This window comes from Phaethon aethereus (assembly GCF_964289735.1).
Source record: "Phaethon aethereus genome assembly, chromosome: 1".
NCBI classification, from domain to species: domain Eukaryota; kingdom Metazoa; phylum Chordata; class Aves; order Phaethontiformes; family Phaethontidae; genus Phaethon; species Phaethon aethereus.
Window position 1 is genome coordinate 48,300,808 of NC_138575.1, and position 144,179 is coordinate 48,444,986.

The 144,179-nt window shown below is 37.4% G+C and overlaps 3 protein-coding genes across 3 annotated transcripts; 1 reads left to right on the forward strand and 2 right to left on the reverse strand.

Annotated features, from left to right (window-relative positions):
• Positions 1–28,933: 28,933 nt before the first annotated feature.
• Positions 28,934–54,535, reverse strand: RASSF9 (Ras association domain family member 9; the record flags this gene model as incomplete). Its single annotated transcript, XM_082000384.1, has 2 exons — positions 28,934–30,209; positions 54,489–54,535. The coding sequence occupies 2 exons, from the start codon at positions 54,533–54,535 to the stop codon at positions 28,934–28,936; spliced, it is 1,323 nt and encodes a 440-aa protein (XP_081856510.1).
• Positions 54,536–72,776: 18,241 nt separating this feature from the next.
• On the forward strand, positions 72,777–87,047 carry NTS (neurotensin; the record flags this gene model as incomplete). Its single annotated transcript, XM_082003883.1, has 4 exons — positions 72,777–72,934; positions 77,048–77,109; positions 83,276–83,500; positions 86,901–87,047. Exons 1-4 carry the CDS (start codon positions 72,874–72,876, stop codon positions 87,045–87,047), a joined length of 495 nt encoding a protein of 164 aa, XP_081860009.1. The 5' UTR covers positions 72,777–72,873.
• A 33,622-nt stretch (positions 87,048–120,669) lies between these two features.
• Positions 120,670–128,463, reverse strand: MGAT4C (MGAT4 family member C; the record flags this gene model as incomplete). The annotated part of the gene is given in 4 exon segments (XM_082014339.1): positions 120,670–121,826; positions 123,694–123,841; positions 128,321–128,446; positions 128,449–128,463. Coding segments are annotated over 4 exon segments (1,446 nt in total).
• Between the last annotated feature and the right edge of the window lie 15,716 nt (positions 128,464–144,179).

The following is a 144,179-nucleotide window of genomic DNA, read 5'->3' on the forward strand; positions in this document are numbered from 1 at the left end:
TAAAATTGTTGCTATATGTGGAATAAAACTCATTTTCCCACTTTAGATGGCTGAATAGTAGTCGGAATAGCACAACGTTGCAGATACTGGTCAGTGCCACACCCTCGAGGACCTAGCTTATGTTCCTTTGTGGTTTTGGCTATCTCAGATGACTACATAGCACTGGATGAACTTAAGTAATTAATTTTGAAAAACATTTTTCATATGGTATGCTTCACTTCACCAACTGAAGTAAAGCCAGCCATTATTTTCTCTCCTGTGTACAATGCCACAGGAATGCTCTCCTGCCTAGCTAAACGGTTGCATTTGTATAACTGCAGTTTGTAAATGGGGACTCTTGAGATTTTGACAACAGGAATATGATCTAAAAGTAGATATCACACTTTTTAAGCAAAACCGTATTTTGGGTAATAATTTCATATAGGTTAATTTATTCTAATAATTGGCACTTAGGTTAAAGTCATTTATTTGATACTTCTTTTTTACTTTCTTATATTTCAACATGCATAAAAACAACACTAGGCAGCTCAATCAAATCTTCTATGAAAAGGATACTATCTGAAATGTTGCTTTGGTCTGAGATGATCTTCTGCTCTTTGTAAATTAAATACAAATTTGTAATTACTTTTACCACATCCCAGGGAGGCAATTGAACTGCTATTAACTAATCGCCTTTTAGAAAAAAGTCTTTATTTTCACTGAAACTGACAAAAGAAATTTTAAGAATTCAAGAATTATTTAAGAATTTTAGATCATCTTTGCTTTAGGAATGATGTACTGATAATGAAAAACACGTTATATTAGATCATAAAATATAATAGAAATGAATGAGTCAAGAAACATAAAGTAATGAATATACTCTTTCAAAAGTTTGTAAAGAAGTACTGCTTTCTGCTGGATTTTCTTTGCTAGAATTTGGTTACTTCCACAATGCTTTATTTTAACTGCAAGAGTAAAATGCAACATTTCTCAGGGGAAATTCTAGTCTTATCGAGGAAATGGTCAGAAGACTGTTTTTTTTTTTTAATATTATTATTAGTGCATACATAGATCAGTAAAGCTTCAGGATCAGGTTGCTTTTAACTTCATCCAGGCTACTGCAGTCACCCAGAGAACAAAAAGCTCAGCAAGAGACCACAGGCTCAGTAAGTGGAACTTCTTCTACCTTGCATACAGCTGGTAGCATTTTTTCCAGTCAGAATTTTCATCAAACAGTAAAATTCTGTATCTACTATGTCCATGTACTAGACCTAAACACAGTCCAAATTTCTAGCAAAAACTGTGAGCATGAATGTGCTGTTAATAATGCCACCATTATTTTTGTGACTTTCTATATCCCATACATACATACATGAGTTAACACCCTTTCCATCGAGATACTCTTGATTTCCTAAAGCATTTTTGGAAACATATCTATTTTCACTTATACAGCAACTTCCTCATGCCTTACAATGTGGAAGAAGGGATTCATAATCAGAGTTAGAAGGATGGTTACTTAGAAACACCACCACCCTTTTTCAGATGAGACTATGTAATTTTCTCTGTATGATTGTAGAAAATTATTTCAGTTAGCTGAAAGTTTCCATTCTCCTCACTGAAGAAAAGAACCAAAGTGATTTTCAGGGCACACATTTACTACTGCATTCATTGTGCAGGAGATAGAAGTCTTAGGTTAGCTAGTCACTTCCACTAGCAGCATTGTAGAGTTGTATTTGTCCCTTAGCACAGACATGCTAATCCACTGTGGTGTACAAGGCTTCATAGATTTGACTTAGTCTTCTGGGAGAATACCTCAAAACTTTTAATGCTTCACTTTCAAGCATTCTGTGAGCTGGTGTACAAAGACACTGAGAGATAGCAGGTCTGTTCTTCCCAGACTCATAAATGGTTTTGGATCATTGCTGCCTATATCTCAGGCACTTCCAGGCCTGCATATGTAGAGAAAAAGCTTGGATCCTCTGGAGAATTGCTCTTTGAGTCTGATTTGTATATGGAACAGGTGTATTAATTCTTTAAAGGCTAATCTCCATGGAAACTGAGAGCTAGAGGAACATGGACAGGCAGAAGGACCACAGAAGTATCACCCTGAACTGGAGATTTGTTCAGTGATGCCAAATGGGGTTTAGCAACAGCAGATAGAAGTAATTATGTCTGAAACAGAAGTCAGCTTGTGGAGAAAGGGTTTGCCAGCCTGAAGGAAAGTCACCAGCAGCACAGCAGCTACCTGTGGCCTTCTGTTTGCCCACCTAAAACTAGAAAGTGAATGTTAATTTCAAAGGATATTTTCAATCATTTTGCATGAAAGACAGGTTTTGCAAATTTGCAAAATTTGCAGCAGAGGGTTGCATAAAACCAGCCTGACAAAAAGAACTTTTTTGTAACTGTTCAGCAAGAGAGGACTTTAACATAAATTTACCAATGTAGTTTTTGAGACACAACCAATCTCATGCCTCAGCAGATGAAACTAAACCATGATCTTTAAACATCTGACAGGCTCCTGTTGCCTTAACAATCATAAAACAGTGCTGATGTACTTTTCATATGTGAAGGAAAACTATTTAGAAGTTTTGAACAAAAGCGAGGTGTATAAACCTGACTTACCATGCCCTACACAGCTAAATACAGTCATTTTGTACAGTCTGATATCAAGAAACTGCTGACTGCAAACCTAATCTGCATGATCAGAAAGTGCTGGAATAAAAGCAGACATATCATGGAGAGGAGAGTTGTTTTCTGAGTCCATAACTACCTTGCAAGGTAAATTAATTTGAAAAAATGGGAGATTTTTTAATTGAAAAACTATTAATAAAAACAGAAGTATGAGAAGCAGAAAACAGTAACCAACTCACTGAAGACTGATCATTATACAATGCTTAGAAACAATACAAGCAAGCTAAAGACTTTCTTCCGTTATGGTTCATCCATAATGGAACAGGCTGCCCAGGGAGGTGGCGGAGTCACAATCACTGGAAGTGTTCAAAAAATGTGTAGATGTGGCTCTTTAGGACATGGTTTAGTGGGCGTGGTGGTGTTGAGTTGACAGTTGGACTTGATCATCTTAAAGGTCTTTTCCAACCTTAGTGATTCTGTGATTCTGCGATTCCCTTGAAAGACAGAGATGATACAACTACGGTATATGCTTTACATATTATTATAGAAAAAAAGACTGTAATTCATCTCATGTTCTGCTACAAGATTAAGGCCACAGTTTAATACATTGATTAATCTTGTATAATACTCTTCTGTGTATCATTTTCCAATAAAATTCTCTAGTAAAATATATCCAGATCAAAAAGGAGTGTTTCACAAGACAGTTTTCACAGAAATACAGTTACAATAAAAACACCTACAAATATTGTTAGGCATTGTTTCAATATTATTTTAGTCAAAGCAAGTCCTGAAGTAGTAATCTACCTGCAGTGTGAGAAAAGGAATTTTTTCATTTTCCAGGGCATGAAGAAGATGCATCAGGTAGGGTGAAAAGCTGGTTAGATTAGAACTAAAGGAAGATGAATCATGTCAAGAGAGGATGTCTTCTGTGTTGCCTCACAGTGACTTGGCTGAGGAACAAGGGCATGTCAGGCTGGGAAAGGGAAATGTAACATGTTCAGTTGTGGCATACATGTCTTTCAATGGCAGCAACCATTGGGAGTTTCCTTCGCTGAGGAACCTTCTGAGCAATCACACTGCCCTGTCCTGGGAATGGCTCCTGCTGCTAGGAGTGACCAGTGTCTAGAACATGGTGGTTCTGGACCAGTGGAAATCACACTGAAGAACTTTCTGGAAAGAAGCATAGGTAGCCACACTTTCACTGCCTCTACAGACTCTGTGCATGATTAAGGTTGGAGCTCATAATTCAGGACTGTTCTTTATGCCTTGAAATCCCAAAGTGAGAATGTTGTGTTAGGTACAATTCATGCCTAGCTGTCCATTTGAGTCTGGTGTACCAATAGGGATGGAGTACAGCCAATATACACAGCAAATCTGTAAGAACAAGATCTTGCAGTGTTCCCTTCTGATACTCTTTTTTTAGACTTAGGTCTGACGTGTCCTTACAGCAGGTACCCTAGATGCCAAAGAAAGGGAACGGACCTTAAAAAAATAAAGAAAATGAAAAAAAAAAAATTGTGAATTGTGGTTAAAATCTCAGCTCCTCAGGAGTTCCCAAATTAGACTGTCTCTAAAGTCAAGGCTAGCTCATAGTTTTCTGTTTCACTTTCACACTGAGAAAGCTCCTTGTTTTCACTGTGTTCTGGAGAGGACTAATGCCCTTTCTAAGGTAGACCTCCTTCTACAAGGATTAAAAGCAAAGGTTTTGTCCTAAAACCAGTGATGCAAGGTTGAAGTCTAGTATGGCTTGCAAACAAAAACCCAAGGGGGTTTTAAAATGTATTTTTAGAGGAAACATATGCTAATCAAGTTATGCCCCACATAGTTGAAACAGCATGATTCACAAGGGAACTTCATTAGCCCCAGAGCTGAGTAATGTTACAGCTCCTGGGAGATCCAATAAAACAGGTGATGTTTTTTTTTTAAATTACATTCTCCTAGTTAATCCCCATGGGCTTCTAGGAATTTTTTTGGTTCTGTTCTTTTCCATTATGACTTTGCTGTCACACAGAAGATAGATTGCCATCTAGGAAAAGAGCAGCAGTACTCTCCATTCTGCCTAGAATGGACAGGCAGATCATTAATGCTATACAACAGCAGACAGAATATGTCCTGTCTTCAGCAAAACAGACAGGCAGGCAACTTACCATCCAAAGGGAACTAGACAGGTAGAGTCATAAAATCCATCTAAACCATAAACCCCGCAGATTTACTGGAATAAAATTAGTCATTAGTTTGTAGGTAATTTTATCATGCCTTAATAAAATAATGCTTGCCATCTCTGAACCATGATAAATAACAGAGAAAAAAAGAATTAAAATGTATAATATTAAGATTCATTTTGTTCAGATTCCATTTTTAAAATAGCAGTGATTGATAATTTATGTAATGCAACAGCTATTGTATTCCTGTTGACACATGATAACAGTTATGACTGACATTTTAAAACATAATTTTTGCATGCTTTTTTTCTATATGAGGGTATTTTTAGAAAATAGAAATGCAATAGAAGGAAACAACAGCCAGAAATTTTAGCATTGTGCCAGACTTTGTACAGCCTGTGAGTTTGGTCTTGAACAGAGAAGCCAAGAGGCAAGGGAGTTGCTGTCAACTTGTAGGCTTCATTTAAATCCTAAATCAGCCTCCATGACAGGAACAAATTCTGAGATACCAGAGCAAATTCACTCCTGGCAAAGTTTCAGCGAACAGCCTTGGGGCACCAGCGATGATTCATTCCTGCACCTGAACTGTGAGTAAGGACACATGAAAGCTATTCAGGAATGGCTGGGCGTAGGACGAAGTCACTGTGTCTTCACTGTCAGGTCTGAAGTCAAACTGACTGACTGTCCATAATCCATTTACCTTCCAGAGTTCACTAAGGCCAAGCTGGAGAATATTTACAAATCCTAACTTTCTCAGGCACACCCCTGTGCCATAGCAGAGAGGATTTGATCTGAAGGCTCTTGTTGGGGTGAGAGGCCAGTGGAGCTGGTCCCTGGCTGTTTGCTGGGCTTTGGGCAAGAATCACCCAGCAAACGAATGTTACAGCTGAAGCCGGTCTGACTTCTGGCAGCAAGGAACTATCATGTGTCCATGTCTCATTAATCCAATTCTCCTTAGCACTAACTGAAGAATTCCTCTAGTCTTAGATGGTAAGGTAGCGTTTCTGTGTGTCTCTTAGGGAATTAGCAAGGCCTTTCCCTTTAAAATAATTAGTAAGACCTACCCAAAGTATTTTAAGTTTCCACATGGCTGCATCTTCAAATGTATGTGGGCATTTTTCCATTAAAATAGTATGTAGCTGGAACCCAAACTGAAACCTATTTGCTAATGCCAAGGACTTTTTTTCTGTGGTGGTTCTCCAGATGCTCTGTGATTCGTATCTTTCAATCTAAATCCAATTTAGATTATAACTTGAATTTAGAGGTGGAGAGCCAAGCTACTTTTTTTTTCTTTTTTTTTTTTAAATCAAAAGATTGCAGAATTAATCTTCTCTTGTTCATTTTGCTTACTGTGTAGAAAATGATAGTTTACGCTTTCCATCGCTGTTCATCTGAGAGTTATATTGCACTGTTACACATATGTTTTCTTGTTCAGTGACTCCAAACAATTTCTCAGTAACATCTATATTGAATAGTATTCCATTTCATCAGGCTTTGATATGTCTACTTCCTACTAGTTTTCATTTTTGACTGTGTTGTCAGCTCCTCTGTGCCATTTCTTAGTGGTGTGGACTTCAGAAAGAGTGCTTCAGTAGTAACTATTAAAAATAAATATTACACATTAGACCCAAAAGTAAAAAGACTTTGCAGTAGTAAAATAGTACAAATATACTAAATGTTCTCTACCCTTTATCGTGGTTATTTCACTTGGAGATCTTCTTGATACAGCACATTACTAATAAAATATCTCTTGAAAGTATTTTTCATTACGTTTTCCCATTCAAAAATCATTTTAGGTTACATTGAAAACAAAGGAGAACGACAAAATCATTCCAATTCACACTTACTAAAATGTAGGACCAAGAAAGGATGCTTTCTATTTCATATTGCATTGAAACTTGAAAAAGAACTTGTAAGGAGAACAATAAAATTTGTTGGTAAAATGCAACCGCATTGTAATTTGGTAGAGCTCTGTGGTTTGGAGAACCTTACCCAAGAATATGGCTGTATAGAAGAGCTAGAGTTTGTAATAGGAAAAGATCTTAAAACTCAAATACTTCTCAAAATGAAATTAATAAACACAAGCTCATCCACAGAGTATAACTTCTAACCATTTTTGTTAGTAGAGGTTGAAATATTTGTAAAACAGGGCAGAAATCACCAACTTCGTTGATTTCTTTTTGTTAAACATTAAATTTTTCTAACAGTACTATTTTCCTTCTTATTGCTGTGTGATTGAAGGTTGGTTTGGAAGATTTTTGATTAAAATACTGTTGAAAACTTAGGCCCATGAGCTACAAAGAACAGCAACTGCTGCTCTGTTTACACGTACATTGAAATAAAGGATGGGGTTTCCTGTTGTAGATTACGTAAAGTCCAGCCATTGTTAATCAAAGGAAGCTTCTTTCCCTGCTATCTCGGTTGAGATCTGATCAAAATATTTCAGAGAGTCACTAACGTTGGACACAGTTTTACAGTGGACAGTCATTTTGGCAGATTTCCTCAGGGTTCCTGGGAAAGTTAGTCTTCAAGGAGTAGCATCTGCAAAGGCTGAGAGCTCAGGGCTCACTCAGAACCTTGCAGCTCCCTGGCTCTGTGTAGCTTCCCTGAGCTGCATCAGCTTAGAGCTCACACAGGTGGAAACCGGAGAGCACCAAGGTGCCTGCACCTGGGCCATTCTTTCCTGTGAAAATGGCCACATAGCTCCTCATAAAAAAAAAAAGAAAAAAAAGAAAAAAAAAAGAAAAAAAAAAGATATATATTTATATGCTATATTTATACTACCTTCTCTCGAACATAAAGTATTGATTGTTTTTCCATATTTGTACAGACAATTGACATCTTGCAACTCAGCATTAGGAAACTGCATGTGCTACTTCTCACTCTTTTATACAAGAATATCACAGGAAGGGCAAAACCCTGCCACAGTGATCTGAATATAATCTACTGACTTTCCAGGAATTCTTCCGTTTAACATAGTTCTGTTTTTTAGAATTGTGCTTTACAATTCTAAAAAAGGATTTTTTTCTTTCAGTTTTAGTTACTTCAACCAGAACTTAAATCTGTGATAACTAAAAAAAATAAAAATCACATGGCACTGGTTTTAAGTTGACACTGTATATTTTAGGGTACTACAAAACTTCTATGACTCTCAAATAAGAAATACTGTATACAAACAGTATAATTATTATATCAAACCCAACTGTTAGGCAATGACATTTAACATCACTTTAACTCTACTGTTAAATAATGAACTGTAAGGGAAATTTTAAGATATATATCAAGAAAAATAAATGTTAGACTGTGGATTAATTTGGTCAATGATTGTTAAAGCTCAGATAACTGATGGAAACAGTTTGGGGTTTGGAATTTTGGTTTTGTCCTGTGGTGTTTTTTTTTCCCCATCAGAAAGCTTCTCTAATAAGGAAAGTGCTCAAATAAATGTTAAGATTGAAATGTGTATCAACTTCCTACAGAGAAAAAAGCAAAATTATGCAGATATTTCTGTTTTTACTAGAATGACAATTACTTTAATTTCAGCACCCATCTTTGCATACACCAGTGCTACCCTACTAAAATTACGAGCTTCCAAAGGATGTGATCTCTCTTAGCCTGCTTTTCCTAGGTCTGCCTATCTGACAAGTCTGCATGTACCTTATTATATATAGAGGGCTCTCAATTAGAAAACTGCTTGGAAATGTAGGAGATCTGTTTTTCAAACCTGTAGGCCTGACCTCTTAGAGGTACTTGCACATGTATTGAAACTGAAGGCAGTTGGGTATGGAAACACCTAGTAGTTAGCCTGAACAGTATTTCAGGATCTAATTTCCATCAGTTTAAGTCTCTAAATATCTTTCAGGATCTGGGCTGTGAACACCAGAATTTTTTTTGTTTCATTACTGTCTTAAAAGACTCAGTTGCATGACTTTACTGTGAGATCAAGTTTCCCGTCCTTTCAAGCAATAAATACTCTGTATTTTTAATAGGTTTTATTGTGTGTATTAATTTACTAGAGGTTTTATATTAGTTTCTACCTTTAAAAAATTCTAATATTAATAAATTCTAAATAAATAAACAAACAAACAAATAAATAAAAATTCTAAGTAAATAAATTCTAATACCTCCGAGCTATCTATATGTGCCATGCTGGGCCTGCTTTGCTTCTGGAGAAGTGAATTTCAGAACCCTGCCTGACTTCATTAGATGCTAGAGCAGTCCTATAGTAATCTTTATGTATAGCAGGCCAAAGGGAAGATGTCTCTGCAGTATCTATGACAGATCATGTATTCACTGCCTAATGGCACTGCAATAAGTGTCCTGCAAATTAGCAGGAAAGTAGCATGTGAGATATATTCCTGTATGTTTGCACGCATTTAAGTTACTGTGTTTTGATATTAGTGATGTTTCCTCATTGCTGTGGTGTGTAATTTTATAATATTGTATAATATGATATAATTAAGGATGTCCCATTTACAATTGCCATGAGAATTAATTGTTCAGCTTTATCTGTTACTTGGACAGACTTTCCATAAAAGATGTAAGAAGCATTTATGTTTCCCCTATATTCTATACTCCAGTGGAGAGCAGTATCTGTTTCCATTATGAATCACTTAATCAGAAGGCAATGTTAGCATAAGAAAGGCAGTCCTCTTCCTATGCAGAAAAAGATACATGCAGAATCATGGCAAGACGATAAGATCATGATGGCTGGGAAAAAGCTTCAGGGCAAAACAAATGGGTGGAGAGAGGAGGGAGGATCAGCTTATAGAAATGAACTGGCATAGCTCTAGGTTTTTTTTGAACCACCCCATTTAATTCTATCACAGAAGCAAATGATGACTGAAAAATCTTCCCAAAAAAGCTCCTGCTGTCTAAACAGTGGTAGCACTGTTAGGAACAATGTTGAAAGTGAGCACTTTTGAATTTCAATAGGGCCTTTCCAAAGAGGAGAAAAACAGCCCTGTACATTGTGTAATTTTGGACCAGACACCTTATGAGGGGAGCTACTACACAGCTAGGAAAACAATATGAAGCCTATTATAGAACAAGAGAGCAACTGTTTGTGGGAATATGAAAGTACTGGCAATGAAAAACAGAACAGAGAAAACAGTCCTTTAAAAAAACAAGAAAATTTACATATATTAAAAAAATATGTGCAAATGTCAGAAATCAGCTGGTCAGTTTATAGAAGGTAGGTAGTAATTCAGTTTGTACCTTGATATCTGAGCAACTGGAACGAGAAAATTAATTAACAATTTGTCCAGTATAATTAGGTCAACGTAACCTGGAAACAATTTAATTTGGCAGAAAGAAATGAACCAATTGAGGAGAGCTCTGGAGAGGATTGTGTTCTGATTAATGAGAAACTGAGACATTGTAACAAGCAGGAAAGGCTTTGGACCCATTTCTGATTTTAATTACACCAATATGAATAAGACTTACCTTGCTAATGAGTTTTCCAGTGCAAAAATCAGATCACAAATAAATCATTCAAACTTCAAGACCTACCTGGGGAGGTCATCAGTGAGTAGTAAAACAAATTACTTATTCTTATAAATTATGACACTCAGAAGAGTGACTATGGAATTTGGAAAAAAAAATAAAGGCACATTGTTATTCCTAAAGGACATCACAGAAACTGAATTTCCTATCAGGGGAAAAAAAAAAGTTATTAGAAACTATTTATGCTGTTTCCAAATTTATTTCTGACCTTAATTATGGCACGTTAACTTACATATATCAAAAAATTATAGCTGAGACAAATGTGATAAAAACAAAATTAAGATTTTGGGGTTTTTTTTAAATTAGAAAGTTCCAGAACAGCCTAAAGTGATGTGGCTTACAGGATGATTTTCTAGGTAATACAGCACAAACTCCATAGATAACACAGCTGGAGATTTCATCACTGTACTAAAAAGGGGGAAATTTTGACTGTTGTTGTCTGTGGCCTCTGAGTTACAGAGAAATAGGATGTGTACAAAGGATTGTAGTGTTTGAGGGGATTCTCCTCAAAAGGAGACTCTGGATCTACATAATCCATGAGATGCACACAGCTCTGCCTTTGTTTTTTTGAACTCTGAACAGCCTGTGTGTCACAACCTTATAACATGTTGTCACTGCCTTTTTTTTCCCAGCCTCATCAATTTTTTTCTTCACATTTGTTTTTTTCTGTGAGGTCTTGTATCCTGCCCATATTGCCAAAGGCTACTAGACTGTAACCTGCCCTGTATGAGAATTTCAAAAGCATTGTACTCCATAGGAAACACAAGAAAGAGTCCTTCATGTTCTTTGGAATAACAAATGAAAACAAAGCCAAAAGATCATGTTCCTCTTTCCCATGCTACTTTGAACAGATGCTCAAAATGCTTACAAACTGAAATGCTGCTACCCAATACAGCCACAACAAAGAACAGCAGTTTTTAAAGTGTAGTGGAAAGTCATTTAGAGTGTTATATGCAGAAACATCAGTTCATCAATTTTCTTCATTTTCCAAGCGTTTTGGAAGTCCAGCATGTGTGACTACACTATTCAATGAAAAATTTCAAAGACAAAATTCACAGATTTCATTGGATACATTCATAAAACGGAAGTGAAAGTAGTAAATGCAAGTAATATATTCATGTTCATAGTAACTAGAGGTAGATTCTCATTTTTAATTGCTGTCCAATCCACAAAAGCACTTTAAGCATGTACTTACTTGCTTACCGTATTACAAAGTTTTAACATTAATGGTCTCATTTTGGCTTTTACCATTGACTTCAAAGGGAACCAGATTAAGATTTATACAGATTTAGCTAGTAGCAGTGCTTATTATTAAAAACCTTCTTTTATGTTGCATAAAACTTTGCCAGACTTTAACCATTTAGGCTGAAATTCCATATGCTTCATAGCTGCCTCAGGCTGAATTCTTCTGCAAAACTCCAAACAAAACAATTCATCTCTTTTCAAGAGGTAGGACTGACTAGGAAAGAAGACAGGGACAGGGAAACCAGAGAATGTGAGTGGGACTGGGAATGTCTGGAAAAGGAAACTTGGACTGGCAGTGGATGAAGTAATCTAGGACTACAAGGAAAACATAAGAAATAGAATCAAGACATATATGTTAGAAAAGGACAAGCCTGAGAAACTAGGAATAAAATATTTTGGATAGGACAGTATGACTACTACAAGAAAATGTGAGTGGGAAAGGTGCAGAACTGGGAAACAGGCATTAGGTTAGAGAAGCTGGAACATGAGGATGGGCTATAAAGCTGGAACAGCCTGTGTTGTTGCAGCACCACCTTCTCTGGAGCTTGGAGCAGAGCCCTGAGCTCCATAATCTCACTGTTCATTCCTCCTGTGGGCAAATAGCCATAAAAGCCACTAGCAAAATTGCTCATTCTCTTCTATGGCTTGTCCATGCAGAGGATGAAAATTTGTTAATTATTCTTTTGACTTCATTAGCTTTGATAAGCTTAAATCCTGTCTTATTCCATTGGCTTAAATGAGGGATATAAGTATTCCAACTTTAATGACCCATACAGGTGTTAATAAAAAACCACACCACAGAACTTCATTTTTCCCTATTTTTTCTTCAAAAAATTTTCACCTGCCTCCTGACTTCCCTGATACAAGAACATTATTTTACCTGTGAAATATCAGATTTAGGGTCAGATGTAGGAAATTGTCCCCTTGTGACCATGTGATTCCTGCTGCTGGCTAAACTTTTTCTGCTGAGGAGTAGGAATTATATAGTAACGAGCAAACAACGATAAAACAAATGAAAAAGACGGCTTGTGAACCAAACAGGAAACCTCAGAAAAGAATAGAGAACTGAAATTTTGGATTGTAACCCAGATTATTCCTAGAAGTTCCTACATGAATGTGAAGAAAAGTGTGTTCCTGCTTTATTTGCTTCCAACTTGCATGTTGCTTTCTCTATCACAGAGTGAGAGGGTCAGGTCAAATCCTCAGGAAGATAAGAGGTTGCTTCTTAGATCATGGACAAGGAGAAAAGTTTCCCAGAGACCACAGAGAAGAGCAGAACAAGGAAGAAGGGGAATGACAGCAAGAAACTGGGAGCATGAACCACTGTGAAGATCAGGGAATGGATAGACATGCCTCTAAGACAATAGAAAGAAGACCAAGGGACCAGCAGGAACTGTGTCATTTGTTGCACAATTGACTGACAGCAAGCCAAGAGCTGTCTTCAGGGGCACAGTGGAGAAAGCAAGTTTGGCTTTTTTATTTCTATTCTGTTTCTTTTTCTATTTTATTTTTTTTTAATATGCATTGTAATATCTATCCTAAAAAAAATAGAAATTTGATGGGGTTGCTTTCAGTTTTTGATTTAGTTTTTTGGGGTTTTTTTTTTTTACTTTTTTTACTTTTAAAAACCTTGGGGAGCTCACTATAAGAAAAAGGTCTAAGCAGTAGTCTGAAAGATTGGCAAATCTAGGGTTCTGACATGATGATGCAATAGACGTTTCAGGGACTACTGATTTTTCATTCCTTAACTCCTAAACAGACAGAGATTCCATAGGAAGAAGACTGATAGGTCTACTCTCTCCCTGACAAACAGTACCATCCCACATAGTCCCCAGTCCCTGTGCTATGCACCACATGTGGTTGCAGTGCTGTAGCTGCATTGCTCTTCTCCCACTCCAGCTGGACCACTTTTTCCTCTGAGAACCCAATGTCTAATTGAGGGGCATCCTGAAGATTCAATTAAATGTAAATGAAATCATTGGAAGACAGGACTTTGAACTCGTACTCCTCATTGAAGGCTGTACTTCAATGTTATGAGTCAAGTGCCAAAGAGCTCTTGTTAAACATGCAATACTAGTGGAAATGTTTGACCTTAAGCTCTCTCTGCTTCAGCTTCCTCTCTTCCGAGCGTGGCTTATAACAAGAAATTTTTAAGTCTTTGTGAACCTTTTATGTCTTTGATTCCATAGATGCTTCCAACAGTGAAATCCAGAAGGAAATTAATAAGTTTTCTTAAAGTACGAATAGTGCGCAATGCACAGAGCAGAAGGCCACACAGGGAACAGGAGAGAATAATACTCGAAACAATGGTCCATTATGTGATAAGAACTTTTCCTGCACTGCATAAAGGAGGGTCCTGTTGAAAAATAGCATATGTTAATGTGATTGGTGCCTGCATATTATAATGTACGAAGTCAAAGGAAGTGAATTCATTTCATGAAAGGAAACTAACCCTGACATTTGTGTGCTTAATATTGTAGTTAAATTATATGTATTCAAAGTATTCTTGGATAGTATATTTTAAAATAAAAGCTATGCCTCTCTAATCTCCATGCTGAAATAACACAAGTACAAAAAAAAAAAAAAAGGAAACTCTTTAAATACCCCAAATGTTAATGACTGAAGAACTATTTCCATTATACAAAGGGAAATTTCACTTTAAAAGCTACAAATCTTTTTCCATATACAGTATCCACACATCAACAGAGGGAAAAGGCAACACTGTATTTATCTTGTTTTTCATATAAATGCTATAAATTATAATGCAACATAAGTTTGTTGCTAAAAATGCACAAAATAATTTTACTTTTTTAAAAAATAAACATTTATGTTTGAAATCCTAGGTTTCTTTACAGACAAGTATTCATTATTTTATATAATTCTGGAAATCCCCCAAAAGCTATTGTTATTCTATTTGCTATTAACTGTGTCTCTGGATTAGAAGGGAAAAAATCTTCCACAAAGATGGCAGAGTCAAAAACCTCTGGCCCCAGCAATAGCTATTACTGTGGATCTTTTCACCTAAATGGGAACTGGTAGAAAATAATGGACAGAGGACTATTCTAGGACTTGGCGATCTCATTTAAAATCCCAACTCTATCACTGACTGACTGGCTAAGTGATCTTGGCCAACTCAGTTGTCTTCTTCTGCCTTGCTTTACCTTGGAAATAGCAATACTAATATGTTTTATAAGGTGTTGTGAGATCTCAAGATGAAAAGCATTAGAAGAGCTATGCTTTCCTAAAAGCTGTTACTGAAATGGTCATACGTAATTGCTGCTGCATGCTATATTAAAATTCAGGCATTCTAATTTTTACCTTTTTTTTCCTCATTCCTTCTCCCCAATGTACACCTACACATAATTTTTGCATGTCTAAAACCATGCTTATGAACCTATCCCCACACTCCTGTGGGTCAAATGGCCTCCCCGGTGTGTATCTATAAAAGAATTCAGTACTCTTAACAGGCACTTGAACAATGTGGCTTTTCTGTTCAGCTACTATATAAGAAGGAAAGTTTTCAAAACATATCCCCTACAGACACTTCTTAATCGGCCCAAGTTACAGCCACAAGTCGCAATGACCCTAACACTAGTAGTTTTGTCTCCTGCTTTTGCTTTGAAAATGTTTCAAGACGTGATCCTATGGTGATAATAAAAGCCATGAAATCCTCTTATCTTTGGTAGCAATGGCAGATCCTATGTAATTTGTTGCCACAGCAGGAAACTCTCAACCATGCCCCAGATGATGCATCATAAGACAGAACATTCAAAGTGAATCCTACATGCTATTCCTAACTCATACACACAGCACATCCTTTGCAGTCCAAAACTAAGCAGTTCCACAAATATAATAAACAGGCTGTTGCATAACTTCTGTGCACTTGGCAAAAACCCTGCTATTGTTTTTGGAAAATGACTGTTGGTAAACACTGAAAATTTTTGTGCAACAGCACCTTCGGCATGAGGAAGCAATGATCTACTGTAAATCTGATGGTTGTTTTATTCCATACTTAATCGATGCTCAGTGCACAGCTTTCCTGGGGCCCATAATCAGCTGTGGTGCAGGTACTAGACTCCACACATGAAGAAATGCCAGCCTGAGCTCTAGAAGGAAATTAGACTCTTCTTCTTCTGAACCAGGGGCACTGTCAGCCACATTACACAGAAGCCTCACTCACAGTTTCCCAGCCTCTTGTGAGCTGAGGGAGCTCATTCTTAAAGGAATAAATCCATGTGCAACATATTTATTCTCCCTTCCTCTCTCACATCCTAGTGCTAGCAGGAGAGCATGGAGGGAATATTACTTCTGGTGCATCTTCCCTCATCTCTCATTCCCATTTCTTCTTTGTGGTTCAAAATCCACTCTCAACCAAAGAGTCCAACAAAGGCCTGCTCTGCTGGATGTCTGGATTAAAACTGATCCAGACTTTGTAACATAAACCTTTGCACAGTACCTTGTTATTAAAAAATTTCATTTTACAAGTTGAGATGAGTATGTCTAAAGTGACATTCTAACTGAAGAGGCTAGGCAGACTTCAAGAGTGAGTATTTTTCCGTGTTTTACCATTTTTACTTCTCTCCCTTGTGAATCTTTTTTTTCTTAGAAACCTGCACTACCATAACTAGTTTTGAATAGTTATTCCAGGATCAGTTTTCTCTCTAGCACTTCCTCCCTGTGATGTATTTATAAAATACCTTATGCTCCTTAATTCTTTTGCCTGGCAGCAATAGTTTGCTATGAATGACTTCACTGTCAATGTTCCTGCAAAATTTTACACTTCTAAGTCACATGCAAATTTTCTGACATTTATTAAAAAAACCAACAGTCTATGCAAATACAAGGAGCTCATTACTAAAAAGAAAAACTAAAAAGAAAGAAGTTACAAGTGTTTTCCATTTGTAGCAAAAGGTCCATAGCATAGGCCTGCAAATGTCACAATTTCATAAATTACTTGTTCTGGACTACTGACATCCTAAACTAGGAGAGCATTATGTTACATCCTGCAAAAACACATGATGCTTTCACACAGAATAACAGAGAAATTACTTCTTGATGCTTGTAGCATCATATAGCATTCATCATGACTGTATTTACTGTATCAGCCCTGAAATTGCTTTAAGATGTAGCAAAATCTTTGCTGAAGGTTCAGCCCTGCCTATTTGAGAACTACATGTACCAAGTTCCTTGCCAGTTATGTGAAGTCAGATCACTATTTCCACCTTCCCAACCCTAGAGCAATTCCTATTCTTCAATGCCTCATGGCTTTTGCAGGCTTCATGGTACAGTTGAATTTCCAACTACATCTAGTCTTTGAGAGGCTATCAAAGCAGGAATTCCAGTTCTTCTTTTGGTCTCTACTTGTCTGTCCTCAAAAATATTGTATCATTTGCCAAGTTAGGTGAGGAAGTGTGTATTTAACTTACTAGTGAAGGAAGTCATGCAACTCCATGTGAACTGGCTATTCATCTAAGGAATAAATTGAGCCTAAATTGCAGATGTTCTTATGCTTTCACATGTAATTTTCTGCTCAGCACGGGTGTGTATATTCAGAGATCCACAGTTTTGCAAAGAAGCAAGCTGTTTTCAAATATCTTTATTTAATAAAAAGCTATCCGAAAAATTACTTTCCAGAGGCTACTATGAAAAAAGCACATTTGCACCAATAGTCAATTCACTTTGTTATATAGTAAATTATCCAATTCCCATTACAACAGATGGAGTGCAGCAATTAGATGATGTCTCATCTGAATTTTATTAGCTGATGCCTTTGCTGAAACTAAAGATGAAGAATGCACAGGAGCATTTCTATTTAGTGTGATCTCACACCTTAAATGAGATCCTTCATCTTACTTTTGTCAATCAGGGTAAATGAAATTATACTGCAAAGTTCTTATATTGAACTGCCATTGTATTGAATACTTCATTTGTTAGACCCTGAACAATACATGATGAATTGTGGTGCAGTGCATAGGCATAAACACAAGTTGCACATCAGGAAGTGTTTACTAAAACCTGCTATGCCATTGAAGTTCTGCTGATAATTTAAAGATGGGTAGACTCTGCTAACAACTGTTTCTCGAGTGATACTTAGATGGAAAAGCTTTTGGTTTGTTTTGTTTCACTTTACCTGTAGCTAAAACTAAAGGCTTTTTACTTTCAATACAGATATTAGAAGTGTCAGTAGAGAAGACCAAGTAAGCAACATCAGGTATTGATACTAACCGAGTTTCAATTAAACTACTGGTGAAATAATTTTCATATAATGCTTTGCAAGCCGTAAGTGAGGAATACCATGCAAGACAGAATGTTTTTGTTAAAAATGTTGAAAGAGAGATTGATCCTTTTCAATCCGTTCCTTTTACTGACTAAGTTGCATTGCCCACAGTCCCATCAGGTATCTTAAAGTATGATTTTGGGGTGTTCAAATTTCATGCTTTTGTGAAGAGAAGTTATCAAATACCCCATATTTCTCATCCTTTATCACTTTTTCAAGTTTTTGACCATGTAAGGCAGATATCTTATCATTTAAGTGTTCTGATCTGCCACTTTTCTTATCAGGGATCAGTTTTCAGATGCTATTCTTCTGAAACACACTTTAAATGCCTTTTCAGCCACGACCAGCTTGTTATGTAGAGATAGCTAGAAGGAAAGGGAGAAGGGATGGAAGAACATTTTTCCCACAGCTTTCTGGGGTGGGGTCATTTGTGGGTCCATTGTGTATAAACTCCTGGAAACATTCTGAAAAAGATGAAAAACTCTTTTTCACTTGCTGGCACAAGGTTTCTTTTTTCTGTGTGAGCTCAAGAGAGCAGATCAATAGTTTGTGAATTAAAAAGGTATATGTCAATACCAAGCCCTATGACACTGTGTTCTCATGTTTTTGACATTTGTTCCAAGTACATGTAATGTTCCTCTTATTCCTCAATCTTACAAACAACTTCTGAGAATTTATTAAGCTATGTAACTGGCAGTGCAAGCCTAACATAATTACAGCACTCCTGTTTGTGTGCTTCATGATTTACAGTGAATATATAAAGAAAAAAAATGCAGAAATCATCTTTGCAGCTACAGTTTTATAGCAAGAGATTAAAGCGACTCAGCTGTGATTACATGGCAGAAAGTTTAAATAGCCTAAACAAGCTCAGATTTTAACCCTAATAAAATAAGACCAAGATAAATTTTTAGAATTTTGCTTCGTACCCTCACATGCAGCAGAACTGTCCCAAGCCTAGACTGAAACAGTGAATGGAAAATTAAGCAATAAAGTGGAATTAGTTTGGAAATTTACAAGGCTGTGGCATACAGCTAAAAGCTAAAGCAGAGGGCAGAATCCATACCTTTGGGCTATGGTATTTCCCTTCTCTGTCTCTGCACTGGTGAAGAAAAGTCAGAAATTGCTTCCCCTCTTTTATTTTATATGGAAAATTATTTTCCCTTTGAATTCATCCATTTTCCTCATTTTCCTTTCACTTGTTGTCAGGAGTTGCACACAGAGTACTCCCACCCTTTGAGTCGTGTGTAGTATTACAGTTTCAGCAGGAAGAAGTAGGAAAGATTTACTGTGTGCCAGGGTTTTGTCAGTCCAGTTCCTTAGGACCTTTCTGCTTCTCTTTCTCTGGTAAAGTGCTCCATGATGTGAGACAGAATGGCAGAAACTAGATAGGAGGAAAAGTCTTAGCATTAGTAGCATGATAGATCCACGGCTAATTATTTATTCTCTCTGACAGAAAGCTCTGACAGAAACTTCACAACTTTCAGTGGCTCAGTCATTCTGAGCTGAGCTTCTCACATGTAAGAAGATGCTATTTCTTTGTCTACTTAGACAGTCATTGCACAGGTAGATAAATCTCTACAGGGCTTGACATAAGAGACGCACACTGTGGAGGTGTAGGCAATACTTCTTTCAACTGCCAGAAAGGGAAAGAGTAGAGAACTCGCAGATTGCTCTTTTTTTGGGTACAAAATTTTCACTTAGGCTGTAACCACAAACAACTCCGGGGACATAATAATTCCAGAACAAGCAGATTTGCCCATTCTGGAAACAGTGGTGTTTCATTACAAAGAAAACATTTTAGATCAGTGTTTCAGACCTGCTTTTTCCCTTCATCATTTTCTGACAAGGTTTTGTTTCTGAGCAGCTGTAAATTTTAAGGGCAAATTTTAACACATAAGGATCATCTGGTTTGATCTTTGCCTAACACAGGCCATAAAATTTCACCAATAATTCTTGTAGTGGAACATATCATCTTCTCCTAAAATGTAAGTGGATACTGTCAAGCCCAATAACTTGCGGTTTACTAGAGCACAAAAACATCCTGTCTCAATTTAAGGAATCCTGGAGATGATGAATTTCCTTCTTCCTTGGCAATGGATGATTACTGTCACAGCAGAACTGTTGTTTCTAATTTTCATTCTGAACGAGAAACAAATACGGGGCTGCCATATGATACGGGTGGGTATGGCCTGAGAGTTTGTGACACCCACAACAACAGACAAAATATTTTACTTTATATCTGCACATATGTCCTTGCTCTGCTGGCCTTTTTTACAACTGTATTTTAAGAGTTTTACTTTATGGTTGGCTCCAGTTCAACCCTTACTTTACTTTTATCCTATTTCATGTGAAACCCCACTTAAATTCATTCCTCTCTCAAGCCTCAAAAAACCTGTCCCAGGCCACAGAAAAGAGAAGGCAGGTACGTCATGGAATGTAACAGACAGTGGATTGTGTGATGATGGTTTTTTACTCATATAAGATCACGTGTTAGAAGAAAAACTATGGTAGCACAATTCAGTTGTGAGACTCAAAATTACCTACCTTGTAAGCCAAGCATCTGCCAAGCACAAACTTCCCAACACCTGCATAAATCACGCTGGGACCTCAGGTACCAGATGCAACTGGTGATACCTAATTCTGCCTGACTGCATCAGGCACATGGGATCATAGAGCATCAGCATGGTGAATGCCAAAAATAGTAGTGCTGTAATAGGGAAACTTGAAATTGGAGGAAGATACATACAAATGCATAAGTCATAGCAAGTCCATTCCCAGCATATTTCTATATTCTTTTGACTTAAAAAAAAAAAAAGGAACAAACCCCTCAACCGCTCCCACAATGAAATCCTACAGATAGTTTCATTATGTTCTTTATGTGTCAGTGATTTTCCATTCTCAGTGTCAATCTATTCTGTACTTGGTAAAATCACGTATTTGCCTTATAAATGCATTTTTAAAAGTATTGATAAAAATTTTATCTTGATAGTCTAGTAGTTGCACTAACATACTGAAGTGTCTAAAGCTGTATGCACTGATTATGGGTCAAAATGCTATTTGAGGAGAGTCATGGTCTGAAAAGAAGGAATAACAAATGTCAGTTAACAAAGTAGAGATACAAACAAACTGTAAGATTATTACTTAGCAACATAAAAGATTAGTTAATCCAGTGGCGTATTACAAGAAAAAGGTTTAAAAAAAAAAACGAGGTCATGTAGAGAACGTTAATAAAACAGTGGAAAATTAACTGGGAATCATAACAAACTGTCATGCTCTTATGCAGAAATATAAGGTTATTAATCTACATTTAGAAAACAGATTATTCTTTTCTTGTTTTATTCCACTGAATTTACTTATAGCATAAACTTGAGCTACTGTATCACTCATTCAATATAAAAAGGAATGTAACATATTTTTGAGGAAAATCCTATAGTTTTTGTGTCAAACTTAGGGGAGAGTCCAATGATGGAATGAAAGCAATTTCTCAGATGCAGGTTTTCAGGATGCTATTTTGATGAATGCTTTTCTTACATACTACTCTGAAGTTCTGTTGTGGTTCAGTAAATTCAGGTGCGCATAATTTTTTGAAACAAATCTGTGATTTAAAACTGCAGTTTTACCAACCCAAGAATTAAAATACATTATCAAGACCTCCTGACCATGAATTTAGCTTAAAGATCATAAAAATCTGTTGGTTTTGAACTAACTTCCTGTGTTTGAGGAAAAATTACATGCGGATGACTTTTCAGGCAGTCTTATGCAAAGCTAGAACAGGAAGTTTATTCATCATCCCTCTCCTAGTGAAGGCAGAGTCACACATAATCACAGAATTCAAGAAATTAGTTTATCAGGAAATAAGAGTTCATAAAGCATTCTCTTGCCATCTTCACCAAGATGCAGTTGTAGAACACTTGTGTTACAGCAGATGGATGTGAGATGGCTCTGCTTCCGCTCCATAGTCATATATAAAAAATTTCTCTTTCCTGCGTCTCATGGAATTTTACAGCAATGAAACAGTTACACAAGCACAGGACTTGGCCTTTCTCTAAATGCCTATGTTGCATAGCTCAAATATTGACTTAAGTACAAACACTCTCAGCCTGTAATTTTAGACATCAAAACCAAATATATGAAATATGTCTTGGAAAAGAACACTGAAAGCAGCAATAGTACGCAAGTGACTAATCTGTTCAGAAAGAATAGCACAATTTTTTTTTTCCAAACATTTGAGCTAAAATTTGTTTATATCATTCCACATTTGCAAAAAAGAGAAATGAAAAACAACAAAAGATCTGCTTGTTCATACAGAGTCCTTCCCAAAGAAAGGAGGGGTTCAAATTCACAGAACAAAAGTGTTTGCACAGTAAAATAATCATCCAGATGGCAAAAATAAGCAACCCTGAAAATGGTAAATGTTAAAAGGAAGACCCTTCTTGGGGTCATCATCACTAACAGTTTCATAACAACTATTTTAAGCTCTCAGTTTTAAGCATACTGGAACAGTTTAGTGAACATTAGCTAATCCCTGTATTGCTAATCTGTTATTCTAGAAATGTGTGACTGTGCAAGACAGTCCTGGGTTTATGATTGACCTGGCCTTGTTTGACATGAAAATTCCAGAAAAGAAATACCAGTTCATAGTTTTTTTCATATAATTCCTCCGCTGTCAGAATTCAATGCAACTATAAATAATGTAAGAAATATTTTTATCAAGACATTCCTATGTTACATAAAAGCATATTCTGGTTACTTTTTTCATATATGAAGAAGATCAAAAGTAAGGGCAATTTACTATATGAAACTATTAAAAGGCTAATCAACCTGGTGAACTGAGATTTAAACAGTAACCTCCTTCCCCAAGAAAGTATGTATATCTATTTTATTAATACCTAAGCAAAACAAAATACGAATCAGTAGTTACTTAATCTGCAGTTTAAAACAAATACATGCACTCAGAAATAAGAACTTGAGATACAGCTGATCTGAAGCAAAATAGGGATGAACATAAAAAAAAAGAGCCTGATATTTGATGTTGGAAGAAATTCTAAATAAAATCTGATCTAACCACTGAATAACTAAAAAAAGTGCAGATATGAACACAATGAAGTTGCATGGACCTGCAAATAAATAAGACTAATTATTTAGTATGTAAATTTATGGTAATTATTTAGGTAAGGTATGGAGATCAGTCAAATCAGAATTGGGGAAAATGGTCAAATAAACTTTACATCCACACAGTCTGTGGCAACGTACAAAAGAATTAAAATTACCATGAACACTGTATATTTTTCTGTTGCTATAGTCTAATACAAAAGGAGTTCACGCTACTTCTAGGTCATGAACAACAAAAGCTCTCTAAATCAAAAGGTCCCTTTCTGTGCCTAGCAAAACCTCTGAATGCATTTAACAGCTACTTCCTCATGCAAATAACTTTCTCTTTCCCCTTATAAATCTGTAACAGAGTTGCTGACGTAGTATTCTCATGAATGCACCGGTAAAGTGCTCAGATACTTCTGTATCTTGTATACTCCTCTAACACTTTGCATTGTGGAACAACACACATTTTTTATCATAGCAAGTAACCGCATGACTTTCTCCATAGTTAATATTATATGACCTATCCAACCTCGATACTTCATAGGATTAAATTGAACTTCTAGCTGACAGTGAACTTCTCCTACCAGCTGGGCTTTTTACTTTACCTTAACTGGATCCTAGCAAGATGACCCTGTATTGTTCTTAACAAAATCATTCCTCTCTCACCAGAAAGAATTATTTCCTGAAAAATCGATGCCAGTAAATGCATTGAACATCACAATGTAAGTTTTCAAATATTCAGGTGAATTAAAATCTCAATGAACAGGCTAGTCAAGCAAAATATGTATATAGTTATTGCATAAGCAAAAACCTGCATTTACATGCACAAAGACTACGTTTTCCCACCCTTATGTGGGATTCAGCTGACAAAGCTAGCACGGTCAACATTTCTTACTGTAAATATTTTTGAAAATGTAATGATCTTTTGGTTTTTAAATGACTCATTGATGCAAAACCCCTCAAATTCCAGATGAATGAGATAGATAGAAAACTGGCATGAACTCTAGTCAGATTTGAAGTTTTGGATTTTCCTTCTTTTTTTTTTTTTTTAAACTCCTGAAAAATGAATGTAGCATAAAATGTAAGCACTTCATCCATAATTCAGGAAAAGTGAAATACTGCCCAAAGTAACTACAGTTTCTTATTTGGGAATATTTCCTGAATTAAATCTGAAGGCTTGTAAAACATTACGAACAGCTCCCATTGAAATTAATGACTGGATTCCAGTTGGACCTGATCTGTTGGAGATGCAAGGCAGCCACAAATTTGATTCCAGAAAATCAGTCTGTAATCATCTGTCTGACAAGCTATGTTTGATGTAAAGCATATTAACTAAATATTAAAATCTGTTAAGTATTACAAAGAAAATCTTGATGTCTGTATTTTATATACCAGCAGTCCTCTTTTGGGAAGATAGTAATTTCAGTCATGGACAATTTTGTTTGAGAAAGGACTATGAGATTTTCACACAATATAATATATTCTGAGGTGCTTGTTAAATTAAAAAAACAGCAACAAATTTTAGAATGAGACTATTACATTTTACAAAGCACTATATCACAAAAAATATTTTATAATATTAAACCCCCCTATACTCATTTAAACACATTTCAGGAAAAAAATAACAGTTCTAATATATGGAAAAAATTATTATATTATGGATGCTGGAAATGTAGTCATATTTATTTTGAAGTATGTTTATGTTGTTAGATTGACCCCTGAGAAAGTCAACAAGTAGCAATTTACTTTCCGAGGTTATAAAATGCCAAATAACCTAGTTGTCTCTTAAATGCTCTAGTAAAATACCCAGAAGGATAAACACCACAGCTCTAGGGAAAGAAAAATATTATGTGTGCAGTAATTATGAACATGTTAGTGTTGGAAGAAAACAGTCATTTATGTTCAAGCTAACTAAACTGGCGAGACAGGAAGAGATGGTCTAAAGTAAGTTTAGAAAAAAGCTCTTTGGATTAGAGACTTCTGTTCTTAAGTGCATGTTCCACTTTCACTGTTAATGAAAATGTTTGTCATTACCAGAGATATTTTATTACAAAACCAGTGTTCCATGAGATGAAAATAGAAAATAATAAATGTTTGTTGTTTTTTTTTAACAGACTGAACAGTCACAAGAATACTAAAAATTTAGCAAGGAATGCTCACATATTATTAATGAAAATATATATCACACACCAAGCCATTCAAATTACTATTTGCTTCAAGTTAGAAATCTCAGTGCTTTGCTGAATTAGGTACATGGATCTGAATCTTCATCCAAAGCAATGAATACAATTAGGCAATCAAAAATAGAAAAGATATGATTTTGTAATAATGATTTGTTACATTACATCTATGTCTTTACACAGTTGGAAATATGCATAAACTAACAAGTGATGATTCTGGACATGTAGAGAAATGTAAAGCCTATTAATCTTAGCAGCCTAAATCTGCAAGTTGAAGCTCTCATTTCCGTGAATTTCAATCTGTCAGTATCATACGGTTGAAGACCTGTGTTAGCAAGATGTATGTATGTAAGGAGCCCAAGACAGCCAGTAGAACAATCCCTGAATGCACAATCTGAGGACAAATACATAATCTATAAGCTTGAAGTTCTTGGGGATTGCCCAGTTTTGCAGAGGAAAAAAAAAAAGGTAATAATTATGTAATTACACTGTAATTTTTAAGAACATAAATGGATGGTAAATACTGTAAGTTTATATATAACCAAATTATAATTATGTTTTATGTTTGAAGGAGTCATCAAGGAACTGAAGCAGGTAATTAAATTGACTCATCTGCTTTCATCAAATTTGTAAAAGTATGTAATAAATTCAGGCAGAAACATGAGACTGGGGTATACACTGTGTTCCTTGGAAATTGTTGGAGTTGTATTGGTTATAAATACATATATGAAACTATTTAAGTGTGTAGGATACAAAGAACTTTGTATTAGGCAAGTCCATTCATTCTGGTACTATTAGCCATCCAGTTGCTGACGATCTCCAGATTCATACCAGGGGCTGAGCTATCCCACCCCAAAACAGGCATGACACAGGCTGATTCTGGCACCTACTCACCATGATACTCCTCTCACTCTGAATAAATAACTGTCTTTCTATCAAAAACCCCTTGTACAGATGAGTGTAATGGACTGGATTTCCTTTCATTTCATGTTGACATTTCACATTTCCACTCCGAGGGTAGAATTATTCTCTCCTCTTATGCAGGACTTTTTGATTTTCCTCTTTGTCAGTAAGTATAACATAGTCCATGGAAAATTTTATAAAATAAAACAAAACTGAGAAGATGGAAAGGGAACTGGCTTAAAAGAATGACAGGAAATTAGCTAAAGTGTCTGATTGTGCATTTTCTTATGGGAATTAAAAAAACCAAAAAACCCATAGATAGTTGAGACAAAGAAAGAATGGTTAAATAAGGAGCATAAAGGTTCATAAAAGTATACTTTTAGCATCCAAAAACCAGGTTGAACAAGTTTATGAAAAGTGTAGAGGCACATAAACAGCCAAGAGTGCACAGTTTTTAATCATCTTGTACATTCATCTGAATTCTGAAAGGAACAAGTTTGAGATATCAAAGTATAAGCTTCAAATATAAGCTTCAAAACACTGGATTTTTTAATATTATTTTATTTTTAAGAAATATTCTCTCCCAACCTATTTTTCCTATTTTCTTCTTAAAACACAGTAATACTCTTAAGATCTACAAATTGCAGGGGATGTACAATCAAGCACGCGGTGTGGATAAAGATCAGTTCTGAGATCCAGTACAAGTTCCTATGAGTGAAATAAATCTGATAGAATATGAGTGGAAATTAGTTCCCCCATGGGTCTTGCACTAGCCTGCACAGCTGAGAATATTATTCTGTTTGAATTCTTTATCCCCTAAGTATTTATATTAAAAAAGACTCATTAGAAATAGCTGTCAGCTAAATTCACAAGAACTCGAAGAATACATTAGCCTACTCTCAACATTCAGATCTCTGTGCTTACTACTTGTCAGAGTGATACCACAGAGTTCAAAAGATGCTGAGTTGCGTTAATAAATTACAAAGATAAGGTAATATATTTGATACATACTTGTGTTTCCATCACGAGCTGATGAGTCTAAATACAACATATTATTATTGAAGTATTCAAATAACACTGTATGATAAAAACACAACACAAAATATATTAAGGCAACTAGCACATTTTCCTGGAACAGAAACTATTTATAATATCCAGGATTAAAAAACCTGTAAAAAAAACAAAACAAAACCAAAAATTGCCTTTTTAGAAAAAGCTTTTTTTTTCCTTTCCTTTTTTTTTTTTTTTTTGCGTCAAATATGTGCTAATCAGCAGTCCTAGCACTTTGGTCATTTTAGAAAATAGGCAGTTGGTAGACATTTAAGAGAACAAAATACAGAAAGGGAAAACAGTGTATCTGAAAGTATTTTACATTTATACCTTCTAGGTATAAATATATATATTGATTTATCTTTTATATAGATATATAAATTTACACTTCTATGTACTGTCCATTTATTTACTTTGTAGGCTTTTAATTCCAGGATCTGTTTGAGTTTTGCTACAGCTAAACTTTATTTAGAAACACCATAACTATTTCTCCATTCAATTCATTTAATCCAAAGCATTAAACAGATTGATCTGCAAAATATAACCATGGCATCCCAGAAATTACTCATGTATTCTCTGTTAGCAGAGTCTCCAGCTCAGAGTTAGAGAACAATTCAAGAACACCTCAATTATACACCTTCGCTTTGGGGAGAACGTGGGGAGAAGGATTTAGGGTTTTCACTACATCCAAAGTGAAATCGTTTGACTTAACTACATAGTTGTAAAATTCTCATGTTTTGCATTTCTTCTTTTTTTTCCTGGGGCCAAATATTTAATGAGCTATATAAAGTGGATCAGCTTTAGCTGTATTCCAAAGTCCTCACCAAGGAAATAGGTTTTACAGGTCCACATCCCTTCTCCAAAATAGCGTGAGATGGGATTTGATAACCTACCTGCTCTGTGAAAACGGTAACTACCTGGCTATTGGGAAACAATGTCTAGCCAGAGCCAAAAATGTCTGGTTCCTACCTGTCCCTTCTGTTATGTTTTATTTGGTAGTCATGATCTGAGGAGGCCTAAGACACTGGATCTGGCTGGTGATATAGGCAGGAGAAAGCCTTGCTGAAAATGCCCCTGGGGTTAGGTGTGAGCTTGGGATTTAAGCGTCTCGCACAAGCAGGACGCAGGCAGTTCTGACATGCCCGCTGGCAGGAACTATGTGGACTTAAGCATCACTGGGGCAACTACAGGGTAACAGCAGATAAGGAGGGGTTTTAAGGATCTTCGAAGCAGTTAAATACTGCTGAAAGAGAATGAAAATTAAAAACCTACGTGTGTAAGGTAATTTTAAAATGAGACCTAGATGTTTTTGAAAATATCATCCTGACAATTCAAAACTAAATTTAAATACACAGCATAAATGCTATTGCATTTTTTTTGTCCTGCAATATCATAAAAACTATTTTTTAACAGATCACATGCTCAATTATATAATCCTTTACAGCAGCTTCATGGCAGGGAAACTCCAGCTGAATAAAGCTAATGTAACAGAGCAGAAAATCAAGCTCTCTGTCTAGTTTGGTTTAATCTCTAATTCACATTCCTAAAATGTTAGAGGGGTGGAGAAGTGGACCCAAAGATTAGGGAGTATCAAATCTCCAGACTTTTGGTCCAAGCCAGTCAGAATGCTCCTGCTTCACCAAGTATCAATATTACAAGGTCTAAACAATCTGTCCTGATTTAGCAAAGCCAACAACCTTGCACCTATTAGCAGTTAACCCATGAGACTGCCCGTGCATTTAAGCACAAGTATACTACTAAGCACATAAATGACACTGTTTACTTTGCTAAAGTGGTGCCACAGTTTTAACATCTTGAAGGGCTGAACTCTCAAGACAACAAGGTTTACCAATTCTTATAAATATCCTCCAAAATACGACTTTTCATAAATGCGTGACTGTTTTCAACTATGTTGACAACAGTACCATGTCCCCTGAAGTTATTTCAGAGTCCTGACTGTGTGTAGAGCTGATTCCAGTGTCAGAGTCTGTATCATTTATGTCCAGATTAGTCACTCTATGAACAAAGTCAGGAATAGCAGCGCTGTTGCTGGAGATGCTGCTGCCCTTGGATGGCTCTTCATTTGATGGAAGCCTAGTTTCAATGTTGTCTTTAACATGTAGTAAATTAAATTCTTCTGTAAGAAGTTCGTATTCTTTTTCCTTCTTTTGAAGCAGTGAGTCCCTGTATGTAAGTTCTTTCTGAATGCAGCTCAGGTATGAGTTGATTCTCAGGCCATCTTTCATACTTTTTTCCAGCTCATATTTTACATTTTCCAAATTTGAGTTTTCTAGTTCAGCATTAGAAGCTCCTTCTGTGTGAACATCATCTCCATTTTTTTCTGTGCATATACCGTGTACCTCTCTCTCAATTTCAGCACACAGCTTCTCTATTAATTGTTTGTGATGTTTCAGTCTCTCTTCGACCTGTAAAATTCCCTCACTTTTGCTCAAATAGTCATGCATCTCTCTTTGATCATCTGGCCTGCTCCCTTGCTGCTCAGCCTCACTTGGATTGATCATTAAATAGGAGTCCTGAACATAATTTTCTCCGTCATTGGCCACACGATCTAGATGGAATTTCGCTTCACATTTTTCAATTTCCATATCTAGTTCCTTCATTCTAAGGACTTGTTGATGAATGGTATGATCTTGAGAAATGATCAGATGAATCAGTGTCTCCATATTATCTCTCTCTTGCTGAACGCTGTCCTGTTTAAGCTTGGCCAATTTCCGGAAAGTTTTCCTGACAATTTTCTTTTGCTTGTCTATTGGCAACATCTTCATGTAATTTGCTGGACTGAGCTCCCACTGTTTTTCTACATTTTGTACTACCTTAGCTTCAGCTGTCTTCCACAATGGAAATGAGAGGAACGCATCTGACTTTACCAACACAAAGTGCAAATTAGACTGCTCTTCCCCCCAGGCCTTCCAAAGTCTCAGAATCTTTGTCAAGGGAGGAAGCACTCGCTCTGAGCCTCTCCATTTTTCTACAATGCAGTAATCACTAGGTTTTCCAAAAAGGACCTTTTTCTCTCCAAATGTTGCTTGATGTTCCTCAAGCAGTGCTTGAATCACTTCTGAGCAAGTTGTGCGCTTTGTCAGGCCACATACAATTTTCTCTTCCTGGCAAACCCAAACCACAATCTCTCTTTCATTTGAAGCCATGTCCTTGTTGGGAGACCTGGAAAACAAGAAGAGACCCAATATAAATTACATATCAATGGCAGAGACTGTATGAATAATAGCTGTAACTCGGATACAACTATCACATTGAAAAATTTCCTTATTATTGTACAAGGCAATATTCTTGTTTAAATTACATGAAGAAATACCTTTGGACTAAGTAACAGAAAAACACACCCATTTCAGCTGCTGCTTTAATATTATTACTAGTTCAACTGAATGTGAATCTCACACAAAATGTCTTTTATAAAATTAAGGTTTTGTACACATAATGTGTGCATTAACAGTAAGTTATAAAGCTTGGCAATCTGCATTACATTTCCAGACTCTCCTAGGATAACATAACTTTCAGATCTGCATATCTGTTCTCATAACACAGACTTTGCACAAACATTTGTAAGCTCTTAATATCACCACAGCTTTTGAAGGGAAGAATCATGCCTCCAAATATACACTGAACATAGATGACTGAGAAAAGATGTTTGAACGCTAAGTTAAAAAAAATCGATGATAGGATAAATCTATAGCTCTTTTGCCACACCTGCACCCACACAATTGTAAACACCATTATTTTCCACTGTGATTTTTCACTAACAAGTCTCAAGAAACTTGTTGCTTTTCCTGAAGTACCAAATAGCCTGAATTCTAGCGAGCTGTGAGAACACTGAGACAGAATACATATATAGGTCTGTATTTTATAACCTTTGTAATGATAAAGAAATGCCAGAAAATGTAAAAAGTTGACTTTTTAAAAAAATTTATTTATGAATTCCAATGAATGTAGTATTAACCTGACATTAGCAGCTGGTACCTCCTTATACATTGAGATACCTAACTTCAGGTGTCTAAGATCCCATTATGGTTACTATAGCTGTCTAATCAATACAATCAGTGGAGCCTAGAGCGTGATTCAGCTGTCCAAATGGAGAAGCTCACTTTACAGTTAACTCTTAAGTTTGTCCCCACCTGAGTAGCCCTGGACTGCCATGGACCTACATTGACAGAGTGGCCTTGTGGAACCTGTTCAGGATACTCCTGTCCTCTAGCCTCCATATGCATAATTTGCTGCTTGCCCAGACCTGGTAATTTGACCTCTTGCCTAAAATGATAAAACAATTAATTCCCTGAGGAAAAATGCATTTCCTTGGATTTTCTGGTATCACTTCCAGTTCATTTGAATGAATGAGATTTAACCCAGTCTGACAGAGAAAGCTTGAAAATGATAACGACAATTTGGACAATATTCTAAGGGTTCAATACCACATTTATTTCTATCTGTGACTACTTATTCGCAGTACTTTTCAACTCTTTTGAGATGTAGTAGTAATGGAGTTTTACTTGGCTTAATTAGGGTTATACCCTATGATTATTAAAGGAATCCCACTTGTTTCTTTTTCTTAATTACTACACAACATGAGAGACAAACTACAACCCAATAAATTGAACTATGGGTGACACAGCTCTAGGTGCCACTCTGACCAAGAGGCAATAAACCAGGAGACTGCAAATGAATATTAATAAAACATACAAGAATGAGTTTATTAGTGTCATCGCAAGGGAGAGCTCTGTCCAACTACATTGCTCGAGGTCTTGGAACATTCCTCTGTAAAGTTTGTATTTTGGTAGATTACTCTGAGTAATGACATCATTTTCCCACTTCAATAGCTCTCTCTTACAGGCCAGCATTTTACAGTAATTACTTTTTAAAACTGGTGTTCAGAAGATTAATAATGTTTTTATAGACTGCTTCTCAAAATAGGAAAGCTTATGTCACAGACATAGAAAATCGAAAATGGCATGAAGAAACAGAAATATTCAAGTTTAAATGAAAGACAATATCATATTAAATGGCATTACTGTTAAGTATGTCACATGCTAAGAAGTCAGTATCTGCAAGTTTTTTCAGGTTTACAGAATACAGGATGCTGTAGAAAGATTTTTGTCTGTTGACAGATTGATAGTTAAATGAAACTTACATAAATAGACAATTGCAGCATAAGTCAGCTGTGACAGTCAAGTAACGCAGTATTTGCTTTATACTACAGATATAAAAAGAAAAAAGGGATAAACTACAGAGTTACAGAATATGTTAAACATAAAATTATGCAAAACGAATTACCAAAATAGAGTACCTCAAACAATGTTCACTACTGATACATAAATAATTGACCTAGAAATAAAAGTATATTACCAGTCACCGAATTACAACTTATAAAAGTACCGATAGAAAAATAAAAATTAAACAGGCATAAAAACACAAGAAATATGGATTTGGATTTTGAGGAAGTACATTCAGACGGTGTATTTCCTGTTGTTTTTTGTAATCAATAAATACATTTCAGGGAATACACATTATCTCAGCCTTCTAGCATTCTTCTGAGAGTCTTATGCAATTTGTTTGCACATTTAAGCTCTTCCTATTTTTTTTTCTCTTTCTTGTTTTTGGTTGATTGCCATATTGTCTCCTAGGCAATATTTTTCATGTGTAACAGATTATGTGAGTTAAGCAAAAGCTTACTGTCTCTTTTCCTCCTGCCTCCTTTAAAGCTTTCCTATGAAGACGGTTTCTCTCTGTGTTATTAGTAAATCTTCAGATGAATTTGAAAACTCCATAGATACCCCATAGTATTAGTGTACTGATAAATACTTCTGCTATTCCCATTTTTCACATGGACTTCCCACTGACTTCAGCAGGACTTAAGCAAGCTTCTGATGGAAATACATTGCTTATTGCAAAGCAATCTCTACAGGAACTCTGCAAACTATATGGATATAAAATGACTTTTTTAAATTACTCTTTTCAATAATTTTCTAGTTCTTTATCACCCCCTGTTATTTTTTCAGTTACAATGCACCTGTCTACCCAGACTTTACATCGAACTTTTTTACATCGATTTTTCTTTACCCTTTCTATAGCGTATTTAACATACTGAAGTCCGAAACTAATAGTAGCACTGGAGGAATGGATAATGTATGCACATGCAGGTACACAAAGAACTCAAGTAGCTTACACATGAAAATATATACACATATATATATATTTGTATAGCATATGTAACACACACCTTGTAATTATATTGTCACCTTTTACAGAACAGGAGAGAAAAAAAAAAGAAATTCTGAACATCGCTGTAATTCGCTGGATCAAAACAGAACTGTAAAGTGCAAATTCTTTCATTATTTTTTCCATATGTTTGTCACAACATATATTATCTTCATTTTTATTCAGCAGCCTCTTTAAATTTTTGATCTTTCTTTTTAATCAAAAGGAGCTAGCAAGTCATTTATAATCTTACAGTGTCATGGATTTCTAATATCATCTAAAAAATCAAAAGTGTTCTTTATTATCCTCCACTATAAAATGGTAAACTGACGTGGCCTACCATGGACCTTTTAAGTAAAATTTATTGTATAATTCTTTAATCGTAGTTAATTCAGGTAGTGCCAAACAAAAATGAAGCTTCAGTGTGCCGATCACAGCATAACAATTATTAAAGACTTGCTTTCAGGATGCAAAAAGATGATAATACTCAGAACCAACTGTCATTAAGCTGTGCTTTCCTCATAGGAAGTGGAGAGCAGATTCCCCACTTCCACATACGAAGTGGAATTCATCTCACTTAGGCATTTGGAAGTTATGACTTCAGTATAAATTCACCATCGAAGTTCCTACTTGTCATGGGAAGAGAGTGGCAAGGAGAAAGTCACCACAGCCTAAGCTATCTATGTCATTGGGATGAATTCTCAAACAAAGCTATTTCTCTCTTTCATTAACGACAAGAGACCTATATTGCCATCTTCAATTAAATAGCTCACTTTCAGGTAGCTATAGGTGAGAATAATCCAGTCAGATTCTGGTTTATTGTCTGAGAGATATGTAACAAGAATGGTTGAGACAGCAGTAGATTTAATAAAGATAACTAAATATGGGACCTACGTATTATGACTTCATAGCTTAGTTTAGATGCTGACAATTCCATTTGCTGTTCAATTTATTACTATCATTTATAAGGAAATCTATGAAGTCATTTCAGTATTAAAGAAGATATAATCCAATTTATAACTCCACATCTTGAATAAATATTGGTTATTGACTGATTTTTTTTTTCTTGAGATGTAATACTAAAAATCACAATATTCAACAACAAGTCTGCTTTTAGACGGTCATTTTAATGAAGAGGGAAGCTTTTTATATTTACTGATTCCTTGGCCTTGTCATCTTGCTGTTTTTTAGAGAAAGCAAAAGAATTGTCATTTTTAATAACCTATCAATTAATGAGTATCTAATAGCTAGGGTGTTTATCCAGTTTAAATATATGACTTTCTTGAAATCCAATTCCAGTAGCAACTTATACAAAACTAGCTAGGCAACTTCTTCGTTTTTCCAAAAGTTTATTACTGTTGCTGTAAGCAAGCTTTAAAGCTTTCAGTTCTGGCTTGAATTCTGTTTCTTTGAACTGATCACTGAAATGTTCTATTCATGTATCTATGATTTTAAAGCCTTGATGATAATGAGAACATGCAGATCTATCTTTTTTTGCAAAGTCACTTGTTGCTCAGGAACAGATGAGAATTTAAGCTTAAAAATGATCAAAAGTACATTTCCAATCTCTTGTTTGTTTTGATTGCTAGTTTTATGCTTTCCACTCTTTGCTTCTCTTCATGATGACCCAAAAAAACATTCTAATCACGTTATAGACCTCACACAGAGTCTTGATTCTGTCAGCGCAAGCTGATTGTTGTGTGTCAGATATACATTTCATTAATTTAATATTCAGGCCCAGGGGGAGAAATGTAATACATTCCATCAACGTATAGACAAAACAAAAACATATATTTATGTTGGACAAAGTCAAAATATAAGATAACTAAAATACTGCAAATGGCATTTTCGATATTCACTAACTTTAAGGAATGTCTGGTACAAAAACATACATATCCAACACATAATTCTTTGCCTTCCTGAAAATTTTAACTTTCTTCTTAAATATGGAACACAGTTTTACAACCAATCATGCCGATCAAATAAAGGGATCCCCCCTACTTTTTAGAATTTATTCTACATGTCTACAAGATGCTAATTTTTCCTTCTAATTTCAGCAAATATTCTGGGACTAGATCACTTACATATCATATTGTTAGCAGATTAACATAGTGTTTCTGAAATATCACTGGCATTTGAAAAATATTTTGTCTCTGTTGAGAAAAAAACCACAAATAAAACTCTTCTCTCTCTTCATTGTAATAAATTCATTGTAGATGTTCACAGAAAAATAAAATGGAATTCCATTCTCAACATTCCTTTATTTCTTGATGTACGATCCCAAAGGAACTAATCAGACTGAGTAACTCAAAAATACCTAGATATTTGCTAGAAATTTCACAGCCCAGACATTTTTGTGAACCCCTTGCTAATACTACTGTTTAATGCTTTACCGATTTTAAATCAACATGACCATGAAAGTTTTTTGTGTTAGGAAAGGGATTAAAAATTTGAGATTATGTTAATGATCAACAATTTTATTAATTATCTCCTCCCAGTCATTGAAATCATTTATACAGAATAAAAAAATCAGCAGGTGAAAATAAATGGCACACAAAGCAGAACATCACTCCTTTGCTTGAAAATGTATACAACTTAATAATTTATAAATATGACATCAAAGAGTTTATGCTGGCAATCCATTTGTGTGAAATAGTCTAGTCATTTTTTCACCAATTTATTGGGGAAATAATGTTTTATAATTTTAATTTTTAGAGTTGGAAGAGCTTTTACTTATTATGTATGAATTAAATTACTGTTAATCAGATGTCATGAAGCCGTATCTGTTAGAGAGTACAATTGTTTGTGGGTTGGAATATTCTTGTAATTCTTGGTAAAATAATACCACCTTTTTTCTTTCATCATTGCATCCGCAAATGGCACATAATCAGTAATCTTTATGTCAGAAGGATTGCTTCTAGTATTATGCTAGCAGATTATGTAACTAATTTATCCAATTTTAGTGTTGAAAATTAATCAAATTTTGTACTTTTGAGAACTTCACTTCATCTTTTTTTTAATTTTTGATGCTGTGCTTGCATAAATACATTTCAGCATACATAAGACCCAGAAAGCAACACAACTGTCATCTGCAGTGCAAAAAAAGCAACAGAGCAGTAATTTATAAACAGCCTCCTATTGATGGCATAAACCCTCTCAATAGCACATTTGAACATACTGTCTAATCTGCAGCAGATCAGATGATAATTGTGGTTTATGCTTGACCGGCTGCCATGTTGAGGTCTTCAGTTGACCAGAGCTCTCAGGTACGTGCGATACTGTCATGAGCTCCCCAGAGTAAGACAAAAGTGCTTCTAAATGTCTAAGAAACAAACACCTACATTATATCAAAATACCACCCAGAACAACTCACTTCTTCAATGGAGAAACCAAATGTGACTAAGTGATAGAACAGGAAAAAAAAAAAAGCTTTAGGAGACAACCCTCATGCTGCCTACTTCATCCTCACAGTGAACTGCTTTCCTAGAGCTTTGGTGTCTGCCATGTCAGAGCTCTCCTGGAATCCACTAAGAAACATGAAACTGTCAGGAAGACCCTGGCTCCCCACACCTCTTGGCAGGTTCTCTCTTTCTCAAGCTCTGCACTCCCAGCTCCTCACCAAGACCTTGTGTGCCTCATCTGCTACCTACCATGCTGCACAGTGGGGAACAATCTCCAAGCCAAGCATGCTCAGTTGCTGAGCCACTTGCTCTCTTGAAAACAGTGTGACACAAAAGCATAAAACATCCTGGGAAAACAAGGGACATCTGCCACAAAAACATTTAGTAATCCAGTGTTTTCAAGGGGATGGTCTTTAAGCATGCTGCTGGGGCATGCAAATCTGCCCATTTGGATTCTGGCTAGTATGTATTTGTGCTATGGTCTTCTCTTTGTTCTGCACTCATAAACGTTTCCTTCATGTGCAAGGGCCAGAGAGCACGCAGCTTTTTTAAGCACTTGATAATAACCTTGTTATCTCTGTGCCTCAGATCCAAGTCGTAACTAACTATCAAAGAAATCTGATGGCTTTTAATTATATTTGCTTGCTGGAAGTAAGGAGAGGCCAATATTACAGACATACCTACTTGATACAAACAACCTGCATTTGTACCATAGGACACATGCTCCATGTCATTTGAGAGCTTCTTATACCAGTGATATTTACATGTCAGTGTATATAAGGGCTAATTAGTTTATCAGTCATATTCCATTTAGAAATGATAATACGATATCACTTTTATTATTTATTTCTCAAAATCTCAGCATGTTACCATATATATAAATAAGAGCATATATGAGACAGTGGAAGATCATTTTGAAAGAAAAGATCAAAACATTTTTTGGCTCAGTGGGATTTTTATCTGTGAAATTTGAAAAAAAATAAAGCTACTGGTGCCATGTGTTGCAGCCCTTGCTTGGAAGAAACTCCAACTTAATTTGATCCAAATGGATTTTTGACAGTGAGTTTAAACATTAAAGCTATAAAGAATACGCAGCCCATATGAAAGCTGAGGTAAGAAGTATTTCAACCTTTCAGGCACAAACAGATCATATTAGAAGTTCACACTAAGTTTATTCAGACTATCCACATTTAACCCACCTTTTTTCTCAACTTTCTGTCACCTTCTGTAAAGTTACACAGAAAGCAATAAAGGCCAAATCTTATATTCAGTATGCCTCCTGCCTAAGTAGATTACATGGTTCTGAATTTCCTAAGGGCAGCAACGAGGAAGTATCTACTCTCTCACCACCCAATGAAGCTGGAATTACTCCAAAGCCTTAGGGATTCAAGACAGCCTATTAAGTAACTGCATTCCCATTCCCCTTCACCTATCCCTAAAAAACAATATTGATGGAGGCACAGTTAATGTCCATATCATGTAGGAGATAGAAATTCCATACTGATGTGTCAGAAACTTGGTCCTTCTTCCCTTCTGAATCACAAGAAAGTCAGGGCAATGTCTAGCTAAAAAGTACCATGGCAAGGCAGGGCTGTTACTTTAACTACAATAATAACAACAATAATACCCTTCCATACAGATAATCAGAGTAGTCCCAATACTGCAGGAAGCCTTGTGAAGAACACCATAGAACTTGTGAAAACAAAATAATTTTTTCAAAAGAAGTAACTTAAATACCTCTCTACCATCTGTTTCTGTATTCATGTAATGTTGTTCCATGATAAAGCTTCCCCCTTTACAGAAATGTACACAGGCATTTATTAAAAATAAAAGAAAATTAGGCATCTAGGTATTCATGTGACATTTTTCAAACATATACACAGTAGTTTGGATGTTCTAAGTGAAATATTTCACATATTTGAAACAAGAAAACAATTTAAACAAAGGCTATTTTAACTAGCTGTGTACAACACATTTCTCCTGGCGTAAGTTTATGTTCATTTTGTAATCCCTTTTTAAATGCATACATTTTTAATGCAGCAAGATTCTCATACTGTCAGGAAGCAGGAAGCTTCATGAAACATTTTAATTAGCAACAGCTGTTGAAAATTATGTCCTGTATCAATTATAATTCATGCACTTAAAACTATAACCAGTTCCTTAATCTTTTCTGCAGAGGAATGCCATCACTTCAGTTAGCTAGTGTACAAAACTGCATACATTATAATTCATCAATGATGTATGGTGAAAATTTCTGTTTATCCAATCATTTTACACTATATTAGTGCTCTATGACAAATTTCAGTTAAGTAATTTTGAATTGGAATGGGATAATATTATTCTGCCATAGAATGACTAACATGAAAAGTATGAAGGTTTTAAAAAAATGTTCTGTAAAGATAATTATTTTCTTGCAAATAAGTCTTTCACACCAGAGTTCATGGTGACATCAAATGTCAGATTTCAGTAAAAATCCAATGGGAAATTGTGTGCTTCATTCTAATAACTGTACTTCTTGGACACAGGTGCCTAAACAAGGACCAATATTTAAGAAAAATAAAAAGGGAAAAAAAACCCTGACATTACTTAAAATAGATGTAAAAGAATAAAAGCAGACAACAAGAAGAACCAACAAGGACTGAAAGTAATAATTCTATCATCTGATAAGTAGATAGATGGCAGAGTTTATACTAAGTAGAAAATAAGCCAAGAAATTGCACTAACTCAGAATGTTGCACTAATAGAAAAAAGAAATTTAAAGACATTGTAAGAGGAATTATACACCTTGCTCACTAGATAAGAGTGGTAGTTATGGTGGATTATCCTGAACACCCTCCTGTCCCTCCATTTAATAATGACGTAAGTCTGTGCCATTGCTCCAGTGGCCAGTATTGTTTTACAAAATCTCATTTGCAAAGTCCAAATGCAGATTTTCAGCAAAGGTGACCAAAAGGTTGCTAAGTCCTCCCCTTTCCTTATTAATTCTGCTCTATACTGTGTTTACGCTCCCAATTGTTTAACCTATAGGCAAGTGCAAAGCCTGCAGCCTCCATTCGGATGAAGACTGCATCTGTCCCTGCCCTTTTCTCCTGTCTCACCTCTGAAATTATACCTCTCTCCCTAAAGGTATACATTCTCTATAAATTACATCTATGCCTTAAATCTGCCTTCCTGTCGGACAAATCATCATTTATCCATTGTATATTCAAAGTCATAAGGTTGTTAAGTGGATATTAGTAAAAAAATGTTTGGAATTGCAATGAATAGCATCAGCAAGTGTGCTGTGTACACAAAATGCCATGACAGGTAACATGTTATCATATCAGGCCTGTATTTGTGATGGCTTGACACAGTGGAGGTTTGAGAACAGAGGATAGCTAGCTGTCCATCAAAATATTTTCCAAGATGACCAACAATAACATTAACAATTTGCTTTACTGGGAAAACATGCTTTGATGTGTATATTGCAACTGCTACTGAGGAAGCAGCTGTGATACAGGAATGGAAGATCCAGGAAAAACTCCAGAGCCAAAACAAACACTGACATATTCAGTGTTAGTAACTCTTTAGACCATGATGGGGGGAATAGGAAGATGGGCATTTTCAAATTCCTCAGTGTTAGTAAGCAACATGCAAAGTTTAAGAATATCAATATAGCAAATGCTACATCTTGATTTTGGGCAGTGGGTAGTTCTCACTAGTTGACAAATGAAGTTGCCACTGGTACTTTTATCTACCACCACCAAAATTTTGCTACATTGCAAAAATACAATTCTGTATATTGTTCCTGTGTCTACTTAAGTGCCTATGCATATTTAAGCACTGGTTACACTATATAAGGTTTATGGGTCTGTTATTAATAATAACGTACAGAATGTGTCTAAAATGCCATGACTCTCAATAATACAGAGGAAGCAGAATCATTTATAGCTCATTTAGAACATAGGCTTCTAAATGGTAAAGTTAGTGCTGCTATTACAGCCAACAGAAATTTGGTTTATCAAACTTCTCCCATTAGAATTTTTATAACTGCCTTTTAAAGCACCCTGGTTGTTTATGAGCTTTTGACATCAAAGAAGTCGGGGGAATTCCAAGGGTTGAAAGAATGATTTTCGTTGTTGTTGTTCCATGAAATTCAGTTCAGCTTTTGTTGAAAGGCAAACGTACACTATTTCCCTCCCCTGGGTTTGTCAGCGTCTTGCTCAGTGAAGAAATAAACACAAAGCATTCTGAGGTTGGGCCTGGACTGCCAAAACATGAACAAAGCGTGCTATATGTAGACCAGTGATAAAAAGGTATGTTGAATAAAAGAACAAGATACAGACAAGGAAATAGTAAGATTTCATGCCACCTTTCCAATACTCCCTGGGCTAAAGGACGCTGGGATGGTTACCTTCTCATGAGCACTTATGCACAGTATATGGCTCAAACAGTTCAGTGTACCTCTTCTCTATTTCTGGTGGCACCATGAGAGGCAGATCCTAACCTCATTCACAATGAAAGGGAAGAATGTCCAGATGGACTTGGTTTCTTTTCACCAATCCTCAAATGGAACTCAGACTCAGCAAAGCATCTCTTCTTTTGCTTATAGTCTTTTCCTGATAGCAACCTACTGTAACTACTTCTGTAGTGCTCTAGCAGAAGCTTATGGCAAATATCAGAGTTTGGACATTGTACTTCGTGATTTTGAAAATGAACATTGTAGGAATCAGTATTTTTATCTTCTGTTTTTTAAACACCCCAACACTTCCCAGACCCATCCCCAAAATATACAAAATTTTTTGCAAGATAACTACCTTACGAAAGTGATTATCCTAAATACTATTTTTCCTGCTAAATCTAGTCTTATAGGTTAGCAATTGTATGGCTTAAAATATTATGAAGTAATTTAGGCAATCTGATGTCTACCTGACATTCCCATCTCCTTGCTTGTGCTGGCTTTGCTAGTTTAACCGAAGGGTTTCCAGCCTGATAAACTGGCAGCAAGCTAACACAGAAAAAATAAAAAAAATATAAAAAGAAAGGAAAAAAAAAGGGGGGGGGGAATAAAAAGGAGAAAAAAAGTTTTTTGAGTAGTGCTCCCAGAGTTGGGTTCTAAGGTGTCAGGTGAGAATAGTACCAGTGCAAAGAAAATAGTAGAGAGTGACCAGGAGCCTGGAAAGGGGGCTTAGGAATGCCCTTTGTGCAACAGCAAGCCTTTAGATCTGTTCAGCCATCTCATCAAACATCACCCTTCCTTAACTTTTTGACATCTAATGATTTTTCAAAATAGATTTTTTTGTATATCATAAAACCTAGTTTGAGTATCTCTTTACAGTTTGCCAGGAATGAGAAAGGCAGGATAAGCTTTAATTTTTTTCTCTATTTATTGCAATAAATTTTGCAGAGACTGAACCACCCACTTTGAAATTATACTGTATGATCTTCCCCACTTCATTTACTTTCATTAAGTTACACTGAGGATGTCACCTCAAAAGGGATTCTGTCAAAACCTCATTTACAAACAATTTTTTTTTCTTTCAAATTTCTCCCTCAAACTTTCTGAAAGATAATTCAGTGACAAATGTGTTCCCTTACTTACAGTATTTGAAGAGCTAAAAGGAAAAAAAGATGATGATGAAGTGGACTCTTATATAAATCTTCACCCTAAAGAGCTAAATTGGATACTAGATTTATAATTATGCTAACAAGAAGAGTGGACATAAATTTTAAAAAAAGAAACCTGAAGCATTTTAGTGTCCATTGACAATCTGAGAGATGTGTGCAGTTTATGCTTTCAAGTAATTTTCTAAAATTGCTTATCAATGAATGCTTCAACATGTAGTTAGACACAGGCTGATACGGTTTCTGAAACATCACCACATTCTCTCTGAAGGAACTACTGAGCAAATGAAATAAATTGTTAACCTTCCCAGCTGTGCTCTGCCCTAGCAATGGATATGCTAAAGAGGGCAGAGCAGCTTGTGAAACTGGTTCTTAGCCAGCTGAGCAACAGAGATAGGGAAGGCAAGAAGGGAGGAATTGCTGTCTGGAAGCAAGGTTAATGCTGGATCGTAAAGATCAAGAGTAATGGGAAATCCACTGGATTAAAGTAAAGAAGGAAGTATAGGCAAGAGAGAGATACAGAGAATAGTGCCCAGTAGCACACACACACCATTTTTAGCTATGAGAAGATAAAGGAAGCTGACTGCAGAGGAAAGACATTCCACGAGTGAGATAAAAATCCATGCGAGTCCTAAAATATTTGAACAATCATGACTTAAGCCCCAAAACTGTTCTAGAATAGAGATAATGAGTACAAATAATGAATTTCCAGCTGGGGCCACCTGAAGAGGCTTATAGCCATGTCAGTTGTCATCACAACCCTCCCACTGGAACTGAGCTGCTTGTCTGACCTCCAAACCACATGAGTCATTGTGAATTAGACCATAAAGATACAGGTCTTGTTAAACCATCTAAGATAACCCACCTGAATGTGACTGAACAGTTTAGGAAGAAATCATTCAAAAATTTGATACAGGTGAAAAGATTGTAACCCCTGGCAAAAGATTTGTGATGAATAGTGAGACCAGGTGTGGGCCAGAAACCTGCAGTGGGCACAGCTGAAGCCAAACAAGGCCAGGAGTCTGTGACCAAAGACCAAGGCAGGCCCAAAAAATAATGGGGCTAGATTTGTGAGATGCATCTATGGCAGGATAGTGACTATCCCAAAAGGGCTGTGACACCAGAAAGACACTACAAAGTAATTGTTGTCTTTAGTTCACAGAAAGTCAGACTGAGTCAACATTCAAATTAATCCCATGTTTCTTTATTTCACATATCCAAATGGCTTTGCAGGTGGGGATTCTTTCAACATATGAGCAATTCAGATGACTTCATAGCTCAAGGAGGATAAAAAGGCAGTTTATTTCTACCAAGGCACTTCATAAGCTGAATGGATACCGCAGTGACAGCTGAATAAAGGCATTCTTCCTTCTGCCATGTGAACTCTGTGATGTTTAGAGAAATACACATATTTAGCATTCTTCCATGACATGTTCGCATTCTATTTGTCACTTCTGACTTTAAAGAACCCATGTATGTACCCAGTTTTGTAATATGTAGATGCATATATATGCAATCTACAGAAGTGACTATTTCTGCACATATTTTTATATATACGATAATTTGGTGGTTGTAATATATTTTAGGGCATGTTAGCTATAGGTGATAGAGGTTAGATCTGTAATTAGATATGTGACAGTATATCTTATGTGCTATGCATATGCATTATATGATCACATACAACACAAACTGTCATATATGGATTTATATATTGAATGTATGTCTACCATGCACAAATGCTTTAGCAGAAAGAAACATGCTTAAGTTGCAGTCAAGTACTCAAAAATTTTAAGCATTGGTGTTAAAGTTTTCCATGCAACTTGTTTCAACAAAGATTAATTTGATTCAGCGTATCCATAGCAAGGTGCATTCTCTCCTGTACATCCTGCCTCACCTGAATGCATACAAGAGACAATACTCAGTTTTGCCAAAGCCACAGAAGGTACTGAGACATTGCAGACACTGAATGTTACAACTTTCAGGTGTCTTCCCCACTGCTGAAGTTCATAACACCCTTTTGGACACCTAAACTTCCACAAACAGTGCCATGGAAGAGTTCAACTCCTAACAAAAAGGATTTGCTGACACCAGCAAGTTCAGCAGGAACTGCCCTAAAGTTCTCAGAAACATGAACAGAAGGGCAGGACTTAGATAATGTTAGACTACATTCAAATGTTCACTGCATAAAAAATACAATATTAATTAGAACAGCAACCAAAAGCCTGAACTTTTGAACTTAAGCCTTCAGCATGAATCCTTGTCTTTCTCTGGATTACTGTTAACTCATATGAGCCAGCACAAAATGGAAGAGCTTCAACAGGAAATACTGAGATCATTTCAGTTTAGAATAGCTTGACAGGACTTTCCTGACAAATACATGTTGAGGATGCCAGAGTGGGCACCTCACAGGGGTGTTCTGGCCACCAGGGTGCCTGCTGCACTTTGTGTGTTGTTGCACATGCCCTGAACTGGGCTATTAGACGGGACGTCATGGTTAAAAAAGCTGAAAGACTGCCTTTTTCTTAATTTTGGTAAGGTGTGAGGAAGGCACATAGCCACAGAGCTGTCAGGACCAGTGTAAGACATGATGGGAGTATAGGCAGGTGAAGTGCTGAGAGTCAAAATGGTATTACTTCAGGATTTAATCATAATTTTGTGAACATCAAAAGTTCTTAAAGCTTGTCTTAGGTGACTACAATGACATTTAGGTACCAAAGCCTCCTTCATAAATCTAGCCCTTTTTACTTACATTTTTTCAGTATGTTTATTTTTTATCTTCTCTCCTATGTACAGTACTACCCTTCACAGAAGAAACATTTTTTAATTTAATCTTTTGCTATATGCCTTCTATCACCAGATATTCAATTGCTTCACAAGCTGACACATTACTGAATTTACGTCCACATACTCTTGTAGAGAGAGCGCTCCCTTTTAGAAGGGAGCCAAAGCTATCCACTTGTTTAAGTTCCCACTTTGGCTAACTGAATTGGTATCTATACAGATGTCCAAAGCAAAACATCCATAACCTTCCTTTGCTCAGCCCTTGTGCAAAATAGATTACAGGACACCAAATTAGCAAATGAGGAACATGCAGTGAGCAACCACTTTCGTAAACTGCGGTTTATGTGACTTGCCCAAGATCACGTAGGAATTTTGTGGCAGGGGCAGGGAAGACATCCGTGCTATTAGGATGATTCTCCCTTAATCATACACTACCCACCTGTAATTCACCTCTCCATTCACTATTCCCTTTTTAATTTCCAAAATGAATGGTACAAAAGATGGTTAATTAGGTGCTCTACAAAGTCTGAGCATGCTCCATGAAGAGCTTCCCTTTGAAAATGATTGGGGTGGAGCTTTTGTCATCTACCTTAAGCTATTTAAAATGTAGATGTGTAGTCAAAGATAATTTTCTGACCTTCCTCTGTAATCAGTGGCATAAGATAGGCACCTCCAAAAGTGTGATTAATGCCATACTGAAAACCTGTCTAAGGCTGAATGAATTGCCCTCTGGAAGTGTTTAGATGTATCCATTAACTACAAAGAGTACCTAGATGACTAGATACCTAAATTTTCAATGGCTAAAGTTGAGTAAGATGAAGCTCGACTTGTGTGTTTTACCGTGTACCTGGATCTTATGAACAGTATGAGTGTCAGTCAAAGTAAGTACTGTGACCATCCACAACTGCAGTTCCAAAAATAACTCAGATCTTTGTCTAACACCTGTAATGGCCTTCATGTATAAACAAACATGATTATCTACCTAGACCTTAAAATACCAGAAGTCTGGGAAAGTACGGTAAAGTCGATACCAATCCTAAATTTTTGTTAGAGAACTGGATTTGTACAGAGCTTTTCAGTAAAACAGGATACTAGTAACAAAGTGGCCCTGAGAGATACAGACAATAGTCAGGTTAAACAAGTACACTTACTGCCTTAGCAATCAGTACAGAGGAAGTCTGTCAACAGGTAACGTCCAAGTGAAACAACAGTTGAGAACATCAATTTACCAATTATGAAGCCAACAGAAACAAGAGCAGCTGAAAATCGGTGTATGATCCCGCATTTATAAATATCATCAAGCCACTCTTTGATTAGTGAACAGAATCTGATATGATAAATGAGGAGTTTTGTGTCATCAAAACAGTGCCCCACCTGCTGCTATGAAAAATTTTGTAGTTTAAAAGTGCTTTCAGAGTGGAAACTACCCTCTGTAGAAATAATCTTTTTGAATTTGGAGGAGGTTGCGGAAAGCAAAGTAAGGTGTTCCACATGGATGAAGGAATCTATTAACACAGAGCAAATTGCAGGTTCAAGACCCAAGGCAGACTCCCTTAAAAATTAGTAGTCTTCACTCAACTACACTATTCCACTGAGGTCATGCATCCGTAGAAGTTAAAATAAGGTAAATAAAACTTGGTCTAATAGATTATTACATTTTTATAAACCCGATTTTGTCCCCGAACACAAGAATGTTAAGCTTTTGCATATTTATTTTAAGCTTTGTTTGTTTGTTTTATTACAAGGAGGACAAAATGAATATCGTGTGCTTTTCAAAAGAGCTGGTTATATTTTCCATTATAATGGGAAAATCATAACTCAGAATTCTTTACATTAATGAATGAGAACAGATAGGGGTGGAGAATAAAGCAAGCAAATTAATCAGACAGTTTTGACCCTCAAAATACACAAATTATATTTATATATTTTATTCACAGCAAATACCTACCCTCTTCATAAATATATTTTCCTCCTATCATTACTCTGTAGCTGACTAATGAATGCGGGGGAAAAAAAACAAACCAAAAAAACAACCCAAACCAAGGAAAACAGATGTTTACATCACCTCCAAGATTACATTGTAAGAAATAAGTTGGTAGCCTGGCTTCTTCTAATGGTCAAAAATCGTATGCCTAGCAACCATCTGAACTACAAATGAAATGGTTCAAATCGACAGAGGCAAACATGTACTCAGACAGAGAGAAGTGAGAGTGAAATAGGAAAAAGCTGGTGAAAGAGAAACACAACTTTAAGCACAGTCCATTTGAGAGGTGTGCCAAACTTGCACTGGAAACTTTTCTTTCAAGTATAGTGTCTTTTACTCCTCTTGACATGTTATCAGGACTTAGGTTTCATAGCATTAAAAACATAATTACATGACAACTTTATTATCATTACCAGTGAAAACCTTCCTTTCTGATTTCTGGTTTCAAAAGTTAACTTTCTTTCCTTATATTCACCTCACAAAACCACCTCAAAATCTGTTAAAGTACACATGGCATTTTTTTTATTTATCTCCCTTTCTGTGACGTTACAACCCTTCTCATGACCCATTTTTAACATGAAAAATTCTTGACTGTTGAAAATTCCTCAGTGAATCATGTGAAATCAAACCTAAACAATCCACAGTGTATTCTCATTTCTCTGTGTGGCAGCCAGCTCTAGTGGACTGTACAAGAATTAGAAACAAGGAACTCCCAGATTTTATTCACACTTATCCCACTAACTGGCTTTCACACTCTGCACTTCTACAGACTTCACACTGTCTAGTCATGCCGTACTTATTTTCCTGAGGCATGTAAATATTATCACCTAAATTACAGCTAAGGAAAACTAAGCATGCTTATCAGTTGTCTGAGGTCACAAACAAGTTTGCATCGTTATCACTATTACAACATGCGCGCTTTAAATGCATTTCTGGATAGGTCAAGAAAGGAAAAGGTGACTAGTGGGTACCCATTTGAGGCAAGTTCCAGAAAGGTGCTGAAAATTTTTCTTTTGTACAAGGCTCCCCCAAAAATGCAACTTCCAAAATCACTAATTAGCTCTGGGCTTTTATATTTATGTGTAATACAGATGATTTATGAAAAACTTTCTTTTTTATTGCAAGAGTTTTGCAAGTCCATGGAAAATCTACAACCCTGGAAGGTACAATGCCATCACCAGAATTTTTATGAAAACTATACTGCACTGCACTCAGCAGTTCTAAGTAACTTTTTCTAATAGGAGACATAGGCATGGAATAGTTGGTTAAAAAAAAGACAGGACACAAACTCATTTAACAGAAATTTTCAGAGAACTCTGCATGATGTTTGTCTGTAATGTAAGATCTTACCTACCTGAAAATTACACTGAACAGTATTTGTTTAGTACCTGCATTCTATAGAGGATGGTTGTGGCCTTTGTTACACAAATAAATTGTCATCTATTTTCCCCTCTGATTCCATTTGGTTGGCCACTCTTTCTTTCTGTTCATCCTGAAACTGTTTGACTCTTATCTGTTGTATCTTATGTGATACTTGGGGAATTGCTAGCACAGTAGCACTGCAGAAAGTCACCACCTTTAGAGTAACACATAAAAGAAACATCAGAAGTGACAGTAATAGCTCAGTTGCCTATGCACGTGACTGGGTACCAACATGTTCTAGGCTTCACTTAGTGTGTGGTCTTAAACAAAAACTTTATCTTGCATCATCCCTCTGTCACCATTAATAAGGATTTATCTGCATGTTAAATATAGAAGTTACATGAACTAATTAAAGCTTGTACAGCATATGTGATGTTAATGCTTGCAAATAATAATGTTTAAGAACATAATTTTAAGTTGTTATTATTCATCTTATAAAACAAACAAAACAAAAAAATAAGATTTTTCTGAGCATTAAGTGTATACCTTTGTAGGTCAATCAAGGGGTACTACTCTGTGATTATCACTGACTTTTATTAAAGTTACTAGATTAAAAAAAAATTCCCATTTTTGAAAACTTACATCTCTTTACTGAAATCATTACACATTTAGCAACATGTCTCTTTTCTCTGCATGTAAAATGCTAATTTTTCATCAGTAAAATAGGAAATCAACACTGATCAGTGAGATTTTTCTTATGTATTACTAAAAATGTGTTTCTTTTTCTGAAGTGTATCTTCTCAGCCTGACTTTACATTATACTAGTGTTTCAGATTAGTTTCAACTTAACCTAAGTAATGCTCTTTCCTTAGATGGTGTAGTATTACACACATCTATTACTCATTTTATTTACTCCTTTGGAATGAAACTGCTGTCTGCCCTCCTGGAACAGTAGATAATTAACTCCTTAGAAATGAGGTTAGTGCTTTGCCAGACGAAAAGCTCTTCCTGAAAGTGAAGTGAACAAATATGTACAAAGATTATTAGAAAATGTATGCAACCATTTTGACCCCTGAGACAAAGCTGACAAGCCAGACCAGAAAATAAATTATGATGTATGAACTCTGTCTCAAAAAGGAACTTCTTCTTTGGTAGTTCACAAATATATCTCATGCTCAAGGAAAAGTAAAAATAAGGAGAAGAATGTGTTCCACCATTACCAAACAAGCACCATCTTTTCAATCTAAAAATTTAACACAGATAGTACTATTGATTCTAAATAAGCTTTATCCCCCCTCCCCCAACATACATACCAGATGCCTGGTAGTCTTGAATCAAAAAGCACCTTTATAGCTTCATATAGACTTTTCTCCGGGTATGCTCATCCAAGAGGAGAGGTATTAGACATCTCACATGATCCCATGAGACTTACAGTGTGGGTCATACACAGTTCATTCTCATTCGGATAAGCAGCTGGTTGCCAAGAGCTTTTCCAAACCTTAATGGTGAGTATTTTCAGTTTTGCTTAACCAAGGCTTAAAATGTACAGCAGTGTACTCCACCGTAGAGCAGCAGAGATGTTCAGAGTAATACTCAAATCACTGTGCTAACTAGGTACACTGAGAAACTACTGGAGGGAGGGAGGGAGGGAGGGAGGGAGGGAGGGAGGGATCATGGTAATGCTAGGTCAGTATCAGATAGATGAAGTCTCTAATCTAATTCATTAACCTGCACTTGTAATATAAAACCCGAGAGAATAATCGAATGTTTCTCTCACTGGAGAGGGGCCTCTGGCTGTTGGGACAGTACGTGTTGGGACAGTCCTGTATGAATGAATATATGGTCTTTCTTTCTACCTGTGAGCCAGAGATACGCTGGTTAGAGGCAAACATAAGAAGTAGGCAAAGCAGATCCTTGCCTCCTATACAGAAACACTATGCTAACTGCTGTGACACTGAGACATTGACAGTAAAAGATGGAAAAAACAGGAAGGAAAAGCAAAAGCAATAAATACATTTAAACAATAACAGATTTGTAGCACAACTGTTTCATCATCAAACAGTACCGTGGGTTCAGATGTGTTGTATGTCAACAGAGCATACAAATGGTTGTGGCAAACTTAGGACCAGTATGAATTACACTGACAAAAAATATTTCTCAAGCTATTTGTGCCTAACAGGACAGCCCTACAGCATCAAGGACAGATATGTGAAGAAGACACATTCTCTGTACGCTCTCCCTTTCAGACTTCTACTTCCCTGGCTACAACTTGCATGGAACAGCAGAGCTTCAGGAAGTTTGGGTAAGGTTTATGTGAAACACCCACGGAAGAGGCCTCAATGAAAGAGAAATAGCAATGGAGTCAGCTTTCTTGGTGTGAGATCACTGGACAGGTAAGACAACGATAGATCCAGATACTCTTGAGATGGTGGGTAACATCTGAAGTATTTAAATGAACATAAAGACCCATTTTCAGAAGTGACCAGATCTAGTGCCCAAGAGCAGAAAAGTCCTAATCTTACAGAAAATCAACGGGGCATAGATTCCTGTTCTACTTAGCAACCAGGAAATCATATACAATGTGAAACCCTGGTACATAAACACTGCAAGTATATATATGCTTTCTATTTGTTGCTCGTATTTGATAGGGAGCTGTTTTGTCTCTGTGCAGTGCAATGTGTTAGATCAATACTAGACTTTTATCTGCAAAGAACTCAATGCCCTTTCTCTTACTCTGTCTTGGGCTGAGCATTTCCTCACATCACCACACTTCCAAAGTTTGATATCAGTTGAGCATTCCTCACACTCCCAGAGAACAGCATCTTTAAGAGATTTGCATAAAGATAAATCCCCTTGAGTTTATTCATATTACGGAGGCTTAAACCTGCAGGAAACTGTCCCTTTTCCTTTATTGCCTTAGAGGGTACAGCCCATCCCTGTTGAACGCATTTGGGTTTGTAGGTGGGTGGAGCTTGGCATTGCTACCTTTTGGATGTATTGTTTTCCAGGGGACACATTGACAAGCGCATACACACTCTGAGGACTATGATTATTTCTGGATGCCGCTGGAGGCCAACGAATAGTAGCAAAACTCCTCATAACTTTTGAAAAAGATGTTGAGATGTCACTAATTCTCTTCCTGGACAAGAAAAATATGTTGGGGCCACATTCCTGGTGACTGGTCCTCTGAAATCAAATCAGGGCTTACAGTGATCTAATGGTTACCTATGCCTTGTGCTGTCTCTCTGAATGAGTGAGTTTTCAGCAGCCCAAAAGGGTAATACTGACTTAAGATCTTTCAAATACTAGAAGGAGTTCAGCACAGGTTTTGTCTTCCTGAGGTTTAATCTCAGTTTCTTTTTCTAAAGGCTTGTGTCACCACAGCCAACATCCCCCACCTCTTGCTCAAATACCTCATACACACAGATACAGTTAGAGTAACCTCTTTGTTTAAACTCCGAGGTCTTAGGGGTAGAGACTAACATTTTATGATCTGGATGTGAAGAGTCTACTGCAAAACAGGGCCCTGATCTGGGACCTCTGGGCAATGCTGCAAGACAAGCATTAATTACAGAGGTGTCATCTTCTTATCGGAGCAAATGACTATAATGCCTTCATTTTCCTTCTGGCTCTTCTTCCAACCACCTTTGTTGCCTTGACTTAGCTTTATGTCCTCCTCCTGTAAACATGGATTTTATTCCTCATATGCTTATTTTATAACTTTTAGGAGTTACATTTGCATGTAGTTAATGGTCATTAAATACTTGCCGTGAAAAAGCAAAATGGGAAGAGAGGGAAGGAGAGTTCTTGCTCCTCCCATACTCCACCTTGAGTCAATAATTTTTCTGTTACAAAAACTGAGTTTCTCAGAGAGAAGTGCTAGACCTAATAAAAAACCCAGCAGATTAAATATACGTATATATGTATGACCCTATTTGGTCCCTCTTTACAGGTAGGCAGACTAAGACAAGGTAATGAGCCACAAATTCTGATTCCCCAACCACTGTTCTAAACACAGACAAGGATTTTAAGTTCACTTGACTTCCTTTTCAAGGTTTCAAACGAGTTCACAAAGGTATAATTATAATGAAAAAAGAATTATTACGTAGCTCTTCAATCATCCTGCAAGACTCTTTTACTAACTGCATAAGCAAAGTTTAATTCTCAAAAATCAGTATCAAAAGCTAATGTGAAATGCACAGAAATGTAAACATTTCAATAGATAATAACACATCTTAAGAACTATGTAGTTTGCTTTGTTCTTGACCACCCCACCCCCCTCCCCCATTCTGTAGTCTTAAGATTTTCAGCCTCTTCTTATTGCCACAACATCTCTCTACCATTAAAGGCATTAGTTTCTTTTTTCAGGGGGTGGTGGGAGGGGTGAAATTAGAAGAAAGTGCTAGATGTTCACAGTAATGGTTCCTCTGTTATTTTAATTTTTATTGGCTATTTAAAGCTTTGGATTATGACTTTCTTTTCCTGTGGAATAAAATGTCACATCAGCAAACACAGTAAGATTGATGCAATTAGTATGAAGATATTTTAAAGGTCCAAAAGAGAATCAGTTTCACCGTTGAATGTAGGGGAACTGTGCTTTGTGATTTAACACAGTTATTCAGGTAATTGACGGCAGTAGCAAAACTTCTATTTTAATAGTAATAAATTTACAGCTCTATGTAAAAGCAATTTAATGTAAAAGTTCATGTCCACCTTTCCAGATCTTCTGAACATAAAATGTCCACGAGAAGTACACAAAGTTTTTCTGTTTCCAGACGCTTTAGCAATATACACTGTTTAATCAGTAACCTACAGTATTAATAATTCTAATAGTATCCTATTTTTTAAACCTTGACCATATAATATACTAAGTTCCCAACAAATACAATCCCCCCAGAATAACTTTCAGTGTATAGAACAGGAAAACCTAAAGTCAAACCTGGAAAAAAATCAGGACATTTTTACACGACTTTTTAGGGTCCAATTATAGTCCCTCTGGAAAAGGTTTTCCCTTGCGTACACTTAAATATGAACTAAATTTCAGTGGTGAGCACCAGTCAATGCAGGGATGAGATTACAAGTGATCTCTGAGTTTCTCGCCGAGACAAAATTTCACTGATCTCGTTCTGTTCAGTCTTGGCTAGATGGGTTCGGCCACTGTAAATTCCAAGCAAATTTGCTCCACTCCAAGCACATTTACTCAAAAAATCCAGTGCCATCCTAGCACTTAAAATGATTACATAACTCTTTTTCTTCTTTGTACAATCGGCGTGCGCGGCATGTGGAAGCACGCACGACGTGAGGGGCAAAGTCCCCATACAGAAACTTCGCAGGAGCCAACCCAGGGACCACAGCTGACACCCTGAACATTTTTCTAGGCAAAAAAAACCCCCATAGGCAGTCAAGTCCAGCTCAGACTAAAGGCTAACCAGAAAAAAGCATCTCCCCTGCCCACGCTGGAAGATCGATGCTCTCCTACCTCCCAGGCTTATAGCCAGAGGACCAGTTAAGGGACGGGTTTGATCCTACGGGGCAGCAGGCTGCGGCTCTCCCCCCCTGGGAAACGAGGGGAAGCGGAGGGCCAGGGGCCCAGAGCCCGGCCCAGAGCCCGGCCCAGGGCCCGGCCCGGCCCGGCCCGGCCCGGCCCGGCGCGGCCCGGCCCGCCGCAGCCCTCCCATGCGGAACTCGGGGAGTATTTTGCCAGCGCGGGTGAGGGGCTCCAGGTCCCCCTCGGCCGAGTCTCACCTTGTTAACACGGGGGACTTCCAATGTTCGCCTTGGTTTAGACGGGGGAGGTTCAAAGTCGGGAAAAGCTATCTTCCCCTCGCTGAAAATACTGCCCAGGAGTCAAAAGAGCCAGAGAGAACAGGGGAGAGAAGGTCCGCGGGAGGGGGAGAAGCGCCTCTTCCCTCCGCACACGCCGACCCGCTCTCCCCGGCCCCGACTCCCACTCCCAGGTGAGCGCCGAAGTCACGGCTCCCGGGAGCGGCACGGGTCCGGAGCAACACATCCTTCCCCCAGAACCAAAAAAAAAAAAAAAAAAAGAGTAGAAATCCATCCCATATCGCCCTCCTTTTTCCTCCACGTACTCACGCACTTTACCTGTTTTTATGCCGGGTTTTTAATAAATTCCTTCCAAAGGGAGCCATGATCCCAGCGGCAGAAGCATAACATCAGCGATCCTCAAACAATTCGAGGGTGTTCCCTTCTCCCCTATTTTTTTCCCTGAGCGCCTTCCAGCTTGTTAATAGTCACTGAGCGTAGCGATGAGCTGGAAGTTGTGCAATTTACTGCTAACTTTGAACTCCGGCTTGTTGCTGCTGCTGCTGCACCTTTGGAGTCCTGCCCAGCTGCAAACTTGAAGGAGGCGTTTTAGGAGCAGGAAAAAGAAGGGGGGGAGTGGGGGGGTGGAAACACGCACTTGCTCTTGTGATGTGAAGTTATGCACAGAACTTGCTAAACTTTCAGCCTCGTCACCCTCAGGGCATCAGCCAGCAAATGGGAAAGAAGGGGTTTTGCTCCGGTGGGGAACTCTGTAAAAACACATAACAAAAGGACTAAAAACTTTCCCCGGGAGGCTCCAGCCACTTCAGGTCAAGTCGTTCAGCTAAACACCAGCGTTAATGAAGGGCAGGCACCAGTTGCCACACCAGTTCTCAGTACATAATAACCTGCCTTTTCAGTACCTCTTTACAAGGTGTTGGACAAGTAATGGGAAGATGAAGGGAAAAAGTCAGACCGCTGTGGCCCCTCTGCCCTCCCTGGATTTTTAAAGTAAACGAGCTATTTGCATGAAAGCCTTCACAGACTAAAAGCGCCTCCGAAAACCTCTCAAGCGTGGCCTTCGAACAAGGCAGCGAACAAGTGAGGCAGCAACACGAAAGGCTCAGTCCGTGCTGCGATGTTGTAGGACGTTTTTTGTTATTATTTTAAGCTGGCTGCACCAGAAGGGAAATGAACGCACACTACAGTTCCTGTTCGCTGGAATCCCCTGGGAACGAGAGATTGGGAGTAGGGCTTCAAAAGGGAAAACTTTTTAAAGCTTCAGAAGGAAAAACCCCCTTTTTTTTTTTCTCCCCCTTCCAATTCGTAGTGGAGCAAGGGGAAGTGGATCCATTGTGTCCCAAAGGCTGATGCTGGTGGGTGAAGGTCCCTGGGCCGGTGGGCAGGTGGGAAGTCCTCAGCACCTCCCTAGACCACCATAGCCCTCTACTTTCTGCAGTTAATTTAACAGGTACCTAATAGATGTAAAAAACTCCTTTTTTTCTTTTTTTTTCCTTGTTTCTCACATATTACAGGGAAAATTCTTTATGTAGCCGCCCAAAGGTGCAGCACAATAGGGAATTGTTTTATTAACCAAGGGAGATGATTAAATAGGAGCCTACCAGAGTAAGGGCTTGTCTGAAAAAAGGCTTTTTCTTTTCCTAAAATTCCCTTTTCCTCCCTTAGTCAAAATAGTCACAGCAGCCTGAAGAAAACAAAGCAAAGGCCCATTCCATGGGTTACCTATTACTGGCAGCTCTGGGAATACCCCACATATTTTCAGTTCAATCCCACGCCTCTAAATTCTCTGAGCTGTAACTACAAAGAGAGGGACCGGAGCCTCTTAAAAGCCTTGTTTAGGTAATTATCCGAATAACACAAAAATAGGGAAGCTGAAATGAAACAACTTTCAAATTTCTTATCCTGCTGCCAGCATAGATTTTAAGTAGTCTGATTTTGGCATTATGAACATAAGCCCAAACACATTAAATCCATGGAATTCTCTCCTTTTGCTTTGAATCAGGTTATATATGCAATAAAGAGGGGATTTTCTTATATCTAAAGGATCAGGAAATTTTTTCGGTCCCTAAGACAGGTTCAAGGTGTATTTGGCATAAAAATCAAATCAGTGTAGAATTTCCTAGAGAATAATTAATATTCAAATAACTATTTTTATTGGCAGAGCTAAATGGAATAGCTTATAGAATAATAGGAACTTTTCTCTTAATTATGAAAACAAATGGGAACTCGATGATATTTGTAGCTGTTTTTATTACTTCTGAGTAGTCATTTCACAATTTTAATTTATTCAAATATCAAAATTACATGTAAATTGATCCTCTTCTACTAGCAAATGCAAAATAATTTTCAACCAAAGATATGTAATGTGGGAACTGAGTCCCTCTATGCAAATAAATTGAAATGCTTGTTACATTCATGTAGCTATGCAAAGAATTGTAGGAAAGACTCCAGCATAATAAGCAGACATTTTCCCCACAGCTGAGGGAGAAGAGAAGGCTTTCAGTCCATGCACTTTCACAATTAGACTAAGCAAAACCAGGAAGAAAGTAAGTAGGTGTATGATAAAGTCTTACAAAGTAATAAAGGAGAGAATCCTAGGAACGAGGAACATTGCTCTTTACTAAAAACAAGACCAAAGGACATTCAGTACCCCGTAAAGAAGTGAATACATGCTGTTTCACTTGGTGTTAAATTAATCTGTAGAACCCAAACAAAAGTATCATAGGGGGCAAAAAACTTCCTGAGTTTATACAAACATACACAAAACTGTAAGAAGACATGGGTATTGCTCTTAGTAACAGAAGCGACATGAATTTCCATTCCTCAGCACATGAACCAGTCTCCAAACAGAGTAGAAATAGTAGTAAAAAATTTCAGAGGGACAGGTTGATTTTGTAGGCAGTGTTGACACAACAGTTCAGTTAGCTTACCCTTAAACTTCCACAGTGCCGCAAACTCTCTGTATCTGTACGTACACGTCCTTAGTTTTCTTTAAACTCCAGATCTGATCTTCCAGGAATATTGGACCAACATTCCCCAACATGCCACCTGGACCTAAAAGGCAACCACCATGCAAGTCTTGAGCATGATTACCTTCTAATCATGTTTTCTTCATGCAAAAATCCAAAAGGCGAATAGCTGGTAACATCCCATTTTTCACATGTGAGTTGTTAAGCTCAGCCAAATTGTTCTGTGACACGGTATCTTTCTCCTAGGAGAAATAATGAATGAATGGCAGACAGTTCAGTTTGCAGGACTCATTTTTTGAAAATGCTCCATAAAATACTTATGTACTGAACTTGAGACCATCAGAAAAACGTGTCAACAATTCACTCTGATATTTAAAGGAGAAGGAAAGGGAATTATAAACTCTAAAGTCTCTATCACCTGCCACTTGGGTAAGCTCACTGAACAATAAACCTGGATGCAAATCTTGTGTGCTTAAGGTTAATAAATTGAAATGTTTAATTAGCCATCTTCCAAAGCAGCTCACACTGAATGTTGTAGACATCTCTTTGGCAAAAATACTGCAGCACAGCAATGCTTTAAAAGCCAGCTCTAAAACCCAGCTTTAAACATATCGGTCTAGGGGTATAATTTCAAATTAACTTACATGCAACAAGGAATGGGTGTGCTACTGCTCCCTTCTTCCCTTTCTTACCCCTCTTACCCACCACTTGGTTCCAGTGCCTGTCTTACATAGTCTCTAGGATCTCATCTGATCTTCTGGTAAGCTGACATAACTTATTCAAATTCCAAACCAGCAACAAAAGTTTGTTCCTTCTGTTTTGGGCTGGTTGGTGAGGTGAGTTGGCTAACCTCAGGATCAGACAAGATCAGTCAGACAGTGTCATTTCCAGCGCTGATGCAAGGGAGGAGTTGAACTTACAGTTCAACTAAGAGGACTAAAAACGAAAGAGAGGAAGTTAAGTGAAAGGAGGACTTGGAAATGGGAGGGAGCAAGACCTCCTCCTTTGGCTGTGTGGTAGGGCAGCTTGGCAGCTCAGTGAAACATTCTAAGAGTGGGTTTACATGAAATGACTTCATCTAATCTAATGGCTTGCTGTCTTTAGAAGTGGGGAGGTCTCATTCCTCTCCCACTCTCCCACTGACCCTTTCCTTGTGCGGGTTCTGGTGGTCAACAGGCTTTGTGCTCACACGATTCAACTTTTTAAATGGATGGGAACCTGACTTGACACAGGAGAGTGAATAAACAGCTTTTTGTTGGGCTAACTAGTTAAATTGGCTTATTGAGATGGCAGACAATTGGCAGGACTGTCATATGAGGAGAGAAACAGGACCATGTGGCCAAGAGTGTGGGCAGAGGGATGTGGGAGGAAGACGTCCTGTCTGAGCAGCCCTGAGCAGCTGGGTTGGCTCAGCCACGTTGTGTAACTTCATTCTGGCTGCAGCAGTGAGCAGTTCAATGGAGGCAGCAAAAGCTATCTTAGGAACAGGATAAATTGCCCATTCCTTGCTTTAGATTACTGTGCATAGGCTGCTTCTGATACCCTGGCTCCGTCATTTTAAACCATCATAAATATTTATGTCTGCTTTAAGTGCAGCCAGGTATATAAATACAAGACACGAGACTAAATGGTCCAATTGAGTAAAAGGGAAAGGTCAGTGCTGGGCTTATAACTAACTGGTTAAAAGGCAGGAAACTGGGTGATCCATCTTCAGGGAAGCTGTGGATTTGTGCTGCTCAACTTTCTTGCTTGAGAAGATTTGCAAAAGGGTCTCAGAAGACTGGTGGCTGATGATAAACCGGCAGGTGAAGGTCATGTTGATGAGTGCAGAGTAATATACTGAGAAGGAAATCTAAACAAACCTTTAAATTAACTGTCACACCTCAGAAACATAATTTATTTGGGGCAGTTCACTCAAAGCCTTAGCTCATTGTTCTATACTGGTAAAACCAAAACCAAACAAGCAAAAAAAGAGAGCAATTAATGAGAAAGGAATACAGAATGAAGTGGAAAAGCTTATTATGCCACTGTAAACATTCATTCTGAGCCTACATTTTTAATACCTCAGGTACCCCATCTGAAAAAGGATGGGGGGGTCAAACGGCATCAAGAGAGTTTTAATATACAGAACAGCTTAAATTAACTAGAGAGATCAGACTCTTGAATCTGAAGAAAGGTGAATATCTGATTATTACAAGAGGTCTATAATAATCTATATCATGGAGAAAATAAATAGGAAACGGTTAGTTCTCACAGTATGAGTACAAAGGCCCACTGAAAGAAATAATCAGACAGCAAAGTTAAAATAAACACACGCACAAAGAATTGTATGTAAATTACAGAACCGCCCTCTGACTGCAAATGTCAGAGCACAAAGGTATGAATGAGTCAAAAAAGAGATTAGGCAAAACCATGGACCATATGGCCAACAGAGGTCACAAAAATCATGGGGTTCTTGGGTCTTTATCTCCTTAGCCCAGCTGTTTCCCAAACCTCTTTTTCTTTTCCCTTCCTTCCCCTACAGCTCACTAGCCACTGGCATAGCCCTAAGTACAGTAAAACTCACAGGTTACTTCTGACTTGTAGATTGTGTCCAGATGTAGCAGCACCTCAGCTGCTGTGACCTGTTTAGAGGATATCCATGTGAGGATTTCCCTTCACTTTAATACAGCAGAAAACAAAACAGGCAGCTTGTCACCCTGTAAGCAGATTTTTATTCAATATTGCATATACAGAACTATTTTTTTAAAATTCTACAAACCCCAAGTACTCCTAAGCATGTATCTTAGGACAGAGAGCAACTCCCCAGATGTGGAGTCAAATTCTTTGCCTGTGCATGACTGTCCAGTGAGCACATTCTTCATCCAGCCCCAAACCTCTTTCTCTTCGTGTTTTCTTCAGGTCCTGAGATGACGTCCTGTGACTGAATTTATCATTTTCTCCATTTCCAACACTCTCCTCCCTTATGTGTTCCCACTCTTTCTGTAATGGTGTAAATGTTTGTCAGTTAGGTACTTGAAGACTCTTCAATAAAGAGGCCAAAGCAAATTAAGTGAGCATCGAGGTATATGAAAGAACATCCTTCTGTCTATAGCAGGGACTATTAAATGTAATGGTCCAAAGAAGCTTTCAGCTCTGAAAATCCTTGAATCACTGATTCCTTGATGCTGGGAGTAAAAAGACTACCTCATATTTGCCTTGCTTTTATATTCTTCTCTAAACATCTTCTAGTGCCCACTGTCAGAGACAGGATATGATGTCAGCAAGGCATTCGGTGTGATCTAGTAAAACAGCTCTTCTGTTAATGATTGGATGTAACACGATAATTCCTCCTCTTCTTGTGTCTTTTCTCCAGGTCTCTAGCAGATCCTTTTTCTTCCCTCTGTAATTTTGATTAAAACATGTCAAGAGACATGGAACAAAATTCTCAGCTCCTACAGATTTGCACAGTAATCATGGACACAGCACACAGGGTTAAATTATCTAATACCCTCCTTTTTTTTTAAAATCCTCTTATGAAACATATCATATAATTACTTTTCATAACAGTTTTTGCAACACAGTGCAGTAGTATTTTGTAGTAATATTCATTGTTGTAAGTGCCCGACTTAGTAGCAGCTCTGACTATTCTGGCATCTAAGTCAAAGAGAGCAGTTTAGATGAACTGCTGTGTCCCAAGCTGCAATACCTGCATCACCAATAATTCATGTAGAGGATTTATCACAAAATCTAAAACTGATCTGAGCACGCCTCCAGGAGCCCTAGCTCAAACTGCATCCATTACGAAAGTACATTGGAAACACACCAGGTACACCAAAGAAACTTTCTATTACAGGAGGGGTTTAGAAATTGAAGAGAAGAGACACAAAGAAGATAATTTTCCTTATTTGAAAATATGACAAAAATACTTTCTTGATAAAAATATAAGGTTCCATATAACAATGTTTTCTTTCAAAAGGCATATGCTAAATTTGCATAATGTACTATAACCTACTCCCATGTTCTGAAAAAAGCTGCTTATGCTGCCTACATCCAAGGATAAGCAATGACAGTCCTTGCAGCACTAAATGAGAAAAGATGAGCCTAGGATTTTTAGATAAGCAATTAACAGTATTATTTTAAATGATTTGAAGACATTTAAACACATAGAAAGCAAAGGAATACAGGAAGAACCTATGGAAATATTCTCAGAGCAGTCCCCCCTGACTTTAAACCTCCCTTTAATGATGATATTCTTTGCCCTCCACTATGTGATTAAAACAGGGAATATTAATTGTATGCCTTTTGGTCTGCAATGATAATGTACCATCCATTTCATAGTTCATGTTTTTCTGAGGTTTACATTTAGTTAGGACTCTCCCAAGATCTTGGTTCACACAGTAGGAGAATAAATGTTTTCAAACCACAAACTGGAAAATAACATTATTGTTCACAGAATCACAGAATCACTAGGTTGGAAAGGACCTTCAAGATCATCAAGTCCAACCATTAATCCAGCGCCACCATGTCCCCTAAACCATGTCCTGAAGCGCCACATCCACACGTTTTTTGAACACTTCCAGAGATGGCGACTCCACCACCTCCCTGGGCAGCCTGTTCCAATGCCTGACCACTCTCTCAGTGAAGAAATTTTTCCTAATATCCAATCTAAACCTCCCCTGGCACAACTTGAGGCCATTTCCTCTTGTCCTATCACTAGTTACTTGGGAGAAGAGACCAACACCCTCATCGCCACAACCCCCTTTCAGGTAGTTGTAGAGAGCGATAAGGTCTCCCCTCAGCCTCCTCTTCTCCAGACTAAACAACCCCAGTTCCCTCAGCCGCTCCTCAGAAGACTTGTGCTCCAGACCCCTCACCATCTTCGTTGCCCTTCTCTGGACACGCTCCAGCACCTCAACATCCTTCTTGTAGTGAGGGGCCCAAAACTGAACACAGGATTCGAGGTGCGGCCTCACCAGTGCCGAGTACAGGGGCACAATCACTTCCCTACTCCTGCTGGCCACGCTATTCCTGATACAGGCCAGGATGCTGTTGGCCTTCTTGGCCACCTGGGCACACTGCCGGCTCATGTTCAGCTGTTCTTCCTCTTCCTACCCAAAATTTAATCACAAAAGCTTTAAGGACAAGGACCATCTATCCACCAGACAGCCTCCAAGGTACAGAGTCTTCATGCCCTATGTATAGAGTTTAAGTCTTTTTTAAAATGCTGTATTTAAAATTGCTTCTTAACAAAGTGATATGTTCTCACTGGAATGAAAGAAAAACTGTTGACATGCTCATGGCCAGGTTTGATTCCTCAAATATACACATATACAGAGGTAATATTTTATTTTTCTTGTGGCTGTATTTCAGAAGCCTCTCACTCAACTGAGCTGGATCAATTGGTTCATCATTTAAGTTTGGGCCATTATTTCATATTTCAAAAGAGGATCTAATTTTTAGGTAATTTAAGTAGATTTTACAGTGTTTAGAAGAACTGACATTTGCAACTGGAAATTGTTTTCAGAAAGAAACAAGCTTCTGAGTGTGCTCCTGTCTGCTGAATGAGAACATCTTTTACAGACAAACATCTGAAACAAATGCCCCCTGGATGTGTGCACCACTCCAGCCAGTACAGAGGGAGTTCTTACGTTCTTCTTTAATGCCAGTCCCCGAGATCCTGTCAGTACCTGCACCCATTAAGCCTATCACTTTTCAACTTTACTCCAAAATCCTTGATACTGTTTTCCTGATGTATGCTCCCAGCATGCCTGTTCTCGTCTTCCTGCACACAGAGAGAGATCTTCTCCAGATGTCGGCTCACATGTGGGCCAGACACACGTTAAGATACAAGCCTTCTCCCCTTGCTAGATTCCAGCATGCCTGGAAAATACTCAAACCCTACCTAAATTGCAGAATAACTCCATCCCTGCAGTCTGTTTTCGTGAAGGACAGAAACAAATGTTTACACCCCCCTACCCTCATCTCGTCTCATCTAGGGGAACATGGAAAGTATCACAGATAATTCCACAGTGGCAGAAAGCTGCCATTTCGTAATCTTATGCTGGCACACTGCCAGTTCATGGATTACTTTTAAAGGAAATTAGGGCATCATGAAGAATAAGAAATCTTCTAATACACAACATATGAAAATTCTAGGCTGAAGCAGCTTCTAATCTTTCTCTCACTCCATATCTTATTAAGAAAAAGTCAGCAGGATAGGAATCTGCATATGATGTAATACCTGGAGACAATTAAATTCACATTTCTGTGTGCTTTTTTGAAGCTTTTGCATTAGAGCCAGTGGGAGTTTTGTCTGATCAAGGCCTTCTTACACAAATGAACAACTGCAAACGTGTTAGGAAAGACTGATCTCTGGGACAGTGAATCACAAGTGTTTTGTCTCCTTTAGAAGGAAAAAAACCCAACCTCTTGAGACTGTTCGGTAGTTCACATCCAAAAGAATTTCTAACTTTCATCCTAGCTGGAAAGCAGATGTACTGCACAGAACGTTAACAAGAATAAACCTGGTGTTAGCTTCAGAATAAAGCAATTCACATAGGACCAATTTAAGACACAGAAATGAAAAAAAGATAAAACTGTATTGAGCTTACTCTCCAAATGGGACAGAATATTTTATATTGTATTTTCTAGTGTCTTTGTCTATTTCAAATATAATAATACAATCAAAGCTACCTGAGTCCTTCAGATATCTAAGGCACATTTGCTCTTTCACAGGTTTAGCATTAGTTCCGATAAGGAACATAGGTCTCTAACGAAAGGTTTAGGAGGATTTTACATGCCTGAAAGTTTCTGACAGAGATGCCAGAGATGGCATTCCAGACCAGCTAATACCAGGAAGATTTTCAAAGGGTGGAAAGCCACGTGGGATGCATGCTTGCATCTGACAGACCAAAGAATCAGCAGGATGAGACAGTTTACATAGCAGAGAAACGTATGTCAAGATGCACATCTTCTACTGAAGATGTTATCTCGTATTGAACTGGGGTATCATTCTTCACAATGGAGAAGACTTGCCTCCTTGTAAACAATTGCTCCTGTGAAACATTTTTGTGCCTCTTGGTCAAGTATATATTTTTTCCCAGCTAATTTGTTAATTATTATTTCAGCAAGAAAGTTGCCTGAGGCCCAGGCACCTAAACTCTAGAGGATAAAAGGAATGTACTCCACTGGTTTCCTCCCCATCCTGCTGACTGCTAGTATCGTAAATCCTGAAGCAGTATAAAGGAAATATAGTTATCTAATAAAAAGCTATAGAGGCTTTTGAGTTAACGTTGCCTCAGTCCAAATCCACAAAGTTGTTTAGATAATTAACTCCAACGAATTTTAATATATATGGATACTTTTACTATTTAAGCGTAGCTCCCTTCTGCTAGAAGATGTAGCGTTAGGGGGAAGACAGTCCCTATGACTATGACTGACTGCGCAGGCCTGTGTGATGGCTTGAAGACCTTACTCAAAAAAGATCTAGTTGGTTGGGTGCATAAATCTGTGATCAGGACTGGTATACAATCAGCTATGTAGCCACAAAGGGTATGACTGGGCAAGAAACTGCTGCCATTGAGTTATATATGCAGAAGCACAGGTTCAGCACTGCAAATATCAACGATATCTAGCAGCAGTGTGAGGTGGTGGGGAGAGGGGGGACACACGGGAATAGTTGTTACACATGGCAGAGAAGTGTCCTATTCCCTTCTCTACTCCATAGTGAAAATTGCTGTTAGAAAAACATATTGAGCCTGACCCTGGTAAAAGGGCTGTAGGCTATGTTACGATGGTGTTGGTATCTGCACACTGTAAGCATTTCAAAACAAAACTGCAAGCCCTATTCCACGAAATGAAAATGAGCCCAGCAGAGACTGTCTCATGAAGTCAACATTATATCTGAACTACCTGTTATAAACAAATGTGTAAATAATAGCCAACTCCTTATCTCTAATGTTCATGTTTCTGAGAAACTTTGGAGAGTGGTAAAGTTGGTCAGTGTCATCCTGTGTTCTCTACTACGGTCAAATAGAGTTGAATATCTGAAAACCCATAGAGAGGTTTAATCAAATGCATCTGCCGCTTTAACTGAGGCATTGGTCTGTGATGCACATCCTTCTTCTGTGGCTTTAGACTGTAGGGAGTAGGAGCTACCTACACTTGCTGTACTTGTGTAAGCCTGCCATGGACAACATGCCACACCTGCTATGTTTTCTAACTCCTTCACACCTTCTAACACCCCTTAGCTCAGTAGGGATGCTATCTAACATCATTCTTTCTGCGTTAAGACCTTGGCTGGCTGTTTGCACAGCAGAGGGACCTCGTGTGTGTAAACAAACCTTTTCCCTTTGGTGATATTCATCGAAATAGTGGCAGAGAGGTTCACTTCCAATGGTCTACCTTGCTCGTAAAGATATGGCCCTATGGAGTGAGACCATTGCCGCTAAATCTATGCAAAGCTATCCTTTACTTGTTAGCCCTAACAGTGAATATCAAGCTGTCTCACCAGTTACCAGTAAAAACAGCTGGAACACTTGTACCTCCAGCACAGACTGGGGACAATGAGGAGCAAAGGAGGAAGAAACTGTAGTTTGTGTCTTTGTCCTAACTCTGATTCCTGATTTTCAAAAGTTTCAGTTTTACCTGAATCAGTAATGTGAAATGTTACAGGGCACCACCAGGCAAATGTAATGCTCTTCAAACCCACTTGTAATCTCTGACTGCTAACATGTTCTCAGTTGATAGTCAAAGTATTCCATAGGTATCTCACTAAAATCAGGAGTTGCTTTTACTGTTAAAATCAACAATTCATGTTCCTCAGTGTGGATACATGAAGTTTACAGATACAGACAAGCTTAAGTTTTAGCATTTGAGTCATGTTACTCATCTTCTTAAAATTAGGCATGTATGGAGGTGTTTGCAGGATTGGGGTTACATCATCAAGTGATTAGAAAACAGTCCCCTCTGGGTTTCAATTAAACATGGCTTCAGTAGCACAAATCAGTGCACCAGGGGGGCGGTTTGAAGCTGAGATCATGTCTACCAGCACCAGGCACAGCTGACATCACCGTGTTAATCTGGGGTGTGAGCGCTCAGTGATTGCTGAATCCCCTAGTTTACCTGCAGTTTTAACACCACAACTGTTCTCTTGCCAGTCTAACCCATTTCTGTTGGGAGGAAGAGGGGGTGGGGAGAGAGAGGAGTGAGTAAAACCAAGGCTTGATGCCATTGTGATATGGATGGAGATCACAGATGTGGAACTACTGTCATGACACCTGTCCAGGAGGGTGCACCACTCTGGATGGTTTTGATAAGGGATAGGGCTCTTCAGCATTCCTTGTGATAAGCCTTACCAGTAAAAACAAGGCTGGTATAGGTTGCCACAGATGACAAACATTTTTCTTCTAGAGTGCATATTTATAAGCCGTATTCTAGTTTAGACATGGCTATACTTAATTAATGTTTATAAAGCACTGAAATTGAAAGGTGTTATGCAAATGCAAAATATTCTTCAGATGCAAAGCCTTATTTTATTTTTCAGAAAGGATGCTTGCTTTCTTTGTCGGTTATGTGTTTGCTTATGTTGTAAATGATTGGTTGCCTGTGTTTGCTGTTGTAACATGTATTCTTATTACCACTTTGTCTGTCTTTATTGGGATGTCTGCTTTTCAATCTCCAAGGAATTTCTTAAATGCTACACATGCAAATTTCAGTTCACAGATGTGCAAATTACAAAGATGCTTTCCATCCCTCATAGGTAAAAAGGCTGGAAGTTGCAGAAGGGGTGTATACTTGGAATGTGCATGCTGGCACAGTACTGAAACCACAGTTCTTTGAATTCTTATTTTGCTTCTGAGGATTACTCCTAAATCAAAAACAATGAGATTTAAAAACGATTTTTAAATGGTCTCCTCATATATTCTCAAACCAAGCACCTCCTATATGAAGAATAAATTTAAAACTAGTGCTTCTGCCCTGCTTAATGAAATTTTCTGAAAAAGGAAAAACAACAAATTGAATAAAAGAAACACTTCTATGAATGAGGCAATGATTCTTAGTCTTTTTTTATGTTGAAATAGAACTGTGGAAGACTGGAAGACTGTCCATGACTCTTGAGGCTCTCTTTTATAAAAACAAAAAAGTTGTTACTGGTTGTTAGGAAAGCTATTAAGGACTCCTGGCAAAAAACCCTTATCTGGCCAAGTTGAAGGTCTCAGCATAATCTCACAGATTTACAGTAATAATAATATGTTGCCTCTTTACTGTGCACAGAGGAAATATTCCTCAGTATTTTTAACTCAAAATCTTTTCATGGCTGTGTGATTCTAAATAACTAAAGTGAATTATTTTCTTGGGTACAAGGAAACAGCACAATTATTTAAGAAATGTATGAAGGTGGAAGCGAAGACAAAATAGAATGATTTCGAGAGTTTCACAGTGTGGAGTCCAGTTCCTACTTATGTGACTTAATTAAACCAGTGTAATATAACAATGCATACTAAATGTTTTCAGTTTCCATGTTCTAAGGAGAACTAAAGAATAGTTGCAGACAAAAACTCAATATCATGGGAAAAAGTAAATCACCTCTCTGAATTCAGATCGATTTCATTTTACTCTTTCAGAAATTGTGGATAATCATTGTTATCTGATCAGTCCGATAGTAACACTATTAAAACAATAATTTTGCATCTTGTAACTATTTCATCTCTTTAACACAGAATTTCAAAGCATGATCACTCTGATGAACAGTGGATTACATGAATATGCAATCTTCAACAAAGTTATATCAGTCTTTTCACCCATGTCCATTGTATATATTATATCCTGAAACTTAAATTAAAATATTCATAGCTCAGTGGAGAGAAATGAAAAATTGATTAACGTAGGTATTTGGGGGAAATGTGTAATGAGAGAAATGTGAAAGATGCAGTCTGGCCTGGGAATGCATTGCTGAGAGGTGAAAGTAAGGAGGAGGTGCCCAAAGCATAACTCCCATGACACACTGTGGTGGCACTTCTAACTGCACTGTTTGCTTTCTCAGATTGGAGGATTCTAGTAAAAGAGAAAAAAAAAAAAAAAGAAAAGGAAATGCAAATTAGGAGTAGGAGGGAAGATTGTTTTCTTATGGCCTTTTTTATCCAAAATTACTTTTCCTACGCAATTTCCAAACACTTGCATATATATATATATGACCAAAAGGTTCACATTTTTAGTCTTTTAACTGTAGGTGTGTAGATGCATAGATGCTGCATTTGCTTATTTTAATGAAATAGAGAATCTGGTTTTTTTCCATAAGAAGGGCTAGAGAATTTCAAAGTCCAGAAAATGCAATGGTGTGAAAAAAAAAAATAATTCAAGAGAAGAAATGATACTTCAGATTATTCTGTTAAGATGATACTTTAAAATTTTCTGTGATTTGAGAATCATAATCCCCTGGGGTACTGAGATGTTGTTGCTGCTTGAAACATCAAAACATCAAGAAAAAAAGCTCTGCCATGCATGTAGACCTCATATGTATAAGCTACACAAATGCCTTTCACAGTTTCAGACTCCAAATCTTTAAAACATAAAGAAATAGCTCACTAGAAGTCCAAGAAGTTTTTGCTGATTTGCAGCTCCTTACAAAATGTGACATTGATTTATATTCTGTATATTAAGGATATTTCTGATTCAGATAATAAAGTGGTTGCTTATGTGTTTGGGCTTTTTCTACAGCAATATGTTCTTGAATATTATTCAGTTGACTCCTCAAACTTTCCTGAAAGTGCACAACCTCACAAATCTAAAAATGTGAGTCACAGAATGGCTAAAGGAGGTTGGGTTTGAAGTAAAGAGGACATTTAATGTTTTACTTATTTAGGAATGATCCAGTGTGTTAAGCATCATCTCCTTTTTACTTTTGAATTTTTTTCTGATATCCTCCGCAGCACAGGTGTTCTCCAGGTTTTTCAGCAGTTGCATACACTACCAATTTTTGAGCATCACTGTTCTGACCAAACAGAATAAAGGTCCTAGACATGTTTTAAGCTCAAAGAGATGCTGAGAACTCACAGTGCCTGGAAAATTGAGCTGCAGTGTCTGACTATGCTTTGTGCTTTAAATGTGCTTTGAATATGCTTCCCTGTCTGTCCTGCTGCTTTGCTTGTGCTTATTGTCCCTTGAGCTGATGTGATAGAAATTAGAATCACCAGTTTTCTATCTAGCATATTAACCTAGACAGCTGACAGCCAAACTGTTGTAGGGGCAAAGCAGCTTAATCACCACAACTAAATTCAAATTTCAGATTGTGAGTGAGCATCTTGAGACAGTTTTCTGTAGGAATTTTTGTCTTGCTGACCACCTCCAGAATGGTTCTTCCTCTAGTTTCCATATTTCTGTAACTGCTGCAAGGTTTCGCTAAAAAAAAAATCCACAAAAAAGCCTCAGACACTAATATATTTAATGACAAAATTGAAGAGCTTGAATTGCCTTCTATTCAGTCTCACTGTGTTTATTTCTGTTCCCAAGGCATGAGTGCTAACTGGGACATTGACTGTTCCTTATTATAGTCTCCAGTACCTTCTACTGCAAGATCATTAGCAGAATGGTTTTCTCCTTCTGTTTGGTGATTACAGCTTTTGTATTTGGTGTCATCCATGTTATGATGGTAGTTTTATGTTCCGGTGACAAAGTAAATAGAGGTTTATGTATCTGTTCTTTAATGAATCTTCCACTTGCCTGATTGTTTCATTACCTTCAGATACCTCATAGTTGTGAATGGAGCTGATTTATAGGCCTGGACAGGCTGTTTAAATCACATGTTGAGGGCAAGTAAAGATAAACTGAGTTTCCCAAACTGACTGACACTAATGAATAGTTATGAATGTTTTCTTTAGCTGAGGAATATTTAAAAAGAAAGAGGGGAAGAAAGAGAGAGAGAGATGTGCAAAGAGGTTGAGGTTTTTTCTTGTAAAATCTTCTCTGGAGCACATTTCTTATTATGAGAAATGTGATATGAGGATGACTTGAGGAAGTCAAGGTGATTTGGGGAATTAATTGTTGAAAAGGTTAAATTTCCTAGTATGTGATTCTTAATGGAGCAGTAGAAGCTACAGATGTAGGAAAGAGGTAGAAAAGGTAAGTAAAGGAGGATCTGAGAAACAAGACAGTTCAGTTCTATTGTGAAAAAAATATAATTGTCTAAGCTTAGTTGTGCCTGATCCAGGGGAATTGAAGATAATATGTCAAGAACATTCGATGTGATAAGAAAGCAAAGAAGATTTTTAACACTGAAGTGTCTGCCTTGTAATTTTCCAGGAAAAAAAGAAAAAACAAATGGTGAAAACAGAGCAATGATTAAAAAGCTCATGGCCTATAACATACCATACATTCATCCTCTTGAAATCAGTATTAATTGGCATATAAGTATAAAAAAAAAAGCAACAATTAGGTGATTACAGATTTTAATGGCAGGAAAAATAGCAATTACTCTCTTCCTGATGAAAAAAATAAAACTTCATTCCTATAAATTCCAGTTACATAAGAATATGGGCAATTACACTATTGATGAAATCACTGACAGAGAGTAGGCACTAGAAAATATCTATGAAATATGATTCTCATTCACAGAGCTTTCTGAACTGCAGAACACCCACAGAGCAAAATCAGCTGCAGATTGGTCTTTCTACATCATGGAAATAATAGAAAATAGGACTAGAGGGGAGTGTGAGTGGCTATCTAACCTAACCTCCATGCTAAGGCAGATGAGCAATAGTTGAAACTTTCTGGCAGACTAGCACAGCCCATACAGTGTGATAAAATTGTTTTGGGGTTTTTGTTTGTTTGTTTTCAAATTTTCTCTTAGTAGGACATAAAGATGTGTTCCCAACTGTATGCAAAAATCCGTGTTCTTAAAACACGTGTTCTTAATACACCGGAACGCACCCAACTTTATTTCTGCTTGTATTTATTTGACCATAAACCAAAACAACATTCACATTTAAATTTTGTTGTGCTGCAAAAGGTGATTTGGGGGGAAGGAATTCGGTTAATTAAACTTTTCTCACCAGGTGTTCCCTGTGGCAGGATTTTGAAAATTCTTTTTCTGCGGCATCTATGCAGTCGTATTAGAGAGGCACAGAAGGTATGGGAGGAAGGCAGCACCCGTCGCTGCTCTTTGCATTTTAAAGGAAACTTTCTGCAGTGAAGAGAACATCCACCCTAGCAGAATCTACAATTCACAGAGCGCGTTCCTGCTATGTGTGGCATGTGTATCTGTGCTTAAATGTAGCCACAGAGATCAAAATGTTCCGCATTGTAGGAGCTGCATGCAACAGATGGAGCATTTGTCTGTATCCAAGAAAAAAAATCACAGTAAAAGCAGTAGCGCGATGGAGGCTGGTGCGAGTCTTCAGCTTTACGTTTATATACCCTTACGTTAAAGATTAGCCTGCCCTACCCTCCACCTCGGATAATTTCCGTGGTTTTTACGGCTCAGGAGAGCACGGAACAGATACCGGCTCCCGTGCACGCACGGAGGGCAGGGCCTGCGATAAAGCCACAGGGGACCCCGCGCCCCCCGCGCCCCCCGCCCCCGGGGCCGTGCGCGCCCGCTCCGCACCCGCTCCGCGCCGGCACCGCCGCCGCGCTGCCTCCCGCCTCGAGTCCGCTGCGTGTTTTACTGGGGGGTCTCGAGCTCTGGATGCTGTTCACGGAGCCTGCTCTTTGCTGATCCGTGAGGAAAGATACGTATTGTAAAATTCAACCAGGAAAAGTACATCTTAAGAGAAATGCCTCGTAGCAGCGCTTACTCTCGTGAAGCCATAGCTGTTGGCTTATGGCGCGCACTCTTCAGAAGTAATAGGAAGTCTCGCCGTGTCGGGTAGTAGAATTTTTTGCGCATCTATGAAAAATGTCTGTCAACTGACTTTCCCGTTATCTCTCGCCATCGCTCGTTCTCTCACACAGACTTCTCTTCCCCGCCCCCCCCCCCCCTATGCCCGATGTAACACCCCTGCCCATGCCCAGGGTTATACTGCTGCCCATGCCCGATGTCACACAGCCCCTGCCCGGTGTCACACCCCTGCCCAATGACCGGTGTGCGGTTCTTTCCCGTTTTCTCCCTCGCTGTAGGGAAAGGTAAAACAGATGACAGACAAAGCGCATCAGACGGCGACCGCACAGTGACCGCGGTGCTATGCGCGGTGCTCACGCTTAGGTGCGGCGTTTTCCCGCCCTTAACCCAGCGCACACCGCGCGCCAGGGGTCCGAGCGACTGCGGTAACTTTTTTTTTAAATAATAAAATAAAGAATTATTTCGGGTCTTTTCCGGATCGTAGGATAGTTCCCTTTCGGGAAGAGCCCGTTCCGGCCGCACCCCGCGGCGGTGGGTGCGGGGATTCGCTGCGCGCCCCGCTGCGCGCCCCGCGGGGCACCGCATGCGTCAGGCGGCGAGTGGCGTCAGCGCCGGCGGGCGCGGAGCGGCGGGGAGGGGGCAGCGGGAACGGGAGGGGGAGTGGGGTGGAGGAGGAGGAGGGAGGGCGCTTCATCAGGAGGCGATAGCGGCACCGCCGTGACATCACCCCACGGCTTATATAGTTGGGGAAGGGTCTGGGTCCCCCGTCTGGTGCCTGCAGCCGCCCGCCAGCGCGCTTGCTGAGAGCGCGGAGCGGCGCGGAGCGACGGGGCTCTGTCTGTCTGTCTGTCTGTCTCTCTCTCCGTCTCTCCCCAGGATTTATGGACTTTACTTTCTAGAGGGCGGCGCGGCAAGGATGAGAGCCCAGCTGGCGTGCGTGGTGCTGCTGGCCTTGGCCTCCTGCAGCCTCTGCTCAGGTAAGCCCCCGCCGGCGCCCCGCACCGCCCTCCGCCCGGGCGCGCCCCCGCACCGCGGGCTGGACGCTCTTCGCCGCCCCCGGAGTCTCTCTGACCGGTAGGCACTGAGCTGCTCTCGGAGCCTTGAGAGGGACCCAAAGAAAGAGGTGAAGTTGCTTCGGGCAACCGCGGCTATATCCAACAGGCGCCCTGGTAACGAACGGGCTCTGGCCAGCATCCTTTTTTATACCACCCTCATATAACTTTCTCACTTCATATAAACCATTCCTCCTCACAGCATCCATGCAATGGCAGTTAATGTAGACTAGTAACTGGAAACATAAATCAGTGACCATCTGCTTGATTATGCTGCCTCATTTGTGATTTATTAAATGGCATGTATTTCCAAACCATCATAGAAATTATAATTTCTGCAACTCATATGAACAGCTGCCACAATCCCAATCAACATGAATATATATGCACTTTAGTCACTTTTTAGTGACAGGAATACAATTTTAGCATTCTGGGGAAAAAATTGCTAGCAACTGATCTGAAATTATGACAAAAAATGCTGAATCAGATGCAGATCACACAGTAGGAAGGTTAATGTAAGTGCATTTCTAATCCAAGAGCAATTACTTTAGAAACCCAAAAAAAGAGGACCATATATCAAAATGCATTGCCTGTTCCTTTGGAAAATGACACAGCTAAGTGTGTGCCATTTATGCCCTAAGTTTGTGACCAAAAAATGGGTATGGTGGCAATTAAACAGGCATAATGCACACACACATGAAGCAGAATAGGCTTCAAAATCCAATCCTAACTAATTTGCAAATTACTTTAACTTTTAACTCCACAGAATTTAAAGAGTAAATTTACAAGCAGCTTCATTTTTCAGCTTCAGTATCTAGGAGGACTCAGAATTCCTAATTCTCACTTTAGATGAAAGTTTCCAATTTTTATTCCCCTGCAGAAGAAAAAAATGTAACACATGTAATACTTGCATTTCATCACAGTTTAAATATAATCATTCTGTATAGAGAACTATAGGTAGTCTTAGCGACAAGGCTTAATATTCTCCCCATATATTTGAAGCTTTTTAAACAAATACGTGACTAGTGTTTTCAAGTAAGGCAGTTTCAAATTCAACTGTTTGTAGAGCCTGAATGAAAGCCCACTAAAATAAAAAAATTCAGTGGAAATTAAAATAGGCTCATAAAAAAGACAGAAACAAAATTGTAGGTGTAACTGACATGATGGTTTATTTGCCGGAAAATTTGAAATAATATTTAAATGAGAAATGCCATGGAGAAGCTTCTGTGGAAGGGCCAAATCAGCTTTAACTAATATGGACAGTTATGTCATAAAGAAAATGATCATTCATTTAATTTTCTTTTGAAAACGTTGCCCTCAGGGGAAAGTGTGTGCTTGTAGAATGTAACCATTCCTGTAGAATGTGAACATATGAGTAGAAGCTATATTTCTTGTCAATAAGAATTGAATCAAGAGGACATCAAACTTTGTGAATTTCCCTCTGATTTGAACAATAATGTGTAAACAGACTTTTTATACATTGCTCTCTGAGACTCTGCTCTTTTTACGCTTTTACTCCTCATCTGTCTCTTTCACTCCTGAATTACCTGGATGTGTTCCCTTCTCTTCCAAGCCTTGCTTTATTCTTCACTTGGGGTATCTTGACCAGCCTCCTAAATAATGTCCTCCAGACTTCGTTTCTCAACAAAAATGTTTCTTAATACCTACCTATCTTCCACGTCTGCAGCCATCTTCCAACCTTAACGGTGTGGAAGCTATCTTCCATCCTCTACAGAATGTAAAAACCAGGTGCTAATCAGACACAAGTCCTTTCATTGTCCTCAGCTGGTATGACCCAGGACACCACAAATCATGATGCTGTCACATGCGAGCCACTCACTCATTCACAGGAGCTGCTGCTATCATTAGTAGAAATTCATCTGAGGTGATCTTGTGCTGCCAGCAGAACTTTGGCTAATGGTAAAGCGGTTAAGAGATTAAGTAACACTGACAACCAGTAGTGTTGAAAGGGCTGCAAGGCATTAGGTTGGACATTAGTTGCTAGTGACTTGCTGTAATACTGATCTACAAACCAGTCTTATTTAATATCTTCAATAACAACTTCAATGCAAAAAGTAAGAATGAATGAATGTACTCTGCTAGTAATGCAAAGGTGAAGAGGAGCATCACTACAGGGGAAGATCAGCATAACACATAGAAGTTTCTGATGACCCGACTAACAGAAAGGAGCAGCAGTGCAACAGTACAAAATGCAATAGCTTAGGATATAATAGAGATTCCTATTAAAAGCTCCTTTTAATAGAAGCACCAATGTTGGAAATGTCTGAGGAGATAAAAGACTTGGTCGTATTTTCTGATGTCTTTTTTTATGAGATACTAAAATTTTTTAGCCAGGAAAGACAAACAAAATCAAAAACGTGTAAGAGAGCTACTTTATATAGCTAATGGTAAGCATTAAGGTAGTTAAGTACTGAGGCTTGTGATCCAAACTGTACTGTGCTGTGCTCTCTTGAGATCATATCAGGCACAGAGGAGGGCCACTCTGATGAGTTGGGGAATACAAGGTTATTACAAGACCAGAGAATAGGTGAGAGTCTAATAGCTCCGGGAATAGCCTTTAAGCAAAGTATTTATGGGATTTCCAGGGGAATGGTTTATGTCCAAAAGGCACAGTGATCTTGCACTTGTTTACTAATCATCAAGTAAGCACACCCTAAAAATCTAAGCTGTGATTGGTCTCAAAAAATACATGAGTTGGGTTAATATTACAAATAGAAAGGTGTCATTTATACTGAAGGAGGTTATATACAAACCATTAATAAATTTGTAATTAGAAATAAATTAGGCTTGAAATTAGAAGGTGGTGAATAACCATTGATAGTTTGGAAGAATTCTTCAAAGAAGGAACACAGTGGTAGTGGTGAGATATTTTTATTAAGATTGAACATGATTGATTTTTAAGAGCATTATAATGGTTGGCTTCCTGTGCTAACAGAAGTCTATGACAGAACATGTTCTGTGAAATGTAGTGACACAACATGGTGATGATCCCTAAAATGAAGGCATAGGCAGAATCTATCCACAGATTCTGTGATAGGGTGTTACATGCCAACAGGACTGATTATTTTAATGAAAGTGAGATATGACTTATATGAATAGGGAATAGATTTTGGTTTAGTTTGGTTTTAAATATAACTAAGTGTATTGTTTGGCTTTGGACTGCTGGTATTTCAGGAAAACTAAAAGCCATGTGTAACTGTTTCACCTGAAGACTTAACTGATTTCTGTTTATATCTCGTCTTTGAGCTGTGATTCCTGCTACATTTTCAAGGCACCAGATCTTCCTTGTGATTCTGTGCAGCACAAAGCAGAAGAGTTTGTGGCTGTTTTCTCTTTCTACAGCAATTTTACCCTATTCACCAAATTACAGGTCTTGCAAGTCTGCTGAGCTATCAAAGCTCAATTAAATTTGTAATGAAAAAACTAAGACTTTCAGTCAGAGTACTTTCTTTTGGTATATGCAGTGTCAAGAACTTGTACCACAAACTGGTCAAGTTCAAATCCCTCGTGTCAGCAAAAATATTCTTAATTTAACCAAGACTAATCAAGACTAAATCTTGTCAAGTAATCATAACTGCCATTCACCTAAATACTTAGCTGCTACTTAAATAACTATTCTTTGAAAATACATATCCAAAATCTTCTTCTGAAGTAAGTAGAGGAGACAACTAGTTATTATGAAAATCATACTGATTTTGAATGGAGAATATTGCAGCCGTTTTGTTTCTTGAAAAGGCTGCAGATTAGTGGGCCTGTCTACCAGTGAACTGAGATTAATGAATCATTTAAATTCACTTCAATAAGCTTCATCATGCTTTAAAAAGGTATCCATTTTAACATAATGTTGCTGTTACCTGAAGCCTCCTCACAGTCCCTCTAGACCACTTTGCTGTGTTTTTATCCAAGTTATTGGTTTGTTTTTCAAAAGTCATTGATATATCTAAATTCTCTGTGCTGAATTGAAATGTTCATGATTTATGATGAAATAATAAGCATATGTTTCTGGTTTATTCCCAGATTCAGAAGAGGAAATGAAAGCGTTAGAAGCAGATTTATTGACCAATATGTACACATCAAAGGTAATTATTTTTCCTCCTTTAGCTGACGGGTAGGGAGCAAATGAATTCTCATTACAAACCCAGAAGTCTTTGCACAAAGTAATAACCTATGGTCTAGACCAAAAAGTTCAGTGCTAGACATTACTTTGGTGCAAGATTTTCTCCAGTTCAAAGGAAATTTAAAGGTGTTGATGTGACACACTAAAACTGCTCCTCACTCGTAACACTGGTACTTTCATTAAACTGTCAAAACTGTGCTATGTGCAGAGATGTAAATTTATATGAGGAAATGTGTTTCCAATAGGATTATGCCTGATGAAAGGTGAATTAACCTAGAGTCAAATCCATAAGTGCTATTTTTATGCAGAACTTTTCCTATATGCATATAAAATTCAGACAGTCATAAAGCAAAAACTGTTAATACATATGCTGATTTTGGTGTAGGAATTTATTCATAATGTTAGTACAGGAACCTTGGGACGTGACTGTGAGAATATTAATCTGACAAATGACATTTCCTTGACAAGTTGCCAGACTGTACATGTTATTTAATACAAATAGACAAAAAAATTCAGTTCAAATCTTATATTGACAAAGTGAAGCAGCAAGTGTTGCACATATGTGTTAAACAGGTTGATAGACAAGCACTTTCTCAACAGTGTTATTTTCCATTGAATGATCTGGGAAATATGTACATCTAACATTTCTTCAGCGACATATTAAAGAACAAACCCTGAAACAAGTGCCTTGGGTTTAAGGTTGAATGTTTTAATTCTTTGTTCTAATGGAGTTCAAGTGTGGTGCTCAAATTCAATGGAAAATAAAATGAGAAATTAAAAATTTCCCCCAAAAAGGAATTTCATAAGCCAATGACTAGTTGAAGGTTAAGGACAAAACCTGCCTGTCAGACTTCTGTATTTACTGTATTTTCTTATACGTGAGCTTTTTCACAGGATCCTTTGGATAGATTAGAATAAGAAATGAGGCCAGAAAAATACATCGTTTTGATCTGGTCTGGCAGTTCTTAGGTTCCCATGTTCTTTACTGACATGGTAATTAACCTTAGATGCTAAATAAACCTGTTTGCCACTTGCTTCTCTAAGGTACAGAAAGATTTAATAGTTATTCTTTTCCTGAGACAAATTTAAATGTAGGAGGCTGACAAAAATAGTTCTTTCTCTGTGTGGCAAAGCACAATATGCCCTGGGAGGAAACCCTGCAGCGACTGGTATTTTTGCTACTGACTTTAGTAGAACTGTGAACCTAACTTCCACTTCCATCTTTTCCTTCCTCTCAGCACAGAGCACAACCTCAGGTAACTAAAAATGCACAGATACAGCACACCAGTAATGGTGTTTGCCATAAAACTCCCATATGTTGTTTTACATCATGTAGGTTGCTATTCAATTTCCTTATGGTATATACCATAAGACAAGTGACACCTTGTTGTCACTTGACACGCCACAAGTTGACAGAAGCAGTAGATGCATGGTAGAGACATTGCTTTAATTCTGCGTTATACTGCCTTAAATCACAAGCTAAAATTCATTAGCTCAATATACATTGTCTCTTGACATCAAAGTAAGGCATGGTCGAACCGCTAAAAAGTGAGCTTCTAGAAGAGGCATACCACTATTCAATTCATTACTGAAATGACAAATTCTTTTTATTTTTTTCTGTTGTCCTTTGCTAGCTTTTAACCCTCATTAGAGCAAAAGTATGGTTTTGGTGTGAGAGACAAATTTGAGGATGTTATGCATAATAACTGTCTTGTCTTGTGCCTGAGATCTGGTTCCAGTTGAGGGCAATTACTGTTAAATTGCATTAACCGTCTTTGACACTGACTTGGTAATAAGCAGCAAGGGAAATCCAGACAATTTAAATAACATTAAGATGGGGGGAAAAAAAAGAAAAAAAAAAAGGTCTATGAAAGCTCAGATCTAAAAATGCAGCAAAGTGGATTATCATCTGTGGTTCTAGTATTTGACAGAAAAAATCTTCCTGTGTAGGCACTTGTGAAGTATACTGTCAAGACTACAGCTAGGGTTTAAGCACACACCTTTTGCAACATTCAGTAGTCTATCCAATATTACGGAAAGAGTTACCATATGCTTTTGACTTCACAGACTGCTGTCCAGTCTCTACTGGCCCTTTTGAAACTGCTCTTTAAATTCATCTATATGCTGAATCACTTTCCATCTCTAAAGAAGTATGTCCATGTTTATTACAACCTGTCTTCCACATTTAATACAGTTCATCACTCTTCCCTGCTGTTACATCTCAAAGAACATACATGGATCAAACAAATCCCTAAAATGCTTTATCTGTCTTTCCTCTAATATAAAATCCAAAGAGCTGTTAAGACAACACAACATGAAGTATCACAAATATGTGGACAGTTTTCTGTTGTGTCTCTTTTGTACCAAACAGATAGCTCTACTCCCAGCTTCCTAAATGCAATGAAGAATGTCCTGAACTCAAACAAGATTGAGATGACATTAGTTAAAGAAAAAAAAGGAAAAGGAAAAAAAAAAGAAAAGAGAAGTGTTTCCTTGAAGAATATATCATCACTAGAATATACTCCACCTTTGGGACCCCCACTTCCATTAATTTTTTTAAGTCTTGGACCCTCTGAGCTTCTTATTGCTCTAGAATGCTTATTGCTGTATGTGCCCAGAGAGTTTAGCCTTCTTGTCAGAGTCAGATGAGGTTACAGCTGCCTAGGAATTACTGACTTCTGACTCAGTCATCACATAAAAATTCATTACATTTACAGGCATTAGTATACATCATGGAAGAACTTCCACTGTAACAGAACTCAATACCATATCCGCTTAAAGACAGGGAGTAGTTTTATTATTTCTGTGGTTACATTCTGAACAAAATTCAACTACTTTTCTGAAAAGGAACCATAGAGATCCTACATTACCTTGGGTTTTAATTGCTTATGAATTTGTTTTTCATCTGCTTTCACAAGATAAATACAAGAATATAAAAAGTAGAGAATTCAACTTTCTTGTTCTAAAATAAAAAGAAACATTTTGGAGGTATGCGTTATAAGAAGTATCTTAAACAAACTATCAAGGGTATCATTCAACCAGAAATGGAAAGAGAAATATAAGTTATAACTTAGGATTCTCTTTAATCTTTCATAGGACAAACCTGATGTCAAAGAAGAAAATATTCCTAAGCTCATTTCAGTTTCTGAGATCTTTTAAAATTCTCTTTCAAGATATATGAGATGTGAGAAACCATATATCTGAGTCATATTAAACATGTTCAACAATGGAAATGCATACATCATATTCACTTCAACATTAATAACTTTTAAATTCTGATTCATACTGAGGTCCCTTTTGTTCCTTCAGATCACTCCCAGATATTTTTCAAGTTAATCTTGAAGAAATTCATTCCATCTTGGCAGATATGGGTTCCCTGATCTCTTGTGTGGGTGTTTTCCAAAACGTGTCTTGAGCAACTGTGGTTGGTATTGCTTAGACCTGTGTGGAAAACATATCACACATTAGAAATGTACCTAAACATTGGGGTTATGATCATTTTAAACTGTATTTTCACATATTCCTTTAGGATAACTGCTTCAGAGTTTTCCCATAACCTATAAAACAAAGCTGTCTGATTATAATGTTTGCTGTAATAGTGGAGTAGAAAAGTAATATGACTGCTCTGTTCAGTGACTGGGCATGACCTGGAGAGCTGCATGTTCAGTTAAAAAAATATTTCAGTCTTGACTGAAGTTCTTAATGCTTTATAGTCTCATTTTGTGAGCTGGCAGCAGTGTAAGTCAGAAGCAGGTGTACCCAAGTAAAAATACTTTGAGGTGATATATGTGTGGTATTAATGGGAATTAGACGCCCCTACAAACGAAGTATGCTTGCACACAGCACTGTAAAATTCCACCCCCGCCACGTCATAAGTAGGAGCTAAGACAATTTTACCTAATGAAGTCTGCTATTTAAGTATTTTAGTAATATACAGAGGAAAGTTCCTTTAAACATAGACATGCGTCAGGCTGACATAAAGTAGTAACTTTAGATCAAAAAGTTTCTATAAATTATGCAAGAAGACATAACAAATTTCCCTATCCTTTCCTCTTCTGTTCTGTTTCCATCCACTGGAATATTTTCGTTGGTTTTTTTAACCTCAGAACTCTCACTTGCTCACGTAGCACTGCCCCTAGATTTTATTCTTCATTGCAATTTAGCTATTGTAGTGCTAGCTCACATTTCTTTCATATACCCAGGAGAGAGAAGTACACTGGAAAAGCCACCTCAGTTGTTATGGAAAGCTCCATATTTTTATATTTCACAAATATTTTAAAACAGATCAAAGCAGATTTTGAAATTGCAGTGAACACTTGCTCTTTTTGCTAGTTTAACTTCTGTTAATTAAATTAGACATTCTGCAAAGAGGTTGATTTTTGTTTTGAACCTGTCACATCTTTTCAAATAATTCAACAGACTAATTAGGGCACCTAGATGGGACAACAGATGAGCTCAAAGTAAACAATGCAGAACCAATTTCAAGCTTCTGAATAGGATTTGAGATTTGTTTCCTTCTTAGCCTCAAAACAAAACACCTTTTTTTTTTTCCTGAGCCCTGTCAGGAATCTGAGAACATACAGTGGTTTTATTAAAGGGCTAAATTATTCTCATTTGGAAGGCATGCATGTATCAGATGTATATTGGAGTAATGATTACGGCTAAAAGGGAATTTTTTGTAACTAATGCTAATAGTGATGCCATCCTTTCTTGTTCCTTCCTCACTCTTCTCCATTTTCTTTCTTTTCCCTCAAAATTAGTAAAGTGTGCTGAATATGCGTAAATCTTGCACACAAAGCCCCTTTGTTAAGAAGGTGCTTTAGAAAACCAACAGATTATGTGATTACCTAATGTTCAGCTAAGTAAGCACTGCATCCACACTCTTAATTAATGCTGTCACTATGTAAAAGGCAATGTCTGTGTTAATGTAATACCTGTATTTAACTTTGTACATCCAGGAGAAGCAGCACTGCATTTCCGTTCATAGGTAAAGTGTAATCCTAATGTGCACAGCAAGGAAGCACTTGCCAGTAATAAATAGGAATTTGCTATTTGTCTTTTGATTGGAGATTGCTATGTCACCAGTTCTAGTTTAAGGAAACTAATTTTTATACCCACCACTAAAAGGAATACAATTTGGAAAGCAACAAAGACGTAAAAAGCAGTGAATGAGGTAGGAGTTCAGCTTTTCACGTTTTTTTATTGATAATCAAAACTAAAGAAGACTATTGCCACAATTGCTTGGAAAGAACAGTACCAGTAGAAAAGCAAAAATTATTTTTCTCAACATTTTTAAAAGTGTTTAAAATTTAACTAGCTCCTAAATAATGCAAGATACTGGAGCAAGAAAAATTTGAGACAAGCCATGATGAAATTTCTCTATTTCTGTCTTTCTGTAACATCTCTGAACAGGTCCATTATGGACCACCTAAATACAGTTGGTCTGAGTTTTTCAGTCCAGTTACCCAATCAAGAATACATTGTTTGCACAGCTCTGTTTCATCTTTGCTCCACCTTCATCTAAGCCTGTAGACCTTCGATTCACATCTCCCAGGCTTATGACTCTCCATCATCCAAAACTCCTGGGGCATACAGATTCCATAACTTCAGATCCAGCCTCATCAGACAGCTTGCCCTGAAGCACGGACTCCGTTCCTTTTCACAGGGAATTTTGAAATGACTGGTATTTGTTCTGAACTGGGGAGGAGCGTCTAGTTAACCACAGGCATTCACCTTGGATTCCAGTACTGGGAATTTATCCAGTGGGTTTGACTCATTGTCCTGATTTATACCCGTGAATTTATATTATATTAATCTCCGTCTGTGTTTTTGTTTGCACCTGTGCAGAATGATTATGAAATGCTACCATTCTGGTTTGGTAGCAGTTTAGTTTTTCATCGTGTATATCTACCTGGGGGGTAAGGCTGTGGGGAAGCAGACTTGGTGTGTTTAATAAATGAGTTGTCGTAATTTCAGAACACTCTAATTATTATCTAAAAGTTGAGCAAAAAAAAAGTATTTCAAACACACAGACTTGTTCCAACCGAAATGTTTGAATGTCACACATTATTACTAAAAAATAAAATGAAAATTTCAACATGTTAAATACTGCGTATTTGTATTTTCAGATTAACAGAGCAAAACTTCCTTACTGGAAAATGACACTGCTAAATGTCTGCAATCTTGTCAACAACATAAACAACCAAGTGGGGGAAACAGTAGAGGTAGATGAAGAGGATCTCGTTTCAGGAAGGCAGTTTCCTGCTGCTCTGGATGGCTTCAGCTTGGAAGCAATGCTGACAGTATATCAACTCCAAAAAGTTTGCCACAGCAGAGCCTTTCAGCATTGGGAGGTAAAACAAACTATCACAAATGCATATTTCAAGTGCTATTAAACTCACAGGTTCTGTTTGTACTGATGTTTTAAAGTCCATATCCATGTGACCCTCGTCACATTGTCTGAGTTTTCCTTCCCTTTTTTGTATTCTCTAATACCTCTAATATGCCTCTTATTGAGAGAGTTGTGAATTAATGTAGTTTTTGATGAGCTGTCTGTTTTTTATAACAACTCGTGGATAAATGAGAATTATTCTTAACTACATACTTTCTCCACTCTTTGTAACCATTCCAAGGAACCAAACAAACACATGAAAGTGAGCTCTATGCCAGAACACAAAATTACTATCTGCTTAACAGACGTGAAGTTACTGCAGATTTATTGAGACATAACTAAATGTAAGCAGAGTTTCTGAAAACCCTTTTAAGGTCCTAGGGCAAACTGGATTCAAAATGCATGGACACATTCCCATGTGTACATGTAATTTTACTAGGTACTCTGAGCTTCTTATTATTGGTAGGGAACCGATAGCAGGGGAACTCTTGCTTTTCACTTCTCTACACCTGAAGAGGGTCCTGGAAGTTGACATTGTCATTGTATGAGGATTGCTGCTCCTCAATATGATTGTTTATAGTCCATTTGTGATATTTGTCTTAGTGTAATGATCACAGAGAGACACACCGGGCACAATCCCCTTGTATTGTTCTGTATTACACTAAAAGCTGCTTTGTGCAGCAAAAAAAGATATCTCAGTGTCACTTCCCGCTTTCCAGTAAACCCAATTTCTTCAGCTATCACAGGTTCATGGACAGTCTGTCTGAATCTTGATCATCTTTTGTTTGCTGAATCGCAGCTCTGTAGCTGCAGGCTTATTGTCAATCCTTAATATTATCTGGGATGGTCCATACAAAAGACTTTGGGAACCAGAGTTTTCTGAGGACTCTCTTCATCAGTACATTTATTACTGAAAAGGAGCTACCATAGAACTGACTATATGCAATAACCCATATGACTTAATGCCACGAATGTGTAATTTAGTCCACTTAAAGAATCACCATCAGAGATACCAGAAAGCAAATAATTTTAATATACGTATAGTAAAAGTAGATATATAAAAAGCTTAAATATATATATATATATAAAAGTTTAATATATATTATTGTAAAAAAAATATACATATTGTAAAAGGCACCACAACAGAATTCAATGGCAAGGTCCACTCTATTACTTATTCTACATGGAAAAGGTATACAAAGAGAAACCAAATTACAACTAGACTGGAATGATTTACTTGTGGATCAAATCAGGTTAATGAGGCTTATGTGTAGATTGAGGAGAGAAAGCAGAGGAGACCCTCCTGTTGAGTCATGAGGTTCAGAGTGGACCAAAATCCACCCCTAGTCCCAGACTTGGTCAATGGTTTATGACTAAGGTTAAGTAAGGAAAGTAAAAGAATGCCCTCCTGTTGAGTCACGAGGTTCAGAGTGGACCCCCTTGCTTTCTAAACACCTTCTCAGAGAGGAGTCTAGGTGAGACTGAATCCACTCCTAGTCCCAGACTTGGTCAACCGTTTATGACTAAAGGAATCAGGTATCGGGGATTCTGGTGTGGTGACATAGCCTATGATTTTGTGCTTGGTGTGACTTTAGGATGGCAATTTATCTAATACAAAATAGCAACAATCATATTCACTAACGCTACTGAGTTGAATCACAGTATCAAATCTTGTAAAATTTAGCAGCATAATCAACCTAAAACTTACTAAGACTCCTTAATCACACACACATAAAGGCATAGAGATAGAGATACGTAAAGAGATATAAAGAAAAGAGACAAATATGTACAAAGATACCTTTAAATGCCCCCCTCGAATTCAGTCGAATACTCACATGGGATGCTTTGCATCACTCGATGGGTGATCAGCCGAGCCTCTGAGTTGATCGCACACTTGAGGGTTCACGGGCTCTGAGAGGTGTCCCATTCAGAGGGAGGTGCTGGTCACAGCCTGCTAAGGTCCAGGAGAGCTCAAAGGGTCTCACTTGGGACCACTATTTGTAGGACTGGGAGATTATTGACTTTAGGCATCAGTGAGTTTCCCACAATCCAGGCAGGTGGTTTCTCAAGTTTTAGTGGTAAGGCTGCCAGGGTTGTCTGGAGATAATCGATTAGTTCTGTTCTTGTTCTGTACCTTATTTAGGCGATTCTGTTCCTGATACACTCAGTGCCATTCTCCTCCTTGGCTACACAAGAGTGCTTGATACGGTTGAGGGGCTCTCAACTGCCAAACCCTTTGTTTGGAGGCCAAGGCTTGTCAGGGATCTTAGAGCGGCCCAGGTACAAGATGAGGTTGCACCACCACACTTAATCACAATTCCTTTCTTTGCAGTTGCATTACCTCTTGTGATGATTTGAAATCATAACTCCTAACAGTACTGCATGTGAAATTGAAGAAAAATTCCTCTCTCAGTTTAGGAACACACTTATGCAGTGCAGAGGTTTATAAGACACTCTAAAAGAAGAAGGGATAGAGCCAGAGGGAGAAGGATTGAAGAAGGCTTGAAATAATTTATGTAATGAAAGAAGTTCTTGTGATCTTATTCATCCAGGATTAACTCCAAAGTCTGTTGAAACCATGAGAGTCTTTCCCTTCATTTCAATAGAATTTAGACAAGCACTCATTTATTAAGTAATTAAATGAGTAACAGAGTTTGATTGCTTATGGAAATACTGAGGTGAGTATAAAAATGTTTTCAGTTTAGTACCTTTCAGCCAGATGGACTGTACATGACCATGGAAGAATGTGGTAAGAGAATGTATGATATCTTAACAGATAAAGCAAGAATGAATCTGAACAAAACACTTTAAAAACTCAAAACACAGTTATATAAGAAATTTTGACTGACAAAATTTTGGCTTTCTTGTGTTTTATGTCATTTCTTATTTGTTTATTACACATTTTGATTTTTTAGCTGTAGGAAGTTGCCGATAAAAATATTGCTCAAAAGCTGAAACCAGCAAGCAGTGGGTGTTTTAGGAGGTGTTTAGCCTAAATAAGTTATTACAGAGTGACAATCGTTAGGAAGTTTTCAATCAATTTGAGTTTTAGTCCAAGAAGGACATACCAGCTTTTCTCTCTAGTCAAAACCAATGATCTCATTTATTCCAGTGGAATTTAGATATCACGGCCGTAGATTTCAGCTCATCTTTAGCCTGATCTTAGTTTTGTGTCTTGAGTTTTGGGCTTTTTTTTTTTTCTTCCTTTTTTTTTTTCTCCCCCCAAAAAAGACAACTATTATGGTAAAGATTTTTCTTGGTGGCAGATGTTAAAATAAAGTTTTGGAAAACTTTCTAGGAATTTATAATCTTCATTGCCAAAAAAAAGCTGATAACATTGTGTCTCTTCTTGCATCCTACAGTTACTTCAGCAAGATGCTTTTGATCTAGAGAACTCAAGCCAAGACAAGGAAATAATGAAAAGAAAAAATCCTTATATCCTGAAAAGGCAGCTACATGTGAACAAAGCTAGAAGACCATACATACTCAAGAGAAGTTCATATTACTGATGCAGCAGAAGAAAACAATGTATATTTAGTTTATAGGTAACTGTGCGTTATGGTTATCTTATTTAAATCTAAAATCATATTTGTGTGAAAATATACTATAGAAAATCATAAAGATGATGACATAACTGTGTCTTTTTTGCAATTGCTGTTTCTTCATTGTGATTTTTTCCTACTTGAGATTAATTGGACCAATACATTTGCAAATAAATCTAGTTTCTAAGCATGATGTATTGTACAAAACTGAAATTTCAACATATTTCCAACAATATTGTAGTCTTTTCCTATTTTATAAAGCACACCCACATACACCAAGTAAATTGATATTGTCCATAAAACTTACTGAGGATCTTACAATTTCTTAATGCAACACCTCAAACATATATGCTTGCAATTTTTTGTATAATACACTATTCATAACTGCCATGATATTTTATATATTGGCCAGTTTAATTCATTAGGGATTAGGTCTAAGGAAGGAAGGAAATACTATCAACTAACTATTAAATGGCAGTTTCAAAATTCATATTTTAAATAGCCTGCTTGTAAATGCATTTTAAGTTCTTGACTCCTAACTTGCCACTGGAGAGTCATAATTTCAGAAATCGATACATAAATGAGACTCTGACAAAGTATGATGGTGAGAACAAACCCAGCTGTGCTTCAGAGTCGTATCACCGACTAAATAAGGAAAACTATTTATTACATCAGTAAAAGAATTTACAGTGTTCACCTAATCTACGAATGCTCAGGAAAAAAAAAAATAAAGACAAAAAATAAAAGCTGATTCATGTTCCTGTGCTGTCACTGTTAAAACAAAATACTAATCCAGTTATATGAGAAATTGGGGGAAATATTTGAAAGAGGAATTAAAATTAGAACATCTTAAACTTACAATTAAAAGGCTTTTCCTTTCCTTCCCTTTGAAAATTTGTAGTAACAATAGGCAGTTTCAGGGGTTAAACAGTCTTAGAAGTGGATGGAGAGGGAAGTTACCAGCATGGAAAAAATTGTTTTCAAGCTGTGTGGAATCAAATGCCACCTGAAACCTGCACATTGTCCAGCTTTGTGCCCGTGGTGTGTACATGAGACTTGGGATCTCAATGGTCCTGGGTTCCAGTGTGAAGGAAAACAATCTAAAAGAACTGGGGGTCAGAACAACAGTCAAAACAGAGGCCTCGTCCAAGACCCGTGAAGCCTGAATGCTCAGACCAGGAGGCGAAAAATGGGACAGCCATTGCTTCTGAAAACCTACCTGTTTTCTGTTTGAGGTTTTTCCTCAAAGCAATGCTATTCCAGCAAATTGCCAGAAAAACCCCGGAGAATTTCCAAATCCTCTTACAGGTCAGATTTTCTGTCAATTGTTATTTAACATATACAGGGATATGCATAGAAAAAAACATACCCACACCAATGGTCATACCAGCTTTGTTACACGGGGAGGGATGGGTTTTTTACAGTAGAATGTATTTTCACTATATTAAAGCTAATCATATTTCATTTTCTCATTGCAAATGTTATTAATCAGTTTGTTTATTCAATAGCCACTAAATGCATGCACTCACAAGATGTAACTGAACATACACTAATGACTAATAATTTTTATGACTTGAATACAGCAAAGCACTTAAGCACATTTGTTCTCAAAGTTTTAACTGCTTAATGCGCTTAAGGGCTTTGCTTAAATAAGGTTCTAGCAGATTCATACCTTTTATTTTTTTATGAAACTGTTGCAGAATTAGACTGGAGATACAGTATGCTCTCAAGTGACTAAGAAACATCCCTCTTTCCAACAAATCTACAAGCTCACTAGTCCTATTATAGACACTTTAAATTCGAAATTACCTGTTGGTCTGAAATAACAAAACAGAACAGATTTTGTTCCAAAATTCACTGCTAGCAATACGTGAGGAAAATTAAATGAAAATTCAGATCACTATTTTGTGGGGAACACAGAGGAATAAGACAAAAAGAAATAGTTTGCCATGATATTTTTGTCTTGTGTTCAGTTTAAGAGTATGAGAGTTAAAAAAAAAAAAAAAAGTAGTGTAAAGTAATATGGTTGTCATCATGTTAAAATTGAATGTTAAAATTTTCAAAAACAAAAGCACCCTTCCATATTTCATTTTTGGGGCGATTTAGATATTCAGGGTGATGGCAGAGGACCTCAAATGATGATAATTAACTGTTCCACGCTCATCTAGTGCTCCACACTCAAGTGGGACTTACCCTGTCATTGGGTACTTGTTTCTTGCAGTGCAGAGTTAACAGATGAGCCAGACTGACTGGCTGAAAATGGCTCAAAATAACCCATTTCCTTTCAGCACACTGTGAATCCACACATGGTCAGCTACTGTGTGTCACTGGAGGAGGAAGAGCTTAAAGTACGGCAGGAGGTAGCTCATCCTGTTGTTCCCTAGCCTCTGATGGAGGTGTTCAGGGAGCTGTCAGTGGAATGTCATCTGGAATGAGAGACAGTCCTAACTAGATGAGGAAACAATATCCATCACTGTAACATGATCAGTAAAGATACAAAAGGCAACGTTGTCATTTCAGCTTATTGGTCATTGGTGAAAAGTGAGCACAGCAGTGTTAAAATGTTAGAAAACACACTTAAACCATATGATTAAGCCAGATATACAGAGCTCTTAGGGGATACTTTGATGTCTGGGGGGCCCTTATTTTATTGAAATCTCCTCTCACTTCTAGCTGTTGCTACCTCCTGATGACTTCACTGCTATGGAATTGCAGCCTTTCTTTAGCCCTCCTTTTTGGTTGATGCCAGCAAAAAAATAGGCAGGCTTATGCATAGTTCTCTCTATTTTGCACGTTCTTTCACTGGGATCCACAGGGTACCTGCCTTGACCCTAGATGTGCATTGCCTGCGGAATCAATGCTGTCTTTGCAGCAGCAATGGGTGCTGAACGAAGTTCAAGCCAGAGGAGGCCCTCACACTATGTAAAGATTTGTAAATTCAGACAGCTTTTTTTTCCTTTCCTTTTTTTCTGCAGCTCTTAATTGCCTTAAGTTTAAAAAAGTTGTTTTGAAGACCATTAACTCAGATTGCTACCCTGGCTTAAAGAACTGCCTCTTGATAGGGACAATTTTGTTTTATAAAGGCAATTACTGAGACATTTGCTGTCTGTCTTTGTCTCCGCATATTCCATTGCAGATGTTTTTAAGAAGTTCATAGATGAATACTTATACCAATTATTCAGAAACTTTATAATTAATTATTTCTCATACTCATAAAATATTGGATATTATCACACAGAGCAATTGCAGAAATCTCTCAGTTATTTCTGATGCAGAATTAAATGTAACTGAGATTTAATTTGATTTTATATATTTTTAATAGTTATAATCCGTAATCTTACAAATGCCCTATAGAAGAAAAGTAAAACATAGAGAAACTAATAATTTTATCACCTCTGAAGCATATATTTGTTATTTTTTCTTTAAAAGAAACATTAAAAAATAATAGTTACTATTCTCAAGGTCAAATGTGGTGATAAGTCTTCAGCTTTCCTGAGTCTTGCTTGTGGTATATTATAAAATTTGCTGTTTTCTGTCTTTTCTATTATAAGTCTAAATTTTTTTTCTATGTTTTAGGTAAGAGTTTAATGGCTGTGGTGGGAACAGAGTGGATGAAATGTGGAGTTTGCAGATTAAAAGAGATTTAATTTTGTGATGTATGGTTGTAGCTATGCTTCATACCCTACTCTTAACTAACACACAATGCAGACATGATAATTTGATCTTTTATTCTTTTATATCAGTTTGCAGTATGTGGTATCAAACTGAAGATGGAAACCACCACTATAATACTTGAGTGTAGGAGGGCAGAAAGAGGAGCAGGTTCTTCTGAAATTCCTCAAGGTTCCAGACTGATCACTGGTGTTCTACACATCTAAAATGTGTATGACTGAAGGCAGTCATAAAACAAGAGTTGCAGAGAATCTTCAAAATAAAGTATGCTGACTTTTGTGACATAATGATAGAATCAGAACTTGTACCTAGCTGTCCAGGAAGAAAAGAAAGTGGAGGGAGGGGTTGATCTTCACAAGGAACCCGGAGAATGAGATTTTTGTTGCTATCAAATTCAAGCATTTGAAAGTCAGTGAGTGAGGCTGCAAAAACATAGATAGATAGATAAAGAAATAAGTAGTCCTGACATCAAAATAAAGTAATAAATAGACTTAAAATGATTTTTATTTCCCTCCATTTACTGGACTGCCAGGGAGCATCTGAATCATATTTTTAAGCTTTGTCAACAAGAGGTGCTAAAACATATTTTTTTGTTTTTGTTCATGGCTACCGAAAATTGACATTCTCATTCAATCTCTTGAATCCAGCAGGTGTTACATTAAGACACACGCAAAAGCACAATGTTGATGGTCAGATTTCAAAATTTGTCAGATCCAGGATACTTGGATGGTTTGAAAAACCCAATAATCAGACAGTGGACTGGAAAGAGCTTTGTGGTACCTCATGAGCAAGCAAGCTTTGGCTGGCTGAATGACTCCTCTGAGGTGGCATACGGGGAAATGGCATGGGAGCCACGCAGGAACTTCTGGAGGGCAGTCAACTATTAAGAAACATAAAGCCTTCAGGAGCTGTTAGTTGCCCAACTAAGACTTGCTTTTTCCAAGTAGATGAGAGTGTACAGCTGTTGTCTCAGGACACTCCTCACATCCCCTCATACAGAAGGAAAAGATGGGACTATACTTAACTGGACTTGAATTACCAAGGAATAGCATTGGTCTGTTTGAATTCCCAGTGGGTGAAGTACCAGTCTGTTTTGTCTCAGAAGTTACAGTGCAGTATTAGTCTGGAACCATTTTCAATTTTACTCTCGAAGCCTAACTGTAGGAATCTTTTGCTGGATGCGTTTCTCTTATGTGTACATAAGGGACTTCTCAGATAGTCTGCGCATTGCTTTCATAAACGAGTACCAGCAGCCTGAGGACCTCTGTCCAGATGTAGTGTCTAAGCTGCTTAACAAAGTGTTAACCATATGTGAATGAAAAACTGCTGGTTTTGTACGTCAGTGAATCTGATTTGAGGATAGACAATTTCAACAGCATTATTGTAGCTTTTTCTGATTCATTATTTAAAAATCCAAGCTGCAAAACAGATTTTTGTATTCCAGTATTTTAAAGTTTAATTTTTTTTCCCCCCATAAATATTTAACTCAAGGTTTAAAATAAATGTGTACCCCCCAAAAAAAAAAAAAAAGAAAAAAAGAAGAAAAAAGAAAAAACCACACAGAACTAGTATGTGCTATATTGTGCATTATTTTCATGAAGAAAGTTGTCACAGAACAATATGACTTGGGAATAATTTTGTCTGGAATGAATGATGTGGTTCCTCCAAATTTTTTATTCAAAACCATAGTGTTTGTATTTATTTAAAGACAACTGTTCCTAGAATCTAATATTGTAAAGCCTTTTATTAGGATGCAAAAAACAAGTTAGTTGATTCTATTAATAATCCCTACGGTTAAAAAACAATCCTCCTCCTCAAAAAAAAATTCCTATTTTATAGCAGGTATAGAAAAGGTCTTAGAAATAGTTTACTTAATAGTTCTTGCATGAATGAAATCTCTTGGTTATTTTTGTGTGCTACCAAATCCTTAGGGTAGTTGTATAACCCATATACTGCAGTTGTTGTTGTGTTTTGGTATCTTATCTTGGGATCTTTTAAATAAAAAGCTGTTTGTAACAGACAACATGCCTTTTTTTCTGTTCAAAAAGAAGGAATGAAAAAAAAATAACATGACTTGGAGCAAAGGTATTTGTGTATGTACCCATGAATGAAGAGTTTATTCAAATTATTCTGAATTTTAGAGCAAATAAAGTGTAACTTATGGGAATATGTAACTGCAGAACGCTATGGTAGCATGGTACTTTTGTCTTTTGCTGCAGAAATAGACAACAATGACACACATTTCTAAATGATTGTCTTTAATACACAGAAGGCACTGAAGTGCTGAGATTGCAGCTGCTTTTGAAGTTGAAATCCTTGGTGAATACTTAACTTCCGTTCTTCTCAAAAGTTTCCATTTACTGAAGGCAGTTTTTGCATTATAGTGGAGTTAAGACTTACTGTTCCAAGACCCTGCCTGTGGAGAATAACGGAGTTATGAAAGTTATAATTTGTTTTTTTATAAATATTGCATGTACCTCCACTTTACCTTTGCGGTTTTACAGATTTCTGTGTTAGAGAGTTGAACTGAAAGGGGCTGTAATGGAACAAGCAAATGGGAAACGAAATACAGACAGATAAGGAACTTAATGAGAAAACGTGGGAAGACGTTAAGTGGGTATTCCTTCTGTCTGGCTCCAACCAAAGAGTGGCAGAGCTGGCTGAGGCATGTACCTATTTGGGTTGTATGTATTTGGAAGGAGGGAGGGAGAAAGAGAGGAGAAAGTCAGGGAGAAAGGAGGAAAGGGGAACTAAACCTGAGTTAAGTCTTGCTAGGATAGTGTTAGTTGAGGACCAAAGTGTACATAGGCTATATGAACCGGAAGGGTACAGGGGAGTTCCCAGCAGAGGATAGTAAGCTGATAGAAAGCTGATCAGGAAAGGGAGAGAGTGGGTGGCAAGGGTCAGGAATGACAACAAATCAGGGTCAGTTCAAACTTTCAGTAAGCTGTGCAGGGCCAGGTATATCAGTACTGAGTAGGGCGGAAATACAGATTGCTGTTAATAGTTTGGGGTTATCAACACCATTCTGCTCGGGTTTGAGAAGGCTTGTGGTTTGAATCTGTGTCTCAAGCGAATTAGCACATTTTCTCATGCTGGTCTCAGAATTAGAAGACATTGTGGTATCCATGCAGGAGACAAGGAAGACCTTTTAAGGGCTATGAAAGAAAAGAGAAGAAAACTTAGCTCCAATGAGGAGGCCTTATCATAAAGCAGAAGCTCATTTATTCTTGAAAGGTAATAAAAATCTTTTTTTTGTAGGTGTGTATATATTGATAGATAATACACTGCTTATCTTCTCTACTTTTAATTCTTGTCCCTGCTTTTTCTTTCATTGTGGTGAGAACATTTATTTCAATTTATGAAAGTATTCAAAAAAGAGTGAAACTTTAGGACTTTAATTATTAATGTCCTTTGATATTTTCCATCTCTTATCTACTTACTCTCATCCACCATAACACTAATTCCTTGTCCTACTTGAAATTCCTGTGCTGTTTTTCACTTTGGTTTACTTAGCAAGTTCCCTAACAGAGCTGAATCAAATATTAGTGAAATAAAAATAAATTACATATAGTGCATTTAACATATATTAAAAAAAGTCATGTAATCAGAGAAAAATATTGTCATATATGAACTGAATTTTATCCCATTTTACATGTATCCAGTTAAATTTCCTATTGAAATCCTCAAATTCTACTAAAAAGATATTAGTCTGTAGTTACACAGATCAGTTTTCTTCCCACTAGCTCTTAAATATAGATTTGCTATTTTGTCTTTGTATCATGCTAGTCCAATGTATATATATTGTTAAAACCAATGTCTGCAGCTTCAGAATACAGCTCTATTGCTTTGAATGTTGGCATGGACCTCACCCAGGACCCTGACTCAATCCTCTGTATCATTCATGCTCTGATAATCTTTAGGAAGTGTAGCAAAACATTCCTTTTCAGAATAATGATGCTCAGCTAGCCATCTATTTATATCCTTTATACCTCCAAAGAAACAAAGACACACAGAAAGAGTTGAAAGTATTCCCTATTCCACAAAAGAGTTCTGAACTAAGAAAACAGAATTAGAAAGTAATTTTGTATAGACGGCTTTGTTGCTCATGATTGCATGTGACAACACCTCAGTTTTTGTATTTTTTCCATGGTAATAAGATATTTTGAATGCTAGAAATATCTGAAACTAATATCTAACACTAACATCTAACACTAACATCTGACACTAATACTAGCATAGAGAAGATTATGCTTTAGGGAAAATTCACCTTTGTTTAGAGGGCTTAAATATGATCTGTTTCCCACTTCTTTCTATTTAAGTAACTACTTACTACTAAAGTAAAGTAAGGAAATTACTCTTTGAACAGTCTTAGGAATATCTTTGTTAAATACTTGTATGTTATATGCCTGAGGGACTAGATAAGCTCGAGGAATGGGCCCATGTTCTATATGTGGCTCAGGGCAACCCCCGGTACCAGTACAGGCTGGGGAACGAAGGGATTGAGAGCAGCCCTGCCGAGAAGGCGTTGCTGGTACTGGTGGATGAAAAGGTGGACATGAGCTGGCAATGTGCACTTGCAGATCAGAAGGCCAACTGTATCCTGGGCTGCATCCAAAGCAGGGTGGCCAGCAGGTTGAGGGAGGGGATTCTGCCCCTGTACTCCGCTCTGGTGAGACCCCACCTGCAGTCCTGCGTCCAGCTCTGGAGCCCTCAGCACAGGAAAGACATGGACCTGTTGGAGTGGGTCCAGAGGAGGGCCACAAAAATGATCAGAGGGGTGGAACACCTCTCCTGTGAGGACAGGCTGAGAGAGCTGGGGTTGTTCAGCCTAGAGAAGACAAGGCTCCGGGGAGACCTTATTGCAGCCTTCCAGTACTTAAAGGGGGCCTATAAGAAAGATGAGGACAGACTTTTTATCAGGGCCTGTTGTGATAGGACAAGGGGTAATGGTTTTAAACTAGAAGAGGGTAGATTTAGACTAGATATAAGGAAGAAATTTTTCACAATGAGGGTGGGAAAACACTGGCACAGGTTTCCCAGAGAGGTGGTAGATGCCCCATCCCTGGAAACATTCCAGGTCAGGTTGGACGGGGCTCTGAGCAACCCGATCTAGCACAGATGTCCCTGCTCATTGCAGGGGGGTTGGACTAGATGACCTTAAAAGGTCCCCTCCAACCCAAAGATTCTATGATTCTGTGATTCTGTGATTATTTAGGACAATGAAGTCATCCAGGGACTGTTTTAATACAAACTATGCCTAATAAAAGCTTGACTGAAGTGTTGCTGCACATGGGCTAAGTTGAAAAGAATAAATGTAAGTTTTCATAATGTTTTTTCTTTAGTAATTTTGCTTTTTTCCCCTCTGTATTTCTATTCTTAGTTAATTCTATTCTGTTTTCTCTATAGTGCTCTTGGTTTTTTTCTCCACTTCAGATAGGATGTTCTTATAATTGGAGGGAATAGATAAGGCCAAATGAGGGTGTGTGGTTACAGAAAACCCCAGTGCCTTCACCTTAGCAAAATGTACAAGTCTCCAGGTTTCAAACCTGGATGATTTCTGCATGGCCAGCACTCTAAATCAGTTTTCCTTTTAATGTTAATGATACAGAAAAAGAACAGTAAAACGTCTGTTGAGAAGCCACTCACTGTGTCCGGAAACTCAAATGATCTGGGATTGCTGATACTAGACTTCCTGTAAGCCTACATTTCTGAACCCCACGTTCTCATTTAATTTTGGGAAAAAAATACCTATGAGAAATGTTTGAATCTCTGTGAAACTTCTCCTTCAGTGTAAGATCAAGGAGTGGCATTGGGAAACGTAGCTTTTATCGGACAGGCTTCACAGATAAAAGTTTAGAGAGAAACTCCTGAAACTTGTATTCTCTTTAAGAAAATCATCTGGAACTGGTCTTTGAAAAAATAATATTTTCTTCATGTATCTAGCATAATTGTGGCAAATCAGCCAGCCTCCTTCAATGCATAATTCTCTGACCTGGTCCCAAAATCCATGCTTCTGTGACCTGGATGAATATAGATTATAAACAAGATTGCTTCTGAGCATTCAACAAGGCAGAAGGCAAAAGAAGATACGCTGTGCTAAAACATTTTTGATGCCTTATTAGCAGCTTTCAGTAGTGTGTGAAGAAACATAATGTACTATTTGCACCACTTTCCAAGGCATGTCTTAATGTGAAAGAAGGAACTGACATTTACTGTGAAAAGTAAAGTCTTTATTTAGATAGAGTGAGTGTTAAAATATCTGAAGCATGATGCTTGTAAACCTGATTTCTGTTCACTTAAACACTTCAGTGCTTTTCTGCTAGAAGTACATCTGCCTCTGTGAAGATACTGAAAGCCTCTCTGACTCAACTCCTTTAGCTAAACTTTTACCAAGAATATGTGGTAAAAAAATCCTTGAGAAAGGATTGCTCAGATTCACCATTTTAGATATTCATTGAGAATGATAATACAGAAAGCTAAAGCTTACTGAAACCGTACAGTTTTGTATGACCAGTTGAAAGGGTTTGGGGAAACAGGCAGAAGGTCAAATAAATGGACAATATTTCTTTTGCTAATATAGCGGTACACACACACACAAACACACACTCGTATATAAAGACACTCCACATAATGTCCTGTGCCATATCTCCGTTAAGCTGTATCTCATCACACGAAGATATTTGTGGGGATGTTATTTCATTTTTCTGGCCAAAACCCAAATGTTTATGCTTGTTTAATGTGTAAAAAAATGCTGTTAGTTTCATAATTCTTACTGTGCATTAGCAGAGCTGGCCAAAACAATGACCTATAGCTGATGTCATCTAGCATGTGTGTGAGCTGCACGACTGGGTAGTACACCTGATGGTTGGCTTCCAACATTCACAAAATCAATTCCATGTCCTGTACAGTCACACTGGACCTGAACTGAACACATAATTTGGAGTGGGAGAAGAGGAAAAGATGTGGTTGATAGACAAGCCTCAGTCTTCTAAGGTAGCAATAGACATGTAAAAAACCTCAGCTATTGCAAAGGTGATAGGAGGGCAGCTTTCTGGAAGCTGGAAATGATGATCAGATAAAATAGCATAGGTGACTCAAACAAAAAATGGAGTAAACGGTTGCTATTAAAGCTGAATGAAGAAAACAGGGTCAGAGACAGAACATAATGTAAACTTCTTTAAAAAGATGTTGCCATCCTTTAAAGTTGCTTCCTTTCTGACACTGAGTATAACAAGCTTATGTCTGTCCTCTCCAAGAACAAGAAACAGCAGGCTTTTACCTGTCCTCCTAGGCTTACAGAAATCAAACTTGTGAGAACTAGTATTTCAATTTTCACAGAATGGCAGAATCACACAGAATCACTAAGGTTGGAAAGGACCTCTTGAAGTAGCACCCAGTCAGCAGCAGAAGGTGGAAGTGCACAAGCCAGAGTCTCATCTTGTTTTTTGAGAAGAGTAACTGATACATGGGTATTCTACTGCACTTTTTTTTTTTAACTGTCTCTAGAAACTTGGCCTATTCTAAATTACAGGTGATCAGTACTACTCAGCAAAATGGAGTTTCCTCTGTAATTACTTAAAAGCATCCTGATTGCTGCATGGGTTGTAAAAGTAGAGTTACTATAGAGTTGAAAGTGCATGAAAATGTGATCTGAAGTAACACGAAAGACAATAAGGGTTGAAGACACCATCCAGGGCATTGAGTTCAATCCTTCACAATTTTAAGGCTGGCAAGTATTAGAGTCTTTTCATGTGGAATTCATCTCACGTAGCTGTAAGCATCTGAAAGTCAGATATCTATGTCTAAGCTAGTTATGCAGATGTCCTCCATGCCTAATGAAGAGAGAGGCACTTTAGGGGAGAAATCCTGCATCAGGAATTATCTAACTGTAAACAAACAGTCTACGTTGGACTAGACGCTTCAGCTTCGAGTCTTACAAAGATGCCAGGTGAATCTTGGTTTAAGCCTATAATGAGTCATAAAGTTTCTCCCTACACAATGATCATCATCAGATGAAAAATATGAACCAGTAAACGAACTAGTTCCCTGAAACAAAGGCAAAAAAGCATAAAGCAAAATTTGAAGTAATAATCACCTTACCGGTCCTGGTCCTGGTGTCATAGAAAATATTTTTCCAGTGCCATGTGAGATATTCGTTGAGTGACTGTTTGAGAACCATTAAAGATTTAAGAAATATTTTGGAAATCAAAAGGGAAGGTAAATAATATTTCAGATAAAATGGAGAGAAGGTAAAATTTTAGCAGTAAGTTTATATTTATTAAAAAAAAACTAGATTCTCAGATTTGATAGAAAATACTAACATGTGGCTATGAGCATGTTATGTATCTGCAGCTAAAGAAAGCCTCGAAGGTAATTTACATAAGGAAGTGTTGAAAAAAAATTGCAGACTGTGGAAAAATTATTAAAGATTGAATTTTTGTTTTGAAGGATATATTGTGTGAAACTGCTATGGCCACAGAGAGATTAAGAACAATCTTGTTTATATATGCCTGTTTGGAAATTTTTGTCACTGAAAAAAATGACAGAAAAGCTTGAAAACTTTCTCTAAAAGGGCAGCTGCCATAGAGTGTGTGGTAGAATATTGCATAAATTGCAATACTTACATCGTGATTCAATAAGTATTTGTGAATGTGTTGAAGTTTATGTACTTGGAGTAATCTATCTGTACAAACAAACTACTCACCCTTCTTTAACTTATCTTTGTTATCAGTGGCATGAATATAGCTTCCTTTTTCATTTTACCTATTATACATTTTTCCTGGGTGAATCATGAATCTAAAAGATATCAACTTTACATTTGTAATTCTATTACTAACAAAAAATATGCCATTGAAGATTTGGGCTGGGAATCCTGATTTTCCTTTCAAAAGTGTTTGTGATTACTGTTGACATTTTTATCAGATTTTATACACTACCAATAGAAAGTTCAGGATTTGATTTAATTTTGGAACTGGAGACTGAAGCTATAAAATTTGCATCTGTATTCCAAAATTTTGGAATATATTGTTATCAGATGTATACTCTTTCTTTAAATCTTTAATAAAAAGGGATATAGTGGTGAGTTGGTGAATATTCTGGACAGAAGGAAAAGAGAAGAAGGAAAGAAAGTAAGAGAGAAGACTCTAAGGATAATGCTCTTTTTCTTTTTTTACAGCAACTGAGTAGGCAACACAGTGTCTTAAACCTTACTGTTGTAACCAGCAGCTCTTTGACCTGTTTTAAAGGAGGAAATGAGGAAATCAATTTTTCTAAAGTTGCAAATAGCTCTGCATGCTTGATTTGTACCATGTTAATGAAAGCTGCCTTTTAGAAAATGGCACTTCCTGCATGCTGCTTTTTTTTCCAAACTATTTCAAGCTTGAGTGCCTACAAACTGAGGTAATGTGCAAACCATAAACTGCCACTTGAAAATTATTGATCAAATAATCGGGTTCTTGATCAAATTCCCTGTTTTAACAATGTTTCAGACCCATTGTCAGGTGTAAATAAAGCTATAAATAAATTACAAAAGTTTCCGTGACTCTTGTGCTCCATCAGTTTCCCAAGCCATGGGGAACACTTGATTTTAACAAACAAAAACATGCATTTTCCCTTCACCTTCTTTTGTTTGGGTGAGGTAGATTCCTACTGTGGACTTGCGGAGATTACTGGCAATACAAGAAGCTTTTTGTGGAGGATGCCACCAGTTTAGCATGTACCATGTTACCTCAGCCATTTTGTAACCCAGGGTAAGGGTTACAAAATGGTGACCTGCAGTTCACGATCAGTGGTCTTATGATGGTTCACGTTATCAGTGAGCAGGCAGCTGAGGAGGCAGCAGTTAACATGGCAGAGTATAAACTGCCAGAGTACGGATGACAGAGCTGGGAGTTTGGGCTGCTTTATGTTTGGTACTAAAGGGTAGAATATCTGTTTTAATTACACTGAGCTTCTGAGACTTTGACTTTCACATGAACAGAGTATAATTAGAAAACAGTCCTGCTCCAGGCTTGAAGCTTACTTTTCACATCCACACAGCTTAGGGTGGAGTGTCAGGACTTGTGTTAAGCGTCATATTCCCAGGGGCCCCAAGCGCAGCTTCTGGAACTTAAGGATTAGCAAGTTGGACCCTTTTACTTGTGAACGAATATCAAGGCATTGCCTGGAGAGACACTGTGAATAAAGCATAGACAACAGCATTATATTTTGCCTTTTAAGTTTTTCCTTTGTTAAAACCAGTAGCATACAGATTCCACTAAGTTCAGATGATGAAAAAACAGTTTCCCAATAGAAGAAAAATCACTGTATTCTCAGACGAGAACACAAAGATTTCAACTGGGAGTGCTTCAGAAATTTTTTTTACTTGTATGCACTTAAATGCCTACATATACAGATTCTAATTCAATACCACAATACTCAGAGATGAAGTGTAAGAGTGGTAACTACCTAGAATAAAGCTTGAAACATCACGAGTCACATCACCCACTGTCACATCACTCCTACCAATACACATGGCTCTTGCAGGAAAAACCCATACCCTGTAAGAGCTTCAAAATTCACTGTTTCTATCGAGTTACTCAGTCTTAGAAGGTGCTAGGTTGGTTTTATGCACATGCTCTCCTGTTACCTGAGGTAATTTTTTTCAGAATCCGTGGGAATCTTCCTGCAATGAAGCCAAGGCCCATCTTTAAGCCAAAGTTAAATCTTCCCTAAGCTGATGTCAAAGCATTCAGAACATTCAGGAGCTATATCATAATATCTAAACACAGTTTAAGTACTTACTTTGGAGTGCCCAGGACCTTACATTTAATCCACCGGAAAGGTGCACCATTATTACAGGTGAGACAGAGAGCAAATACAAGTAGTAAACTCTGCTAAGAAGAAATAGATGAAAACAGTGTAGTCAGGAATCAATTCTGAAGTGGGATAGAAATATATTAAAATATATGATCAAAAAAAAAAAAACTGTGAATATCTCTCCTACTCAATCTGTTGAAAATAAAGCTATCTGACATCTGAAACGGTAATGAACAGACTAGAAGGAAAGTCACTTTGCTAATGAAGAATTTCCATGTCTTTTTAGGTAACGAGTAGAAAACCGGTCTTCACAAATGTTTGTTTGCAATATACCACCATCTGGTGGAAGTAAAGTGAAGGAGAAAGCTTTTGACCTGTTGATAATTGGGAAGCTTTAGTTTCCTAGTACTAATTGACTTCAGTGGGCTCTTAAGACTTTAGTGTACCAAATCACTTAAAAACATGTGACTTTTCCACACTGCTCTATTCAGCTTATTTACTTCAAACACTTATTTAATTTTAAGGGATTTACTTTTAAGGGGCTTAAGGATGTTCTTAAGGCTAAATACACACTTCAGTATTGCTTAATATATCTGCTCTATAAGACAAGACAGAATTTTGCACATGGTGATATAAGATACTTCAAAATATTTTCCTAAATATAAAGAAAGATTTATCATATAGACTATAACTATTGCTGTATATTCTAGGTATTGGTAGAATTTTATTTATTTATTTTTCAAAAAAATTGGTAGCAAAATTACTTCCTTTTATACACCTAATAAGGTATTTTTCCCCTCACATTTGCATTAAAATCTTAGGGAAAAAATTCTGGTCATATTGCCCATGCGCTTTAGCAGCTAAACTTTGTTTTGCACTGCATTGAAAATTCACATGTTACCAGAGTTCATGATGTATGCTGATAATATCTGTGCTCTCTCTGTGGTCAGTATGTACTTTCTGTGTTGTCATCAACAAATGATATTAAATATTGTGCATTCAACAAGATTAGAAATAAAATATATATACATTTAAAAAAAATCTTACTAGAAAAACATTGGGAAAAAAAGCCAAATAACGATGTTGATGCTTGTTTTATTGTAACACTGAATATTCTGCTCTGGAGCTGTTTTCCAGGATCCTCAGGGTCTTTACTTATTTTTTGCCAGCTGCTATGCTCCCAAGCTCAGGTATCCAAAATTGGAGCGGGGTGCAGAGAGACCTAAGCAGGCTTATAACCAAGCACCTTATGCAGTCTTAGACACCAGCAAGTCAGCAAAAGCTTTCCAGGGGAACTAAGAGTCTTGCTGAGCTAGGTGACATGGTCACAGCCAGGTGGTCAGCCTGTCTGGCAGTTTCTGCTGGAGTTTTGGCAAGATCAAGCCAGCCCACAGGAATGTCTCAAGGACAGACAACTGGCATTTTTTGATGGAAAAATGTTTTGTTACAACATTTTGACCAGGCCTCATAACACACTGTGGATGTAACTGTGGCATTGGCTTTGTAACAACTGCCTGTCTTGTACTCAATAGAAGGATCCCCTCTGGCCTCTAGAAAGCCAGAGGGAATGCAGCTGGCAGGAGAGGACCTTCAATAGTGTAGAGCTGCTGATCCCTTCCAGTGTGCCAGGGGTGAATTGTTCTCAACAGTAGCATAAGGAAAATGTTGAACGTAGCATATGTTCACAAAGGCTGCCACATGTACAACGTGGGATAGGTTCTGTTTCTCTTGCTTGCTGTTTTCCAGTGAGGTTGTGTTCAGGATGACGCAATTCATAGCTGTACCCAGCACATGTGGATACCTGTTTATGGGCCTGGGTGCTGCCCCTTGCAGAAATAGGGCCTAGCTGTTAAATTTGATTCAATACCTAGAGTCCATCTATCATAATGATATAGAACAGCTTTGTTATACCTAATACTGCCAGTTTGGTAAGCAACTGTTCATTCCTTTTCAACTAGATGGCAATGAGTTTCACAAGTTAATCACGTCTTGTAACATGAATCCTTTTTGGATATTTTTTAAAAGGGTAGCTTTAATTTTTGTTTTCAACCTATAATTATGTTAAACTTTAGACAATGAATAGCAACATCATTGTTATCCACTTTTAAGTGGGTTTTTTTGGACAAATACTGTGCTTATTAATGAGTCCTCCTGTTTCCTTTTTAAAACTAGCTTAATGTGGCTATATTACATTGCTCCATTACCTAAAGTTCTGTTGGACCACTGGGCAGCTGGTTGCATGTTCAGAAAATTGCTTTCTTCCTAAAAGAGATTCCTGTATGGCCCACAATACTTTTAAAATTATTGTATGTTTTTTTCAGTTCTCTCAATGTGTTGTGGTTTAATGCTGGTAGGCAGCTAAGCACCACACAGCCACTCACTCATTCCCCCGTGCAGTGGGACAGCAGAAGAGGAAAGGAAGAAAATCAAGAAAACCTGGGGGTTTAATAGTTTAACGGTTTAATAAGGGAAGGATAAGTGGAAGAAACAAAACAAGTGATGCAAAGGCAATCATTCACCACCTCCCATGGGTAGACCAATGCTCAGCCAGTTCTGGAACAAAAGGCTGCTAACCCCCTCTTTTCCCTTTTTATTGCTGAGCGTGATGCTATATGTCATGGAATATCTCTGGTTAGTTCGGGTCATCTGCCTGGTTGTGTCCCTCTCCACTTATTGTGCACCCCCAATCTATTCAGTGGGGGGGGCTGAATGAAAAACAGAGAGTTTCCTGATGCTGTGCAGACACTGCTCAGCAATAGCTACAACATCAGTGTGTTATCAGTATTGTTTTGGTCACAAATCTAAACCACAGCACTCTATGAGCTGCTGTGAAGAAAGTTAAATCTATCCCAGCCAGGCCTAGTACACCATATGAGTGTTGGATATGACTGAAGCTCCCCAAAGGATCTGGACTACATATAGCACCAAAAGCAGTTTCATACACAGCCTTCAATGTAATAAAAATTTGAGAAAAAATACGAAATCTTTAATTCTTTTCTTTGCCTGAAGGAAGTGCAGGATTAACCCACAGTCTCCTTTTTCACCTCAAAGAAGGGGATTTTATTTGTCCTATTTTTCAGTTTTCCCCCTGCTTAAGGTGGTAAAATTACTAAGCACATCTAACAGTCTACAGTTTTGTTGAAAAAATCCTCTGCAAACATCACTACCCTGCCTAAAATTCTGGACTTTCTAGTTGGTTGTATGACTTCAGTAGACGTTACAAAAACTTGCTTTGCTGGTTAATGATGTCACATCTTTTAACTACCTGCTGCCTGGTCTCAATCGCCACAGAAGTTATGATCCTCTGAAGCCAATTCCATAGGTCTTTTCAGCTTTGCTTTATTTGTTTGCAAGTGTGGCAACCTGAACTGAACGCCATGTTTAGAAAAACAGGTTCTACATGATATATTGTAGTGGGAGTGGAGAAAAGTTGATATTATTTTCCTGTCTACATTATACCTCTCTCAATATATTTTTTGCTTTTTAGACTTCTAGTAGGGAGAGGTCTGGGGTTTGCAGTACAGATGTCTAAATCAGTGCTTAAACATTTTTTTAGCAGTGGATAGAGTTCAGAGGATCATAATTAATATATGAAGAATGAAACACCGAACAATTGATTCTGCTTTTCTTTACAAGAGAGACTAGAGAATTTAATCAAGACTAAAGCTAATTTTCTGGTTGCCATATGAAGTCTTCAAAAAGACAAAATAATCTCACTGCCACCTTTGATCACCTTTTCCAAAGACTAATCACCCTAACTGATGAAAATTAGAAATATACAGTGCAAGTCAGAATTTGTCAAGTGTTAATTTATAGCTACCTGTTTGCTATGCTTTTTTCCACCAGATTTAATATCACCCTTAGTATACAGCCATTTTTCTCTGTAAAATACCTTATAAATGGCATTTAAAACACTTCTTGATTTTCTTTTTCTTAGATTAATTGCTTTCTATATTTACTGTATGAATTGTTTCAGGCTCAAATCAGAGCTGATTCCAGATTTTCTGCATCCTGAGCCAACCTAGATCATGCCCGTTCGGGCACATACAGGACTTTATAAACTCTGTGAACCTTTTCTATTCCTAAAAGAAGCTCCACCTCTTCCTCACTTCTCTGCTTCACATGCTGGTGGGAAATGAAGATTGAAGAGCAAGAGTTTGGGCATGCCCTACTGCTGCTGCAGAGGCAGAAAGTGTGTGGGATGGTGTCAGACACCTGAGGTGAAAATCATGAGTAAGAGGACTTTGTTGTTCCCTATGTCCTTAAAGGAGGGAGAGGAAAGAGCACTCTTTCATATTTCAATCTAGGAAAGCATATGATTCTGGAGAACATTCCTGCCTAATACTGGTGAAATCAAGCTGTTCATTCATTTATGAATGCTTACCTGCATCGATAAAACTATATGCTAAAGCAAGAATAGTTGGCCTTGTGCATATTTGTCTCAATTCTCTGGCTTTTATTGATACACATATTTAAAATAAAAAGAATATTTTTGAAATCAACTTGCCTAGAATGCTCTGAAATGACAGGAAAGGTATGAAGTTAGGTTGTTTTAATCAATAGGGAAGGAATAAGTGGCACTGAACAGAAGTAAAAGAGCATATTTTACAGATAATTTCACAAAAGAACTTGTGGCCAGTAGGTGGTACCCTTATTCCAAATAACAAACGAGGAAAAAAAAAAGCTGAACACTATCTCAAATTTGTGAATATTTTCCCTCCCTGTTAGCCACTGCAGACTCCAGCACACGCCCTGTAAAGAGCACTAGGCAAGGCTAATGAGGGCTTGAGCAAGGCAGCTGTATGTGAACTGTGAAAGGGCAAAGGGTTAGATACTGTGATTGACAGACTCTTATTGCTGGAACTAGACACTGTAGTTTTCCATGGTAGGAAGCTTTAACGGTCTTGGAATCAAGCTTTTACACATTCAGCAACTTGATATTCGTGCTAAGTACATAAACCTCTGACCCACAGATTGTACTATTGGTGAATATGATTAACTCGGTAAAGTTAAAAGATGTTTAAAAACTTTATGCTTAATTTGTGAGAACATTACATCTTTTTTTTTTTACCTGAGACAAGCTTCTTTACTATTTTAGACAATTCTCAGAACATGGAAGGAAGTTATGAAGGAGAGTGAGTTTAATAACATAGAACATTAGTCAGTGTACTGTTCCTTACAAATATACACATTGAAATGTTTAGGACAAAACATCAGTGCCTGTGAAATAACAGCCAGGCACAAGACACACAGTAGAATGGACAGCCTTTCAAACTGGTTCTGAAGTTTTTGTACAATGGATCGAAATTAGGAAACCAGCAAACTGGCAGTAAGTATTGCTCTTCTATTGGAAAAAGTATAGAGGCAAGCATCTTCGGTTTAAAGTAGAGGTTTGAGTACTCCTTGGGGTGGAGGTGTGGGGGGAAATTGAACTAACAGACAAAACCATAGGATACATGTCACTCAATCAGTCCACTAAACACTGGAAGTCTTGTCTAAGCTAGTTATTCAGGTCCCAATACAGCTTCTTGCAAGAGAAGAACCCTGAGAGGTTGCCATCTCTGGCATTTAACCTAGCATGCAATGAAGAGCATGCAATGACAGCACCTCTCTCCACTGACTGTAGATGTGCCACACTGGTTGTCCTATTGCAGATGCCTCAGTCTTAGATTGCTTTAATATTGAGTTTTATTTCTGGTTCTTATCATGAAGGATAATAGTAATATTTGGCCACAAGCTGAGATTTCTGAAAGCTGTTTATTACTTAAAATCCCATACCCTATAGATCAGCCCTGGATCTCAAATGTCTCTGATACCAAATAATATTTAAAATGGCACTGAGCATCAATAATCTTGACGATGAATCCTGTCCAAAAGTAGTTAGAAACTTTTCCCACTTATTGACCAGAATCAAGTTAAACTCATTTGAAAATGCTGAAAGGTTAGGCTATTTTTCTTTTCTTTTTCTACTTCCTTCTCTTTGATTTTCTTAATTTTTAATTTAAAACAAGCAGAATTGCAAGTGTGAGATACTGTAGGTACAACTCTGATATTTTTACGTTAATCTGAAACAGAAATTTTTAAAAATCTTAATTAAAAAAAATGAGACTGTGTAATCAAATAAATTGAATAGGCTGATAACACCCATATAGACAGGGTTCATTTGAAAATATCTTCTGACCGAACTCAGCTTTAGGCCTTTCAAAATGTACATAACTCAGAACCTAGCTTTCACACTGAAAACCTGCACGTAATACCAGTAGAGATTTGGTGCCTCCAAACTTAACTTCTTAGGTCCCATTAGACTTCACTATTTTCTACTCTAACACTGAAAAAAAAGAAAATTTAAAACCTTTTTTTTTTAAGAAATAAGAAATATAATTTTGTCTGAATTTTTGGCTTCTTTAAGTGGCAGCTCAGAGAAAATTATTCATGTGAGTGTGAATTTTATTGGTTCCATTCTTCATCTCTATTTTCTCTCTTCTATTCTGCCTTCCAGAATCCATCAGATATTGATCTATGCCATGGCTCCCTAACATCTCTCAGTTTTTACTAGCCTCCCAATGGGTCTGGCTGTGCTAGAAACCTTTTTTCCCACCCTTGTCATTTTTTAAAAATTACTTTATTAAAGGTTATAACTTTTGTGTCCAGCCCTTGATGAAACAGAAAGGACTGATGTAGTTTTGTCCTTTCCAACCTAACAATCTCTCTCGCATCCTATAACAGAGTTTTTCTGATATCATTATTTTTAAAGCTGAAACCTCCTGTTCATCTTGCAAACAGAAAATTGGAGTTATTTTACAAAACTATGTAATTCCAAATGTCTTTGTCGATCTTAAAATAACCATGTGATTGTGGAAATTACATTAGGAAATTGTACAAGACTTAATTCAATTACTCTTCTGTTTTCTATCCTAGGTTTACAACTATACTGAAGAAACACTCTTTTTTCCCCACAACATTCCTTCCACACAGCCATAAATTTACATCCTCTCACTATGAAACTTGTTTAATGGCAATGAAGTCTACCTCCACAATAGTCTTTTGGTCACAGTCTTGAGTGTCTTGGGTGAAGCACATCTAAATGTAGAAACTAGGACAACTCCAAGTTCCTGCAAGTAGTGTCCGTGTCTGTTCTCTGCAACCTATCAGGAATTGTCAATGACATGCCATGCATATCTATTTACCTTTATGCCTTTAGTATGTATTAAAAATATGCATGTGCTTATGAATTTTGGAAAAGAATTGATAGACTTATAAACTCTAATTGGAAAAAAAAAAATTATCCAGAAGATGATTCTTAGGTTTTCTGGTTTAAATTTTCTTAACTCATTCATAATGCTCCTGGTTTATACTCAGCTGTCTTTACCAGTCTGCTAGTATTCACTTCTTTGGCTATAGAGACTTAAAATCCATATCTGTATTCATGCAAATCCTAATTATGCATGTCAAGCTAAAGTTCTTAAATCAGTATGCTTTTACAGTGTGGAAAATTCTTGTCTATAACAATACTTAGCAAAAATGTATCAGGAGATATGAATGAAATTAAAGGGACTTTATTTACAGGTATTGCTTTGTAAGCTAGATAACCTACTAGGCGATAACTTTATTTTGGGGGGGGGTGGATTTTCTTATGGCCACGAGATTACATTTCATGGAAAATTATAAAAGGCCAAAGAGGAAGAAAAATCAAAACAAAATATTTGCAGCTGCACAATGAGAAGACACTGAGACCTGGGCCCAGCTCATGGCTGTGATATAGTTTTACCTTATGCTCTTGGTAACTATTGATATTTCTATGATTTATTTCATCTGCTTGGATTAACACTTTTTTATTTCTCTCGCTTGATTTATCTTTTTTATGTCTTTAGACATGAGACAATAAGAAGGTTATTATATATTCTAACACATACACTAAAGGAAAGAGATAATAAATATGGCAGGGGCTGCAGACAACTGTAGTCATTAACTACACAGTGTCTTCTTTCCATCTAACTGAATCACATTAGCTCCAATCCCTCAGCTATGCCAGTACAAGTGCAGATATGGCCAAATGGTAACTGAACTGAACTAACACCAAAGCTTTTACTTCTTCCTTGATTATAATCAGTATTTTATTCCTATTTGATTCACTGTCTGACTCACTGGGTACTTGTACCAGCACAGTGCAGGGAGGTGGTGGAAAGACAGGAACAGAAGCAGAGCAGGAGCACAAAACACTATTTCAGTTTAGGTGAAATGGTAGTACCTGATTTTAATTAACTGAATAGGATTTCTTAAAAAAACCCATCAATACTAATTGTGTTTTGTTTTCATGGCTATTGTCTCGAAGTGCCACCACTAAGACTAGTTTAAGGATTAGAGATAATTTCCAAATTAAGATACGAGCAAAGACATGTTGAAATGAAGGCATACGCTCCTTTTGATTTCAGTGGTCTTTGGATTGTTTGAAATATTTTAAGTTATAGAATATTTGGGGAGCACTAGAAACATGTGAATCATCTTTTGCTTTGTTAGCGACTGTCGCCTTCTTACAGCTGAGTCCTCTTCAGTGACTGTGGAATTGCTACCTTCAGGCTTGAAGAATAGTTTAAGCTAAAGTAATTTCTCTATTTTGCCTGTTTAGATGCAATCCAGTGTGCCACCCTGCATGCTCTACTACCAAGCATGGCAGGGCATTCCAAAGGAAAAATGATCTTCAGTAACAGTGCTCTGGCAATTTAGTCCCTCTTCTTTCTCTATCCTTTCTTTTGTAATAGTAAAAAATAAAACAGGAGCTCAATTCACCAGATGAACTGTTTCTTACAAATAGTTCCCATTCTGATTAAAAAAAAAAGAAAAAACCCAACCTCCAAAAAGAAGCTGTTAGCACGTCCTCATCTGGATCCCAGTACAGCCAAAAAAGGGAAACAAAACCTCTCAAAAATCCACCTCGGGTTCATAACAGACAGTGATTGCTTAGACACAAAAGAAAAATAAAAAAAGCAGCTGAGGGGAAAAAAAGGTGTATTAGCACTCAGGAAATAGCAAATAGCAGTCTGAGTGCCAAACCTCTGTTCAGGGGTGCCATATGGGAGAAAAGAGCTGTTTTCCAACAAAAGGGATAAAAAATGAACAATTCTCCTGAAGGCTATAAACACTTTTCCTAATTGTTTCTTTGTGTCTGTCACATTTTTGTCTGAAAACTTCCATGAATTGAAGCAAATGGGGAGAAGAGAAATAATTCCTGATTGAAATAATTCCTAATTTTATGTCATTAAAGACCAGAACCTGAAAACTGGGTCTATTAACACAAATGCAGTGAAGGCAGTTAAACAACTGAGTGCAGCATTTTAGAAGTGTGAGACAAGCAGTAGAAGCTCTGATAAGAGTCCTAGTAGATGTACAACCCATTTATGAAATTATGAATGTTATCCTTTGGAATAAAGACTGTTTTGGAAGAAAGGTGCTTTTCTGTAGCTTATACTGAGATGAGGAAGGAGGAAGGAGGCTCTGTTCCAGGTTCCTGAGATTCAAAGGTTCAAATTCTTGGGAAATCTGCTTTAGCACTTGCTTTTGTGAGAGAGAAGGGAATTCGAGTCTCTGGTTTCTCACTCTGAGTTAAACTAAAGATCCTGTTCCCCTTAAAAGGCTTTTGAGACTTTTAATAATCTCTGTCTATTTAATTACAGCATTAAATTGAAGAAAATGAAGAAGAAAAAAAATTAGGTATAGCTTTTGTTTTTCAACTAGTATTGGAAGTATTTATTTGCACCAGGGTAATTCAAATAAGCATCTGGCCCACAAACTATCCTGGCACAGATGAAGATTTGCTTTTTTTTTTCAAGAACTAGAAATTTTTCCAAGATGTCCTGACTACAGGGAGCAGAGTGTCTGACCAAAGTATGCTCACCAGATGGTAGATGTTTCCATGTGGGTAGATATAAAAAAGTTCTAAATCTTTGCAAACTGGGAAGTAAGAGTGGGAAAGGTTTGCTGTTGTTTTTAAATTTTAGTTGCCTCTGCAACTAATAAATGTAAAAAAAAAAAAAAGAGAAAGCTAAATTTAATGGGAAAAAAGAAATATCTCCTAATTTGTTACTGGATCTGACCTATTGTTAATGACTAATTTGGGAAACTTTAAAGTTAAAAGCTTTTTTTTCCCTTTTCTTTCCTTAATTTCTTTATTATTTTGCTATTTGAAAACTTGCTGCATTAAAATCTGGTAGCTCCACGAATAATGGCAAGCACGATTGTTTTGTGTAGGGAAGGAAATGTAAAAAAAAACAACAAAAGCTGTCTTAAGGGCCAGCTAAAGGCTTTGTGCAACCAGCTCTGCTGCCTGGTGCACCAGGTCCCCAGCCTGCCAGCGTATTGAAAATACTAATGAAAGAAGCTTTGCACAAAGCTGCTGCACTGAGCAGTGGCTTCGCTGAGCCCTTCTCTGCCACTGGCTCCGCTTTGGGGCTGTAACTTTAAGCAAAGTGAGGAGAAGGGTAACACAAGGAAAGGAGTGAGTGGTAATCTTAAAGCACTATGGCCGTTGGCTGGCGGGCTGTGAGCTGGAGGCCTATGGTGCTATAGCGCACGTCCAAGGAGTCTTTGAGGTGATGTAGCACGTCATGTTTGGCTCCAGTACCCGATCTCAGCAGAAGTAGACACCTCTCTAATTTTAACACCTGCAAAAATGCTTGCTGGGTTAGTAATTTATCCCAGATTTAAACCCACGTAGGCAGTTAGAGGGTACATGGACACAGCACAGTGTAGTTTGACCAGAAAGCCAGCTGGATTACACGACTGAAGATTTATAGCTGAAGTGGCATAGCAAAGTAGCGTGAAGTTAACAGAAAAGTTCCCACAAAGTGTGGTGAGCTTTAGATCGTGTATCCACGAAGAAATGTCACAGTGAAGAGGCAGGGCAGCAGGAAAAAATGTTCTTTAGCTTTCTTTGTACTGAACTTGAAGTATCTAAGACACCTTCTAATTCTCTCTCTCATGCTTCCCTCTCTACCAGAAACCTATTGCTTACAATGCTTTTCTGTTTGTTTGTTTTTTCATTGTGTGAGTGTGTGCCTGCAGTGAATGAAGGAGTAGCAAAATCTGGATATGAACAAGGTGATGACAGAAATAAGTGATGTGGAAATACAACCAATTTTTTCTCCCTCTACTCCTCAGGAAATCTATCCCTATAAAAATAAATTAACAAAACCAACTACTAGTCACTAATTCTCAAAACAATGAGACATATTGACCAGAACATTACAGTATTTTCTTCTTTAGGACAATGCAAGATAGCTGTTCAATCTTTAATGAGCACAGAAAGTTAAAGGTTCATTGAAATAAACGTACCCGAACCTGATGGGGATCTGACTTAATTTTGTCGAAGTGATGGAAATACATGATACAAAGAAACTGGATTTCATGAAGCAGAAATGGAGAAACATGATGCCTTGCTGCTGGCAGAAGAAATCAAAGTTTGGGAAAGGGATTTTTTCCAGTAATATGGTCTTAGTTGTACATTTTTTTCTCATAAAGTCCTGAAACAAAGATGTTCTAGTGTTTTTTAGAACAGATAGCTGCTTAAATATACTTTTATGGCTTAAATACCTTTTCTCAAATATGTTACAAGTACAATGGTAGAATCCAGTTTCATACCAGAATACACATGTGGCTCCTAATCCCTTGTTCTGGAATGTTTATGCTAAAGCTGTTGAAAAGAGCAAATACATTTTCTCAGCTTTTAAAAGAGAAAAAAAAAAAAGCTTTCAAATCGAACAAGACAAGAAAAATATTTATCAATACTTTATGGTCAAGGTAAATGTATTAATTATCATCAATATTCAGGAAAAGTAACATCTGTTTACAAAATGCGTGCAACAGCTTGGCAAGAGATACTACCCAAGAGATTATATTCTATGGAAGTGGCTTAGTATCAGAAGAAAGAGTGATTAACTGTAGAAAAGTTAATGTCCAAATTATTTTTGACACACTGCTTTGATCAAAAAATGATTTCTCTCCTTAGGCAGAGAACTTAAAGTCTTTGGTGCAGAAGCCATCCATAGATATGTTTTTTTGCAACTTTTTTATTAATGCACTTATACACACATGCACACACATACTTACATAAAAAGCCTTACCTGACTTTTTGTTTGGTTGGTTTTGTGTAAGGAGCAGTTAACATGAACATTCTTGAGCAAACATTTTATCTCCTTTGAAGGAATATATTACATATATAATTTTGAATGCTTAAAGAAATATGGACCTTTGAAAATATTTGCTGTCTGTGTTGTGTCATTTATTCCCCAAAGACAAGAATTTATGCATAAACTAAAAGTATCCCTTTCCAAAAGAAAAATATGAGTGCGCAGACAGGAGTGAGTTGAGGTATCAGGGAGAAGGGAGACCACATGGTGATTTTAATACACAGTTTTGAGGGAGAGAAGGGAGGAAACATACAGCAGAATTTGTATCTTTGAAAGGTAGCAGACAACCACTAGAGAGAAGACCTGTTTTGGGCTTTTTTTTCTTCCTTGAAAGATGCTATTCAGCTTTGTGAGGAGAGAAACCTGGCTCTGTTTGCAAACGCAAAAAACAAACTGCTGCCAGGAAGCATTTGCAGGAGTGATTAACAAAATCAGTTTGCTTTATGAGATTTTCAGGAAGGTAAAAAGGTTTGCATATAAATTTGACACAATCAAGTAGTGCACCCTTAGTTATATTTCAAAAAAATAATTAGCATTCCTCCCTTAAAAGCACATCTCATTATAACATGCTTATTGTCTTCGCAGCAGATGTGGCATTTAAATACAGTGAGCAACGACCAAATGAAGGAAGTAATTCTGAGAAATAAACGACAGTAACAGTCACAGTTTCCTGAATGGAAGTGAAAGTGGTTTGGCAGTATTTACCCAAGATCACATTCTCTTATTCAGTAGTGAAATTAAAGAGAGAGGGAGGGAACGCCTGTGTGTGATGGTGAAAGTGTAACATGAAATTATAATAAACTCTAACGCTGCAGATGAACTGAAATCTCCCAAGCGGCACCTGCTCAAACCAAAGGACTTTCAATAGCAGCTAATGGTATAAGGGTTTAACTTATACCTTAAGACCTCTGCTGTTAGTGGTGCAAGGTATACTAATGAAAAAAAGGCCAGAACCTTTTGAATTGCAGCTCTAGACTTCAGTTTGAGCAGGAACTCTAAATCCAGGTTATCCGAACAAGGTGAACACACATTTGAGAAAGCAAAGTATACAATAACACATTGTCAAATTTCCTTTAAAGTATGCTTTTTCCTCTTGGGTTATATGCACTTTTGGCCTAAGTTAAACAAATGAAAATGTGGTATCTACAGTTAAAAGAAAACTGAATAGTACCATGGTTAAAGAGAAGGGCATTAAGCCAAAGCGTATTTTCATATCTTACATTTATTTCCAAAAATATTACAGGTACTATAGCAGGGATAGCAACTGTTCCTTGTTACATTTCCACCCCCACTCTGGCAGACATAAGTATTCCAGTGCTGCAGTACAGCAGGCTGGACAGACGACCAGTATTGTTCTTTGTGTACCACATCAGTGTGCATGCCCAAGGCAATGCTTTTGGAAGCTGAATCTATTATTTTCATTCAGATAACAAAAAAGAGCAGTTCTAGTGGCCATCACAGGCTCCCTTTTGCTGTAAAAGGGTTAATACGATGATGATACTCTGACAAAAAATATCTTTAAATAAAAAGTTAAAGTGAATCATTCAGCAGAAATACACACATGTTGTTTATTTAACCTTTTCTTGCCATCATAGTACTTTCATCTCTTCTACTCAAATTGTTCAGGATAGATTAAATCTGATGACAAAGAAATGTTTGAACCTGGTTTTAAAAATTAAAAGTAGTTCTTTTGCATAACAGTTTTTTTTTCTTGGTAATGTCTTTTTTAATGCTGTTGCTCAATGTAGTTACCTAGGACGGAAATCTACCCTAATGACACCACGGGAGAGCCCAAGAAACTGAACACTGTGCTTGTGCTGGTGTCCAGAAAATGGTCTGGGTTTGTTAAGAAATGGGAACATTTCATAAAGTACAAACACAGTATCTTTGAGACCGAGAATTCACAGCCTGAGATTTCCATGGCTGCCAGTCAGGTTTTCCTGAACTGGCAAAAGCAAAACCGATGTTAACGAGTAAATAGCAAAAAAGACGGAAGGCAGCTATTTAACCAGCTGAACGGAGGAAGCAAGCATGAGCTTTTGATGTTCGGCTTTACTCATTAAATGTGAAACTCTTACATAAGCCCAGCAAAGGGCTGGCAAAGGGTTTAATTAACAGTATAACCCTACTTAAAGTACTTTCAAGTTCTACATGGAATTTTAAGAGTGTTTTTACAACTGTCAGGGCAAAGTGGAATTTTATTTAAGAATTTGTAGTAGGTAGTAGTAGTTGAACGGACAGTTAAAAAACATCTAGAAATGTGGCTGAAAAATAGCCTTGCATCTGCCCAGATACCAATTCAATTTTATGCCAATTTAACAACAAACTACTATTACAGAAATGTTATTGTAATTAATATTTATCTGTACTTAATTTCATCATTAAACTAACATAATAAATAATACTTTCAATTCAAGGTGGAGATTCATATTCCTTATTTTATAGCTGAACAGATTATTTTCATTGAAATTACAAAATAGTATTTATGAGGAAGATACTGAACATCCCGGCTATGAAGAGTGGTGCTGCTGGTGCTGCTGGTAGGAAATATCTGTAAAGGTTTATATGAATATGTTTTTATCTAGATTTAGATGTATTAGATGTAATCATGCAAAAGAAACAGATCTCCTTTATCTCTAATTATCCAGGAAATCAACATTCAGGCCAAACCACTTGCATAGCTTCCCATCATAGTCAGTAGAGAGAAACAGATCTTAGACAACCATTGTATGATGAGATGACTCTGGACGTGTTCCTCTTTCCATTTATAGCAGCAGCAGCAATCCAGCCTTAGTCTACATGCCTCTCTGTGCTGCTGAAGGGCATGAATGCCTAGGTGACACAGAATCTATTTGCTGTGACAAAACCAGTAAAGGAGGCACGAACTTGGAAAACGCCATTCGGAACACATCTAAACACATCTGTTTAGAGGCTATTTTCATTTTCAACCTCCCTGGATGGCTAAAACAAAAATGGAAAAGAGAAGACAAATATTTGTTTATATATAAAAAATTAATTATTTTACAAAATCAATACTTCCAGTATTTTATGTTCTATAGGTCAATCCCGCTTGCTAAAGGGATGAGAAATTTTGTAGTTTTTAACTCCAAAGACTAAGGACAGAAGAACAAGGATTAAGTCCCTTTTACTTTACCTGAAAAGCTGATGGAGTGGTGGAGACACTTCAACTCATTTGTCTTTGTATATGGAATATGACATAAAAATCACTTAATTTGTTTTCATTATAATACATCTGTATTTTCCACCTGTGTTTTGCGAAACATTATACTTTACCATCTGAGGATACAACACTGCTTGAACTCATGATACATGATCTGCATTACTACTCATAATTTAATATTTATTAAAATGTAGCCCAGCAGACTGCAAATATAACATGAGAGTAGTAAGAACTATAATTTTCATCAAAATCTCTGAAATGTTTGACAATGAAAGCTGATTGCATCTGAAGTTCTTAAGATGGTTAACCATGGTTTTTTTTTTTTTAATGGTTTTCCAAGATGAAATATTTTCTAAGCTGTTATAGTTTGCTGTTTATTTAACTTTTAATAATCCAATAACAAACAAATTCTTGATTTCCCTTTATAAAAGCACAAACATTAATGTCTAACACAAGAGAATACTGAACAGAGAGTAAAACAGAGCATCATGTTAGAACATTGATCTAAAAATAACACATTCATATAGAACCTTAGTGAATTATCTTCATAATAGTACATATAGTAAATATGCTAAAACTGTTTTACCTGAAAATTACTGTCTTCTGGGTTTGTTTATTCTGCAGTAAACTAAAGGCTCAGTTCTTTTAATTCACTGTAAGTAGTGTTTTACTTCCCAAGAATTCCCTATGTCAGAGGGATCACACTACATCAAGAAAGATAGAAGACAAACTGCCTTTTACTTAAGAAAACAAAAAAATGCCCATGGACATTATACAATGAGGAATCCCAAACAGCACCAATAGGAACAATACATGTATGCTAGTGAAGAATAGATCCATCAGTGTGCAGACCACAGTGTAATATTTTCAGTATTGGCATTTCAGTATAAAAATATTGATGTTCAGTCCACAGATGAACACAAGAAATACACATCAGCAGAACCAACTGTATACACCAATGAACACAGCTTTGTGACACTGCTAAACTTTTCCTTCATTAGTGGAAAAAAAAGAAAATCCAAACTTTGGGCAGTATTAGTGAACACATACATCTCTGATTAGATATTTCCCTTTTAGAAGCAATTCACTTTTCTTAGCACATGAAAAAAAACCCCATATCTTCAAATATATCTTTCTGAAATATGTCTGAAAACCAGTTATCATTAATTTTATATCTTTTTTTTTGTTTCTTAAAAATTTGGCAACCATTTTCATGTGAATGAGATGGATAAAATATGTATACTGTAAAGGAAGAGCTGGGACACATACACTAAGGTGGTGCTCAAAACACTAAGTAACAGAACTGTGTTCTTGCGTCTCCTGGAATAAATGTATCTTTAATTATTTTTTCCAAATCAACCCAAATTCAACAGGAAGAGTAGTGCATGCCTCTCATTCCCAGCACATTCCCACCACACACCACATACCACCAAGAAAAGGGTGCTTTGAAGGTATTCACATTGACATTTGTGGGTTTCCCCCCCTCAGACTGATCACAGCCAGGTGAGAGTTGTCACTGCTAAGCTATGATATTAAAGATAAGACTCATTGCTACTGTTTTAAAAAGGAAAGAAGTTTTGTTCAGCTCTTAATTAAAAAATACCATTTAAATGACTTCAGGCTTATGTTGAAAGCATTTAATCTGTATTAGTCATTCACATTTTGTATGGTTTTGATTACAAGAACATTTTCAACCTTGGGATTGAGTATATTTTCCATTCTAATTTAGAAGATTGGTTTGGACATACTGCATTTCTGAATAAAAGTAAAGGTAATGTTCCTGGTTAACCTGGTTATGCTTGTTTTGGCACTAACAGTTAATGATCAAGGAGAGGACAAAAAAGAAGAATGACAGTTCATTAAAATATTGGTATTGACTAATCATCAAATAATTATTTGATAATCATTTAATCTATTTTACTGAAGATATGTGTATGAAGAACAGCTATTTAAGTGTGTATTAAGGAACAAAGAAACAAGACTTCCTTTGAGAAAAGGATGCTTTTCTGCATTATGTAGAAACATATATCAGAGGATTTATTTCAAAATGTACCTTAGCTCTGTATAGGGGGATTTGCCAAACCTGGACCTGAATTTATCAGGATTTATGAACAATGAAAAGCAATTGCATTGCTGTTTTGTGTAGATTTTTGAACAATTTAGTGTTCTGAAATAACCATGTGAGGTTTGGATGTACTGAGTACAGCAGTTAGTTCACTCTTGGTCAGTGCAGGCATTCTTGAAATTTAATCCTTGCCTTCCGGGTTTAAGTAAAACCCATACATGCAATTAGATGATAACCACAGCATTCATGAGACTGACAATACAGTGTTCCTCTGTGTCACACTTGATACTCATGGATTTCTTAGTGAGTCTACTAAGAGAGTCTGGAGAATTTCTTAGAGGGGAAAAACCCATAGAGTCTGCTAATCCAAATGTATGCATACAGTATAAATCATTTAGCTATACAGCCTCCCTGTGTGATGCACTAAAAGCCCAGAGCTGACACTGAAGTCACGAGGACTGTAGGAACTTTTCTGCTTACTGGCTAAAGCCAGGCAAAATAAGCCTACAGCGAATAACCAGAGGCAGTGGGAAGATGTCTACAAAACTAACGTAATCAGGATTAGAAAACTGAAGGAAAAAAACCCACGAACATAATTTCAAAACATAGTTATTTTTCATTAAATAAAGATTCTTCATTTCACATCTGCTCTATTGGCTAGAGATCATCCATGAAAGACTGGTGATTACATTCACTTCCAATTGATTAACCTGGTACACTTTATGTTTGTATCATTCATGGACTGGACATGTAGATATGGAAGGCATAACAGTCCTTGGAAAGCATGCTGCAGTATTCAGCTATGTGCAAATTTCTCGTGGAGAGTTCTGTATATTGTGAAGGAATAGGAAATGTTGAAGCTGAGATCTGTTAAGATGCCTAAGAGAACAGTGTTGTCTTTGAGGTGCTTGGGTTTGATAGTGACATTTGTACTCAAGCAGAATGTTTGCTTACTATGAAGCATTTTGTTCAAATAAGGAGAGTAAATTGGTCCCCTAGGTAATACAGAATCCAAGTAGTGCTCATTTCAGTGAAAGGACCCAGGAAAAAGAACAAAGGATATTTGTTGAGACAGAATAACAGATGCAATTACCTATTTTTTACAAAGTTGTCATGTCAGATTTATAATTTTACATACATTCTCTTTTGAAAAGAAGTTGCAATGATTAGACACACTATTTTCTTACTGTGCTCAGAATGAAGCTGCCAGTTTTAGGACAGATTTCCTTGTCACAACTGCCTTTAAAAGAAACACATCACCAACTGTTGTACAAATGCATACTATCATAAAGTTTTAAATTTATATGTGTGCAAGGTGCAACCCAATTTCTTTTCACAACATACTAGTCATAGCTTTGAACCTTTTGGTAATTATATAGGATTTTGTTTTGTTCTGTTTAGTCCAGCAGATCTCTCTTACAGAGAAATTATAATAAAAAAGGGGTTCAAGATCTCAAGAGAGGTTTGAGAACTTTGCATTTCCTATAAAATTCAAAATGTTCAACAAATGAGTGTTTGTATATTGCCTGGCCAAACTAGTAAAAAATAAATTGCTTTGCTTGTTTTGTGATTTCCCCAGATTTTCTGTGTCTTTAGTGAAGAGTTGGAAATGTCAGTTTTTCTGGGGAATGGCACCAGCTGAGACCCAGCTGATTGTATGCACTTTGTGCCTTCTCAGGTGGCTTTGCTTTATTGATTCGGTGTTGGAGAAGTCCAGATGCTAATGCTCTTAATGATCAGCCATTCTTTCTGACTTTTGGTAACAAGTATTCTCATGCAGTTAATATTAAAGAGAACTTTGTGCTCTACATCTGTTATTTCAAAATTCCCATTTTTGAATTCCCCTAGTCTCAAGTAAGTAGTACATTGTCTCCCTTTTTTACTCCCTACAATCTTTTCTCCTACTTCCAGGGCCCCATGATGCAAAATGTCATTTTGCCGGTCTTCAGTTCCAGTGACAACTTTAATTTTACTGATTTTAATGGGCTTTTCAAATACAATCCCATAGAAGTCTCCAGTAGAAGGTGCTTTGCCCCAGAAGTACTCATCAATGCTGCTATAAGCCTTGCTTGCCTCATAGTTTTCAAATACATTCATGTTGGTGTGCAAGTTTGCAGGTGGGTTGTCAGGGATATCAAATGATTCCTCTTCAAAATCGTCATCCTTTAGCTTGTTTTCAGCTCCTTTGTAAGACGAGTAGTATCCCATGTGCTGGAACAGAGATGGCTTAAAACGTATCACTTCCTTTTGGGCTAACAGCCCACGAAAGTGGATGAGCAGCCAATCGCAAGGCATTTCTTGGTAGAACATCAACAAAAAATGGGCCAGACGTGGGAGGTCATGGGAATGGTAAAGCTTTCCAATGTACCCCAGTTTGGAGAATTCCAAAGTTACCCAGTAGGATCCTTCTCGTGAGGTAATTACTTTCTTAACAGCAGTCAAAAAATTCTTTGAGCAGCGAACATCATCTTCTAGCATCACATAATATTCAGAAAGATTAGCACAGAAGTTAAGAAGGAAAGCATAATCTACATTTTGTTTGGATCGAAATTTCACACGGTCCTCAGGGTCATTGTAATTTCTTTTGAGGCCATCCAGTACAGGATAATACTCCTCAGGGACATGAATAACTATTAATCTGCCCGCAATAATGTGATGTGCAAATTTCTGTGAAATATCCTGGACCATCCCTTCACACCAGCCTGCGTCAAAATCTGCCAGCTGCACTACCACTGCAATTTCTTTGAGTTCCTCATAACTTGACTGCTCAAATATGGACTTGATGGTCTCAAGCAAGTAGTTTCCCTTCTTCCGTTTCACAGAGGATAGCCCAATTGTAAGATATCCTGTACAAAAGACAATTCAAACAAAAACTAAGTACCTGATTTTGGAAACCATTTCACCACAAAGCTATCCTCCAGAGTTCCGGTTATATTAAATAAACCTTTCGAATGGTGAAGATTGGGAAATTTGGTACGTGAGCTTATTAAGCTGCATGCAACAAAGAAGGCTTATTACCCTTTCATGAAAGATGAATTGTATTGCAAGCGAATAGACATATGGAGACTATTGCATTAAACATTCACTTGTTAACTGCAAGGAATGGCATGTAGTGGACAAAAGCCAAAGCAATGTACACGCATACGCCTGGTAGACAATGATGAGGCTGTAAAATCTGCTAAAAGAAAGGGGATTATGAGTTATGATTCACACAATATTTTTAAGGCAAGGAATTATGAAATGCAGCACAAAAAAGGGAGCTATAAATTAATTGCCAAACTTTATAATTCTAAGCACTCTACAAGACTAGTTACACTTTTGCATAACTTTACAGTTTTATGAATGTTGCATGGATAATTTTTTTCTGCATGTTCATTTTTAACTGAATTTGTCCAATTTTTCCTTGCTAATACTTCTTCTTTTAAGTCTCTTTCAGGACTCATTGAACATTTTACAGGGAACTCCCTCTTGCAATATGTAATTTATATATTATTTTAAAGTAGAAGAGAACTTACAACTGCATACCTGTGCTTCTGTAAATAATTTTTAATGCTGTTACATCTTTCTAGAGAGAGATGTATCTTAAATATAAGGAAAGATTTTTCATCTTTGCTCTTTTGGTGTCAATGCCATTGCATTTTTACCAGCAGTCCAAATCAGTTTTTTCAGATATTTGTTAATATATCTCCATTTTTCTAACTTGTGTTGTAAAAAATGTTAAGACTTTATAATTGACAGGGCGTACTTTAGTTGAACCTACCTCAACTTTCTTAAAATGTTGTGGACTGTAAAAGACTGCTCTGATAAAGTGATTCAGAGTTTCCCTTGAGGCTTAAGCCTGCTCAAAATGCAGTTGTACAGTGAAGTACAACCCCCAGAAGCCATTTACGCTGCCTACAGAGCCCCAAATTTCTAAAATCTAATTTGAACAAACTTTATTTTATAGCTTTCTATTAAGATCAACAACTCACAGGTGATTGTATTTTACCTTCTGTGGTTGGACTTCTGAGCCTTGTTTATGTTTGTGAAATGATTGATTTGGAACCCAGAGGACACCTGTCTAAAAGCTAGGTATGGCCATATTTCATTTTGAGATGAAAGTCCTGAACCCTGCCTGAAGTCAGAATAACTAGCTAGCCCATCTGCAGATGGCTGTGAGAAGAATCCTACTTTACTGTCCCCATAATAACACAGTTCTCCTCCATTATGACAGCTAGAGGAACAGGGAGATCCATGCACAGCTGCTGGACTGGCAGAACAGGGGACTTGATGGGTGTATCTATGTGATCCCAAGCATATCTTAGACTGGATTTACTGTTTATACAGACAGAGGCTGACAGGATGGTGTCAGAGGGTGGTTACAGAGCACCACCAGCATGTGCCTTGCTCATGCTTTCTAAATCAACTCCCTCTGGCCTGGGGGGAGATCCATAAAAATATGCTTGCACAGACCAACCAGGGGCTGCCTGCGGGGCGACTACAAGTCAGGCATTTGGTCAGAAGGTAACCAGGCTGTGGGGCAGCCACTGCTAGGGCTGAACTAGCAGCTGCCCAGGAACTGCCCATGCACAGGGAGATAGCTGTCCCACTAAGTCTCTGAGATTGTCACTGCTTAACTCAGCCTCTCTTGCCTAGAAATACCACAGGGACTATATGGATTTGACCCATTTTTAAATTAACTCATTTCATAACATTCAGATCGCAGTTACTTACTTTTCCTTGGCAAAGGCGTGCCAGCTAGGTAGCGATAGGAAATGTTTATAGATCCTGAGAAATTAGACAAATCTTTAAAAGTGTGAACATAACGCTCTGGGTTGAGCTGGTGCGTGGCTGTTTCTCTTATTAATTGCTTGTCCCCTTCCTATTAGTGAGAAAACAAAAAGAATAGGAGAGGGAGAGAGACAGAGAGAAACACATTTGTGAATGCCAGCCAGAGAGGAAACACAGACAGGCAGGTTTCCAAGAATAACATTTTTCAGTGTCAGCTTTCGTGAAAGCATGTAGATGCCACCTCATTTTTTTAAAAACCCAGTACTGAATGTCATACATTTTTGGTTATGGAAAATCTACCGTAACCCTTCAGATTACGGTAACAGGAAAAGAAAAAAAAAATGTGGACAAAAACTCTGGAAAGGTTGCAAACAGTAAATTATTGCCAAAAATTGATGTGGTATTCAAAATAGGGATAAGATAGCATCAGTCAGCAACAGACCAAAACTGTTGCAAAGGAAAGATGAAACTAGATCCTGGTATCTGGTTCATTTTGCCATCTTTCTCAGATTCGTGATAAGAAGAAATGCATGTGATCATCCAGACAGCCAAAGCTTTCTCTGGATTTGGTGAACACTGTTTGGTGGTATTGAAAAAAAGCGAATTTATCACCATGCCTCTTCTTCCTGCCTCCTTCTCCTGTCTTTTTCTTCCAAGAGGCTTCTCAAACCATAGTAAAGTCACACAAGAGAAGGAATAGCTTCATCAGCAGTGCCCTATCCATAAGCTCAGTTATGGATAAGCTCAGCTGGGTCTCAGGGAAAACCTGTTCCTCAGTCCATAAGAAAAGGGAAAATATCTAACAGGTTGTAATGTCATGAGATTGAATTTAAAGGTAGGAATGCTTATTTAATTTACACTGCTTGATTCTAGTCTGAAGAGAGGCCAGTATATGACCGAGTTAATTTCTTCTGATATATACAGTATGTTAACACACTGAAAACTTCCTGATCTGTCATTAAATGGGAGCATTGTGCTACAGTAGTACTGCAGCTAATAAGAACAACCACAGAAACAGTAAACAGCACTCATATTTAATGATATAAATATTAAAAAGGTGTAAAAGATGTATTTTAGAGCACAAAGAAATATTTCTGTAAACCAACCATTTTAAGTTCATTATTCTTTCATAGAAGTAGTAAATAATCCACTTCTGAGCTTAGGAAAGATCTTTGATGGATATCCAGGGCTATCTACCTGCACTGATATGCTCTCTTGATCTGCAATGTCTCTCCAGTAATTTCTTTCTAGTGCTGCTACACTACTTTGCATTTGCTTATAAGTTATGAAAGGAAGGTTTATGTTGATCAGATTCCAGATTAAAATGTAATTCAGTGGACTAGGAAAAGAATGCACAAAAACTTCAGGAGATTTTCATGAAAACTGTCAAATTGGGAAAAAAAAAGGTGGCTAGTCCAAAAACTTTCTTTTTTTAAACCCAACCTTTCTTTAAAGTCAAAACATCATGTGTCATTGGTTCCAGAATGGAGCACCAAAATTCTTCATTTCATAAGGTTTTGGAATGGAAACCCATGCTACTGAGATTTTTCTACATAAAAAGTTTCAAAATGTTTAGAAATAGAGAATGTCAGGACAAAATGTTATGGTTTTAACAAGAAAAATATTTGAACTGACCACAAAAATTTTCTTTTTTTTTTTTTTTTTCTCTTTAAGAAAAGCCTTTTGTGCCTAACAATGATTTTGGGTTTTGTTTTGTTTTTTTTTTTTTTTTAATTATTGTTGTTTTCATTCCTTTGTTGGATTGAAAACAAAACTGAAATATGAATTTTTCCAGAAATATAAAATCTCGTTCTTCTACCTCTGACTACTATGCAGAAATCAGTGAAACTGAAGAGCCTGGTTAACCTCTCTTTAGCTGTCGTCTTTATTTTTTCTTGGATGGTTCTTTTTTCCATCTATTAACTAACTCCTAACTTACATTCCAGTGTTTGCTGGAGCTTTGGAGGTTCCTGTAGGTGCCATGGGAAGAAGTGCCAGAAGTTCTCAATTCTTTATAGAGATACTCTGCTCTGCTGAGGATGTTGTGAAAGCTATTGTTTTCATAGTGCCCAAAATAATGATTAGTACCCATAGAAGAGTTCAGAAGGCATGCTTCACTTACAATTTACTTACAACTGAGAATATGTATAAAAAATTGCTGTATTTGTTGTGATATCTGGTTATATTAATTCAGTATGTCTTCAAAATATTTGATCAGATGTGGTTCACACACTGCAGATGAAGCAACTTAAACTGCTCTGCTGAGACACAGGCATCAGCACTCTATACCCCCTATCAAATGTACTTAAGCAATTTTCCCAGGTGGGTCCTTACTTTCCATTTCCACAGTAAATGCCCTGCAGAAAACAGTAAAGGGATTCTTTGGACATGTGAGAGTCTCTGAGCAAAAAGGAAAAGTTCTCCTCTCCTTTCTTAAGATTTGCCACAATGAATCTCACTTTGACACTCTAATGCCCTGAAAAAGGTCACTCATCACAGCTTACATCTGGTGAAAGAGGTACCAGCCCTGCGTTCCCTTGCACAGCCTCCTGCCTGAGACTGGGAAGAGAAACTCAGGGTCGGTTACCTTCCTCTATCAATTACCTCCAAGAGATACTCCAGTAGGAGACTTGCTACAGTTCGAAAGTCAGAGGGCCTTCATGGCTCTGAGGACTTTCAAATTCCCATCGCCTTGGGGGAACTGGTTAGCCTGATGTCCTTGAAAGCTATCCCCAAGTGTATCTCTCTTCACTACCAACACTGAAACTGCTCATCTTTTACCTCAGCAGAGAAAACACACCAGACAAGTTAACGGAGCTGTCAAACATGGTCAGGAAAGTTGAAATTAGAAATAAATAAATAAACTAAAAAGTCAACAGCCTAACACATTTGAAAAACGCTTCATGGACCATAAAGGTATCAAGAGATCTAGGAGAACTGTCAGGAGACTTGGCAAGGAGCCACATGAATGCAAACACGCCAGAACTTTGATGAGAGAATCAATGCAAGAAAGTGAATTTCTAAAAAAGGGTGAAAAAAGAGCAAATTAAGAATAAGACATGGAGCCATCTGGGGAGCTGGCAAATAGGACAGGAAAAGATTTCAAAAACAAACCAAGAGGAACACCATTAGCAGTGATAATAAAAGCACTTTTAGAAACATCTGGGGGGACTTTGAAGCAATTAGTGAATGGAGAAGAAGCATCAGGGAAAGTACCACTGGGGAAAAAAAAAAATGATAAGCCAGGTCAAATTTGTTCACAACCAAGAAATGATGAATAAATAAAACACAGTGCAAACCCTTAGTGCAAGTACTGTTAGAGAAAGCAATATGTCTGTAAAGGAGCAACATGCTAGAAGCATGGGATATTGTTTCAACGGTTTAAAAATACTAGCATAGTCTTAATAATACTGTAAGTATTTACAATATTGTTATAAGTAATAAGTAAAATATTTTAAGTTAAAATCACTAGCAAGTTATCTATTGTTCTGATAAATTACTGTAAGGATTTTACCATTTGTGTATTGCATTTTTTTCATATTGTGATGTTTTTTTTCAGATCCAACCAAGATTAGACTTCATCTTTCAGAATATTGGAAAACCCATACTGTCCCAGTTTGCTGAATCAGACAAAGGGAGGCACAGAGGATCAGAAAGACACTCTAGTTCAATTCAACTTTAAGAAAGAGGGGTGTCTAATGATATCACAATGTTACATATTCTGTTCAGTCATTTTACTATTTGCAAGATCCAGTTATTAAGGTACCATGTTATTTTGCTGGGCTCAGTCCAACATCTGAAGAACTGGAAGTTCAATCCATTCATCAAGTCTTCAGGGCTTACTTGGCATTCAGCACTGAGACACTCATGGGTTACATATAAACTGTAGAGTTATGTTACATTGTTGGTAGTTCACTTGTTGAAATTCCTAACACAGATGTTTCCATAAATCTTTTTCACAGCCATAAACTTACACTAGGTACCATTTATGTCTAATTGTTAATGCTGTAGCACTGAACCCACCAGAATCAAATCAGAGATATGGAAAGTGAGAACAACAAAAAATAAAAGCACTAAACAGAAATTAATCATGCAAGGAGCTTAAAATACATGGAATTAGTGTAAGTTCTCTTCTATAATTGTATTTAATATTTTTTTAATACAGTATTCACAGGTGAGATTTGCAGTATGGACTGAAAAGGAGCTCCTAGCTTACAGGAATATTTCAGATGTAGGTAACTTTCAACATTAAAATTGAGGGAAATATGGAAAATACAGGGAACTCAACAGAAGATAGCTGAAGGACGTTTTGCTACATTCATTATCTCCTATGCTTCCAATAAACAATGACATATTTACTTCTGTGAAAAGGACTATTAGGGTCTGACACACCCTGTGTGCAGTATATATTGATAAGATGACTTCATCATAAAGGAAACATTTTGAGGATACTTCACTGTTAATGGTACACTAACAGGGGAAATTGCAGGAGTTATGAACTTTACTGCTTAACTAGGGATGTGTCCCGTTCTGTTGTTCCAGGATCAATTCTTCCATCTAAGAAACTTACCAAAACATAACCATCTTCAATGTACAAGTTCATGAAGAGCAAGCAAATGACAAGGACTCCTAAGAATGACACTGCTGATCGTTTCCGCAAGCATCTCATTTTATCAAAATATTTCAAGCTGTGTCTCATGTGAAGAAAGGCATATAGTAGTGTCACCTATGAAGGAAAACCACAGTATTACAAGAACTGCCCATGCAAGAAACATGATAGCAAAACAACTTACCTTCAGATGTATCAAATCCCTTCAAACATGCATAGACTATACCCTTGAAGGTGGAATTAAATTAATTTAATCATTGTCATCTTCAAGTTTAATATACAATCTTAACTATAATTTAAGATTCCATACTTTTTTGTCACTACAGAAAAAAGCACACTTTGTCCTACCCATTTTAGGCTGGAATTATGAGGTCACTGTGGCAGGAGTGCATCAGCAGTTCAGTTTCCCACGTATAACTGTCAGATCCCAACTTGATGGCGAGAGATGACGTTGTACGTTGTTTCCCCATGTACCACTGTCTCCCTCCAAAGACAGCTCAGGACAACAGGCAATGAAGAAGCTGTTGCATGACTGAGTATCCTACCTGTCCTACACAGGTAGGGTAGGTAGGATACTATACACATGTATATGTTTGAACAAGATCTGGCCAGAAACTAAAGAAACAGGCTTCAGATCAGACTGCTCAAACTCTGAGGGATTCTTAATTAAGAGTAGATTGTAAGCTCATGATTTATGTTCTCACTTGTTTAAGTACAAATGTATTTTGGCTGTTGTCCATAACAAAGTCTGATTTTTCTATCAAATGTAATATATAGAAGTCATGTACAACTGGAGAGTTTAAAGCTAGCCTGTGTGAAGTAGTAAATAGCACGACGTGTGCAGTGGTTAAATTCTGCATTTAAATACCTTCATTTTTGACAGTGCTGAGCATCTAAATTGACACAAAATAGGCCAAATTAGGAGTTCCATAAAAGATTTGTCATGTCATAAAGAAAATTTTATGGCCTAAACCCAAAAAACCTTCCAAGTGCAAAATTCAATCTATATTTGCTTTGCCAAACTTATTAAATATATCTAACAGTATAAAATATGAGTCTGTTAGACTCTAGGGAACAGGGAGGTAAATACGTCAAGTAGTAGTACCTCTTATGTTTAACTGCAAGGTTTTGTCTGCATAGATTCCAGATGAACTGCAGTAAGTGGACACCAGTTGAACACAGAATGATTTTAGAATCTCTATGTTGAGAATAAGAACAACTTACATGTTGCACAAAGGAAAAAAAGAAAGAATTAATAACAATATAGATTTTTGTCCCTATTTATTTGAGGGTGGGCTGAATTGCAGCGGGCGGATTATCCTGAAGCTGAAAAAGCCCAATGTGTTTATTTTTTAAGTTACAGCAGTGATTTCCTTTTCTCTAATATCTAACGAAAATAAACATCAGGAATGAGCTGTCAGGGCCATATGTGGCCCCTGCCACATATGACAGCATAGTAGTTGCTGGGTGTCTGTGGATTCCAGCAGGCTGTTGTGGAAATGAAAGATTGCCCCTATTTTAGAAAATATTTTCAAAGCAATGCACTCTTTCAGAAACTTATCAGAGGATCACTGGATGGATTAAATACTGACGCTTCTCAGATAATGGCATGAACTAGTCTGACTGTTGAAAATTCAAATAGTCTGGGTCAGACTGCTTGCAGCTTCAGGTGTGGAGGTGCACTACAATTCCACATATTGAATTTTTTCTGTGGAAAACTTGGGAATAAATAAATGTTTTTTCAGTCACAGGATGACTGTATGTGCCATATTTGCTGATTGGACTGTGTTATTACACAGTTCCCTCATCTTTGCTCTGAGCAGCCTGACTGAGGACCCTCAGGGTGAGGAAGGGGACTTACAATTCTATTTACTGGTTATATTGAATTAGTTTTTCCCCGTTGTAGTTTTCATTAGATCATTACTATGTTGGATTAGGAATAGAAATTGAGGGAATTAAGCAGATGAGACTGGAGGAACACAGGACTGTCATTACTAAAGCTGATGTACAGAGAGAAGAGCCCAATATGGACACCATTCAGTGGAAAACACTTGCATTTCTTGTGTTGGTTTCGCGTGAAGTCGTTACAACATCCCAGTTTTACTAATAAGAATCCGTGAAACAGTTGAAAGCAAAACACTATGCCAGAGAGGTTTCTTTGATCATAAGAGCTATTGGTAGGTTCATACCAACTGAAGGAACTGAAGGGAAGGATTCCCCAATTAGGGTGAGACCCGTTACGGACCCGCGTCACGGAGGAGGCTCTGACGCCATCACTAACACCAGATGGCAGTGCGGACGCGCGCTTGCCAGCCTTCAACCTGCTCCTAAACCTATTCCTTCCAACCAGCTTGTCTGAAAGCACTATTTGACATAAACTGTAAGCCTTTAGCTAAAAATGTGCACAGACTCATACATATATACATACAGAATTCTTTACATCTGCTTCTTGCAGCTCCGTTTCCAATCTGTAACATTGCACTGTGGAACACTATGCAAGTGAAATTTGTAAGGGAAAAAAGGTAAATTTTACTTTTTTTGCAGGTACTCTCAGTTGTCTTTTGAAAAATAGTCTCAGAACTTTCCACAGTGGACCCCTGATGTTCTTTAAGACCATTTGAGCAGAATATTCACCATTACTCAAAACTAAGACTCTGATACTGAAAAAAAGGCTTCAACTAGTAATTAAATTCTGAAGTCACAACTTGGCTTGAAGGTTTTATGCCTTCATTATTTAGGTGCAATTGAGTAGCTATCAGAATGGTATAAATGCAATTTGTTTCAGGAAGCTAGCACTAAGCAGTTAAATGAAATAATTAATAAACATGAGTGATTTATAAATCTTTTCCTTTCTCAATGAGATGTATTGTTTTCCTCAGTCTCTTCAGAGAGTTCTCTTTAGATTCCAAATCCCTAAATATATGTTTGCCATCACACATACCTGCGCAGTTTTACATAGTAATATGAAACTATAATTCTTTCTATTTTCTAAAACGATAAAGCAATGAAAAGACAGTGAGCTAAAAAATTCAGTAGCATACCTTTACAGTGTGAAGAAGCTGTTCTTTATAGGATCTGCAAAGGTGTGACAGCTGTGTAAAGGCCAAGACTGATTTTCACATGATGACGTGAGGCTTTCTCTTGCAGAATTTGCAACACTCAGAAGAATTTTAAAAACTGTTGTTTTAAAAAGCAAATCCCAAATGACCTTCCAGTAAGTGTCTGTTCTTAATAAGCCAAGTCCTTGAAACCAAAAAATGAAATTAAAATATTTAAGTTTAAAGTTGTTAACATTTTTTAAATGCCTTTTAATGATGTTGTCAATGTAGCTGTTCCCAAGAGGAAAAGATGAGACAAAGCAAGATTTTTTTTCCTCGTTTTCACCTTTTTCAGAGGAAAAGGCTTTTTGTCAGCCCTGTAGTAATTTCTCCAGACCCCATACATGCAGACTTACTGTGGTGAACTATTTCATATTCAATCCATTCTAAGTCTTCATCAATTTATGACAATACTAGGGATTTGTGCTTTGTCCTGCTTTCAGAGATTACTGTTTACTTTCCTGATCTGTTTCCTCCTCAAACAGATATGTAAAAAAGTCCTGCTGTGTTCCTTTACCCTTAAGTATGCCAACTTGAGTTAATGACTTAGCCTTACCTAACCAATATAGTGAATCTGCTTGCATCTACAGTTGTACAGAGATGTAGCAACAATGTCATCTTTGTATTATATTCTGGTCTGCTTGAGTGCTGTGCCCCAGCAGCTCAAGAAAATGTGCTTATTTGGAGAGGAACTGATGGCTGTCAGAAATGGTAACCTCATTATTTTTATACTATAATATTTCCAAATCAGACTCGTAGCTTTGCCTGTCACTGCCGAGTCTGTATTCCAGGAGGTACAGTAGAGTAGATCCACTAACACATTTATTAAACCAACAAAATCCATAGATAACGCAAAAAAACCCCACAATTATATTATCACACCCCTTGTGAAATTTATTGCAATCTCTGATTTGACTAAGACACTCAGAAGCAGGTACTTTTTTCCTCAGCCTTGTGACATACCATTCCACCATTGTGTAACTGCATTGCTTTACTTGTTGTTCTTAGTGCTTGTCCAATTTGTTTTTCACCTTTTCTTTTTGGAAGGCTGCACATGATGCCTCAAGGATTGCATTCAGTCTTCTTTACAAAGTGGCAAAGGAAACACTTTCAGAAAAAAAAAAAGGAAAAAAAAGAAGAGAAAAAAGGAATTTTTTTACATGGTTATTATTTTTTTGTATGTCTTGTGGTTTTCTTATACAAGATGAAAAAAACAAACCCTAGGTTGTGATATACGTTTGAGCTACAGTTGGTAGAGAGCTGTAAAATTAAAATGGATAAGTTATTCCATGGGGCTCAGATAGACTCCCAGCAGGATTCACTGTCTGTCTTTCTGAAAGCCTGAAAGTATGTATAAAATGTTTAAGGGTGACAGGCAGGATGTTTGCTGTCACTGGCAGTAGGGAAGTAAACGCTGGTCTGAGGGAAAGGAAGGATTAACTCAGAATGAGGCTAACAAATCCAAAGGTAAAGCTCAGGTTTTAAACTGGCCATAAGTATATTTTTTGGATGGCTTATCATTGTGTAGCTCCACATGCTCAAAATAAATGGTTTAAAGATTATCACGTCTTCTGAAATTTATATTCTAGATAAAGAAATTTAAAAAAGAGGTATGTAAGTAGGCAGATTACTCAAAATTAACACTGGTAAAAGAATGGGCTAAAGAAGTGGGTTTTAAAAAAGGATTTGAAAGGCATATTGATCCTTGATCCACAGAAACTGAGAGAATATTTCAAATACTGGCATAGCATATATATACATATATACAGACCCCAACAGTTTGGGAAAAGAAATGAGAGCTTGGGAGGAAACAGATGCTTTAGCTGAGGCAAGTTACTAAACAATACAGGAAAGTAAAGAGCTTAAATTTGATGTGGGCATTGGAGGATGAAGTGTCTTTCCTGCCTGACAACTTTGAAGTGACATAAAATGGAGCCACAAAATGTACTTTGGCAATAGCGCTCTGAGCAAAATGTAACATATTTCTTCTGGCATGGAAGAGTCAAATCTAATCAAGGGAAAGAGATGTCTAAGAAGTGTGAAGACGTATTGACTTAGATGGTAAAGCACTATCTAATCCATCACTGGATGGATGGCAGTGTATACCACTGGATATATTTTATCAAGTATGTTGTAGTGTAAAAGATGTTTTTTAGCAAAATGATGTAGACAATGAATTAATGGGATGTGGAAAGAGCCTGGAAAGCAAGAAAAAATTACAAGGAAATCTGAAATAGCCCTCAAGTTCTGCTCCGCAGAGACAAAGCAAAGGGGAAAATAAAAGAGCATGGGCATGAAGAGGGAAGAGACAGCTCACAGTAACATCCAGAGACAGTGAGATTAGACGCTTTTAGAGATACAAGAGTGGGGTTTTAGGCTGCATCAGAAATACAGGCAGGAATGCTTGAGCATTGAAAATAGCACTGGGCACTGTTCAGGGGAAAGAATTTATAGGAAGATGAGGATAGGGATGGAGTTAAACAGATATTCAATAGGTTTTATCCATTGACTCATCAATGAATGAAAGGAAGACATGGATACAAGCACTGATAGATTCAACGGCAAGCTAAAACTTTCATGGACAATTATCATATAGTATATTTCTATAGTATATGAGTACAAGGATTATTACATACTACAGGCTGTCAGGCAAACCGAATTCCTTGAGTCTGTTAGGCGCCACATTGAATAAGGGACATCCTCAGCTGAAGACATGCCTGCAGATCTCCGTCCCTTCACCCAAAGAACAGACTATATGAGCTAATCTCTCATCAACACTTACTGTGTGAGCTAACTTTTGCCTCCATGTCCCATAGTCTCTTACTTGAGGTGTATAGATAAGAGCTTGTCCTTTGCCACAATCAAGTACACTGGACATCACTGTTCTAACGGAATTGCTAAGAGATGTAGAAAAACTTATTTCAGTTGTGTAAAGAAAATCAACATAAGTGTTTGACCAAAGCCAATCAGGCTTAATGAGAAAAGTTTCATCTTAGCCTGGCTAAATCTGGTCATGTTTTTCTCTACAACACATCCTGAAAACCTCATCTAACAGAAATATGAGTAGCTTTTTTGCAGGACCACGGAATCACAGAATAGTTGAGGTTGGAAGGGACTTCAAAAAGTCATCTGGTCCAACCTCCCTATTCAAGTAGAGCCACCTGGAGTGGCTGGACCATGTCCAGGCAGCTTTTGAATATTTTTAATATCTCCAAGGAGAGAGATTCCACAACTATTCTGGGCTGCCTGTGTCAGTGCTCCATCACCCTCATGGTAAGAAAGTGTTTCCTGCTGTTCAGACAGAACCTCCTGTGTTTCTGTTTGTGCACATTGCCTCTGGTCCTATCACTGGGCACCACTGAAAAAAGCCTGGCCCTGTCTTCTTTGCATTCTTTTCAGGTATTTATGTACATTGATGAGATTACCCTTGAGCTTTCTCTTCTCCAGGTTGAACAGTCCCAGCTCTCTCAGACTTTCATCACAGGAGAGATGCTCCACTTTCTTAATCATCTACATGGCACTTCACTGGAATATCTCCTGTATGGTCATGTCTCTCTTTTACTGGGGAGCCTGGAACTGGACACGGCCCTCCAGATGTGGCCTCACCAGTGCTGAAGAGAGGAAAAGGATGACCACCCTTGACTTGCTGGCAATGCTTTGCCTAATGCAGCTGATACTGCCTAATTTGCCGCCTTTACTTGCAAGGGCACATTTGCTGGCTTTTCTTCAGATTCATGTTCACACCTCCCCCATCCCCAGGTCCTTTTGTGCTATGCTGCTTTCCTGTTGGGTGGCCCCCAGCATATATCCGTGCATGGTTTTTCCTCCCCAGGTGCAGGACTTTGAACTTCTTGTTGATATTAATGAGGTTCCTGTCAGCCCATTTCTTCAGGCTGTCAAAGTTCCTTTGGATTGCAGCATGACCCTGTGGCATATCAGCCACTCCTCCCAATTTTTTTTTAGCCATTTGTAATCCTGAAGTGGAGAAAAAAAAAGAAAGCCTCCATGCAGCTGTGTAAGTGACAAATATGACCAATCATATGATGTAACCTTAACCCAAAAGGTGGTGCTAACCACTGAGTTATGATAATCCTTCTCTATCCTCTTGCTTCACGTTGTCTGTGCCCCGTCAGAAGGTGGCATTACAGGAGGTGAACAAACCTAAGAGCCTTTATACGATGAGGGACAAGGAACATCTTTTGTGAGAAGTATGTACTTCTTGGGAGATACTCTTTGCATAGTTTGTAATGGACCTATGTCAAGTATTGAAAGATGTTTTAAGATGGCACCTTTACATATTTTTTCACAGAACTTACATAATAATACTAATTTGGGGTATCCTACCAAGATCAAAAAGCAATGAATTTTTAGTGCGTGACTCCCAAATAATTTTATTTTTTTTACAAATAACATTGCTCAGTCCTTTATCCTCTAGTTAGACTAGGTTTAAGCATTTCAGAAGAGTAAAAAGTCCATTCAGAAAGGTGGCTAACTGTTACAGAGCAACTCTCAAACTCATGAGATTCTGCCATATAATTGATTGCTCACACAAAGCCATATGTCTGTGAAGTTCATGGTACCCCTGGGAAATAATGTAAAATAGATTAGGAGATTAAATGCGAGAAAATTGGTTTTCACTGGCTGTATTACTAATCTTTTTCTAAGATAAGTGTTTCATTAAGACTTTCCACTGAGCACACAGACAGCAGCTTTGTGATCAATAAAATAACTAAATCTATAGAGAAGGCTTAGAAAACTATGTATGGGTGTGTGGGGCCAATGATTGACTTATTCTTTAAAAAAAAACAATAACAAACTTCAGTAAGTTTTGATGAATAAACATCTATAAAATGAAAACGATTCTTTATAAAAAGCTACATTTGCTGCATTTTTTTTTAAATGTTTTGTGTGCTGAACTTCATATATTGTCACACACAAAACATACTGATATGATAATTTCTTTTCTGTAGAAGCAATCCAGTGTGGACAAGATATAACCAAAATTTGTCATCTTCAGCTCTGATTCTGCAGCCAGATTTGCTAGCAAAAATTCAACTAATATCTCTGAAGCTATTGATGGATTCATAAACTGGTAGTCTTGATTACATTTATATGCTTTTTAACAGAAAGAATTAAAATTATTTTTGCTGTTGAGTGGACTTTGCTATTTATGTGCTAGTCTAGCCTTGATATATCACATTAATTGATGCTGATTGTGTAACTAGTGGAGATGGTTTTAGAGGTACCATAAAATCTGCAACATGTTATCTTGCACTCTAATGCAATTGGGTCATGCAAGCTAAGCAAGATCCTTAGTGGGAGGGGTTAATAACTGGTGTTGCAAGTATCATCACTGCTTCTGCTTTCTGAGTTAATGCTAGATCACAGACCTTGTAAATAAATGCTTCGTAGAAAGGAAGCAGACCAGGTATGCTATCAGCTTGCAATTACCATGATGATGATTTCAACCTTAATCATCAGATTTCCCATAGAGTTCAGAAAAGTGGCTCTAGGCAGAGTGAGAAGACGTGTCAGATTAATAGCTACATGTCGAGCTAACAGGCATTTCAGATCCATGAAGGTGAGTAGCATGGGATCTCTGTGAGGACATGGACTTATCTAAAGCTGCTTTCAGTGAGACGGGCCATGCTACCATATATCTCTGTGACCTGTCAAGTAAAACTAGTTCCATTTGGGTAGGGAACATCTCTCCAAAGCCTGCATACTTCTCAATCCATCTCTCTGCAGAAATCTCTGCTATCCAGTGAGCAGCTGGAGCCTCATTTCATTGAACTGATGCACCGTTATTCAAAGGGATAATAGGGAAGAAGAAGGGATTACTACCTCTGTCTTGTAGCATATTAATTTCCAATTTTTTAAGGAGATGCTTATCTCATTATTCTTTCATCTTCAATTTATCTTTTTGCTAAAATTCTGTTTCGTGGTATCTGTTAGTTTGTGCCAGAGAAAATTTTGTAGCCTAAACAAAACACTTTCTTCCTCACCTTCTTAAAAAAAAAGAAACCCTAAAGAAAAAACAATCACAAAATGCCTGGATGGTATGGCCAACCTGTCAGGTGTGGTGAATAGACTTTCTTATCCTTAGTATAAAAGACAAACATGATGATCAATAAAGGATTAAACGACCTTTTCCACTATTCCCTATGTCACTTATTATGAATAAACTCAAGCCATGGCAATACAACGTTATCTGCTATCAAGCTTTTTAATTTCAAAAAATGTTTTTTTGAATTTCTTATTTTTCCCAAGAAATAGTTAAATAAGCAAAGCTTGGTAGAAGGGAGTGAATAAATCTTAAAAAAACCTTCTTTGATTTTTTTCTCTTAAGTGTTTTAAGGTAAACTTCCAACCTACTTTTCCTCTGAAGAAACTGTAAAATATTGCTTCAGATTAGTGACAGAAGACTTGTATTTCTTGTGTCTTAAATCATATCAATATTAAAAAGATAAAAATATTAAAAAAATAAAACAGTTATTTCAGCTGAACACAATACATGGGCAGGAAGGAACTTTCCTCACTATGGTTAAGAATAAGTTTGATAAGTTTGAATGTGCACTTTCATAATTTGTTTTTCTCATTTTTACAATAGCAGTAACTACAGTATAGTTTAGGGAGGAAAGGGAACTTCAGAGTTTGTGGAAAAAGGAGTACAGTAAAAGAGTTGCTCACTGAAAAATTCACATTTCTTTGCAAGCAAAGTTCAAACAAAACTGACTGCTAGTTTAAACTTTTAGTTGGTCCTACGTACTTGGAGTAAAGTGAAGCATTTTTATTTTTTCTGAGAAGGAAAACAACCAAAATATGCACAGTATATTAAATAAAATAAAAATGCAAATAATGGATATAAAATATCCATGATAGTTTAAAAAAGAATTTGATTTTTTAGTCTACATTTTATATCAATTCCTAGCTTTGCCTGCTTGTGGGTACACTAGCTCTCTTATTTTTAAATAGATCCGGAAGTCCAGAAATTAGTTTTATGGTGAGTTTTATGTGATGGCATGTGTACCACTTTGCTCAGACTGATTCCTTTAGAGCATCTACCTTGCAGTGTTATTCTGAATCACCTTTTGTAGAAGCTTCTCACCGCCAGTGATACTATAGAAAGCTCAAGGAAACTAACAGTCTAACTCTGCAATGATATGAAACACTACTGTAAAAACACATAAAATCTCCAGTACTCTATGTTTTTTAATGAAGTATGATGTAAATAGCATTTAGTGATCCTTAATGACAAGAGAGATGGAATCTTTCCAAACAAGGCTCCCAGGAATGACTATGACAGAGGAGCCCATAACAACTTTGTTGACTGATGCATGAAGTCCTAGTTCCTGAGATGACACTTTTATTTCACTCCTCCATTACTGAGTTTTGGGATATATGTCTATTGGATGTATGCCCCATTTTCGGAGAACTCATTTGGGTTGTTTTTCATTGTTTTCTTAGAATGACATTCACTCGACCAAGTCCAGACACTTATGATGTGAATGTCTGAACTAGACACAATTAGGTTCCATTTATAGCCAATGCAGAAAAATAAGTATTTGTACACTGTGACTCATCTCACTGAAGAGTCACTGTCTAAAATATATCAGATGAATTGTGCCCTAAAAAATGCCCATTTCTCTTCACTGGCTACAAACCAGCCTGAGACGCCCAACTCAGATACAGATAGCAAAAGGGAAGAATTCCATTCACATTTTCCTGCAGTAATTTCTTTGTCTCTTGCTGCCTTTTTAAAGACAGCACATAAACAGTAAGCCACTGTCTCTATCTCCAAAGCGTGGACCTACAGCATGGACCTACACTTTTCCTGGGCCCAGAAATGCCCTAATTCTGACAATAACACAAGGTCAGATCCTAGATTCTTCCCACCTGTGACACTATGGTTGGCACATCTTGCCTGTGGTAGACTGCTGCAAGTTATCCTCTGTTAAAAAATATGAGTTTGGTTGTCTACCCCAAGACAATTCCCTTTATGAATTTCACAAGCTAGTTCTCTGACTCTAGGTATCAGTGTCTGCTGCTTCCCCCGGCTTTATCCACAACACAGTTTTGCTGCTGATAGAGTTTCTGCTCAATAGATTCGTCACAGCACAACACACAGAGGACAGACTATTACCTGCATGCCCCATGGTAGGATCCTAATAGCTCTACTGCAGGGTATTTGAAAGTTGAAAAAGATACCCATTAAAGGGCTTAATAGCCACAAGTAGGCTCATGCCCTCAAGTTGTGTTAATGGGGAACATGATTTATGGTCTGTCTGTGTCTTTGACTCACCCACACTACCTGGCAAGATCAGAAACACAGTTCATTCAATACATTCAAATGAAGCATCTGATTTTAGGTGGAATAAATTCTCTGGATGGCAAGACATTAAGGCAGAGAGCTGTTTCATTTCAGTGCAGTAACTGAACTGAGATTCTGATCTTGCCGGGTACTGTGGACACGTCAAAGATACATATAGACTCATCAGCCTAAAGGTAGGACATGTATTGTATACATCATTCACCCTAATACTCTTAACTCCTCAAAGTAATATGATACCTTTTGTGTAACCTTTGGTATTCACCAAAGAGCTTGGAAAGTTGACATTTTTGGCCACAATCTTGAGTCTCAGCTTCTTTTTCCAAAAGAAGCTTCAAGGTGCTACACTGGAGCAAGGCATGAGGTACCCCAGCAGTATGTGTGCCTGTATTGTCAACTCTAAGGTGATGTGTTTTGGCTCAAAGTTTTGTAGGTGTTTTTCTGGGGTGGGGTGGTTCATTCCCACTGAGGATGAAATGCAGGTTTTAGATTTACATGTCCTTTCCTGTAGTTCGGGAAGTTTTTGGTTCATTCTTGCTAGCTTCTGGAATAAACTTTGGATAGCTCATGCTGTTGTTAATGTTGGATGCCAGCCAACTCAAAAGAAACAATGTTTAAACAGGGCATTAATGTGATCTCTGATTTTCTCAGACCCCGTCAAAGATACATGGCATTTTGAGGACTAGTTTTACTTTTATTAAAGATATAGATATAACAATCTGGTATCATCTTCCTGACCTAGATCTAAATAATTAAAGTCTGTTGGAAACACAATAGAAACATTCAAGGTGTATGTGCATTGTTACCTAGTCAAAACAGTTTCTATAAATTTTATTAAGATCTTACTGGCCTGCAAAAGTGAGAATTGTCTGATTTCATTCTATTCTTCTCAGTGTTCTATACCTATATAGACTAGATTCTGAACTTTTTCTGTAGTCAACAGGCATGTATAGAAACTTCCAGAGGGCAACATACTTTTCCTAGACATTCAATTATTCCCACTAATGAGAGAGAGAGAGAAAGTGTGCACAAGAGTAAGAGCAAGTACTTTAGATTTTACATAGCTAAAATGAGGTGACATCAATATTATTTACTTTAATATTTGGCAACCACATCTATAGAACCAGTAATGACTTCACCAGACAGATGAAAAAATAATGTGCCATAGGCTTACAATTGCTGGAGAACCCCAAACTTAAACAACCAGTATGGTAAACACATGCAAAAAAGTATTTGCAAAATACATGGAAAAAGGAGGAATTAACATTATTTCTTAGCTCTCTGGAGCTACATATGTCTAAGCGAAACTAAAGAAAAAAATGTTACCGAATAGGAATAAAATGAATTCAGAAATGCTAATTTTCCTTACTGCACACCTGCTTAGAAATTTGGATCTAAGCAAATGTACAAAACCACTAGCTCCTCAGACATACTTTTTCACCTCCTTTGTTAGTATGGTTGTATCTGTTCAAAGTTGTATCTATGTCAATGTAGTATACGTGCAAAGATCAACCCCCAAATGTAGAATATGACTGCAGGAAAATTGTTTAGTTTATTGATTTCTTGAGTGAATTTCTATGACAATAAAGAGACTGAACGAAACATTATCTTACAGAAGCATCGGTTTAGGCCACTGATACATTTGAGCCTTTGCAGAAAAAAGTTGTGTTTTTTTTTTTTAATGGCTTGGAGTCTACCCAATAAAGGAAAAAAACCCACAACAAACTGCAAAGAAAATTGAGGTTCTTGTAAACTAATTTTCCAGTAGATCTGAGTTCCTTACTGCTAACATGTACATCAAAGGAGGAACTTGGCATCAGTTGTACTCCTGAGATACATGAATTCCCAGGAAAAAACAAATGAACTGTGTTATCCACCATGCCCCAAAATTATGGGATAGATTTATGGTTTTACTGGACCTCTGAGGTTCAGTTGAATATTTACATTCATGCAATAACATTGAAGGAATTAAATCTGCCTATTTAATTTTTTCTCACACAGCAGTGAGTGAAAATATGAAAAGGACCAATGTTTGGATTTGAATATGCTATATGGATTACATGCAATTCCAAAAAGGTCAAAGGAATTTGGAGAGTTTTGATTTACACCAAAAAATTGCAATCCAAAATAATAAAAAAAGAAAAACCCTATCAATCTTATTAAAGAAAATATAATAAGATAAGGTAAGGTGAAAATGCTTATATTAGAGCTTCTTTTTTTTTTAGAAGATGAAATAAGCTGTCCAATTGATTTCAGTGAGCTTAAAATCAAGTACTTAAAAGTTATCTTTCCGTCTTTTGTTTTTTTTTCCCCCAAATTGAGGCTAATATGAGCAGATCGTAGTTAAACAGAAACCAATAGGAAGAGAGTTATGGTATGACAGACAGTATTAATTCCATGTTTCTAATGTTAGAAGAACAGAAAAAAATATCACACAATGGACTTTTCCATAATTTAACCTCATAAAGATTTGAAAGAGAAGAAAAAAAAAAGGAATATTTATTCACATACCTGTGCGCTTCATTTCAAGATACTATTGTGCTTAATCAAAAAATATTTTCTGTTCTGCTTTCTGGTAATTTTCATCTTCTAAAACAAATAATTGTCAATCAATAATTATTAGAGTCCTTCAAGAACTTATCTCAAACCTGAATATTAGAAGAAAAAAAAAGTATTTGTCCTTCAATATTATTAAATATTTTGAACAGATAAAATTGTGTTTAAAGCAGTAAAATCAACCAGAATTTGTCTGTTATCTGTACCCTACATTTGCAGATATCTCATTCACAAAATAATGTTTTCTGGTTTTTTGTTTGTGGGCTTCAGAATAAAAGGGTGAAAAGAACAAGTGACAAATATCCATAATAATATGATCTATTGTGGACCTTGCTGTCATCAGTCAATTGCTCTACAGAAAGTATGTCTTGAACCTCAGAATAGATCAAGTATGCAAAATCACTCTGTTTATCCCTTCCCCAATCTTTCGATTCTACACAAAGGAGAAAGTGACCCATTGTGTTAAATCCACAACTCAATTCACTCCAACTGCACACAATAAGAAAATACCCCATCTATCTGGACCTTAAATCTGATGGAAGATATGAAGCTTAGATAAGTACTGCATTTGTACACGTATATAGATACTGATTTTACAGAAATGCTATATGATGCAGTGATGTTTCAGAGAGGATTGAACACTTTCAGAATTCCAAATAATTAAGGTCTATTTCACAGAATCACAAAATTGTTGAGGCTGGAAGGGACCTCTGGAGGTCATTTGGTCCAACCCGCCTGCTCAAGCAAGACCACCTACAGCCAGGTGCTCAGGAACATGTTGTGGTAAGTTGACATCAGCTCATTGCAGGTGGCCACCAAGCCACTCTGTCACTCCCCCTCCTCAAATGGACAAGGGAATAAAATATGACAAAAAAAAGATCATGGGTCAAGATAAGGATAGGGAGACGACTTACTAATTACTGTCACAGGCAAAACAGACTAAGCTTGGGGAAATTAATCTAATTTATTGCCAGTCAAATCAGAGTAGGATAATGAGAAATAAGAACAAATCTAAAAAACACCTTCCCCCTACCCCTCCCTTCTTCCCAGGCTCAACTTCACTCCTGAATTCTCTACCTCCTTCCTCTGAGAATTGCAAAGGGATTGGGAATGGGGGTTGCAGTCATCTCATAACACTTTGCCTCTGCTGATCCTTCCTCTTCATGCTCTTCCCTTGCTCCAGTGTGGGGTCCCACCCATGGGATACAGTTCTTCATGAACTTCTCCAAAGTGGGGCCTTCTCATGGGCTGCAGTTCTTTAAGCACTGCTGCAACAGGGGTCCTTTCCACAGGGTGCAGATCTTCAGGAATGGACTGCTTCCGTGTGGGTCTCCCACACGACCACAGTCTTGCCAGGAACCTGCTCCAGCCTGGGCTCTCCATGGGGTCATTGCTTCCTTCAAGACACATCCACCTGCTCAGATGTGCAGTCCTTCATGGGCTCCAGTGTGGGTATCTGCTGTACTGTAGACCTCCATGAGCTGCGGGGTGACAACCAGTGTCACCATGGTCTTCAGCATGGGCTGCAGAGGAATCTCCAGGAGGTGTCTGGAGCACATCCTCTTCCTCATCCTTATTCTTCACTGACCTTGGTGTCTGCATAGTTGTTTCACATATTCTCACTCCTTTCTCTCAGCTGCTGTTGTGGAGCATTTTTTACCCCTTCTTAAATATGATATCACAGAAGCACTAACAGTGTTGCTGATTGGCTCAACTTTGGCCAGTGGTGGGACTGTCTTGGAGCTGGCTAGAACTGACTCTGTCAGACATGAGGGCAGCTACTGGGATTGTCTTGCAGAAGTGCAGAAGCCACACCTGCAGCCCATCTGCTACCCAA